The sequence below is a fragment of the Aricia agestis genome, chromosome 11 (assembly GCF_905147365.1).
Source record: "Aricia agestis chromosome 11, ilAriAges1.1, whole genome shotgun sequence".
NCBI classification, from domain to species: domain Eukaryota; kingdom Metazoa; phylum Arthropoda; class Insecta; order Lepidoptera; family Lycaenidae; genus Aricia; species Aricia agestis.
In genome coordinates, this window is record NC_056416.1 from 16,457,238 (window position 1) to 16,579,133 (window position 121,896).

Here is a 121,896-nt window from a genome sequence, read left to right on the forward strand (position 1 = left end):
TATAAGATATTATACAGTCCACGGTGTTTTCTTCACTAAAATTTTAAGTCCAAGCAGGTGACGATATCACACATCGTCACGTAACGTCACGATGTTATCGTGACGTGTCAACGTGTGCGTCATGCTATCTGGAGAGAACAGATCTAGCTAAAAAACTAAGGTGTTCAGACACTCAATACGACATTTTTACTCGGTACTCACGTAGCAAAATCTCACAATCCGAATATGTGACGATTTCACTCGTCGTCACGTAACGCCATCGTGTGACCGTGTCACGTGACGTCACGTCGTCACATCTCGTCACCGTGTCACCGTGACGCCGGGTATGGCATGGTGTCGTGTGTAATCGGATAAGCGAGTAATTGCGGGGGCATTCCGCAGGTAACCCACATTCACGCGTCGCCGCCGCCGCTATTGTGATTGTGTTTGCGTATATTTGGCTAATTTGAGTTCGGTTTCTAACCTTTTGAAGGTTTGCCGTTTGGGTGCGAAGGTTTACCGATAAAGTGGCATTTATTGTTTTTCCGAAGTATTTCTTCAATTTCTTTCAATTACGAATTTGTAAACAAGTTATCAATTTTATAATATAAAATTTTAAGTTGTTTGAGTTCGAATATAAATAGGCTAGGTACCTAGTAGAATAGGCAATAAAAGGTAGTTTTAGACAAATGTTCTATTAGCGCCTTAGTACCTTTTAATAAAAACAACATCGAAATAGTACTCTATGACATGCGTACTATTTTATTTCATGCACCTATTTTACCCTTTCGACTAAAGTCACAAAAGACTATTCGACTGTTAACCAACTGGTGAACTACATAAATTAACTTAATAGCAATTTAACGTAACTCCCGCTAACGTTTAAATCAACGTTAATAATTAACTAGCATCAGATCACATGTCGTTAAATCGGCCTATCAGCGCCTCCCTCTTCATAAATATCACAGTTACACGTAACTACGTGTACAATGTAAATATTAAACAGTAGTTCCTACTTCCTCCTAAGAGGCTAGAGAGTTAAATTATTATAATATGCTATAGATTGTAGTTTGTACAATAGGTCTTAGAGTTCCAGGCGATAATAAGAGCAAATAAGACCATAAAGCTCTTGACCTGCAATAAAATCATGTAAGCCTATCAGCGGAAAAATCAAAAGCTGTTAGAAGTGAGACTCGAGGATGCAAAAGCTGCCATATACGACAATGTCACCTCCACAATAATTGCCGGGGCGATGACAGGGCAGTATATGGCGGCATTAAGTGCCGACTGCGGATTCGTGGTTCTGGACGCGGATGAGACAAAACGCACGGGAACACTCAAATTTATCACAAAATCTGATGATTCAATAGTGGTAATAGCGTGGAATGTACCAGAATAATGCTGGAAGACAGGATACTAGAAATGGCAGAAGTCCTATCTGGGGACCCCGAATCCAGCATGAACTGGGATATATTCGCGAAACCTATCAACTACTCGTGGGTCAATGGGGTTCCTGGATGTGGGAAGACAACTTGGATCATTAATAACTTCAATGAGGTAACAGACGTTATAATAACAATGACAATCGAAGCAGCCGAGGATCTGTAGATCCTCGGCGGCTCGGCCTTTGCTTTAGCAAAGGCTATCGCTACGAACTGGCAACAAAGTTAAAGATAAAGTTCGTACCATGGCCTCTTTGCTGGTAAATGGGACAAAAGAAACCTACAAAAGGTTGATAGTTGACGAGGCCCTCATGAACCATTTCGGCTCAATCGTCATGGCGAATCAGTTAACAGGCGCCAACGATGTCATCCTCATTGGAGATATAAACCAACTCCCGTTTATAGAGCGTGAAAACCTCTTTAAACTTAATTACACTCGTCCAAACTTGGTAACCAGCATAACCCAGGAGTTGTCTTGCACACACAAGAGCTCTATGGATGTGGCATACGCCTTAAGCATGGTCTATAATAACATCTATTCATCGAAGGAAATTGTGCGGTCCCTAAAGCTAATGAAGTATACAGGAGCGAGAATACCTAAAACTGATCTAAATACCCTGTATCTTGTCCACACACAAGAGGAGAAAGCAGCCATCACTAATACAGGCTATGGACCGGGAACGGACTCTAGCGTCCTCACAATCCATGAAGCTCAGGGATTAACGAGTCCCTCGGTGATCATCATACAGACCAAGTCCCAAAAGCTGGCAATCCATGACAGCGTTCCTCATGCAGTTGTAGCCATATCCCGGCACACTAACACCTGTGTCTATTACACTGACACTGATGGAGACGCTGTGGCAAGCTTCATAAAAAGAGCCACGGAGGTGTCAACCGAACACATAAAAGATTATAACATAAAAATGGCTATAAAAGACAGGAACAATAAAGTCCTAAGCCACATGGCGGGTAGATTCGACACAGAAAGATTTCTCTTTAACACCCTAGAAACTCCACCCAGCTTGAGTGACCCCTCTCCACCAAGCCAATGTCACAACATCTAAAGGCAAAGGGTGGAGCAGCATAAAATCTAAAGAAATCGGAAAATGTCGGACCTACTGGCCGCCACACCGACTGGGACCTCACCGTTCAAAACATTAATATTATTATTATGCAATTTATAAAACAATAAATGTATATATTTATTTATTATATGTATAACATATTATACTCTATTCTATTAAATACTTATATATATACACATAAAAAAAATAAAAAAAAAAAGTGTCCATGGCGTGATGGACCACAATTAATTAAAATTCATAATATTATTTAAATTATCCTTGGTGCGAAAAATCTAAATAATAAAAAAAACAAAAAAAGGATATGGACGAACAGTCCATAGACGGCCACAATTTTATAATAAAAAAAAAATAGGTCTTAGTCGACGTTTATGTTGCTTTGCACTATTTTCTCTTTGTTTTTAATGGTAATTGTATTTATGAATGCAGAAATAAAAGTGCAACACAATTATTGTTTTTCTATTTCTGTTAAATTCACATAGTAGTTCACATACATAAGAGTGATTTCAGATATCTTTCGGGAGCAGAACATAGCAGCACAAAGGCAACAAAAACTTGTCAATGAGCTAAGAGAATTTGATTTGAAGGACATAGCTAAGTTGCTCTACTGTGTTTTACTGTGACATTAAATTTTGTTTCACGTCTCACGGCAGCCACTATACGTAGGTACAAGAATTACGCGTTACTCGCGAACGATTAGCGAATGTGGAATAATGATTATCCTGAGGTGTGTTAGTTTGTATGTTTGTAATTGAAAACGTTTAGTTAAGTCACGGATTAATAGTATTAAAATTAAAGTAAGTAGGTAAGTAGCGTCTTTACACTGGAGCAGTGAGATAATAGCTATTATAAAAAGATATCGGAATAGAGTTCTATTTTAGGTAGATAGTCAGAAATGTTAGTCAAATATTAAGAAGTCATGAAAAACGAAGAATATATAACTTATTGTAATTAATTCATTATGTAGACTTCAAAGACTTAAGCTTCACACAGAGTAGTATGCAATAAATATATTTGTATTTGTTGTATTGTTATCTTCTCATATCTGCAAATAAATGCAACCATCTTTCAAGCATACATTATGTAGACAATTTTATTAAATAAACATGGAATACCGCCGAGTTTATTTAAATAGTAGAACGTTTTATGATTTTGGGGTAGTTTATGGCGACAGGGGACTGATAGTCGGAGTCGTGAGTCGGGGCAGGAGACAAGTCGGAATAAAAATCCCGGTTATGTTTTATAGACGACGTGCTTTGAATGACGGTGCATTCACAGTTCACATGCTGCTTTGTTACACCGAATTTGAGGAATTCTCAAACTGTTTTTATGGTTTCGAACATATTTTAGTGTTAAGCTTTTAGGTATTTCGTAGCATAATATAAAGAGTGTAGTCATATCTTGTTTTATAGTTTCTTTAGTACTCATAGATTTTTTTGTGTAAAATTTTATATTTCGTGACACATAAACCGTGTAGTCTATTCTTATGGGTGAGTTCATTTTCACTGCGACAGAAAATGTCCTTCTCTTATAGTTACCACAGGTGACAGAATATGTAGTTTTTAGTTACCTACATTAGTTATTCTTAAATAAAAATAAAATCACATAATCATTTGTAAATTACCAGGATTGTTCTGATATATTTCTGCTTTTGGTACGATTAAACAAGAACTACGTAACTTTCATTTGTAATTATTTATTCATTCATTCATATCCATTCGTTTATTCTAGCAAACAAAATCCCCGCCCACAAATATTCTGAGGAAAATTCGGCGTAAAAAAGAAGTACTTAAGAATACGTTCGGCGTTGAGCGATTCTTTATTATTCATGGGAGGCGGCCGGCCGAGTGTTTTATATGAGCGTCGATCGGGTATCAATTTGTGCCCCCCGTATTAGCATGCGACAACATTGTCTTACAGACGTTTAGCAGTTTCATGTGAATTTTTAACTTCGGTGCAAATTTTTAGCGCTTTGGGGGGTTGACAGTTATTACATTTTGTACCTTAAAGCATCAGTAGAACGTAAAAAATATTATTTCAATTTAAATTTTTCAATATATATTGTGTGTTTAATTATTAAATCGTTTGTATTGAAAAGATGTAAGAGTTAATTCTAGCCCACATACACACAGTGGATAAATTGCGCACGGGAAAAACCAACAGTTTTTAGCACAATAACGACATAAGTGCAAGCATTAGATTCAGAATAAACTAGTCTTTCACCAGCATGGAAACTTGTAGCTAACAAACACGTACCTTAGGTAAAAATAGCCTTTAACCAGACCGGTACGTACCAAAGTCCAAAAAAACTAAATATTTTCCACTTTTGGTGTTTTCATCATATAAAACGCTAATCTCCCAAAGCTCTCAGCTCGTAGTGTTGTTGTAGTGTTCAGTAAAGATACGCCAAGATGACAACGCTACATTACCGAATACATACAGTATACACTATACGGTATAGTATACAGTATACACCAGATACTACACAGTTTATCTGGGTGTTGTATGTGTGGTAATAAGCCAAATGTCTGTTGAATTTTATTGAATACGGATACTTCAGTAGCAAGAGATAAACAATTGAAAAATAAAAAACATGATGATGCGAGATTAATGTTTAAATTAGTCAAAGACAGGATCTTAAACAACTAAGGTTTGCTTTATGTTAAAACATAATATTATAGCGAATCAATAGAAGTATAATTTAATACGATATTCATACAGTTAATCTCTAAAGAACATGTTTTGTATAGATATCTGAAGAGGACAATTCGGGAACGACGCATTATTTCTAGTATCTATTGTATATTTATTAAACAAATATATAATTACTACGTTTATTTCTATTGCTAAAATCTTATATCCAGAGGCAACATAAATATGTATAAATTATTGCTTACTTGTAAACCCGGCATTTATTTTAACCCTTGAATCACTATCAATCGCACGCATCAAAATCCGCTACGCAGATTTAAAGATCTAAGCATAACATATAGGGAAAGACAGAAGGACATCATTTTGTTTTATGTAGTGATCCCTCAAAATCTTATATCAAGTGGCAAAACTAAATCGTTTCCTCAGCAGCCATATGACAGTGAGGTAATAAACGCGAGAGAGAACATTTCGTCGCGATGTTAGTCGAACTAACGAGGGATTGTTAATTTGAATTTACTATCGCGCGCTAATGAACGGGAAGATGATTGTTATAATGAGATTGTGTCGCGAGTCAACGGGGGTGTTCGCGCCTTGGTACAGATTCGCAAATAAACTGCTACATTTGAATTTCCTATGATTGTATGTATAGTCTAAGCCCTAAGGAAATAGCTATAACAAATCATTCTTTTAGTTAATCTTGTGGTTGAAAAGTTGTAGGTACTTGCTCAGGAGTGGAGTGCTTACGTTATCTACGGTACGGTACGGTAGCTCCCGAACCGGTGGTAGGCAACGTAATTTCTTCGTTCGACTTTTAAAAAGTGTATCATGATACCCATTTTGAATAAAAAGATATTTTATTTTATTTATTTTATCTAATTTAGAAAATTTACCCAACATCATTTTATACGTGGGAGAGCCATGCTTCGGCACGAATGGGCCGGCTCGACCGGAGAAATACCACGTTCTCACAGAAAACCGGCGTGAAACAGCGCTTGCACTGTGTTTCGCCGAGTGAGTGAGTTTACCGGAGGCCCAATCCCCTACCCCCCTAGAAATGCCGCAGTTGAAAAACAATTTGTTACCCCAGGAGGGTACCAACTGCGTTGGAGAATCCCTCTCTGGACGTCCATGCTCAGTAACCCCTGGAACTGAACGTGGACGTCCAGGCTGCCCCTCGTATTCTGGAGAGGGCAAAACTGCGCTCCAATCTGCTCGGGGCAAGAGCAAACACACAAAGGCACTCCCCTCGATATTAAACATGGACTTTTGTAATATCAGGGGATTACACTCCAAGTTTAATGCCGTCCATTACCACCTTGAGACGGCAAAGCTGGCTTTGCTCTTTTTAACCGAGACGCAGATATCATCTCCGAGTGACACATCATACCTTTCCCACCCAGGGTATTACCTCGAGCACTCCTTTCTACCCAAAGCTGGAGTGTGTGTGTATATCAGAGATGATATCAGCTCTCGCCGCCTCAGCAATCTTGATGGACCTATCAAACTTATGGCTCCGTATAGATTGCGACGAACACCCTCGCGTCTATGCGTGCCTATATAGGTCCCATAGTGGTGACCCTGAGACGGACTCTTGGAGCACCTGCAAGTTGCTTTGGATTTTGTGCAGCAGCAGATCCCATCCGCAGAGATCATAATACTTGGCGACTTTAATGCCCACCACGCGGACTGGCTCAATTCCAGTAAAATTGATCATGCGGGGAGATCTGTCTGCAACTTTGCCCTTGCGAACGACTTGACACAACTGGTTACTACGCCTACGCGAATCCCAGATGTGGATGGTCAGAATCCTTCCTTGTTGGACCTCCTACTGACTTCAAATCCTGACGGCTACCAAATATCCGTAACCGCACCACTTGGTTCATCGGATCATTGCCTTGTTAGGAGTTTTGTGCCACTTACGACGGTGTTAAGACAGCGCGCTGTTAAATACCGTCGTGTGTGGCACTACAAGTCAGCAGACTGGGATGGGATGCGGTCGTTTTTTTGCATCCTATCCTTGGGGGCACGTTTGCTTCTCGCCGGATGATCCCGACAACACTGCCAACTCTGTTGCCGATGTGGTGATGCAGGGGATGGAACTTTTCATTCCGACCTCTGTAGTGCCAACTGGTGGCAGATTTCGTCCCTGGTTTGGTTCATCCCCCAAAAAAGCTTCTCGCCGGAAGCAGGAGGCTTACCAATCCTGGGCCAACGCAGTGTCTGCTCGGGATTTAAATACCAGCACATATAAAAAGGAGTACAACCTTGCCTCTAAGTCCCTCAAGAAAGAGATTACTCAGGCAAAGCAACAGCACGTCAATAGAATTGGCAAGAGACTTGAGCGCCTCCCCTCGGGAACCCGTGCATTCTGGTCTCTGGCCAAAGCTATTGAAGGAAATTTCTGCAAGCCAACCCTACCATCCCTACACGTAGGAAATGGATCGTTGGCCCAGGACGCAAAAGACAAAGCCAATCTTCTGGGCAAGCTCTTTGCGTCAAACTCGACCCTGGATGACGGGGGGCAGAAATCGCCGACCGTACCGCGATGCACGAGCATCATGTCGGATATTCGGTTTCATCAGCGCTCAGTGCGAAAAGCCCTCTGTTCCCTTGATATCCAAAAGTCGAGTGGGCCTGACAGAGTCCCGCCTATTGTGTTGAAAAAGTGTACTCCAGAGTTGGCTCCGGTCTTGACGCGTCTTTTTCGGCTCTCCTATTCCACTGGCATTGTCCCGGCTTCCTGGAAGACAGCCTTGGTGCACCCGATCCCCAAAAAAGGTAATCGCTCAAATCCTTCCAACTACAGACCAATCGCTATAACCTCTCTCTTCTCGAAGATAATGGAATGCATTATCAATAGCCAGCTTCTTCTATACTTGGACGGCCAGGGATTGCTAAGCGACAAACAATACGGGTTCCGTAAGGGTCGCTCGGCTGGTGATCTCTTGGCATACTTGACTCATCGTTGGGCTCAGGCAATTGAGTCGAAGGGAGAGGCATTGGCTGTTAGTTTGGACATTGCGAAGGCCTTTGATCGGGTTTGGCATAAAGCGCTGCTATCAAAGCTTCCATCATACGGGCTGCCCGAGAAATTATGTAAGTGGGTCACTAGTTTCTTAGCAGACAGAAGCATAAAGGTCGTAGTTGACGGCGAATGCTCGGAAACTCAGTCTGTTAATGCTGCTGTCCCTCAGGGCTATGTGCTATCGCCTACTCTATTCATACTGCATATCAATGACATGTTACAAACCAACGGCATTCATTGCTATGCGGATGATAGTACAGGTGATGCTGTATATACTGGCTCCCCTAATATTTCTCGGCAAAATGTCACTGAGAGTCGAAACGAACTTGTGTCTAAGGTGGATAATTCATTGGAGAAGGTCTCTGAATGGGGTAGACGTAACTTAGTCTAATTCAACCCCGCCAAGACACAAGTCTGCGCGTTCACCACTAAAAAGTCACCAATGGTCGTTTATCCTCGTTTCGAGGGCACATCTTTAACCATCTCCCCTAGCATTGAGATACTTGGCGTCAACATATCGAGCGAAGTCCAGTTCCGATATCATCTTGAGGGTAAGGCCAAATTAGCCTCGAAGAAGCTTGGTGTTCTTAACAGAGCGAGACAGTACTTCAGTCCAGACCAACGCCTACAACTTTACAAGGCGCAGGTTCGGCCTCATATGGAATATTGTTCTCATCTCTGGGCAGGGCCAAGCGCCAAACTACCAGCTGCTCCCTCTGGATCGTATCCAACGAAGGGCCGCTCGAATTGTTGACTGCCGTAGTGTTTCAAACAGCTTGGACCCCCTGGAATTACGCCGAGATGTAGCTTCACTCTGCATCCTCTATCGGTTGTATGACGGGGAGTGATCTGAGGAATTGTTCGGAATCATACCACTTGCAACTTTTCGCTATCGTCCCACGCGAAAAACATACCATCCTCATCACCTTGATGAGTGGCAGTCTTTCACAGTGCGTTTTTCGCGTAACTTTCTGCCGCGCACTGTAAAACTCTGGAATAAACTGTCACCAGCAGTATTTCCGGACCGATACGACCTGCAAACCTTCAAGAAACGAGCGTATTCCCTCTTAAAAGGCCGGCAATGCACCTGCAGCTCTTCTGATGTTGCGAGTGTCCATGGGCGACGGTAGTTGCTTACCATCAGGTGACCCGTTTGCTCGTTTGCCCCCTTATTTAATAAAAAAAAAAACAAACAAGTTAAAGACATTCAATAAGCTCATTATAGTACCAGAAATTAAAACATTTCTGGTCTTCTAATAATCTTGATTATTTGTATTGTGTAGTGTTTTTCATTTTAAATTTACTTTGTGTAATGTCCAAATTACTGAACAAACGTTTATAATTTTTTTATTTTAAATTAAACTTCATTCAATACTTTATTGACTCTCACAAATGAAAATATACAAGGTTAACAAAAACACCAACTGCTTTAACAACTAAGCAAAAGCCACGATCCCACCGCAAAAACCGCTCAACTCACAGTCACAAAAACAATTCATGAAGCGGGGGCAAGACGCCCGCAGATTATGGCTCGCATCAAATATGCATAACGCCGGCAAATGCCGCGTCTCACCGCGCGCCGTCACCTGTCTGTCTCCAGGCGGATGCTCAGACGACATAATTAAAAATTGCCGGGATACATGATAAAGGGTACTGTTGAGTGTATGGGTATCGAAAATTCTGTTTAATTTAGAATTGAAGTATGTTTCATTTCCAAATTTGTAAGAAACTTACACTTAGGAATCCTATATATTTTCGGAACCTAACCAACTGTTAGAAAACTAGCCCGTGAGGAGAACCGGCAAAAAAACATAGAACGGGCCTTATTAATTAATCGATTAACTATCTATTAATATTAAGATGTACAGTAAAACTTTTCATCGAAACCGATGAAATAACGATGTACAAAAAACGAAACGAAAGATATCATGAACTTTTAGCAAAACGGTCTTTAAATTCACGTTGGTTACCTAAATGTAATATAAAAACTGGTTCATATGTCTTTGATTAATTTTTTCAGCGCATTAGTCATCAATAACATCTATAAGAGCTTTTCGTGAGTCAAGAAAATAAGATGTTCATCTTACGTGTTACATCAAAAAGCTACTATTTGAATGAGCAATTCTTATATGAAAACCGATTTCCCCATTTCACAATTACGATTAATTTAAGTTAGTTGAGCGCACAAACGAGGTTTTAATATAAGGACATAATTCTAACATTGATACAGCTCTTACGGCGCTAATGTCTGCAATTATTTTCGAATTCGTCGCCCGGCCGGAATGGCCGGATTACAAGTTTCCGTTATAGAATTAATTTGCCGTTACCTTCACACTATTTGAATATATGATTTTGTGTGGCTTTACCCGTAATTAGGGACCAGCACGTACATTGTTGGGCGTTGCCATAGTTTCCAGGGAGCAATGAGAGAGATATTTCAAAGGAAGTGTAATATACATTATACAGTAACCAAAAAGGATACTTTAGATGAAATTGCACCAATTATTTTACTGTAGGTAATAGTACATAGAGACGCCTTAAAACCATGACATTTACAAAAAGCTGGTCCATTTTAAGTAGACTTGTATTTTTTTTAGATGATGGATCGTTTAATAAAAAATCAAGGGTGTTTGAAAATCTATTCATATTGTAACTTTATTACATAATATTATATTTTCTTTAACTGGTTTGTAACAGAATCAAACACCCCTTAAGATACGACATAACCACCAATCAAGGGGGTGTACCAAATGACAAAACACAGAGCTAATCTAAAATACATTAATTTGGTTTGTTTTGTCAATAAGTTAGTTAATTGTCGGTGACGATGTAAAATGCTTGGAAATCGCCTTTTAATCGGAGTTATTACGTATTACGTAACTATTGTCCAAACATTGATTTACATGATATTAGAGTAAACGGTGTAATAATAAATGGCTTCACGCAAGAGTTGAACCAGATTTATTCTGGTAGTTCTGGGACTGAAATTGTATTTATGATACGACTAATTGATACATATTATAATCCATACTGCCATACTAATATTATAAATGCGAAAGTGTGTCTGTCTGTCTGTCTGTCCGTTACCTATTCACGCTCAAACCGCTGCACCGATGTTGCTGAAATTTGGCACGCGGATACTTTGAGTCCTGGGAAAGGACATAGGATTCTTATTATCCCGGAAAATGTACGGTTCCCGCGCGATAAACAAATTTTGGCGCAACGGAGTTGCAGGCGTCATCTAGTTTCTTATAACGCGTATAGAGGACCTATTGTTGTATCTCGAATCTAGTATGGGAATCGAACCGAGGTTGGAAATAAGAAAATTAAATTTTTCTTATCTTATCCCCCGATTTTGGAAGAAGAGTCGATAGATCCTCTTTAGATCTCGTTAAAAGTTTCTGTATATCTAAGTGACATTTTAATTATTGTTTTCCCGAAGTAAAATGATTTTATCTTAGCAGTACAATAGATTTGTGAAGTTTTTTTTATTCAAATCATAAATAAAATTCAGCCGGGTCATTGCCGCTCGCGCCTATCGGCATAAAGCTGCCACGTAGGTACGTCATACAAAATATGTTTTATTTTCAAAAAAGAACTTGCATAATTCCATAGTACCTACTATAAACCTATAGGTAAATCATCTTAAATGTCACGTTGTATTTTTTTTTTGTTTCAGGAGCCGGAAGAAGAAATACAGATAACACACAAGCTGTTCCGCCCGTCCACCTCAAAGCTGTAAGTCATATAATATTTTGTATTTATAAAATTGATTAGCAATAATTGTTCATTATTAGCAAGTAGTTATTCGCTATACCAATAAGCTGACAAAGATACGACATTGAAAATAATAAAAGGGAATCTCAATTGAAAACTGAATAAATCTTACATGTAGAAGAATTGGAAACCATAAAACGTTTTTAATGTATACATTTCTGATCATTAAACAAGAATCACAGTCCAAAATTCCATCTGCCTCCCTACCCGCTCGGAGCAACAAATCTAGCGTGATACATCGCCAGTAGTAATTAACGAGATCAACGTTTTCGGTGTAAAATCGCAATTGTCGCGCGCCATATTTTATTATTAATGTATGTTTATAACGTGGCGGGGCGCGTGAGCGACTCGCGGCAATTATTGTGTGACTTATTGGCGGGAGAAGATAACGTGAGCGTCGCGACTAGACTCCGAGAGGCCGTGACTCCTCCGGCCTCTTCCGCGCGAGGGGCCAACTTACGCCGGCCGCGTTTACCCCAAGGCTGGGCTTTATCTCCACTCTTACTGTTTGCTCGTGACTCTGGAAAGAGATTTGGGTAATTACACTGATTATGAGATCCTCGACGTTTGCCCCGAGGCGCGAGATATGAACAATAAAAATAAACTCGTACAAGAATATGGTTTTGTCTTGTGTGGGTTACAATTTTCATTTTGCTGCTAGGTTTTCCCGCAATAGATCGCTTTGTGTTTTATATTTAGGTGTTGTGCTACGATATGGATACTCTGAAATGCTAAGATCTCAATTATTCTACTTTCATTCATAATTTAGAATCAAATAAGGACGACACAAGTCATAAATAATAATTATAACCTAGCCAATTATTCAAATAGGCATACAAAAATTAATACATATCCAATTCCGTGGGAGAGCCATGCTTCGGCACAAATGGGCCGGCTCGCCCGAAGAAATACCACGGGCTCACAGAAAACCGGCGTGAAACAGCGCTAGCGCTAGCGCCGAGTGAGTGAGTTTACCGGAGGCCCAATCCCCTACCCTTTTCCCTTTCCTACCCTCTCCTATTCCTTCCCTACCCTCCCCTATTCCCTTCGCTTCCCATCCATACCCTATTCCCTCTTAAAAGGTCGTCAACGCACCTGCAGCTCTTCTGATGCTGCGAGTGTCCCTGGGCGACGGAAGTTGCTTTCCATCAGGTGACCCGTTTGCTCGTTTGCCCCCTTATTTCATAAAAAAAAAATATTAGCAGTTGCTTTTATACAGCAATAAACTAAAAACATAATAATAATACAGTCGTTATTTTATATATCTATTTCTGAATCACAATATCGCCACCAACAAAGCCTATTCTAGATTCTGTCGGCGACAGTGAGGACTGTGGAAGCAGACAGAAGTTTTCACCACAATGTAGCCCGCGGGGCTGCTGCAGTCTGCACTGACTATTAAACTCTAATGCCTTGAGGGATGCTAATTCTTAAAGTTTAATTACTTCGTGTGAAGAATCGTAGCGGTTTTACATTGCAATTACATTCTATTCATCTTGATAGAATCGTCTGTTACTTTTACAAAGAATGAATAAATTACAAAATAAAATGATTTCATTGAGTAAGTAATTGTTGAAATTTTTCATTATTGTTATAATTGGCAACTGTAGCAAATAAGATATAGACATATACTACTAGTACTTAATTATTGTCAATGACAATTGTCAATCATCACCATCCATCCATACTAATATTATAAATGCGAAAGTGTATCTGTCTGTTACCTCTTCACGCCCAAACCGCTGAACCGATTTTGCTGAAATTTGGTATCGAGATACTTTGAGTCCCGGAAAAGCATTTAGGATATTTTTCGTCGCCGAAAAAGGTACGGTTCCTATGCGATAAACGAATTTTGGCGCAACATAGTTGCGGGCGTCACCTAGTGGATAATAGCACGAACAGGCGATAATAATCTATAGTCTATACATATTATAAAACAAAGTCGCTTTTTTTCCTTCATGTCCCTTTGTTCCCTTTCATCTTTAAAACTACGCAACGGATTTTGATGATTCTTTCAGTGTTAGATAGCCCATTTATCGAGGAAGGCTATAGGCTATATTTTATCACGCTAAGACTAACAGGAGCGAAGAAATAGAGGAAAATGTGGAAAAAACTGGGAAAATTATTTGAAAGGGCTAACTTGAACGCGCTAATCTCAGGAACTACTGGTCCGATTCGAAAAAATCTTTCAGTGTTAGATAGCCCATTTATTAAGGAAGGCTATAGGCTATATTTTATCACGCTAAGACTAATAGGAGAATGTGGAAAAAACGGGGACAATTATTTGAAATTATCTCGCGAACTGCTGGAGCAATTTTTATGTTATTTGTCACAGATAAGAAGTAGACCACGTGAAGGATCATAGGCTATCGATTTTAATCATTTTTTTCAGTGGCTATATATTTTATGCCCGTGCGACGCCAGGGCGGTTCGCTAGTTTAAATATTAAATAAAATTCATTATTCAGCTATGCGATTTTGCCGTTATTATTAACACTTACTAAGCTAGGTAACTTAAAGCATAAACTGAACAGGCCGCCTTTTGCATCAAACTCTAAACAAAAAGTTGCTTGAAACTTCCTACTCCAATAATAACGGCAAACAATCCGGTCCTGCTAACCGACTCACGATACAACCGAAACGCCGAAGTCGGTTGTAACACTGTAACAAAGTAAATGAAGATACTTAACCTCGTTCCCAAGTTCGATCCAATAAAACAAAGTTCCGAACAAACGAATGCATTAAAGTCACCCGAACTGATCCAATCCCACACCACTCCCAGACATCGAAAGTTACTATGCATTGACTTTGAAAAGTCGTCCGAAACTAAGTTCGGTTATGTTTATGAAACTATTCGGATGCGGGCGCGGCGCGGGGCGCGGGGGACGCGGGCGGCGGTACACATGCAACGACCCCCGCCGAGGCATAGTTCGCAAGTGGAACGGCCGTTAACTCGCGAAGGGCCTCCGAGTTGGGCCCTCGCGGCCGCCCGAGCCCTGCGAACTCTAATTAGGGCGAAGCGCGAACTACGAAGTATCGCAGATGATATCGAACGGCCTACGCGCCACCCCTCGCCGTACAGATAAACTTTTAAAATGACTTTGGAAGCTTTTGAGCTTTTAATCGGTAAAGTTGTACAGACAGACAGTTCGGGCACAATCCTTGAACTGCGCCGGCGACGGCCGCAAAACTTTGTTTTACAGGACTACTTTTCTTCTTGTTTCAAGGTTGGACTCTTAAAACAAACTCCGGTTCGACGGAGTTCGTGAACTCGGGCGCCAACAATTTACAAATTTCTCTCTTTCATAACAACTAACTGCGACTCAGCGAAAGTTGTCCTGCGTAGATCGTAATCGCGCCGCGACAGCTGATCGCGCTTGTTTACTTGCCGGTGCCGATTACTTTTTTAAATCGGCGTTTGTTATATCTGTCGTCGAAGTGGCGAGTCATTTCGTAAATTATGTGCGGCCGAAACGAATTCGGTAAATTTTATCGAATTTCCACTTCGGGCTGACCACGTTCAATTTGTTTAAGTGACACCGATCGCCGCCGACAAAAAATCGCCGAAATTGACGGTCCCCCGGCCGGCGCCGACTTTTTTCACTTCACGCTTCACCTGTCCGGGCCCGTCGAAGTGGTCTTGCGTGAAAACACTGATTGGCTTTTAATAAAACGTGCACCCCTTCTCGACCGTCGAACCTCAAAATTGTTACGAGCGCGTCAATATTTGCAAACGTCAATTAATTGGGTATCGTTTCTTTTTCTACACGGGAGGACCGAAAAGTTTTAAATAAAAGTTAAATTTAGCTTCTCGATTCAACGATTCAGCTAGGATTTAGCGAGACGCGGCACACGAGAAAAATATTAATAAAATTAAAGCACCAAAAATGGTCGTACTAATACTGGAACGGTGCCTCAGTTCCAGTATATAGCGCTATGTATCGGTTAAAATGCAAGTACATATAGGATTTTGCGCGTAAAATTTACGTAACTAGAAATAAATAGGTTGCGGGTGTGGGGCGGGGCGGGGCGGGCGGGCAGGGGCGGGGGCGGGGTGGGCGCGGCGTGCGCGCGCAGGCCCGCCCGCCGGCACTCAGCGCGCCGCGCCGCAGGACTCCCGCGCCCGCCGCTCCGCACGCCCGTTGCGCTCGCACCGCGCTCACAAACTTTCCGGACCCGCGCTCCGACGAGCCGTTCGCCGAAGAATTCTGTGCTGTGCTAAAAATTCTGTGCGACCGTGTGCTGTGCGTTATGAGGGCTCGCCCCTCGGCCTAGCCATGTCGGCCCTCGTCCGACCCGTTTGGTAAGTTTTAGCGAGTTCGAACGCGTAAATTTGTCCGCCGAAAAATTGCGCTTTATTTCAGCAGTGCACAGCGGTGAAAGTGTTTTCGCAGGAAGTGTCAAGATAAAATAAAATCGTTTGCGCACAAATCCCACTCGTAAAACCATTTCACGAAATGCTTTCAAACCGTTTACTGTAGGATGTGATGTGATAAACATCGTCAGGACCGTATTAGCATATCTGCGGTAATCGAGTTAAGTTCGGCACGGGAATCGTCGAATAAGCGCGAATCGTCAAATCGCGCGACTGCAAATACCTTAATTAACCGTCGCTTAACAAATATTATGATATTCGTGTGTGGCTCGTGAGCCGTCGCCTCATTGAATATATTGTAAGTCAACTAGTTAACTCATTGGAAAATCAAGATAATTCAATAGAACTAACTTGAATTTCTACTGTTTGTTAAATTTCCAAATCCCGAAAGTACCGAGTGTATTTTCAAAAGTTTTTATTTATTAGGTAAAGTAAAAACTTTTAAAAATAATTAACTACGGTTTTTTAGTGTTTAAAATCGTAAAAAATATTAACAATTAAATTAAGAATGATTTTTTGTGAATATTAGACGTACATTTTTCCACTGACGACGGTCAAAACTGGGAGACGTCAGATTAACCACAAAACACGCAAAAAATTATTGAGACATAGCCACGGTACGTCTCACGGTTTTGACTAGATAGAGTAAATAATATTACCAAAATTTTAATAAAGAATACATTTTTTTTGGATCATGAGAAGATTAATTACATTTTAGATGATAATATTTATCAAAAAATACTACTTTATTTCAATTTTTGTCACAATATATCCTCATGGGTCGCAGTGTCGTCAGGGCAGCGCTCTACCTTCCTCAAAAAAAAAACTTTATTTCAAACAATTGAAACCTACGACAAATACATTTCTTACTAAGATTGTTTGTGTGTTCATGTGTGTTGTGGTTGTGTGCGTGTGTGTTTGAATGTGTGCTTGTATAAACTTTTACAAAACTCTTATAAAACTTTTATAAAAATCGAAATTTTCTTATTCACAATGGCTAAAATTTTATAGGATAAACAAGAATGATAATAAAACAGCACTCTCAAGATGTTGTTTCTTGATCACGTACATATTCGCTAAGTACAAATTGTGTCAATACTGTAAAATCATATTAATATTAATTAATAATAATTATATTAAGAATATTAAGACCTTTTTAACAAAAAAAATATTAAGTCAAATATTAATGCTAACGTAGTGCTACAAAATTTTACGATAACCGAAGAACATGTTTTTCCTTTATTAAATTACTAGTTGTCCCGCGCGGCTTCGCCCGCGTAAATTAGGAATATTACAGAAACCGTACATTTTTCCGCAAAATAATGGCTTATATCCCTTCACTGGTCTACTCTATATCTGTTCCAAATAACTGAAAAATTGCTCCAGTAATTCGTGAGATAAACTCTTTCAAATAATTTTCTCCGTTTTTTTCCACATTTTCCTCTATTTTTTCGCTCATATTAGTCTTGCGTGATAAAATATAGCCTTCCTCAACAAATGGGCTATCTAGCACTGAGAGAATTTTTCAAATCGGACCAGTAGTTCCTGAGATTAGCGCGTTCAAACAAACAAACTCTACCGCTTTATAATGTTAGTATAGATTTTTCGCATAGCGAAAATGACATAAATAAATAGTATTACATCTGCGTGCATATCTATACAAAGTCAACAACATAACAGAAATTAAAGAAACAAAGATAAAAAACCCTTTTTCGCTCACAATCATCAATTAGTGATACGAAAATTTACGTCAACAAAAAAACAAAGATTTTTCTTTATTAAAGTGTTTTCTAGCTGAGCAATTACGACACCTGCGTTCATACAAAACAACACAACAGAAAGTAAAGAACAAAGATTAAAAACCGTTCACTTCTCACAAAAAAATCATCAAAACACTCGCCATGAATAAAGTAAATATCCCGGTTCGGGACGCATTCATGAATTACAGTCGCGTAAACGCTCAGGTAGGGCTGGCACACGTGTTGTTCCGGATACGGGGAAATCCCGGAATATGCCGGGACATAGGATTTCCCGGGTTACGGAATTTCGCGGTATACGTGACTATTTCGACATACTTATTTTATTTGACACAGTGACTTTTTGACTTTGAATTGTCATTTTAATGTTATATATGAACTCTATACGTGAATAGCTATTGTAGGATACTGATATCTTTTGAAATAATGTAGAAATAATGAATATGAAAAAAAAAGATTTTACACAACATACGAAATCTGATGATTTTACCTTCTGCGTGTGTACTGAAATATTGCTTTCTGTGAATAAAGACTTTCTATATTTTGTGTCCCGGGACATTGGATATCCCGGTATACGTATTACGGGTTACGGGACATTGTGTGTATTGCAATGCTACGCCATCCGGAATCTAGATAAGCGTCAAATTGTTTCGGAATCTGATGGACCGGTGTCCAGTTATTGCGATTTGTCAACAAGTATCAATTATAGCCGGGTAATAAAGTACACGGTATAAAAATTATGTTTTTAATTTTCATACCGTGTACTTTATTAATGTTTAATTAGTCTCTTTTACTCCAACGTTTTTAATAATAATCGTTTGTTAGTATATTAAATTGTATCTAAGTGTACATTTAATTTTATTGATGGTTTTCGCAACTGACCCAACTGATACGAAAATATTAAGCTTGAAAAGTTCAAATAAAATGTTACTTAAAGTTTAGCATACTTTATAAAAACTACACAAAAAAATTAATAAAATTAGGACAATATTTTATGCATTCACAAATCCAAAATATCATTAATTAATCCTTTTTTAATTATAAAATTTTGTGCAACACTACGAATACTGTACGTTCGTGATCATTTTTTGTGTTTTTAAGCTGACTCGCACTTTTTGATAGTTAAGTTAGAGTATTGAGAAACTTATAATTATAACATATTGTAGTGCTCACCATTTTCATTACACAATTTTATAGGGTAAAATCTAAAACCCTATATTTAATACTGTTGACTTCATGCATTGCTTCTGCTGTGGCCAGCGAAAAATATATTTTAATTACCATAAAACATAATATTACTTATAAAACTTTATAGTAAAGTACTACTCATTTTTATAAACATTTACAAGATTTTTAAAAGTTTTTAATAAGTAACAATAGGCAGTAGCTACATATTGTTTATAATCCTCATACAGTCTATATCTACTTAATCATATTACGAAAGTATTATTGTTACAACAGCATCGATTAGGCAGTCCCTTACGGCCATTCCCAATATTTGATCTATCTCTGGTTTTGCCCTACTAGAGATAGGAATTGCTCACAATTGACATAAAATATATGTCTCTAATGTCAAATTTGAGCTATTCCTATCTCTAGTAGGGCAAAACCAGAGATAGATCAAATATTGGGAACGACCGTAAGACTTCCCCCAATCTTATAAGATTCGTAACAGTTTATATAAAACCAGAGAATTAAAAAAAACAATCTTGTAATCTGCTATCGACGTCGTCATAATCAGATGTTTTCGCTGTTTTTTTGGCTGCTCATTGTAACCTAATATTATAATAACCTAAATAAATATGGATAAATTCTAAATATCTTATGTGAATACGCTTTAGCACAGGTTCAAATAGAATTTCAAATTTATCGATAAATTCGCATGCGCTTAATTAAAATATAAGGGAATAACAGAAATATGTGGGAAAATATCTTGCGTGAATAATACGCGTTGTTAGCACAATATTTGAAAGTAAAGCGAAAGAGAATCGGCCGGAGGTTAAACACGAGAGGGTCCGCGGTAACCCTACCCCTCGCTGCACGCGCGATAGGGCTGAACACAGTGTGTTGAATTAATGTTATTTTTATTATATTTTCTTAATATGGTACAAAAAGTGCGCTTTTGTGTGAAGAAGACAAAATCTTTCTCCGCTTGTACCCGCTGGTGTAGAAATATTTTCACGTAATTCGATAATTAATTGGTAACACACATAAGGTGAATTTTAAATCGATTTAAGAACGATTAATAAAGCCGACATTTTGTTTCGGTGCAAGAAATATACCACGTTATATTAAATTATTTTGAGAAAATATAATTAAATAATGCGAGATGACCCGGTGAATTCATATCAGTTCCCTCCTAATCGTATAAACCTTCCCTGGTTTAAAATTCATTGTTATATACGTACATATATAGAAGATGGAAGATGGATTGGAGAAGTATCATAAGAAATACCTCGAAAATTATAACGTATGTCGTTTATTTTTTGCAAAGAAAACCCCAGTGGTCTTTTGATAAATCAAAAACCCTTAAATATAAAAAATGATAAACCAAATGTAAATTTTAAGCATTATATTCTGATTAAAACTGAAATAACTACATTTTAAAACAAAGTTACTTTTTACTGATCACTATATTCTGGAAATAAAACAAATATCTCATCAGTGACAGCCCTACGCGAATATCGGAGGGTCTCGCGCGGAGGGCACCATCTACATGCAGTACCATTACCCCACTTACTCAACTATCGCGATATTGATTTTTGCACCGCGCTCCTTAATTACAATCAAGTACGCAATGTCATGGTGCAGATCTGAAAATAATCAATTTTGGAATTGGTTAAAATTGTATACGTTACGCTCAAAGATCGAAAACGCTCAGTGAGCGGAAAAATAGCTCACAACGCGTTGTGTTCACAGTAAAATGTCCACATGGCGTAAATCGTGTTATAAAATCATAGGAAGACCAAATAGCGAAATTCGTATCGTGGCTTTTCTTCATTGCCACGTTTTGAGATCAAATACCATGTGCGCATTTTTTATCTTTGAGCGTAAAATTTTAGTAAAATTGCTTTAGAAAAATTGTATCAACATTGAACACGGTGTATCTGCATAAGTTATTTCTCTAGAACTATTTTCTGCAAAATTGTAGAACATCTTTAAAATTTTATGCGACAACTATAAAAACAATACTCTTTGCATATGATAGAAATAACAGAAAGCCGTCATCGAAACACATTTAGCGGCAAAATAAATTTATCCCGGTAGATATATTTTGTATTTTGTACTAATTCAAACACCTACATTAATTACTATTTATATAGCTAAAGTCCTATTTTATTATTTACTTTTACTTACCTAACCACAATCTCTACGGCGCGCACGTAGACAGTTACTGTCACCACGGGTTGTGCTGCTCGCGAAGCGCTGGACGCTTTACGCGGCATCACAGCCTGAATGACCTTATTTGTCAGGCTCTTGTCACTGGCCACTGCCGGTATGCCAGCTATACTGGAGCCCTCCGGTTACCCGGTTGTCCGGCGTGCGACGATGGGAAGAGACCCGACAGAATGACCCTGGTCCCCTGGAATGTGGGACAGGCCCTTGTGTGGGACGCTACTTGTGTCGACACACTTGCCCCGTCCCATGTCCAGGGAACCTCGAGCTGTGCGGGCTCAGGCAGAAAACCTGAAGCGGCACAAATATGAGAACCTCAGCGGAGATCTCATATTTGAACCGTTTGGGGTGGAAACCCTAGGCGCATGGGGTCCGGGGGCACATAACCTTTTTAAACAGATATCTAAGAAGCTTATTGAAGCCACCCGAGACCCCAGAGCCGGGAGCTACCTGGCACAGCGGATAGCAATTGCCATCCAACGTGGCAATGCTCTCAGCTTGCTAGGCACTCTTGCTTGCTTGCCAGATAGGGACGACCTGGGTAGTTTTTCTTTTTATAGCTTTATACTTTAAGTTTGTATATATTTGTATATTTTAGATTATATTTTCAGTGTTTAGATTGTTATCTGTATGTTTGTTACTCTAATAAACTTATTCAACATTGGAAAATCTCTACTTCTTGAACTGAAAGATTTGCCAAATAGTAATGTTTTATAAACTCTAGATATTGTTATTACATAGTATGTGTGCATTTATTATTTTAGTATACTTAAAAGAATTTAGTTACCATACTGTATATTAAATTCTATAGCTGCAATGTAGTTGAAAATTTAAATTGACACTAGAATTGGTTAAAAGTAGCGCAAGCTATACTAGATTTACCTAGATTCCAATAACTATAAGTTAAAACTATCTTATTAATATAATTGCAGAAAATATACTTTACTTTTAATTTACTACAATTAATATTATCTTTTTGTCGAAATGAATACTTATTTTATCGCTAAATTACTTTAAAGGTTATATATAATACTAGCTATTGCCCAACACAACTTCTTTCACGTCCACGTCAATATTTTTGTTTTCATAAGAAATATTTTTTTAAATAAAAAGTATCCTTTGTTACTTCCGATATCCAAGAGTATGTGTACAAAGTTTCATGATGATTCGTCAAGTAGTTTTTGTGTGAAAACGTAACAAATATCCACGCTTTCACATTTATAATATTAATTAAAAGGAAAATAAGGATAACGTTAGATCGTCACGTCACCGTCTAACATTTTTTTACAAATTATAACAACACGTTTATTTCTTGACATGTTGTAGCGTATGTTATACCCTGTTAAAAATGATATCGTTTTACACAATATTTTATAACGTTATATAACTGCTGTGTGGGAGCACCTTAATTACGCGAAAAGAAAACTGACAGAAAAAATTAAATATAGGTTAATGTTTTATATTATTTCAATTATAAGAAAATTAATGTTGGTGTGGTGCGTGGGTGGATTAGCTTTTCTTTCACTAAACTTCGTAAAGGTTAGCAGTTTTCAGTTCGTGCAGTAATTTTAAGTGAAAAGCTACTTTTATACTCAACTCTGCTGTTAATACTAAGGCTAAGTTTTCTTGGGGCTATAGACTAAAAGTAAAGAATAGAGAAAAAGTAAAGAATAGTGAAAGAAAAGACACTTAATCCGTATGGGGAAAAGGTTTTGTCGGTAAACCCATGTAGAACTCTAAAATGGGAGCATGTAGATTTGTCAACAGACGTTTGAATAAAGTATTATTTCCAATCAACTCTTTCTATACAAAGTTTATAAGATAAATACATTTAAAACATAAATTAATGTGTGTTATGAAAATCAATATTTCTTGTGTTTTTTTTTATTAAATTTTAATTTTAATAAACTTTTATGAGTAATCTTTTATAGCATAAACATAAAATAACTTCGATATATTATAAACGTGATACACTTGTTTTGGTGGGATTTGACCCCATGTAAATTGGTAGTAAACGGGGTGACTCAGAAAATAAGCTCCCGTTTTGAAGAATGTACCAAAATTTCTCTCCTACTTCAAATAACCATGCAGACGTTATAGTTACAAATAAGAGTGTTTTATCTGTTTATGATATAGACGCATAACAGACGAGGACAAGATGTATACGACATAGATATTTTTAAAAATAAAGAGATAAAATGGGAAACCTTAGTTTTTTTTTTTAAATAAATAACAATATTAAAATATGTTTCGATAGCTCACTTTATTGAAGACTAGCTAAAATTATTTCTTTGCAATTTTTTGTTTATATTAAATTATTTTTGTATTTTGTCTGTTTTGGGATTATTAAGTTATTATCTTAATAGGATGATTATTTTAATATATTTCAAGGATTAAAATTTTCATATAAATAAGGATTTTTACAACTTACCGGTGATAGGTGTCATTGTAGACTCTAAAAGAATTGAATAATAATATAGAATTTTGAATAATATTGAAATTTGAAATGTACATTTACTTAAATTCTCTACATAATTAAAATCGTCTTTGGTCGTATTAATGCCTTAGTAAAGACCTTAAGCTTAATATTGTTAGCTATTCATTATTCAATAGAGTTACATATATAAAAAGGTTTTAGAACAACCATTAAAATATATGAATTAAGCTTCTGGTTACTAAGAGAAGAGAGATTTATTAAGATACTAGCGACCTGCCCCGGCGTAGCACGGGTATAAATTATAATATAGCCACTGAAAAAATGATTAAAATCGATAGCCTATGATCTTTCACCACGTGATTCTACTTCTTATTTGTGCCAAATAACATAAAAATTGCTCCAGTAGTTCGCGAGATAAGCCCTTTCAAATAATTTCCCCCGTTTTTTCCACATTCTCCTATTAGTCTTAGCGTGATAAAATATAGCCTATAGCCTTCCTCAACAAATGGGACATCTTATTAGATTAAGATTCAGAACACTGAAACATTTTTTCAGTGTTCGAAAAGAATTTTTCTAATCGGACCAGTAGTTTCTGAGATTAGTGCGTTCAAGTTAGCCCTTTAAAATAATTTTCCCCATTTTTTCCACATTTTCCTCTATTTCTTCGCTCTTATTAGTCTTAGCATGATAAAATATAGCCTATAGCCTTCCTCGATAAAAGGGATATCTAAAAATGAAAGAATCATCAAAATCCGTTGCGTAGTTTTAAAGATTAAAGGGAACAAAGAGACATGAGGGAAAAAAAGCGACTTTGTATGTATAGAGTTCTTATAAAAACAAAGCATCTGGAAAGTATTCGGTATAAAAGTTAGTTAAGTTAGTTAATAAAAGTTAAGATATAAGTTACCTTACACAGTCCTTCCTTATACCTTCGAATTATCGACTTAAAAATTGACAGGCAGCTTAACTCGGCCGAATCTTGTTAGGTTATCTACTGGCGCCAGTAATTCGCTATTAACTTAAAGTTTCCTTAAGCTATTAACTCGAGGGTCCAATCCGGAGTCGGGGGAGTCGATTTTAAAGGAGCAGCTATCTCGATCCACACCACTCTATGAATCTAATCCAGAGGATTTCGCCTCTGATTTACAGTCGAGGCCAGGGGGCCGGGGGGGCTCCAAGAAAAGTGATAATGTCTTAATCCCACCACATTCTCCCCCCAATTTTATGGTCGCAGACGGCACGTTTTGATTTACGATTTCAATAATTAAGAATTGTAAGATGCAATTTGAATACGGCTTACGGAAGGGGAACTGTGACGAAAATGGAAATATGTCGGAACTTCTGAACTTGTGGGAAATGTAAGGAAAATTTAGAAGCTTTTCACTTATTATACAGGTACTTAACTTACGATTCATATACAAAATTAACTAAAATGAAATATCGTTATTTGTTTATGTACAGTGTTAATTAATATGCCTTATTAATAAATGAAAATTAAGATTGTTTAGAATCCGCTTGATTAATTGCGTCTTACTCATTTTGGTAGACCTAAAACTTAACAAAATTGTTTAAAAAATAGCCTACCTAAATACAAACAAACGGTTTCTTAATTATTTTAAACTTACAAATTAATAAGTAATAATCTTCGGTGGACTGAGGAAAATACGCTGACGAAGTTGAGGCTTCTCAATATGCTGCTGGCAAGACCTCCAGCTTCCTCGCGCTGATGATGAGATATACGCCTTATCAAATAATGTGCTGACGAAGAACGATACTCTTACTAATCCAGGGCTGATGAAGGACAATCTCGGCAACTTTTAAGTGGAATACGACGCTAAAACTATCTTCTTGCGTTTTCCAAAACTAGCGCTGAGGAGGAGTCAGGCGCGCGTGATCCACTTCGTAGACTATTGTTACAGGACCATGAATCTTATAGGTCGCTGGCTCGTAGAAAGACCATGTTGCTAGGTCGCTGGCTCGTTCTCTTTATCGAAGGACAGTTGAAGTTATTATGGTCTAGTTATTTGGCCACAATACAACAAGCGGATTCTAAACATTTAGAATCCGCTTGTTGTATTGTGGCCAAATAACTAGACCATAATAACTTCAAGTGGATAATAATATTTAAATATATATTATTATCTAATTGAAGTTATTATGGTATAGTTATTTGGCCCCAATACAACAAGCGGATTCTAAACAAAGATAATACTATCTAAAACATTTTGCTGTTTCCGTCTTATATGTTGGTAAAGCCATTTTAGTTTTTAAATACAATTTTCGTTATCAGACCTAATGATGGAAGAAAAGATGATGGGGGATATTTTAATAAACTTATTAATACGGTAGAATATGCGTAAAATGCGTAAAACATACAATATGCCTAAAATGTATTATCAGCTTTAAGCATCAAGATCAAGATCTTTATAAATCAATTCAAAATCACTTCAACAACCTAAAATAAATATCAAGTAAATTATTTAACACAGACTGTTTAATTATAACTTCTTCTTAAGTTAACAGTCAACAATAGTTACATAAGAAAAATGATTAAAAATTACATTTACAACTTTTCACATTTTCGTACATCACCTTATGCTTACAAAGAAAAATTAAAAACTACCACGTCTCTCTGATTATATACATCATCATCATTCGAAATAACGAAGGCTATATTATATTAAGAAATTTTAAATACGCAATGCCTTGCGATTCTGTAAACCATTATTATCATCCGTAATAACCAAGTCTCAACTACATACACAACCGTATACCCTTAATGTGTACGTATACACACGTTTACGTGGGATAATCCCGCGGTGAGTGTCTTATATCGCGCCCTAATCCCGGGGCATTACAATTAACGCCGCCCGCCGCCGCGCCGCCCGCCGCTCGCTCGCCGCTCGACCTACAGACCCTACAGTTTAAACCGCGCATCCCGGGACTTAATTACGGGTACATCCCTATGTGTGTTACGTTACACAGGGCTGTTAAAAATACTTTTTAGGGCAGATTTTTCAATTTTCTGATATTTTTTTACTGAAGAATAAATGACGCTTTGACAGCTCTAAGTGGAAATAAGTGTATTATTTCTGGGCGCCCTTAGTCAAATGGTTTAATTTGAATTGCTAGACTGTAAATAAAGCTTTGACTATTGGTAAAGTGATTGGTGATGATCTAGCACATGCCTATATTATATTGTTATGGTATTCCGCGGATTCTAATGCGGTTACATTTTGATAAAAGTATGTGACAATTTTCGTTTTTCTTTCAAAAATTACAGGCGATGCACAAAAACCATAATTACAAAAACAATTTAAAGTGACTTGGCTCTGAATTAGTCTTAAGAATATTTACTAGATAAATACAATCCATGATTACTACAATGAACGGTATATTCGGACTCCGTAGTAAGGCTCTTGAATAGCTTTTAAAGAAGCTATGGCTTAAAAACAAACTTTTACACACTCGTACATATAAATATTTACGAGTGTGTAAAAGAAAATTTTAAAAAATTAGACCTTTATAGAGTATTTTTAGGGTTCCGTAGCTAAATGGAAAAAACGGAACCCTTATAGATTCGTCATGTCTGTGTGTCCGTCCGTATGTCGGACACACAGACATGACGTATAGTCGGTCTTGGTCTTGGTCTTGCTAGTCTTAGGGTCTTGGTCTTGGTCCAAGACCGAGACTGCAAGACCAAGACCAGTTTTGCTCATCACTAGCATTCTACAAGAAACATCATAATATTAAGTTCCCTCAACACGCCTGTAGATGAAAAATTTTATACGTTTTAGGACAAAAAGCAGTAAGACCATATGAAAGTAATTTATGAGAGGGTAGATTATTCTCACATTTTAGCAGTATGGACTATGTAGTTCTATGACAATAGTCAATATGTCTATTTGTTATCCAGCTTGCCAGACACAGTAGACTTTATCATCAAGATATAATCGAGACTGTTGAAAATTAATATACGCTACGTTTTCATCTCCACATTTCAATATTACAAATCATTAATATTTTACGATGATTCCATTAAACAGATTATTCAAATGTAATTAACTTTTAATCTAACAGTGGACTAGACACCGTTTTTTCCAAAACGATAATAGCTCATAAGTCATAATACTCATGCAGTCTCAAATGTACTAATACAAAATATGTGACGGATATTTAAAAATAATTAATATTAAGGGCCTGTTTCACCACTTCCTGGTACAGTGCCGGATAGGCTATTTACAACTTTTTGACAGATTCTCCATACTCTGTCTGTCAAGTTAAGTGGTGGATAGCCTATCCGGTGACCGGCACTTATCAGGAAGTAGTGAACTAGGCCCTAACTATTTTACTATATTAATGCAACGTAAAATCTACGTAATATACAAACTGTGACAGCCCTAGCTGTCGTCTCATCTCGCAATCTCGGCCATCGCAGCCGCGGTATCGGTGTTCGGTATCCGGCGCGGGACACCTCGCCACGATCCTATCTTAACTGGCTCTTATAGGTTACATAGAAGTAGAAGTGGCCCTTATGTAGTCGGCATAAAGGTTTTGGGGAGGTAATATAACGTTGAACACGATACAAGAATCGATATTCTAACGTCTAAGAAGTTTTAATAGGGACGGGCTACACACTACTACACAACTACTACACAGTTATAACACAGATATCATTAATACTGAAAATTCCACCATAAGGCCGTTTGTGCACTACACAGAATTTTACCATCCGGCACGGCGCGGCATCTCGATTTCCTACCTTATTTATATGGCAAACGTGAAAGTTATGAACGCCGGACGGTAAAATTCCGTGTAGTGCACAAACGCCCTAAGGCCGTTTGTGCACTACACGGAATTTTACCATCCGGCGCGGCGTCCCAATTTCTTACGTTTTGATATGGCAAACGAAGTTATAAACGCCGGACGGTAAAATTCCGTGTAGTGCACAAACGCCCTAAGGCCGTTTGTGCACTACACGGAATTTTACCATTCGGCGCGGCGTCCCAATTTCTTACGTTTTGATATGGCAAACGAAGTTATAAACGCCGGACGGTAAAATTCCGTGTAGTGCACAAACGCCCTAAGGCCGTTTGTGCACTACACGGAATTTTACCATCCGGCGCGGCGTCCCAATTTCTTACGTTTTGATATGGCAAACGAAGTTATAAACGCCGGACGGTAAAATTCCGTGTAGTGCACAAACGCCCTAAGGCCGTTTGTGCACTACACGGAATTTTACCATCCGGCGCGGCGTCCCAATTTCTTACGTTTTGATATGGCAAACGAAGTTATAAACGCCGGACGGTAAAATTCCGTGTAGTGCACAAACACCCTAACTCTACATTAGTGTCTCAACTCTATGGCGAAATTACACGATGGCAATTATTTATGATAGGCGGCCATACCGAGATAACGCGACGTAATTTCGGCCTAATACTTATGTAAACATCAGTCCAAATAGCACTACGGGCATACTCATGCCGAACTTTAGTCGCGTAGCTTTGGCATGCTATCTATAGACCTTTTCCTTGGCATACTCTATAAACGTCTTCATTTTCTAAGCCTAAACATGCTTTATTTTATTCTTCTTAAGTATATATAAAACTCTCGTGTCACAATGTTAGGCCGCGTACTCCTCCGAAACGGCTTTAATAATAATAATAATCATTTATTTGCCAGAGTGAAATGTACAGTTAGATGGTCTTCATAATAAAATACATAATCATAACACTCAACTGAACTAATAGTATGCAAATGTCATATTTTATAAAGTTTAGTCTAAAAGGTGAAGGAAAGAAGTAGAAGTACTTAATACTAAATGTCACATGTCATTAATGGAGAACTGTCAGAAATAAGTACCAACGAAAAAATCTTTTACTTAATAAAAACAATTATTTAAAAGCCATTCATTTACTGATTTTAACCAAATTTTATATGCATATTCAGTGGGTCTGAGAATCGGCTACTGGGTACTTTTTATATTGATAAGTGCATTTGTTGAATAAATAATAGTAAATTATTGCAACCCGAGACTGACGGCGACCATTGTTTGTACGACGGGATAGCGATGGACGTTGCCATGGTGACATATTTATTTAGTCACTTCAATAACATAATACGGCAGAAATACTTTATTTGGCAAAGAAACGTTTGTCGGAACAGCTAGTCTTATATATAAAATTCTCGTGATACAATGTTATTTATTGTACTCCTCAGAAACAGCTTTACTGATTTTTTCCAAATTTTATATGCATATTCAGTAGGTCTGAGAATCGGCTACTGGCTACTTTTTATATTGATAAGTGCATTAGTTAAATAAATAATAGTTAATTATAACAACTCGAGACTGACGGCGACCATTATTGGTGCGACGGGATAGCGATGGACGGTGCATGGCAACTTAATATTAATGCCATACTTATTTAGTCGCTTCAATAAAATAATATGGGCTAAATACTTTATATGGCAAAACAACGTTTGCTGGGGCCTGGGACAGCTAGTTTTCTTCTAAAATCCTTGTTAGTACATATTTCAAACCCTGGACTGTGTCTAATATAAAACTTTAATGATTAGCCCTTAATTATTTATTAATTTTATAAGTGCAACAGAGCATACACTTACATAATTTTTGTAAGATTCTCATAAAAAACTTAAGCTTTAGATCTTCTTGTTAACCTCAAAACAAAATATTTCTACAGTATTTTTGTCAACTTATTGCTACTCGATAGTAGTAATAAATATTCGTTATTATCATACTATTAGCACGCCAATGTTGTATTGCATAAAACATTTGATGAAATTCAACTTGAAATAGCCGTTATCAGCAAAAATGATTATTACATTTAAGGCTTAAGTAAATAAATCAGAATACCGACTATTAATTTGTCGCTGCTAAGCATTTGTGTATTAGCCCACATTTTTTTTGTTGAATTATGAAGACGGCCTTGTTCTAAAATCTAATGATCTAAAGAGCATGACTGCATTCATAACTCAATACGTATTTTTTCGTGGGATGATACACAAATACTTAATAGCGCCCAATTGTATTTATTATAAATAACGTTATTAGTTCTGAATAGTTCAGAATAATCAGAGTTTAAATATGAACGTTCTCCTAAACTTAACAGCTTGTAGCTTATATTTTATGTATTATACTGAAGCTATATAAGCTAGTATGTACTACCAAAGAATTCGAATCATAGGCAGCCGTCAAATCGCGACTAACATTTACACCATAGTAAAAGGAGGGGAAGTAAGTTATCTTCATACAAAGGCACCGCGCGCGGCTTGTGTGTGTGCGCCTAGTATCAATGCGTCGCCACGTACGGCATACATCAAAATCTCGGCCAGTTTTATAAGGCTGGTACCGCCGAGATTTTGTTGTGTGCCGTACGTGGCGACGCATTGAGCCGCGCGCGGTGCCTTTATATGAAGATAACTTACTTCCCCTCCTTTTACTATGTTTACACTGTCAAATAAAGTGGACCTGCGCCAGGTGTACTTTATTTGATGACGGCAGGTCAGCTGCCATCTGCCTGTGAATTATTTTCCTCGATAGCACTCTGGTACATACTAGTTACACAAAGATAAATATTTAACTGAAACTCTAGATTGGACTTCTTTAAAAAAATATCGGTATTCATATACAATAGCTCTATGCTGATAAATGTAGCTACTGACAATATAAATACGTACATTTTAATATAATCGGGATATACCTGACAAAATAACGGTTCTTTTATGTTTTTGTGGTCGAAAAATATTAATTCATAGTTTCAAATAATAATAAAAATTAGCTTAGGTAGTAAAAAGTACAGAAAAAGTTTCTTGACCTCTAAATAAAACCTCTTTACGGAAAGTGGGTTTGAGCGTTTCGTTAAAAAACTTTTAAAATTACGTCAAAAAGTTTACAAGTTTCAAATGTCAAAAACTTTTGCCAACTTTTATGAAATGGTGACATACTTTAAAAACAAAATATAATTAATGCGTGCATTTAATAATCAAATATTTAGCTGCTTTATTGACTCGACACTGCACTTGAAAGTGTAATAAAATTGTCGTAATCTGCGTCTATACTACAAACTGCTATGCTAACTATATTTATGTCTGAAAGCCCTAGAGTGAAATGGTTTTTACGTGGGAACGATTTTTGTGCATTTCAATAAAATTCCAAGTGCAAATGTTTCGACTCCGTCGTCAGGACACGCCGAGAATCATTTCCGCGTAAAAATTTTGTGATTGTGGATGGAAAATCGATACGCAAGTACTTGAATTTATATTACTTAATAATATACTACGTTTACGTCGATGATTTCGCAGAGCTCCGCCCTGACACGCACGTTTGGTTGCAGGAGCGCGCCGCACTCGTCGCTGGCGCAGATCAACAAGAGGAGGCTCGAGTTCGAGGTCGATGTGGAGGCGTACCGCGTGACCGACGCGCCGGCCTCCCGGCCCGACGACATGGACGACGACGCCGGGAAGAGGAGACGACGCCTGCTCGACGACGACCGGCGGGACGAGCCCGACGCGCGGTACCGGGGCTACACGCCGCACCGCCCGCAGACCGCCGAGACCGACCAAATCATTATTTATAAGAAGGACAGCATGCACAACACGGGCGATAGCTGGTCGCGGGACTACGGCGGCCAGAGCGGCCCCGAGGACGGCGACGACTTCGACCCGTTCTTCGAGGACAAGCGCTCCGACAAGATGCTGCCCTCCTCCCCCTCCCGCTCTTCCGACAGCCCCGACGACTCACAGAACTTCTCCATCTACGAGCAGACCGAGGGCGACCCCGCCACCAACAGCGCCAACGAGAGCAAGGACAGCCCCACCCATAACCTGAAGTACGAGAAGGAGAGCGTCGACCGGTACGGCCGGCCCGACCGCAGCCCCGGCCACTACGAGACGCCCAACTTCGACGAGCTCGGCGACTCGTCGTCCAACGAGCTGGAGATCGACATATCCGACCCCCCCGACAAGTACGATGACGAGGCGGAAGACCGACGGCGGCGCGGCGACGTCGTCACCGTCAACAAGCAGTCGCTGTACAACGCGTACAAGGCGGCGACGGCGGCGCTGCCGTACTCGACGCAGTCGGCGTTCAAGCCGCCCGCGGAGGTGAAGCACAAGATCCCCGGGCCGACGTTCCCCATCGAGCCGTTCGGCGGGTACTCCACGGACCACGAGCGGGGCGCGGCGAAGGCGTCGAAGCAGTACACGGTGCTGCAGCCGGCGCCGGTGGGGTCGCGGGCGGCCACGGCCCTGCAGGAGGCGCGCGCGGTGCCGTCCGTGCCGCCCGCGCGCGACCACCGCCCGCTCACGGCGCTCTCGCCGACCGTCGCCCGAGGTACTCCGCCGCCGGTGCCCGAACTTTGTTAATGACCTCGAAACTTTGCGCTCCGACTCCGAGTTTGTTTTCAAGGTTTCGGAGCAGCTGATAATAATGTTATAGACGGCGATGTTTACCAACCGTTTGTATTTCGCAGTATCAATGATACTACTTGGTTTATTTGCCTCTATAAATTTTAATAACTCGATTCGTTATTGTTTCCCCGTAATGCTCCTCGACCTGAATTAATATAAGCTCGTTCGCCGGTAATTCTCTTCTCCCCGTACCTAATGGCGTATTACATAATGTACTGGGAGTTTCCACGTATTTTTGGCTCGCATCGGGCGATAAAAACGGGTCACGGGGGGCGGGGCGGCCCGCCCCGTGCTCCGAAAGAAAAATCGCGTCGGGTCGCGCAGCCGCCTGGCGTTCTTTATTTTTTCTTCGGAGTTGCAAGGGTAGGGGCGGGGCGAAGCGGGAGGGGGCGGCGCCGCGCAGGTACGCCCCGCGGCACGCCCGCTATCGATCGCGCCCGCCCCGCGTCATCATTGCCGACCACTGATTTACCGTCGATTGTCCGCAGAAGGCAACAAGTGTCCCACTCCCGGCTGCAATGGGCAGGGCCACGTCACCGGACTCTATACGCACCACCGAAGGTGAGATGATTTTCATGATTTTCAGCGTAATATACCTAACCGCAGTTGCGTGTCGATGGCGTGGGTGTTTTTCTTAAAAAATAATCTGTAACGAGTAGAAAAATGATGAGTTCGTGTTGATTACATGTTTGTCTTACATATTTTGTACAAGGATATCATTGAACGACAAAGAGCTACTTGGGTAAAAGTTAAATTAACAGTTTGTCGTACAAAATAATTCCTTCAATTCGATCATAAAAGTACCTTTATCGTCATTTTTACTGACCGTTAACGTCCTAGTAATATCTTGAATTTCTCTATTAGAGAGTTAGGGATGATGCTCTTTGGCCTACTGAACTACAAACTACCCACAACTATGTTAAACTAACTTGACGTTTACTTTCTGTCCGTCAGTCTGTCAGGATGCCCAAGAAAGGATAAAGTCACACCTGAGAGTAAGTTTCTGACGATTGTGTTTCATAGTCTGTTGCTAAATTTTGGTTCCTTTTTATTTTAGCTATATTCATTAGGTTTGTCTAGATCTTTCAGTTCTATTATGTTACTAAAATAAATTATTGTTAGTTTTTGCTCCGATTATTATTGTTATTACTAGTGATTATTATATAGATCAGGGGTCACCAAATGGAAATGGGGTTTTAAAAATGAACTTTGTTAAAAATAAATTTCGGTCGCGACTTACTTACTGATGAACATCTAGGATATAATTATATCAGAAGCTTGCACCAATTTCTCTACAAACAACAGATTTTTTTCTAATTGATATTTAAATAAATACCTTTGTAAATTCCGTAAATTCCTTTGTTTATTTTTTTTTTAATGTGTGGACCGCGAAAGTAATTATTTCGTTTCTTAATATGGACCCGAGGTAAACTAATTTGTGACCCCTGTTATAGATCATTTTACGCATTTATATACGTTTAATGTAAAATTTTTAATGCGAATCCGTCTTAGTTACATCTATGCTATGTTTTTTATCAATACAGAGTAACCATTTTTGGTGTCCATAATTGGTCCCGTTTTATATCCCGACTACCTATTGGAAAGAAACAAAATTATTTTATTTGCATAAACTTTGCCGCCGCACTTTTTAGAGGAATAAATATATTTTTAGAATCATGTACAAGTAGAAAGATAAGAATATTACAGAAACAGTTTTTTGGAAAACAAACAGACATAGGTACTTGTTGGAACATCAAAATAGTAGTTTCATAGTTTAGTACATGAAACGATACATTCAGTTTTAACCTTAAATAAAATTTATAATATTCTTGTCCTCATAAACTTACGTAGTCCCATACCACTTTAGAATTTATTTGCTAAACTGAAAGACGCTTTTATAAATTGTGTCTTAAGTGAAAAACGTGAGACATTGTAAACCCTAACCCACACGCCGGTTCTTCTCGCCAGGGTAGTTCCCGAACCGGTGGCAGGCAACACGTAGGAAGTTCTTAAAATATTTGTTTCAAATTTATTAAGAAATAAAACAATTTTTATTTACACCCACTACACTACAAAGTACAAACTACGAAGTTTCCGTATCACGTCTTCCACTATATCAAGCACGTATCCCCACCAGTATTGGCGCTCCACGAGACGATACTGAAGTGTCCGACGCCGGGCTGCAACGGTCGAGGCCACGTCAGCTCCAACCGCAGCACGCACCGCTCGCTGTCCGGCTGCCCCACCGCCGCCGCCAGGAAAGCGGCTGCGCGCTCCCGGCCACGAGCCACAGGTACTAATAGGCCGTTTGTATTCAGCCAGAACTAGGAAAGTGTGCAGGGAAGTGGGCAGCAGGAGATTGTAAATAGGCAATCGCGCTGCCACTCGTCATGCCGCTGCCGCTGTCGGAAGCGGCAAGTATGTAGAGGGCTGAGTGTAAACGCTGACTCGCGTCATTACTGCCACAGAAGTATTCAGAGCAATATTGCCGGCAGCGCGACGAGCAGCGGCAGAGGTTGAATATAAACGTCCAATAATGATGATTGAGAATATTAGGTGTAGGTACTATACGAGAATATTAGCTAAAATTGTTTAAAAGTAAGCAATATTGCTGACAATGAGCATTCGCGATCAAGTGGAAAACCGTGTTGTTTATGCGCCAAATATAGTGTTATTTTGAATTTCATTTTTATTTTGGTCTTAATTACTAACATTTTATTCCATTCAGTTCCCCTCCACCCGCCTGTAAGCGTAAGCGTGAGCGTCAGCGTGTCGAGCGACGCGCCCGCTCGTGAGCGAGTGCCGGCCCCCCCTGCGGCGTCGCCGCGCAGTCCCCCCGTGAAGCGCGAAGCCCCCGAGCTGCTGGTGCCAAAGCGAGAGGCCGCCGAGCCAGAGCGCGACTCTCCCAACATGGAGACGCGCCACGCCGGCTACGGCGCGCCGCCCGACCAACGATCGCCGTACGAGCGACCTCCCGACGACCACGTCCGGTCTTACAGGTGGGATATATATATTCTACAGGTGTGATCGATTAAAAGTTTCCGACTGCAGACATTACAGACCAAATATATTACCTATACCGAGCATATTGCGCTGCTAAGAAAATCCTACATGTTTTAACTTACCCGTCAATAAAACCTGGAATACTTTAGCCAACCAATGTTTGCGTACAGTCAAATGAACGAGGCGCGGTACGGGTACGAGTCGCGGTGCTACGAGGGTGCACCGGCGTTCGAGCGGTACGACCCCACGCAGTGCACGCAGCGGCCGTACGGCTGGGAGGAAGAGCGCTACCACGACCCCCACCTCCCCACGCCCATGAAGACCGACCAGTCCGAGCAAGAGACCAGCTCCGGGCCCATCTACCCTAGGTACGTCCTTTCGCCATCTCCTCCACTGTGGTAAACGGGACCGTTGACATATCTCTTGACGATGGCCTATCCGTCCAGGCCGATGTACCATTACGAAACCGGCGGCGGAGTAGGCGGCGTGGCGGGCGTCGCGATGGGCCCCGGCGTGCCCCCCGGCTTCTCGGCTATCAACCTGTCGGTGAAGATAGCCGCGGCGCAGGCGCAGCGGCCGCGCAGTCCGGGCCGCGACCCCCGCGACCCGCGCCCCGCGGATCTCTCCACGTCCAGTGGTAGTCCCCAGGTGAGGATCGCAACTGTTCGCTTAACCCTAAACGTTTTGCCGATGCTTTGATTGCGATTCGCTATTGGCTCCTGATGCCCTCGGGCTTGTTGATTCTAGACAGACCGGGACAATAAAAACCTCGCATGCAGAAATTCGCGAACTAAATTAGAATGTCTTAAAACTTTGCCAGAAATATCTCAGCTTTCTGTAGTGTCGCGGTAACGTTGCTTTAATAGCGCCCTCAGCGCTTTATTTTCCAGCCCGGCTGTGGCGCGGCAACCGGCAACCGCTTGCTCCTAAGCGCTTGCTGTCCAACAGCCGGTGGGTTCTCGGTCAGGCTACAACATGGTTTGTGTGCAGGGTCCGTACGCGTCCCCGGTGTACACGAGCGCGGGCGCGGCGCGGGGCAGCCCGCAGCCGGGGGCCTCGCCGCAGCTCACCGCGAGCCCCCAGGTGCCCAGTCCACAGGGTCAGACCCTGGACCTTAGTGTGTCCCGTTTACCACATAGGTGAGGCATCTTGTATGTCTATTTTTTTATTTATACTAGCGTGTTCTTTTAGCGTACAGTACAACTGTTTAATGGACGTCGGTAGTCATCAGGCGTGTCCACACTAACCGAGCTGCTTCGCGCGACGAATGCTTCGCGAGGCTGCTCGCTTTGTGTGGACACGCCTATCGTGTTTTAAATTATAATATGATGTTATAAAATGACGACTCCCGAAGGACATTGAGAAAGTAGTGCTATTTTGTTTCAAACAGTATAAAGTTACCATGCTTATATTTTGTAGTCGCTGTCAGTAAAAACACAGTTTAGTCGCTTTCTTTAGTTGATGACTTTAGAGAGGCACATGGAATAGCTGTGATTTTACTAACAAAGAAATAACTACCATAAAAGAGTAACCGTTTCGTTAAGAATTAAAGGGTATTTACTGTTACAGTCGTAGTTTTCCCGGCGGAGTGTCGTACAGTCGAGAGTCGACGCCCGACAGCGGCGGCAGCCATCCCTACCTCGAGGCGTACCATCGAGATCCTGCGGGTAAGGACCTCCTCCTTTTTTTAAATTCGGTAAAAATAGTTGGAAGAATAAAAAGATAGATAACATGTAGAAGTTAAGTTGGCACCTCGTTCTATCGAGGAACAAGGTAATTTCTGCGTGTTGCTGTATATTTTTAATGATTTTTCGAAAAGCATTTACATAGCTGATATTGGCTTTCGATATGATCAATCGTTGACGAAATAGAGTCATCACAAAAGGAAAATCGTTCGAGATTAGTAGCAGTATTTTTTGTCTTTATCACGAAATTTGCTTATCCGACACAGAAATGCATATTTCTTCTATTATTATATGAAAAACTCTCGCATCTAAAAAGTTAATTACACAAAATTTAATTAACACGCCATATTTAACTGGAATTTCGCAAGTGTACTCTGCGGTGCCGTAAACATGCGAGCAAATTAGCGTCGACCGCGATAACGCCGCGGCGTACATTGCTAATCCCGGCGTACAGGCGTCTTGCACCGCAACGCTGTGTGCCAAGACCCTAGGGACACATTTATGTGTATATTTGCTTTATTGTCATTATTTTTACTTATGCTTGCATAAAATATTTTGTTAAATTGTTGCTGGTGTAATAGGTTTTTTACTTGAAGTTAAGTCACAGCTGCGTAAGGTCATTGACCTCAGCAGCTCCTTAAACTTTCATTCAACAACTATAATACCCTTTTAAACTTTTAAGGTTCTCAATTATTTTCTGGCTTAAACTTTTTACTTTTTTTTTTTTATGAAATAAGGGGGCAAACGAGCAAACGGGTCACCTGATGGAAAGCAACTTCCGTCGCCCATGGACACTCGCAGCATCAGAAGAGCTGCAAGTGCGTTGCCGGCCTTTAAAGAGGGAATAGGGTAATAGGGGAGGGTAGGGAAGGGAATAGGGTAGGGGATTGGGCCTCCGGTAAACTCACTCACTCGGCGAAACACAGCGCAAACGCTGTTTCACGCCGGTTTTCTGTGAGAACGTGGTATTTCTCCGGTCGAGCCGGCCCATTTGTGCCGAAGCATGGCTCTCCCACGTATAAAATTTTGTGGCCAAGGTCTCTATTACAATTTACATCCCAAGCCTAGATCCTCTAAAACTGAAACTTTTTTATTAACTAAATAGCTTCGGCTACCACTTTCACAGTGCAATATAGAAGTGTACTGAGGACTGAGTACTGAAAGTATGGAGATAAAAAGCAATACTTGCATAAGACGACTGATAATAATTACCCCCAAATCTACATAATTATACTAACAACTTACTAACTTGGCTGAACCTATAGTCAGTTAATATTCACTGACACACTTCTTGGTTAACTAACGCATTACCCTAACTCAGGCTACGGCGGTGTCAGCCCACACCCAGTCGCCGGTTACGGCCTGGCCCAGACCGACTACGCGGCAGCGGCAGCGGCAGCGGGCTACCAATACCAGTACCAGTGCGGGGCCTACCCCCCGCCGCCCGCCTACCCCCCGCACGCGCCGCCCTACTCGCCGCCCTGCTATATGCCGCCGCCCCACGCACCACACGACAAACCCAAGGATACCAGGTAAATAGTCTTATGGTGGTCGTTTTTATCCGATTACAGCATAACCGCAATGTATAAAAGTGTGGTGAATTTTTTGAAAAAAAAAAAAGGAGGAGCTCATTGCTCCTCCTTGACAGAGTGTACTATGTATATTGTATGTATGTGAATCGTAGCAAGTTTATCCGACTCTAATGAGGTGTCAATAGATTCGTTATAATTGGCCCGCGTATCGTTACTACTAAGTATAAGTACTACCAGAGATGTGAATTCATAGGCAGATAGCGGACTTTCGTAATTTGGCCGCGTTTTATTTTAAAAAAGAGGCTAAAAAGGAAATAGTAAAGACTAGTCATCAAGAGAGTGGATTATATTTTTATAGACTTTAATGTAACGTTGCAAAAATAATTATTATTAGTAGATTACGTGTTATCTACAATTGAAACGTTTATTTTCTAAAATAACGCTTGTTCTAATTTTCACATTATCTACAGAGTCGTGTTTTCGTGAGTTACATTGTGTTACCATCGTGACTACGTAAAATAATACTTATTTTATTTTCCAATATAACTTACTGTAACAAGATATACAAATACTTGTGTAGATAACTATTAACCATACTTAAAAAAATAACCTACTTAATCTAAAACAGTATAACAAGACTCGTCTTGAATAGAAACCGATAATAAACTAGTTAGTAGAGCTAATTGCAAACGTGTAAAGAGTATACAGTAGGCCATCTTCATACTATCACCCGAATCTAGTACACGCACACATAAGCAAAATTTTACATAACTTTAGAGTGCCGAACTTTACAGTACAACGTATTACGTATCTCTTTGTTGAGATTTGATTTAAAGAACATGGCCAACTACACTACTGTTTATATATTTTGTATTTCATTAAAGAAGTTTTAAAACTGTTTATCGGAAAATATGTTCACACACACACACACACGTTTAGAATGTGCTAGTAAGTCTCACGCGAGCGCCAGTCTAAATATACCGGCGCGCGCGCCGGACGGCGCTCTACATACCGCAATCGGATAGATAAAATACAATCGGCCCTATCAACATGCGCCGAAACAGGTAAATAAGTCATTAAATTATATTATTTAAGATAATTATTGACTTATTAGAAGTTTAGGTTTAAATACCAAATATATTTGGTGAAAATATATAATGTTTTTGTTGTTAAAGTTTGATTAAAATTATATGGAAAATAAGTGTTATAAATTGTGTTATCATTGAACAAACAAAATGCACTCGCATTCTTAATTTGTTGTCGTTTTACAACATTAACATACATTTTATTTTTAAGTTTGATTCAGTTCCAAAAAGTTTTGTGCTGAATCAAATGTTTTTGACTAACGTGTTTTTAGTGACATTTTTCAAATTATCTTACGATTCAAGTGACAATTAAGTCTCACCAGCCAAAAATTGCTATTAGTGATTATTATAATAATAATTTTGATTATTTAAGAGGAGATAACCCAATTATGATTGATGATTAGAAGCAATTGGTGGCTTTGATTGTGTATCTATCATTTACCTACTTTTGGAGGTAGTAAGTGCTGGTTTACATTGATGATATTATATTATATAGTTGCAGGCGGAAGTATCATTGGTACTCGTGGCTAAATTAGCATTCAATGACACTGTCAACCGAACACCGAAGTCCAGTCAGCTGTATCAATGTAAATCAGCACTATCTAAACTTTAGGCAGTTTTAAACGCGCATTCCGAAAGCTGAAGTTTTGAGAGGGGAGTTCGGTACACATACGAAATCGCGCTTTTCCTTTGCGCGTTTCGCCGGGTGCCTGATCTAAAGATCGTTTATGATGTCAGCTACTTCCGAGAGGAGTACCGCGCTCGGGACCTACTGCAGTGTCCGGTGGAGAGCTGCGACGGATCCGGACACGTGTCCGGCAACTACGCCACGCACCGCAGGCAGGATGCATTGGCAGTGTTTCCTGCATGTTACTAAACGGATGCTGACAGACGTGTTACTAAATTGATACTGCCCGGTGTGTTACTAAACGGACGCTGACTGACAAATTACTAGAAAGTGACTGGAATGTTACTAAACCGATGCTCATAGGTGTGTTACTAAACGTACGCTGACTAGCGTGTTACTAAGGTAGGCTGACTGGAGTGTTACTAAATAGACGCTGACTGAAGGTTACTAACCAAAAGCTGACTTAAGTTTAAACGTAGGCTAACTGGAGTTTAAACGTAGGCTCACTGGAGTGTTACCGGACTTATGCCGATGTCTAGCTCATTTATAATTCCTGGCGAAATGAAATTTGGAAGCAATTTCAAAATAAGTAAGACTTGTTGAATGTAGATTGTAGATGTTCGATTTTAAGATGTAGAGTAAAATAATAAAAATTCAAATCTTTATAGACTAGATCGATTCACAAAACACATTTTGAATCAATAGGCGCAGTGTTTTCGAAGAGTCTATCAACAAACAAAGCTGTATAAGTGCGCTACTTCTGTTATAAAAGTACTCTTGGCTGCGCTGAAATAGATACTTTACATTATTTGCCTCGCATTTTAAAATAATAACCTATTTATTTAACCTACTTATTTCAGATTCATTTAATTTGTTTGTCAGATTTAGATTTTTCTATAATTTTTAAGAAAGTACATATTGTTTAATTTGGCTTCTAACATTTAAGATATTATGCTCGTAATTTTGACTTAGGTTTTAGGTTTCCGTATTCTGTGGTTCCGTATCAAGACGTTTATAATATAACACGAGATGGTAATATTACCAGTGCAGTGTTCGTCGGAATGCAATTTGTGTGACAATACACTTCCGTCAATTGCCAGCAATGCTAGCACGACTGTACCCAGTAACACTTTGAACTCTACTGCTGTTGTAATAAGGGCGATGTGTGTGTACTGTCTCAACCCACTTACATATTTAGCGTACAAACGAGCATAATAACGTTAATGTCCAATATTGTGTAACAGTGTTGAATTTAACGTGTGTGTGTTTCTGCATCTTAAAAATAAATACTAATACTAATTATTATTGTACGTGAAAAACTGAATATTCTAGATACTAAATTAATATGCATTACAAAAACTACAGATAGGAGTTTCATAATAATTAATTAATTATGTGCAGAAAAATAAAGATAAAAATGTTATGGTAAACAAAACGTTACGAAAAGTCCTGGATTTGGTTTCGCTATAATGTAGAAAAGTTACAAAACTTTAACTTAGCAACAAAATATCTTTCAAAAGATTTCAAATTCCAAAAACTGATCATAAAACACTCAAGATGTTTCGAATTTGACGTGATTTATCTACGTGGCGTATTCTCTGAACTCTTCTGTCTTTTTATAGAATGCCGTATGCGGGTTGTAAACATTTAGAATTAGATACATAAACATTACGCTATATTTAAAATTCAGATGCATTTTAACTACTTCCTTGTTAGTCGACCGTTTGGAAGAAAATTTTAAACAACTGACGATATAAAAAATCGACGTCTCTACTTTACAAGAGAGGAGTATCGCTGTATTCTCCTTTATGTATTGAAAGGATTAAATTTCAATTTAAAAATTGGAAAAAAAGTGTAGAAATTTCATAGGAAGTCATTTAAATAACTAGTTATTTATTGAGGCACCTCCATCGTGGGTATCGCAGACACAATATATTTTCAATTGTTATGCGGCAGCCGGCTGCCGCTTGGGGAATGGGAATTGATGAGTTAAGAGGTTTTTGTACATAGAGCTTTCGCGGTAATCGATAAATTTCATATTTGATTTCTATTTCCTACTCTACGGTTGCAATGATTGCAAATGAAAATGTCTGTAATTGCCTGCACCAATGCCAACTTTCAGGTATACAGGCATTACGTAAGTGCTTAAATTAGAATACCTAGAAACTTATAGCTAACAGATTTTGAGGAAATACCTTAATGTTGTTAAGAAAATATTTAGGCCTTGTACCCAATACCACTTTCGCGACTAAAACAAATCTAGTGATACCTAAACTTAACATAAACTGTTTAGATTCTGACGGTTGAGTCGAGAATGTACCAAAGAATGAGACATACATACATTGAAAAGTTATCCTCCTTCTCGCCGTGGTCTAGTGGTTAGAGCGTCGCTCTCGACTCCGGAGGTCGTGGGTTCGAATCCCGCGTTGGAAACATGTTATTTCCAAGTTTGGTTAGGACAATGCAGGCTGATCACCTGATTGTCTGACAAGTAAGATGATCCATGCGTCGGATGGGCATGTAAAAAGTCGGTCCTGCGCCTGATCTCTCGCCGGTCGTGTCGGTATTCCGTCCCACTGGGTTATGAAAATAAAGGAATAGAGAGTGCTCTTGTGTACTGCGCACACACTTGGGCACTATAAAATTACTCCTGCGTACCTGGTCTGGTTTCAATGAAACCGGCCACCGTCACCGAAACCGGTGTGGGGAGTATTATTATTATTATTATTATTATCCTCCTTCTAGCGCAGTTGGTTAAAAGTCACCTCATAACGATTATCACGATTGCGTGTTACGATGTGCATGTTTGTTTTACAATAAGTATTAACTAACGTCGTGTTTTGATTTTTGTGTTAAAATGAATACCTAGATAATCTATTGTTGTGTTGTTGTAAAGTGAAATACGTGATATTAACATTACTAGTAAATATAAGCGAGTAACGATTAATCAAATTCTACCATACGGTTCTCGCATCAAATCATTAATGTATTCTGAACATCTTTTCTCTTGGTAGAAAGCTTTAGAGACCTTTTGGGACTTATATCCTTTTGTAGAGTTTTAAATATTCCTTTTCGATGGACCCTTACATTATCCTATCCTCTTCAGAACGAACTTCCATAACTATTTAGATTTCATTCAATCCTCTCTAGCATCCAGTGACCTATAGTGAGCCTTAAGAGATCCTTTAGGATCCCAGCCTATTTTAAGATTATTCGCAGCTCAATGGCCCAGGCAGCGCTGCTCTATGTTCTGGCTACTCCCACTCTAACCCTAGGGATATGTGCAGCTGTATATCCCGTCTTTCCTCCCTAACAGCCCCCCCTCCGTGTGTGGTGGGTCACGGCATTGTAAGCAGTCTGTATATGTGCAGCCTATCGGGGTGCCCGCGTGCGGACCGCTCGCAGCTGCAGCCCCACTCTCAGGAGCTGAAGTGTCCGACACCGGGGTGTGACGGCTCCGGCCACGTCACCGGCAACTACTCGTCGCACCGCTCGCTGTCCGGCTGCCCCCGTGCCAACAAGCCGAAGAGCAAACCCCGCGACGGACAAGACTCGGAGCCACTCAGGTGAGTCTCATGGTCATATTTTACAAGAAATAAATATCTTTAACTTTAAAAAAATACGTGAATGTTTTTCACATAAAAAACAACGTGAAAAATTAACATGTATTTTTATCACGATCGTGTTTTCTATTTATTACCAGTTAGCGTAAGTATGATATAGACGCGCCACGCCGCGAAATAACCATCTTATTGCCACTACCATATTTTTTTAATAAACGAATATTTATTCTTAAAAGCAAGTAATAAAATTAGAAATCACATGAGAAGTTAGCATAAAACATAGTTAGTATTTTAAACACAAAATTTAATTAATAAGTATGGTAATTAATTCCTTAATGGAATAATAAAAACATGAACAAATAGTTAACGGGACATTGGCACATATTATAAAGTTACTAGTTATCGCATGTAATACCAACAATACTCGTATATTATATTAAGCATTTCATCATTTAAATTCATAGCGCACATAGACAAAATATGTCCTCTGCGTTCCTTAAAAAAAGTTACGAAACTGCAGGAACAACACATTTATTACAGTAATTATTGTGTTAGTCAACTAATCTAATTATATACGTCCCAACTAATGCGTAGTTTTTAATAAGTAAACTAAAAATTAGATTAACTTTGCCAAGAAAACAAGCCTCGTCGTTTCTGGTCCCAGGTACCTAAAACACCAATTGATTCTGAGAGTAGAAAACCACAAATCTTTAGAATGTGATGTTTGAACATGAGTAAAAGATGACTTTGTTGATGCACGCTGCTCAGATGCCCTATACCGGGCTGTGACGGATCCGGACATGCCACAGGGAAATTCTTGTCGCACAGAAGGTAAGAACACCAGGAACAGCTGATATGGTCTTAGATATGTGTTGAAATGCATGTTAGTTATGATAATATTATAATACTTTAAGGGTATGAATAATATAATATGTATAAGTTATGTCAATAAATAGAGATTAATGACAAGAATTGCCTGCTTCGGAATACTGCGTTTTAAATATTATACGATACCAGTTCCTGAAATAATTATACCGGTCGTTCAGATTCATTTGACCTAAGAGTTTCCTATGAGAACCATGATTCTTGAAGTGACCAACATTAATTGGAAACCGATCGTTTCGGTCCATCGTAAATGAGTATGTAAACTAGTTTCTTAGAAAACAGATATTAGAAATCCTTGTAGAATTTGCGATGAATTGATACGATGAATCTTAAATTAATGGCCGCCTTAATGGCATAGTCCTGTGAGACGTGAAATATCTTCAAATGAACCGTCCAAATTACAAAACAGATTACCATCTCTGTAATTAACGTCTCCAACACACATACTCATCAACAATTCCGCTTCCAGCGCGTCAGGATGTCCCATCGCGAACCGGAACAAGATGCGAGTGCTCGAGAGCGGCGGTACAGTGGAGCAGCACAAGGCAGCGGTGGCAGCGGCAGCATCCGCCATCAAGTTTGACGGCGTCAACTGTCCCACGCCCGGCTGTGACGGATCCGGCCATATTAATGGGTCCTTCCTGACCCACCGCTCCCTGTCCGGCTGTCCGGTGGCCGGAGCGGGGACGCCGACGCCGCAGCCCAAGAAGCCGAAGTATCCGGATGATATCACGCCGCTGTACCCGAAACCGTATTCAGGTGAGTTATTCGGATGTTGTTTTGGACGAAACCTTGCAGTAGAGATACAGAGCCCGTTAAAAGAGGGAAAAATAGAAGCTATAAGAGATAAAATTAACAATGGGGGATAAAATTAAAGTGATCCAGGGGGGGGCAGCTGCCCCCCCCCCCCCCCCTGGATCATGTTGACGTCCCTACGTAAGTATATTATCTAGTACTTTTATCTCTAAAAATTAAAAATTAAGAAAACGAATTTTTGCCATTTGTTTGCAATACAATATTTTTACAACTAAAAATTATTAATGGCACCAGAACCCAGAACCTGGGTACGCCCATGGCCATATTATAATTATTGTAGATATAACTTGGCCTGCATCCTGCTAAATACTATTTGGCAATCTCTTTCCTTATGGTATTTACCGAAATCTGAATAATTCATAAGGCCGCACTAGGCGTAAGTAAAGTGTACTTACGCCTGGAGCGACTCGATCAAATTAAAAATCTTTTATGCCATATCGGGTTGCTTCGTTGCTTTACCTAGTGCAGTCTCTACTTATAAACGGAAGAAACTAACGTACCTTACGTCACAGGCATGGACATAAATATGCAGACGGGCAACGGCGAGGATCTGATGACGCTGGAGCAGGAGATCACGGAGCTGCAGCGGGAGAACGCCCGCGTGGAGTCGCAGATGATGCGCCTCAAGTCAGACATCAACGCCATGGAGACGCACCTCAGCCATGGAGAGCGGGTGAGTGGACATAACAGGAGAAGGGGTGATGCAACTAGTGCCTTGACGGGGCCGGATTTATAAATATAGGCCACTATACTTATAAAATAATATAAAATATTATACTCTAAGATTATAGATCCAAACCTCTACAGTCTACAAAAGCCGGACTCTCTTTAATTTTGGCCGGACAATAAAAATCCTGACTGTGTCCGATTCAATCCTAGCTACAGCCTTTCAACGTGTCATTTTTACTTGGGCTGGTCTCCCACTGCGGTGTATCTGTGTCATCGCACGATGGAGTATTGGAGGTTAAATTGCAGGGAATAAAGACTTGGTTTTCATCTCCAAACCATCCTATTTGGTTCCAAAAGTTCACTGTATGCGTCCGTTTTATTGCATTTCGTATGGTACTAGTTGCATTTACCCCTCTGATTCATATTCATATTTTTTATCAATTTGTGCATTATTCTATTATTTAACACAACGTTTAGAAAATTGAATAACTAATAAATCCGATCCGAGAAAGTTATAAGAACGAATTTATTTTATTGTCACGATTACTAATTTCTTTGAAATGTTTCTGCATTACGGATGGAATTAATCATTAATAATTATTATTAATATAAACATGAGCTGATTTATTTTATTTTTGTCTGATAACGTAGATGGTACACTCATGGCTCCAAACAACCAACTTTGAGTGCCACTAACAGCTCATACGTGTGTGAGTACACATTCATTACTATAACAACTTCCAAATTACAAAAATACTGGAAAGCGATTATCACTCAGATCCATAAGAACATTAACAAAGTGTAAAGAATAACTTGATTTTAGTTCATTGACGAAGTCTTTTATAGTTTACTCAATTAAAACTGAAATTAAATGTATAAATTTCTTAACGTTACAACTTTCGTTTTTTTTTTCAGGAGAACCAACTGATGTCGCAGCGCAACAACAACCTGAACGAGTACTACGAGAGCCTCCGTAACAACGTCATAACATTGTTGGAGCACGTGAAAATCCCCGGAGGCGGCACCGCGCTCGCCGCCACCGCCCCGGGTACCCCGGGGGCGCCCCCGCCCCCCGGCTCCGGGGAAAAACCCGCCCACGACAACTTCGACTCGTACCTCACCAAGCTCCAAACCCTCTGCTCCCCCGACGGCTACTGCCCCGACGAGAACCGCCCGATCTACGAAACGGTGAAAAACGCTCTCCAGGACTTCACAGTATTACCTACGCCCATTTAAGGCTCACCCAGCGCCGCCGAGACCGAACGCCATTGAGTGTTTGAAAATTTAAAAAAAAAGTGATCGGCGGAGCTTAACAAATTCTAAATTTAAAAATCGACTCGTATGATTGTGAACTACCAAAGATATTAAAGACTGTTGATTATCGTGAATCGAATTATGAGGAGTTAGTGTACAGTGTCGCTCGTAAGTTCTCGGACGTTATGTGTTCTGTAGATGATGTCTATTTTATAAAACGTTGTATACGATGACTTTTAGACATCACGTTTTAAATCGAAGTCGATTACTACTAGGATGGACTTATATTTTAACCGAAATAAATTTTAAATACTGTTATCCTTGTATGCTTCGAGTAAATATAAGATATCTATAGGGAAGATTTATACGATTGTATCTGAGCAATTTTAGCCCCCCGAACGTGCACCGTGCCGGTTCCGATGTAAATATGTATGTAATTTTGAATATGACTAGGTGTTAACGTTCTCGGTACAGTCGCGATGGCTAGTGTTTAGTCAATTGTCATTATTTTAACGAAACCTTTATTTTATTGTATGTGTTATACTTTTGTTTCACGTATGGATATGTGCCAAACGCTCGATCGAACCGGACCGCCGTTGTATTAAAATAAATTATCATTTATCAGTATAGATGTAACAAGACGAATAATAAACTTCTTAGAAGACTAGTCAGTTTGTAAATAAAATTGTGAATATGATAGTTGTCGCGTCGTACGGACGTTTTTATTTAAACTAGTTAATACGCGATCTCATTAGATCAAATAAGTTAACAGTCATTAATTTAATAGTAATACTTTATTTGTTAGCCAATGTTCACTCGCTGTGATTATGTTATTATATGTTATCTGTTGTATGTTACCTTATAATGTGATAGCTCAAGTTGAAGCGAACTGAGTTGTTTTGCAATGTTTTATTTTTATCGCTAAACACATGCAATGTCTCGTTTTGTTTTTAGATAGGCACCGAACGGTTAAATTTTATAAATTTAACAGGAAAACCCAGAATTTTAGAACACTGATTGGTAAATGTATTCGCATTTAAATACTAAACCTATTGCTATGTTACTACTCTGATTGTCATATACGTTTCTGTAAAATATTGAGTATGTGTTGTTAAAAAGAATAAAAGTAATAAATGCCAAGATAATACAATGACGTATTTTATTTATTACACAAAACACTTTTGTGTCTAATAGTACATCCTTAAACGACCTCTGTGGCTCAATGTGTCAGCGCCTTGGTAGCTCAAACCGGGGTCGCGGGTTCTAATCCCGCCGACGGAACAAAAAGTTTTCAAAGTTCCTGGGTCATTGATGTGTATTGATTAATATAATATGTATCATATTATACTAAACATCTTAAATATAGATATGTATCTATAGTATCGAAGTATTAAATATATTTCCGTTATCTGGTACCCGTAACACAAGTCCCTCAGGTACTTAACACGGGGCCAGACCAACGTGGTGTGAAGCGTCTATAGATATTATTATTACCTATTATCGATACAAATTATGTACATTGATACAATAATTACAACTTACTTGATACAAAACATAAAATATTCCTTTTTCTGCGATGTGGTATTTTTTTGCATTTTATACTTTTTATCCTATTTAAAAAATTAACGGTTCCTACATCATAAACGATTTTTGAGGCACCGGAGTTGCGGCACAGAATATATATTAGTAGGTTGCGGGCGTAATCTAGTGAGCTAGTAACTAATAAGTAATAACATTTTATACTACGCATAAAATATTGTAGTTGCCGGCATCAATATTACATTTCTCAAGAATCTAAAATCTAGGTAATAGTAGGTATTAAGCTTAGGACGCCATAGGTACAGTCTGTCAAGAAAGTGAAGAAATTAAAAAGTGGCAACATTGTAGTGTCATCCCTTTCAAATTAAAGTTGTTATTCCATTTGACTAAATTTAGAAATTCTAATTAGAAAATAGAATCCTAAAAAGAAGAGTAATTAGAAGCTTCTTATTCCACTTGTCCTAATTTAGTAACTAAATCAGTTGTGACGACGCGGCGATTTTGGCCAGACGTCTTCTTAATGGGTCCAGTTCTGTCAAAGCAACAAAAATTGTTGGTCTTCTCATAGGCATAGCTGTTGGCTCAATGAAAATGAAAATAAATAAAAGGCAAAAAAGATGGTTGAAAGAATTTTTGCTCCACGAAAAATTATGAATTATGAACTTTCTGAACTACTTGGAACCAGCAGACTTTAGAAATTACCTACGAATGGATTCCAGATCGTATAACATAATTTATATTGACTTTAATACATTAAAAGGTTGAAACCATCTAGCAACACTGATTTAGTCAGTCCGAAGCCTCACTTTTTCCAATTTAGTACACTATATATTAGTGTACTAAATTGGAAAAAGTGAGCTTTCTAAATGTTATTCCACTTGACTAAATTTAGTTACTAAATCATTTAGACGTCTAAATTTAGTCAAATGTAATAACAACTTAATCTAAAGTGTTAAGTGGCCCATTCACTATCCTGCATTGCAGTCCGCCGTGCCGTTCGCCGACTTATATGCAGGATTGTGAATGGTGTCGCAGGCCGGCCGCTATGCAGGCCTGCGACACCATTCATTTACTATTCTACATAAGCCGGGGCGGACGGCAAGGCGGCCTGCCGCCTGCCGTGAATGGGCCCTTTAAAAAAAAAGGGATGACACTACGATGTTGCCACTTTTTAATTTCTTCACTTTTTGACAGATTATAATATATAAGATTATAGATCTTAGTTCGTACTGTATAATAAGATTTGCCACCATACTACATTTTTAATTTATTGATAAGTCCAACCATCATTAAATAAAATAGGTAGTTTATTGTTTACGGTCTTCTTCTTCTCCTTCTTTTGGCGTAAGCTTTATTTATTGTAAGCTTAATTTAGGAGTTGCCAGCGTCAGAGTTGAGGCGAAAGATGTGAACAGTTATTTAAACGTAAACTGATTGTTATGCATTGTTTACGGTCTCTGAAAATTTTACTAAAACACATCCAGAGTAGACAGAATGATAGAGTATACCGACTTAGAACTGATGTTGAAATTTTTAAATTTGACGTATTATGACGAAAATCGTCGCTAGGGTTGTTAACTTGTTATCTACGAATTTAAAACTATGACATATTCGCTGGACGTGTTCCTCTTTGGTCGTATTGTTGTTTGTGTTTTGGCAAAATTGTCAGAATCCAATTTTGAAATCTTTATTTTAAATACACACACTGGCAAAATTAGCGGAACATTGGTAAAAAGGGCCAAAACTTGAACTCAAGTGGGCCGGGCTGTCTGAAAGCCTTTTTTATAGCTTCTAAGCTCATTCAAGAAATAAAATATTGAACAAAACTGGCAAGTTGACAGGTTTTTATAGCAATTATGCCGTAATAAGTGTTTTTCGATTATTGACGTCGTAAGTGTTCCTGATAAGAATGGCATTTTAGCGGGGTGCAAGGTATGCTCAGCTCATTTGATTATTTGGTTTTTGGAAGAACACATTGCTTAGATACAAAATTAGTGATTTCCCAGCATCTGCGACAGCTAGAGCTGTAACCACGATAGAGAAAGGTCACACCTACCGTTCGGTCAGTCAGGCCAGGTGTGTCGGCTTCCGTGGTTCATCGTAACTTTCAACGCTTTAGAGAAACTGGATCTTATGTTCGGAGACGAGAACAAGGCAGATATCGGGTGACAATGGTTAAGGATGACCATTTTGTAAGGAAACAAAACTTAAGAAATCGACCTCAAACTGCTATGCAGACACGAAACCTGTCGGAACAGGTCCAAGATGAACGTGTAAGTGATTGTACAGTAAGAAGAAGACTCAAAGAAGTTAAATTAAACTCAAAAGTGCCAGTAAGGGCACCAAAACTTGAGACAGGACACCGAAGAGCCAGGCTAAGATTTGCGCGTGAACATCAAAATTAGACAAGTGAGTGAAATCTTGTGCTGTACAGTGATACATTGTATTGACAGGCGATAAAGAATGTGGATAAATTATAAGGAAAGCTACAGGCCATCAAACTTACCGGAAACACTGGCCTATGATGCAGGCTTCGTAATGGTTTGGAGTTGCATATGATTTGGAGCCCGCATGGAGCTGATGATTATAGATGATGGTACTTTGACAGTACAGAGCTATAGCACCGACATCCTGGAACTGCATGGTGTGCCTTTTACACAGTTTTAGGTAGTAATTTCAATTTTATGTGCGTCCATAGAGTAATAAAATCGGGCATTATTACCTAAACGATGCTGGCGTAGCCCAGGTGGAGAGGCCAGCGTGGCCTACGGATGTGGATCCGATTGAAGACGTGTGGCACATCAATAGGTGAACGGTACGAGTCAAAACTCCAGCTCCAAAATGTGTCCAGGAGCTCGAGTTGGCGCTACTGGAGGAGTAGGAGAATATCCCACAGGAAATGATTGACAATTAAAATGCAAGCATGGAATGGCGTATCCAGGCCCTCTTGAGATCCATAGAAGGCATTACACCAGCATTACACGCTTTTAACATGGCATTTCTTTAATAAAAATGGAGAATTTATCTTAAAAACTTACTACTGAAATTTCAAAGATTTTCTTAATTTTTTTATTTTTGCTGATTTTTTTCTATTTTTCACGTTTTTATGCCCTAAATTTATATAAAATTTATTTTTTAATAATCAATTAGTAAATGAATAAATAAATAAATATATAAAAATCAGTGAACAATTTAAAAAAAATGAAAATTTTGTTATGTTCCTCTAATTTTGCCGGTGTGTTTATTTAAAAATAAATTATAGCAGCCAGCGTGAGGCACATTCCGTTCATAATCCTAGTGAAACCCGACGAATTTGACACATATTGAAACCTGTCCGTTTCTTTGCAGTCGAACTCATAGACATAATATATACTGTCGTAGTCGAACTACTGGTAGTTATGTCTATTGTGACACATCTAAGGACGCAGGCGCCATGCAGGCGCAACGACATTTTACTTGACATTGCCATTGGCTTATTTAGCTGAAACGCCAGAAGAAGAGACATACACCACCTCAACAAATCCATTATACTTTCGGATTCCAAAAGTGCCTTGGAAGCCATAATCACCAATCAGTTTCGCTCCAGATGCAAATTTCCATTGGTCTTGAAAATAAGACAGCTTCTCTTCAGGTGTCACACACAAGACTTACAAGTAATTCTAGCTTGGATACCGGGGCACAGCGGAATTACTGGTAATGAGGCTGTAGATTCTTATGCTAAAGACGCTATAAGTACAGGAGTGTCAAGTCAATATACAGTCTATTGCCAGGATTTAGTTCCGCTGGCCAAAACCCACATGTACAATAGCTGGCACAATATATGGGTCAGAACTAGTGAAAGTAAAGGAAAACACTATTTTAATATTCAAAATTTTATTCCAGTAAAGCCATGGTTTTTTAAATTCAAAAAAGCAAGCAAAACAGTGTGTTCAACAATTTGTCGCATGAGGCTAGGACACTGCTGCACGCCTGTTTTCTTAGCAAAGATTAGGGTCCGAGATAGCTCCTTATGTGAATGCGGCCTAGACGAGGGCACTCTAGACCATATTTTTTTCTCTTGCCCAAGATACCAACCTTCCTTATACGATTTCCTTCCCCCTACTATTCCTCGCCCTATCAATTTTACTTCAGTTCTGTCCTCTGTAAATACTCCCTTAGTTGAAACTTTATGTTCATACATTTATACTCACAGTATTAAATTGTAAGGTGTATAGGACTAACCCTAGATTTTTCAACAGTCACCGTACGCGTCTCATCATACCGTAACCTTGTTTCTTCATAAAGCCATCTCATAAAGTAAAGTCTTTGCCAAAACACTCTGATACTGGCAACTCACAAAGGAGCCATTAATAAAAAAGAAGAGACATTGACACTTGACAGCTAACTGTCATCTGTCAAAATGAGAGTGCTGTCATTTCATTTTTCATGCCCATGTGTTTTAAATTTTGTAAATACGGTACTGAGTTTCTACAGATTTTCAATGTTTTACTATCGTTAGTATTAAAAAATGAAGAACAAAACGGTAATATTATAAATTAAAATCAGATTCAAATTCCGTGTTGTCAATGATACTAAAAGCGCTAATTTTCATTATTTTAGACACGGTATTTTCAAAATAATGATGATGAAGAGAAACCAAGCCAAGATTCCAGCGAGGTTAAAGTTTATAATGTAAAAGTTACGCCACGTTTATTAAAGTCTCAAAATATAAAGGTATGTTTGCACAAAAATTAAAATATATTGTTGTTTTTATTCCAACATAACCTCTACTATATTTCATATTCCATAGGAAAGTATACGTGAAACAAAAAAGAATGTTATCAAGAAGAAGAAGCAGTTATATCCTGGCAAGGCTCCAATCAGTAAAACGAAGCTGGAGCAACATTCTCGGGGCGAGGGAGTCACTGGAAAAGGTGTAAGACATCCGCTATATGAACTAAAATTGAAAAAGAAAGAAAAGTATCATGCCTTCGCGCAAAAGCAAGCTGCTAGAGCTGACATTCTATATGGAGAGGACCAAGGGTATGTATGATTAATTGATTAATAATAATTATAAGTCTCTTACACACATGACTGGCTAATCACAAAACATAATATGCTTAGGTTTTTAGAGGTTGATGAAGACAACAGAACCACTGCAATAACACAAGATCTAATTAAGGATAACGTGGACATCACTGCAGCCACTAAGGTGTTTGAATTGAATCTAGAATTTGGACCATATAGGGCCAAATACTCCAGGAACGGCAGACATTTACTATTAGGGAGCAAGAAGGGCCATTTAGCAGCATTTGACTGGGTTACAAAGAAACTACATTTTGAAATGAATGTCATGGAATCTATACATGATATTAGGTAAGAACTTGTATGTTTTCTAATTTATATTTTATATTTTTGGGAGCCTTCTCAGCACATTTGCAGAAATTATGTGTGAGAAATTTGAACACTTTAAGGTAAGTTTCCAAAATGTCTACTTTAAAATATAATATATTTTTAAAGAAAGCTATCTTTGTCTAATATTGCCTTATTTATATTTCAGCTGGTTACACATAGAGACAATGGTTGCAGCAGCGCAGAAGGAGTGGTTATATATCTATGACAACACTGGCACAGAACTTCATTGTCTTAAAAGAATGGACAAAATACTGAGGATGGAATTTCTACCTTATCACTTTTTGTTAGCTGCTGTTGTAAGTAGCCTATACTATCAACCCTTAGGCTCATATATAATAATAGTAAGTGTAATGATTAGACATCGGATTATATGCACAATCAAAGTGCCGAAATATGCACGAAAAATGGATAAATGCAGTCAAAAGTCGCTTTATGATTTTTTTTTATTTTTGAAAGAGTTTTACAGTGTTGCCAATAATAAATGCTCCAATTTCCATAATTCCATCAAATCCAGGATGTTATCCTTCTTTCTGATTATAATCTTAGTACCCGTGGAAGTTCATTACCTACTTTATTCATTTTTTTTTTAATTATGCCAATTATAAAGAAATATATTGTTTTTAGAAAGTTTTGTTATATTGTACTGAATGAAGTCTTTAACAGGGGTGGGGCCACTCATATTTGAAGTATTTTGATCTATCGTACCTCTGTTTCATGGCCTCGGTGTGTATTATGGCTGGAATATGCACTATAAACGAAAAATTTACAAAATATGCACTATCGCCTAAAAAGTGCCATAATATGCAAATGCATATAATCTGATGTCCATTAATAATAGACATCTCTGTGCTGTCAATTGTCTTGAGAATACTGGTTGCTCTTAGAACTCCAGCCTAAAGACCAAGACCAGCACCTCCCATTTTGACTAGTTACTCTCTTCCTTATTGCCTTTAACAAGAACCACTATGCTTAACTTTTCATTGTTGCACAAACTACTTTCAGTAGTACAATAATTGCAAGTTTTTTCTTTTTTTTGCTTCCAGAATGAATATGGCTTCATGACTTGGCTGGATATATCAATAGGTGAAATTGTCGGCCACTACAACAATGGGCTAGGACGAACATCAGTGATGGCCCAGAACCCATACAATGCAACTATATGTTTAGGAAATTCAAAGGGAGTTGTATCACTATGGGCTCCAAGTGTGAAAAAACCTCTGGCAAAGATCCTTTGCCACAAAACACCTTTGACTGGATTAGCTGTTGATAGTAAGGGAATGTCAGTATCTTTTATATAGTCTTCTAAAAAAAATATTTATTTATTATTTTCAATAATTTTACCCCCTTACCAATAAAGAAATAATTTTAAATATATTTTTTCTGATACATTAGAAGTCTTACGACAGAAAAGGAAAAAATTATGTACTTAACGAAATTTTCACAGGTATATGGCAACTTCAGGGGTTGACAGGAGTATGAAAATATGGGATATAAGAAATCTTGATGGACCAATACAGCATTACAAGTTACGGAGTGCTCCAAATGTACTTGAGTTCTCCCAAAAAGACATGTTGGCAGTTGGTCTTGATAATACTATAGAGATATATAGGTAAGTAATTAAAAAAATCGAATATTTTGCTGCTATAAACAATAGTTAGTAGAACATATCGCTCAACACTCTAAATGCTAATGCGAAAATTGTTCTCGCAAGGCTTTTTACACGCTCACTATTAGTATTTGGTATTTTTAATTTTATGTAGTTGGCTATAATTTAAAGTTTTTTCAATGTTTCATAGCTTTATTTAAAGTTTGGGTTGTTTTTCAGTAATTGTTGTACACAATCAGCAGACAAATCCTATGTAAGGCATAGAATGTCGAAATCAATAAACAACTTTAAATTCTGTCCGTATGAAGATGTTTTGGGTATTGGAACTTCTAATGGATTTACCAGCATTATAGTTCCAGGTGAGTTTATAATGTTTTATTCTATCATAAGTCATAACCTTTAATAATCTTATTGTTAGATAATGATTTAGACAGGACAAATTTATTCATAATTCATATTACGGTCGATTTGATAATTTGGCGCGCAAAAATTATAAAAGCGACCTATGGATTGCATTGTTTATCAAATGGCTTTTCCAACGTATAAGACAAAGACAGTGTGGCTCAGTGACAAAGTGTCTCACTTTGACTTATTCTTAATAGTGTGTCGCTGCCCACTGATTACTACAATTTATTACATAATACATTTTCCTCTATTTGTTCGCTCCTATTATTCTTAGCGTGATAAAATATAACCTATAGCCTTTCTCGATAAATGGGCTACTAAACACTGAAAGAACTTTTCAAATCAGACCAGTCGACAAACAAACTCTTCCGCTTTATAATATTAGTATAGATTAGTATAGATTTCGATCTTAAAATGTCAAAAAAGCGGTATCTTCAAAATTTACATGACCTATACAATCTTGAGCCTAATTTATTATTTTAGGAAGCGGAGAACCCAACTTTGACGCCCTCGAAAGCAATCCATATCAGACAAAGACACAACGAAAGGAGGCAGAAGTCAAGGCCCTGTTGGACAAAATACCCGCAGAGCTTATTACACTCAATCCATTTGATGTTATGGAAGTTGACGTACCCTCACTACAGGCCAGAGCACAAGCGAAAAAGAAATTACGGGTAATATATTTTGTTTTAGGAAATAATGCCTAGTTTCTTGAGGACTTTATGATATATTTCTATAGAAAGATACTGTGTAATAAAAAAAGATTTTTTTACAAAATGTTTTATGATTTTAGCATGTTAAACCTCAGAAGGTTGATGTTACGCCACGTAAGAAGAAAAAGGGCAAGACAAATATAGCTAGAAAGAAGATTATCAAAGAAGCATCAAGAAAGGTAATTTATTTTTTCGTAGAACCGTATCATAGTAAAAGGAGGAAGTAAGTTATCTTCATACAAAGGCACCGCGCGCGGCTTGTATGTGTGCGCCATAGTATCAATGCGTCGCCACGTACGGCACACAACAAAATCTCGGCGGTACCAGCCTCTAAAACTGGCCGAGATTTTGTTGTGTGCCGTACGTGGCGACGCATTGATACTATGGCGCACACATACAAGCCGCGCGCGGCCTTTGTATGGAGATAACTTACTTCCCCTCCTTTTACTATGACAGTATTGTCCTACTGTCTGTGTTCTTATTTATGCAGATATTCTGCAGATCTGTCATCTGATAGATCTGTTAGCTCTTTTTTATTTTTGCTTGACGTGGGAGAGCCATGCTTTGGCCCGAATGGGCCGACTCGATCGGAGAAATACCACGGGCTCACAGAAAACCGGCGTGAAACAACGCAGCGAGTGAGTGAGTTTACTGGAGGCCCAATCCCCTACCCTTTTCCCTTCTCTACCCTCCCCTATTACCCTGTTCCCTCTTAAAAGGCCGGCAACGCACCTGCAGCTCTTCTGATGCTGCGAGTGTCCATGGGCGACGGAAGTTGCTTTCCATCAGGTGACCCATTTGCTAGTTTGCCCCCTTCTTTCATAAAAAAAAAACTTAATTCTTGTATATTTTTACAGGAAATAATATCAGAAATGATAGAAGCCAAGAAATCAGAAGAAAAAGAGAAGCCAAGTAAACCAAAACAATCGTTTGGAGTACTAGACCGTTTTGTTCCTCAACCAAAAACAAAAAAATAAACAATTAAGAATAATATATTTTTAATGTTCCTCCATATTTCTCTTATGACTTACTGTTGGGTTATTTACATAGTTTACATTCTAAACATGATTTCAAAATTTACAATACAAAATTTTTGCTTCATAAAAATGTCAAATCCAATATTAATATTTACATTCAACATGATATATCAAACAGATCACAAATACCTTCTGAATCATGCAATGAAAAAGAGAAATCTTCCTTCATTAGAGGCGGACTCAGCCGTAGTAGGTAATCTGAAAAAAGTTGAAATACAATTAAAAACAAAAAAAAAACTGCTAAATATATTTTTTATAATACTAGCTGTCCCGGCAAACGTTTCTTTGCCATATAAAGTATTTCGCCCGTATTATTTTATTGAAGTGACTAAATAAGTATGTCACCATGGCAACATCCATCGCTATCCCGTCGCAAAAACAATGGTCGCCGTCAGTCTCGAGTTGTAGTAATTTACTATTATATTTTATTCAATAAATGCACTTATCAATATAAAAAGTACTCAGTAGCCGATTCTCAGACCTACTGAATATGCATATAAAATTTGGTAAAAATTAGTAAAGCCGTTTTGGAGGAGTATGGTGACTAACATTGTGACACGAGAATTTTATATATAAGATTTTGTTTTAACAAGCTAATCTACTGAAGGAGGAAAATAAGATTTATTCTAGAACTAAAAAACAGCTTTAATATTTTGTCAAGTAAAACCTCGTTAACTTTACCTGGATAAGGGTATTGGTCATCTTGTTCTATTGAATTAAGATCCTCCTCTATGCCAGCATCAATAAGCAACTAAAACAGAACAGTACACCACTTTCTTAACTCTGTAAAAATCCTCTGGATCTCAAAACAACAAATTACATGTAAATTGGTATATAGCTATTAACACCTCCATCATGGGTATTGCAGACACAATAGATTTTCAATTGTTATGTGGCAGCCGGCTGCCACTATTGGGGATTGATGGGTTAAACCTTAATAGGTTTTATACAGGTAGACATTATTTTACATTACTATAATAAAAATATAATTACAATTAATATTATAGAGTAAGAATCAATTAATATAAAAATCTAAATAAATTATATAATACTAGGTATTTGACCGAGCTTAGCTCGGTATTCCATAAAAAACAAATAAAATAACATTTTCTAAAAATGATTCCTAGCTAGATCGATTTATCGCCCCCGAAACCCCCTATATACTAAATTTCATGAAAATAGTTGGAGCCGATTCTGAGATTCCAATTATATATATATATATATATATATATATATATATATATATATATATATATATATATATATATATATATATATATATATATATATATATATATATATATATATATATATATATATATATATATATTTCACACCGCCAACAGCATATATATATACTAGCTGTTGCCCGCGACTTCGTCCGCGCGGTGTGAATAAAATGTTTTTTTTTTTTTTTAATTAAACTTTTTTATACCTTAAGCTTATTTAGCATTACACAACTTAGCTGCACAATGTATTACACAACTATTATTGGTAGACTGTTGTTTCTGATATCTATGTTGGTACGTGAGTTATTTCATAACATGTATAACAATCGAAAGAATCGAAACATTAACTCAACATGGTACCACCTCTTATAGAAATACATATGAGCAAGCGATAGCGCGATCTAGGCGACTCTTGGCGCCATCTGTTCCAGTTTTTGGAACTAACTTAATTTGAACAAATTTACGCAAAAACACCCCCTTACAACCCCTTTTTCCAGTAAGAAGTAGCCTATGTCCTTTCTCAGGCTTAAGACTGTCTGTGTACAAAATTTCATTACAATCGGTTCAGTAGTTTTGGCGCTGTTGTTTTTGAATTTGATATCTAAGTTGGTAGGTGAGTTATTAGTTAATAACGTGTATAACAATCGAAACAATCAAAAAACTCAGCTTAACATGGTACCACCTTTTATAGAAATACGCATGAGCAAGCAATAGCGCGATCTAGGGGACTCTTGGCGCCATCTGTTTTGAGTTTTTGGAACTAAGTTAATTAGACCAAATTTACGCATTTTCACCCCCTTACAACCCCTTTTTCCAGTTAAAAAGTAGCCTATGTCCTTTCTCAGGCTTTAGACTATCTGTGTACAAAATTTCATTACAGTCGGTTCAGTAGTTTTGGCGTGAAAGCGAGACAGACAGAGATACTTTCGCATTTATAATATTATATAGTATAGATATATATACAAGAATTGCTCATTTAAAGATATAAAATAAGATATTATAGAAAATGTTATTCTTTATGTATCTGGCATTATTACCTTTTCCTTCTCAGCATCACATAACAATATAACACCAAAAGCCTCTGGTGATTTGATGTGTAAAATAAACTGTGACTTCTCATCCTGAAATATTGAAAAATAAAAATTTGAAATTTTGAGCAGGTGTGAATTAATTTAAATTATTATGAATTCTTTTTTAGGGTTCTGTATCCAAAGGGTAAAAACGGGACCCTATTATTAAGACTTTGTTGTCTGTCCGTCTGTCTGTCTGGTTGTTTCCAGGCTGTATCTCAAGAACCGCTATAGCTAGACTTCTGAAATTTTCACAGATATACACAATAATCAATAATGACAACATCTAGGCACTTAAAACCTTCACAAAATCCTTAATTATATTTGTACTTTTATAATTATTAATAAAATTATAATAAAATGAATACAAAAATACATTTTTCCCTTTTTTTGCTCTATAACGGTACAGAACCCTTTGTGTGCGAGTTTGACTTACACTTGGCCGATTTTTTTTATTATTTATTAACCCCATACGAGCACCGGTGATCGCGACAACAATAGAATACAATGGCATTTCCGAGAATCTCCGATCGACAGATTAATATGTAAAAAATACATAATGTTTGCATAAAATAATAAAAAAAAAACTTACTTTATTTCTGTTACATGCTACTGTGAGAGAAGCGCCAAGTTGTGTTTCTAAAACTAGCGTCTGCTTTACCTCGAAGCATGATTTAATATCCTTCTCAGTTACATATGTAAGTTCCTTATTATCATCGTCGTCTAGTACATTTTTAATACTTTGTTTTATCCAGCGCAGCTGTCTGAAAGAAGTACATAATATGAATTCATATTATACAGGTGTAACAAAAATAAGTGATAATACATTAGGGTGTGTATGTGTTCCTTGTAGAGAGTTCACTGTGAAAGCACCCTGTATACTATGACTACAAATCTAAAGCACTTGTTTGTTATTATTATTAACCATAAGGTAATATACCTACCAGAATAGAGAAACAAAGGCCTGAGCAAGAGAGATGTCACTATCAGTAACACTGCGTGGTAAAAAGAGACATGTGATACATGACAGCAGCACTATTTTTTTGACGTCCAGTCGGCACATGCCACATGTTGACAATCTAGTCTCATAGAAATCATGTTCAATCATGATTGTGTAACGGCCGTTCCCAATATTTGATCTATCTCTGGTTTTGCCCTACTAGAGATAGGAATAGCTCACAATTGACATAAAATATATGTCTCTAATGTCTAATGTGAGTTATTCCTATCTCTAGTAGGGCAAAACCAGAGATAGATCAAATATTGGGAATGGCCGTAAGTGTATACGTACACATATTTTTACACACAGATGAAACCAATTTTGGTTTTGTTTGACAGCTCGAGATTGTTCCTCTATTCCTCTAGGTATATTAACTTTATGATTATTAACACAGTCATACTAGTGAGATAAACAGGATGTATAATATGGTTAGGGATAATACAGGCCAGGATGTAAGAATATTATATTATAGCTGTATGCCATGTAACTTACTTGTCTAGTACCTTGTCACGTTCATCTAAGTGGCGAATTTGCTTTCTTAATTTAACAACTTTCTCTCCAATATCAGACGAGTTACAGTCAGGCCCTGCGCCCCTGAAATAAAATCTGATTAGATTCTCTACTTTACCTTAATACCAGTATGTAAATAAAACTCCATTTCCTTACTTCCACTGAATACTGTTTTTACTGCATTTTTCTATCAAACCAATGCCTTCCAGAACATTGGTTATATCATAAATTCTTCTTTTTTGTCGCACAGCCAAGAGCTCAGTTGCCTGTGAATACAAAAGAAGATTTCCACATTTTCATCACTTCACGCAATTAAATTTCGTACGCAAACTGACAAACAGGCATCCTATAACACCGCACTTACGATTTTCAAGTCTAGAACACCGTCTTTAGCTTTCTGCAATAAAGATACAAATCTTGTTGTAAGCAAGCCCAAGGATTTTTCATATCTTTTGTAACTATATAATTCAGTCATTATTATAATTTATAAGATTTTCCCAAAGTTTCTTTCACAATTTTGCGTTGCGGCGGGATCTTAAGTTGGCACAACTGAATTTATATTCTTTTATTTATGGACCATCCTTTTGCTTATGGTTTTAAATATCAATGCTACCAACTTAAAAATGGTTTAGAAAACGTCTCCGTAAAAAAAACTAAAAATTGAAACATTTTTAGCACAATTTGCGAAACAAATATCTAACTGGTGGTTAATGGTTACTGGTTTCTCGATAAAATCTATCCGCAATCTTTACGAATCTCAAAAAATACTGCTATTTTTCTTAGAGCCTGCTGTATTAAAAACAAAGAAGAAAGAATTTTAATATATGATATTTGACTGGCCAAGAGTTTTGCCGGGAATTACGAAAAAGCGACGTTGTGTTGTGTATTATTTTCCTAATGTACCAATATTTGGTAGAATATTAATCATGTACAAGTATGGGCAAGTGATACAACTTCAAGAAACGTACCATTTTGTGTTCCCTCCAAAACTCCATCAAAAGTTTTAGTAAAGGGTCTATAACACTCGACTACCACTTTACTAAAACAACTGACTGAACTCTTTGACTTTACTGACTACTTTTTTAGACTTTTACCAATGTCTATTGTGCTTTTACTAGACTTTCGAGTTTCGACTTGACGATAATCTGGAAAAACGACTTTAAATTTAAATTTTGTATTACGATGTTTTTACTTTTTTCCCCGCCATATTTTACTTGACACTGGCCATGGTTAAAAAGCCAAGCGCCATAATTAGAAAAAAAAAATTACGGCCAGGTGTGACGTGATTTTTGACGTTTGGGGTTTGTCATTAGTGACAAACGGGATTCGGGACAATATTGAGTTGTAATTTTACGAATCTTATGTTATTAATTATTTAAAATAAATCTTGGTTGAGGCCAAGATAAAGAAAACTCATAATGGCTAAGTGTGGAGAATTTCTCAAAAGTCAATTTCCACTAATAGACGACGACTTAAAAAAATATGTAGAAGGTACGTGTACATTTAAAGGTTATGGCTTCGAGTTTTTAAATTTTTCTATGATTCATCTTAATTAAATAGTCTAAGGATATCTACTGCACAAGTAAATAGAAACAAGTTCGTTATTGTAGAGGTTTTCCTCTTTATATTGCAGATATTTTAAACAATAGCGCGGGGGAGTTTGAAGACACCGAGGAGGTGTACGAAGCAGTTGGTGAGGTTTTACAGGAAATATCTGAAAAGTCTGAAGAAGACATTAGGTAAATATCATTTCAAACCACATATTTTATTAATTATAGCCTCTACTGGTATATTCCTCTCTTCTCATTTTAACCTTCCACAAGTCCCACTCTTTGTGGGTGTATTATGGCCGCTATTTTAGTATGCATTGAATGGTTCGAGTTTTTGAACAAAAAGTTGCAGTGTATAAGTTCCACAGTAAACATAGTAAGTATTTAGTTACTTAGAATTTAAACATGGAACCATTATATTATAACAGTAATAATATACACTTTTCATGCACTTTTTCCATTCTATTATATTCCATTATATTATAATTTCAGATTAATATGTGAGAAGTTATTACACATGCTTCAACCTGATAAGCAAAATGCTTCAAATGGTCCAAGAAAAGTGTTAGATGCCCCCATACACCTGGCCTCTATGACTGGTTCAGTGGTTGAGTCTGAAGATTTGAAGAGCATATGGCTACAGACTAGGGATGACAGTTTGGTAAGTATTTTAAGTAACTCAATAAAAAATTCTTTATTTTTATGAATGCATTCAAATTATGATCACTTCAATATTGTACAGACATAGACCATATTTGAGTGTGTATGTTGTTATTAATTTCAAGTGTATAAAATCCCTTATACCTCATGGTCTTCCACAACTAAATGAAATAATGAAATTACAGAAAGTTGATGCAAAGAAGTTAGAAAAAGCAGAAGCAAAGTTGCAGCAGAAACAGCAAAAACAAAAGGATGTGAAAGTGCCTAATGCAGCTCCTGTATTACAAACTGCCACAGCCTCACAAGTTACATCAAAAAAAGACAATAAGCTTGAAGCGAAAGGCACCAATAGAACTCAGGACATTCGGATAGAAAACTTTGATATTGCTTATGGAGACAGGTAATTTTACCGTGGGAGATGTGGGAGAGCCATGCTTCGGCACAAATGGGCCGGATCGATCAGAGAAATACCACATTCTCGCAGAAAACCGGTGTGAAACAGCACTTGTGCTGTGTTTCGCCGAGTGAGTGAGACCCAATCCCCTCCCCTATTCCCTTCGCTTCCCATCCCTACCCTCCCCTATTACCCTATTCCCTCTTAAAAGGCCGGCAACACACCTGCTGCTCGTTTGCCCCCTTATTTCATAAGAAAAACAATAAAGTTTTTATTAGGAACTAATTAAATATTTTATTTCCATGGGGAAATAATTCTGGAATAAATGGTAATAAATAAAATAAAGTAATGAGTGAATGTTCTTTGAACTATACTTTTTTTTGAGTATATTGTTTTTGTTTACAGGGTGTTACTACAAGGAGCAGATCTTATATTGGCTTTTGGGCGGAGATACGGTTTAGTTGGCAGGAACGGTTTGGGCAAGACAACTTTACTCCGAATGATAATGTGCAAACAGTTAAAGATACCATCACACATATCCATCTTGCATGTGGAACAGGAAGTTGTTGGTGATGATACAGTGGCACTACAGAGTGTTCTAGAATGTGATATGGTCAGAGAAAATTTGCTAAAACGAGAAAAGGAAATCACAGCAGCTATCAATAATGGGTAAAGTGCATTATTTATATGTAAACAGTCTTTTGAACATTAAATTACTATTGGCAGGCCTGTCCCACTCGCGAGTGTAGGCATCGAACTGTAAGTACCACCCGCGGGTGGCAAATCACTAGGGACTCACAACCGAGCTATGACGCACACGCAAGATTTTTCGTCACATATCTACTGTTTACTGATCATAGAGGAATTTAATCTACAAATAATAAAAACTAAGGAAATGAAACTCCCATACTTCAACCGTTTTAAATTTGGCTCCTTTTCGAGCACTAAAATATGACAATTTAGATTTTCGCTAAGGTCGTATCCCAGGTAACGTATCATAATATTGCGCGCCGGACGACAGCCGTTTTGTAACTCGAATAATAATCAATTGATTATTATTCGAGTTATAATCAATTGATTATTATTCGAGTTAACATACAGAGTAATGATAAATCTAAAGATACGTGCTTGCCAGGACAGCTAGTAATATATTATATCATTCTAAACTAAATCACTAAACAGGAACATAAATACATCTATACATCTATTCATATAAATAAAATTGGAGTGTCTGTTTGTAATATATTAAAAAATCGATATACCTATTAAAGTGGCAAAAGAGACGGGGCGCGGCGATGACTTCGAATCGATTCCGCGCGTACGGGTATTCCCATCACTAAAGCGCTCTTGTGACGTCACAGTAGGTATGAAAAAAGTGACACGCTCGTGTTCATACAAATTGGAGCGACATGGCGGTTCTAACTAGATCCATTTTCTGTGCGCCTAGCACTGCGCGGTCGGAATTTAAACTTTATAGTATCGTAGCATGAGTCGTTATTTCTTTAAACGGGTTTCGCAAGTGGGAATTGCATTAAAATTTATTTACTTAGATTTCACAAGTTATTATATCTTTTTCAGATTTGCCATGTTATTTCTATTATTTATCTTCAAATCTGTTTACAAACTATGAGCACTTTGTGCTTACAGACATTAATGTTTCAGATCGGCAGACACAAACTTGTCATCAGAGCTAACGGAGGTATACGCACAGTTGGAGAATATAGAAGCGGACAAGGCACCAGCGCGAGCATCCATAATACTCAGTGGTTTAGGCTTCACGCCCGAAATGCAGGCGCGCGCCACAAAAACATTCTCCGGAGGTTGGAGAATGAGATTAGCCCTTGCAAGAGCACTGTTTTCAAAGTGAGTTATAATCTATTATGATTATGAAGGTTTTTAATATATATTATTTAATATTAATAAAAATTTTAAACATAAAAGTAAACTAAAATATCTAGGGGCACGTCAATTAACCCGTCAAGTCGAGCGGCACGGCCGAATCATTACTTTTCTCAAACATTTTGGGCCCCTTAGGACTTCATCATGGAAAAAATTAATCAATTGTCGATTTTAGACCAGATCTGCTGCTACTCGACGAGCCGACGAACATGTTGGACATAAAAGCAATCATCTGGTTAGAGAATTATCTGCAGAACTGGCCCACCACACTCCTAGTGGTGTCCCACGACAGAAACTTCCTTGACACAGTGCCCACGGATATACTGCATTTACACTCACAGAGGATTGATACGTACAGGTGTGTAATGGTGTTTATTTATCTATTATTATGTATTTTATTTAAAAAACGAGCTTCTGCCCGCGGCTTCGCTCGCGTTAGTAAGTATTATTATATACAAACTTTCATCCCCTATTTTGACCCCTGGGGGTAGAATTGATCAAAATCCTTTCTTAGCGGATGCCTACGTCATAACATCTACCTGCATGCCAAATTTCAGCCCGATCCGTCCAGTGGTTTTGGCTGTGCGTTGATAGATCACCATGTCAGTCAGTCACCTTTGAGTTTTATATATATATAGATATTTAGACAGTTTATGAAGCACTGGAATAAGAAAAGTAGGCCTTGCCGTGTCTTGATTTACGTTAAGTATTAATTTGTTATAAGATTTTAACTAGTATAACCTTTAAACCTCAACAATTATTCTGTCAGCTTTAACAAGAGTATTTTTTGGCGCATATGTACATACCTGACTGCTGCAGAAGGTTTACTTGTGTTTGTTTATTTTATCGGCATGCTGTGGAGCCTTTACTATAACAATGATGCTGTTCAAGCTTAAAGCTAGGTAGTATGTACTATTACATACTATATAAGGCAGTTGAGATTTTTTTATATTTAACGCCAACAATCATGTGTTCTTTCCAGAGGAAACTACGAGCAGTTCCACAAGACGAAGACGGAGAAGCACCGCAACCAGCAGCGGGAGTACGAGGCGCAGCAGCAGCACCGCGCGCACACGCAGGAGTTCATCGACCGCTTCCGGTACAACGCCAACCGCGCCTCCAGCGTGCAGAGCAAGATCAAGATGCTGGATAAGCTGTGAGTATTGCAGCTGCTGGAAAGACTTAAGATGTCTCACACCAAGTCCAAGTACGCATTAAACATTTTACCTGTATCTTTTTACTAGCCTAAAATCTGCCTAGGCCTTGATAAAATTAAAATTTGCTGTTATTTTATACAAACCAAAACAGTTCTGTCAGTTCCCATCGGATATAAAACATAGCCAGACTCCAGACGCTCGGCTAAAGCTGAAAAAGCGCAGATAAAGTGTAGGCAGATAAAAATAAAAAACCATACCTATAATGAAATCGATTTATTTTAATAAAATCGCCCAAGTACGAGTTGGACAATGACGCGACATTGCCACCTATCGAATTACTCTTGGACAAAAGTGAATAAAAATAAAACATCCATTGGTTTTATTTCTAAATGACATCTCGAAGTTTGATGAGATTATTAATTAGCGTTTATGAACTCTTATAACACTTTTTCTCCCATTTTAGGCCTGAATTGAAACCAGTGGAAAAGGAGATTGAAGTGGTGCTCCGGTTTCCAGAGGTGGAGCCTCTCTCGCCGCCTATCCTTCAGATCAATGAAGTGGACTTCCACTACACCAAGGACAGGGTCATCTTCACCAATGTCAACCTTGGTGCCACACTAGAGAGCAGGATATGTATTGTGAGTATTGTGTCATGTATGAAATTGGATATTGATCCATCTCTGCTTGTTGCTTGCTTGTTGTGTGCTATTGAAACTAGCACACGAATGTACTATATCAGTCGCGTTTGGGTGTGTAGAACAAACTTTATCACAATGTCGTAGTTTACGAGTAAATAATATAATGCTATGTGTTAAAAGGTAAAAAATAAAAGCGCGACGGAAATATTTTAGTTTGCAAGGCAAATTGTTATCGCGCCTTTTCCAAACACGATAGAAAAATTATATTGATAACAATGTTCGAACTACGAGCTCTGCGACTCGGGCTTCAATAACAGTTATTAGCTAGCTAAGCTTGATATTTTAACCGATTCAATGCGGCGCACCTTTTTGAAGACTTTCAGTCGTGGCGGCATACAATTTTCTCGTGACACGTGAGCCGTGTCATACGCCATAGAAGTAGATGACACTGCTACCGTGTCACCCGCCACGTTCAAAACGGTTTATTGTTTTTCTTGGTTTTTACGTGTTTATTAACTTGATTTATTTAATTGAACCCAAACCATTGATGTTAACGGAAGGCTACATTGTTTTGAGTTCATTTCAAGTAGTTTTACTAAGTTTTAACCTGAAAATGGCAGGTAAGCGATTTTTTTATTCAGATGTTGCAAACCTTTTGTAGGTTTCAACGTTAGAAAAATGAGTATATTAAATAGATCTGGGTTTTCGATGTAAATTATACGTTCGTAGATAAATTTAAAGAAGTTGTTGTTAAGTTTTTTACCGACTTCCGAAAAGAAGGAGGGTTCCAGTAATAAAGCTTCTAGGTACAAGACCACTTTTAACCGCAGGGAAACGTTTTATTCGGGGAGATACAATCGCTTTCTAAATGACACGGCTCACGTGTCATACGCCACACGTTAAAAACGCATAAGACGCGGCTGCCGTATAATCCGCAATGAATGCACCTTTTAAAAAAAGTTGACGGCCCCTACTTTTTTTCAATTCACAGAATATTCAGAGGTGAAGCCAAACCTATAGACATGTATGACACGGCTCCCGTGTCATCCGCACTGAATCGGTTAATTAAATTACTCGCTGTCTTATAGCATGTGAAATGCACATAATGCGCGTTGCACACGGCCCAGGCTCGTAAGTCGTATGACAAATACATACACGTTGCACACGTCATAAAAGATATTGACTGAAACGTTTTTACTACTACAATAAAAAAAATTGTTAAATTTATAAGCTACACACTCTAGCGTCTAAACATTGAAATAATACGTCCTATATTTTCGAGGTGGGTGACAACGGCGCTGGTAAGACGACGCTACTCAAGATCATCATGGGCATTCTATCCCCCACCGGCGGGATACGCAGCGTGCACCGCGGACTCAAGTTCGGCTACTTCTCCCAGCACCACATTGATCAGCTAGAGATGAATGTTAATTCGGTTGAGCTGCTGCAATCCAGTTATCCAGGTAATGGGAATCGTTAGTCGTTACGCAAAATTGCAACGCTCTTGATCAAAATTATAAAATTTATTTACTGGCCGCGCATAACTTTAGGAGCCTTACGCAAAGCCGTGCGGTCTTGTTACGCAAAATTGACTTTTTAGTAGAGTAATACTTTTCGATTATTATGCCGCACATAACTTAAAGATCGCTGGACAAAAAAGAAAGCGGAAACGGCCGTTAGCGATTTTTAGTACTTTACATTACTAGACTTCGGGTAGATCGCCATTATTGGCAGTTGTTTATAGTACGACAAAATGTAGATATTGTACACATGCGCCTATTGCCCCTCCTGATTTGACGAGCGATCTTGCAGTTGTGTGCGGCGTATACGTTTATAGAATTTTGATAATCTACGGAACGTTTGTTTCATCATTACATAGCTTACTGATTATAGTATTTAATTAATCATGATGATAACATTAGATACGGTATATCATTTCAACCTTTTCCCCTTTGCAGGCAAAACGATAGAAGAATACAGGCGGCAACTCGGCAGCTTCGGAGTCAGCGGGGACCTGGCTCTACAGACCATTGGCAGTCTCTCCGGAGGTCAGAAGTCCAGAGTAGCCTTCGCGCGGATGTGCATGGGCAACCCCAACTTCCTGGTGCTGGATGAACCGACTAACCACCTGGATATTGAGACGATAGAGGCCCTGGGCAAGGCGATTAATAAGTATACGGTTAGTTTATTCAAGTGTTTTTAATGATAGTACAATCCGCCTTACTTTTAAAAATGCAAAACGAAACATTGTTTTGTTTTGTCTGGAAAAGTTGCTAAGGACAAAATATTGTATAGTGCTATAATATGGTTTTCATTGTGTTACTATGCTTATTACTTATAAATAAGAGTGTTTGTTTTAGAGAGGTTTTTTAAATGTGTTTAAATATGTCGCAGTCATCTAATTCAATCTGTTATTTGATTGAATGACAAGCGAATTCATTTAGCTCTCGGACATACTTAATAATATTTGTAATTTATTAACAGGGAGGCGTGATCCTGGTTTCCCACGACGAGAGACTGATCCGGATGGTGTGTAAAGAGCTGTGGGTGTGCGGAAACGGCTCCGTAGTTAGTATAGAGGGCGGTTTCGACGAATACAGGAAAATCGTGGAGAGAGAACTCGAGGCGCAAAACAAATAGTATAAGTGCGGACCTGAAATTAATTGTAAAAAGTATCGTAAATTATACAATGTAATATAATTGTCTTTTGTTTATGCCACAAATATATAGTTAATATGAATTGTGTAATGCAATTATTTTGTACCTTGTTTAGTAGCATTAAAAATGATGCCTTGTGAGTTGTGATGTGTACCCAATTCTCGGCAATCACTTATGAGTTCGAATTCCTAAATGACGCATCTCCAATCTCCATCGATGATAGCTCATATTATTATTATGAAGTCAAAATGTGACTACAGTTTAGATTTTAAACAAGTTAAAAACAGCTCATAATTTTTCAAAACCCGTGCGCATGGCGCACCTAGGAGTTATGAAGTACAGTCTGTCAAAAAGGTGAAAAAATTAAAAAGTGGCAACATCGTAGTGTCATCCCTTTCAAATCAATCTAAGATAAAAGGGATGACACTACGATGTTGCCACTTTTTTGACTGACTTATATATGCTTGATCCCAGGTGCGCACACTAAGTTCATCGCGTGTTGGTAAAATATGGTAACCTAAGCCTAAGAATAAAATAAAAGTACTTAGTTAACAGTTTGTAAAGGGCCCCGAAGATGATCAAACGGTTTGACTCAAACACGTAAAATTTGGTTTAACTCAAACCGATTCACTGACCTCCATTATATAATGGAGATCAGTGAACCGATTTCATCGTTTACAAAGCTAGTTTGAACGGTTTGTCAAACATTTGCGTGTTTGAAGCTTGTTTGATGAAATTTCATATTTTCGATGTGTTTGACCATTGACTTTTATAAGTGGACTCTGCCTAATGGTCTCTACCAAATCAAAATACTGTGGCCGGTCCGCCATTTTATGTTCCGGTTCTCCGAGGTACATAAACTGTCAGTGTCGTATTATAGGGATGTCGAAATTGAAAGAAAATATCGATATATCGATACATCGATATTTGAAAAAATATCAATATCGGTTTCGATATATCGCGAAAAAAATAGGCACTTAAAATGTTCACAAAATACTCAGTTTACTTTTATAAAAATAATAATTGATGGTAAAATTAAAATAAACTGTAAACACTTCGTGCGCGAGTACAACTAGTATTTGTCCGATTTTTTGGTGATTTTTGCCCGATATTAATAATGGCAACTTATATAATAATTAATAAACTTAAAATAATTAAATAGTTTTATTAAAATTAAGGAGGCTCCTATATAAAAAAAAAAACATATTTGCCTATTTTGTCTCTATGTACTATAATACATAGAGACAAAATAGGCAAAAATAATATTTTTTTATATAATATAAAAAAATCATTTTTGATATCAATATAATATACTAGCTGTTGCCCGCGACTTCGTCCGCGAGGACTTCAGTTTATAGCGCGCGATGTCAACAAAATTGGTGTCAAAAGCTTTCATAAAAAAACCCTGGTACCCCTTAAATCAATACAGCTGTGCAGTGTGCACACAATAAGTATTTCATTTTTTTTATATTAAACTTTATATTTTATGCCAAATTTTAAAGCTTATTTAGCCCTCCAATTACACAACTTTACCCATAAACTATTTATCATTGATAGATTTAAGGTTACGTCACTGCACAGATAAAGTACTGAGTTATTTAATACCGTAGAATAGATATAACAATCGAAAAAAATCGAAACTTAAATGTAAGATGATACCACGTCTTATAGAAAGACTTTTGAGCAAGCGTCAGCGCGATGTAGAAGACGCACGGCGCCATCTATTATGAATTGTTGGAACTAACTTAATTTGAACAAATTTACGCATTTTCACCCCCTTACAACCCTTTTTTCCAGTAAAAAAGTAACCTATGTCCTTTCTCAGGCTTTAGACTATCTTTATACAAAATTTCATTACAATCAGTTATTAAATCAGGTAGTTTTGGCGTTTGGCGTGAAAGCGAGACTGACAGACAGACAGACAGACAGAGATACTTTTGGCGTTTGGCGTGAAAGCGAGACTGACATACAGACAGACAGACAGAGATACTTTCGCATTTATAATATTAGTATAGATTATGTGCACACTGCACAGCTGTTTTTGGGTATTTTGATTAATTAAGGGCCGCGCTACACCGGAATGGCAGCGGCGAGGCGAGCACTTTCAGCGCTGCCATTCCGATGTAGCGCGGCCCTAAGAGGGGTACCACTTACCAGGGTTTTAAAAAGTTTTTAAATTTGACACAAATTTTGTTGACACCGCGCGCTATAAACTAAAGTCCACGCGAACGAAGTCGCGGGCAACAGCTAGTTATGAATAAAAACAATATTATATAGTAAAGTAGGTATGATTAGTTCTGTTACAATAATAAAGTAAAAAATAAAACGCCATCTGTTTTCATATATTAGAATTAAAATGTTGATTGCATTGATATAATTTATTTTCTGGATGGAATATAGGCCAACACGGTACACTCGAACTCCTTTATTTTAGAGCGCCTTCTGATGTCAACTTGTCACATATATTAGAAAAAATGCAGTAGGAGTTCTATAAGATAAGATAGATTGATTATTATTATACCAAGTGATTATATTATTAAACATAATATTCTAACGTATTAAAAACTATAAACAAAAACATACTAACTAATAAGTATGATTAGTTCTATGTTACAATAAAGTAAAAAATAAAACGCCATCTGTTGAATCGTATTAGAACTAAAATGTTCATTGCATCGATATATTTCTGAATTTTTTATAATATTATACATAAATTAATACATTTAAGATTTTTGAAATATTATTTTAATACACATCCAAGACCCAGGAACATTGAAAACTTTTTGTTCCGCCTGCGGGACTCGAACCCAGGACCCCCGGGATGAGCGCTGCCCACGCGCAATGCGAATTAATTTTCATCGATATTTTCATGGAAATAAGATATTTTCCCACATCAAAATGTAGCCTATGTCCTTTCTCAGACTCTAGAATAGCTGTGTACAATATTTCATTGCAATCGGTTCAGTAGTTTTGGCGTGAAAGCGAGACAGACAGACAGACAGACAGAGATACTTTCGCATTTATAATATTAGTATGGATAATATAACAGGACGCTCACTTATAACATGTTAGTTTATCGATGTCCTCGACAAATATCAACCGAGTGTCCCATCACTATAGACCGCCATGTTTAGTTCTTGGCAATATGGCGCCGGCCACACTTTTTTGTAGTTATATCGCCTCCATCTGTTTCCTTATTCATTGTGTTTGACGCGCCGTTTGATCGTGTTCCGACCATAAAGCGCGTCGGAAATCGGAACCATAAAGTTAATATACCTAGCGGAATAGAGCAACAATCTCGAGCTGTCAAACGTAACCGAATTTTTTTTCATCTGTGTGTAAAAATATGTGTACGGATACACAAACATGATTGAACATGATTTCTAACTTCTAACCAGAGATAGATTGAATATTGGGAACGGCCGTTAATCGAGAGGCTATATCACAAATCACAATAGACATAACTACCAGTAGTTCGACTGCAAATTGCAGTCAGCAAAGAAACGGACAGGTTTCAATATCTGTCAAATTCGTCGGGTTTCACTAGGATTATGAACGGAATGTGCCTCGCGCTGGCTTATATAATTTATTTTTAAATATTCAAAATAAAGATTTCAAAATTGGATTCAGACAATTTTAATCGCATGTGCCAAAACAAAGAGAATATAATCACTAGGTTTTATGCCAAAACACAAACAACAATACGAATAAAGAGGAACACGTCCAGCGAATATGTCATAGTTTTAAATTCGTAGCCAACAATTTAACAACCCTAGCGACGATTTTCGTCATAATACGTCAAATTTAAAAATTTCAACATCAGTTCTAAGTCGACATACTCTATAATTCTGTCTACTCTGGCTATACCAGTAATTTGGACTTCTGACGCAGTACATTAACTTTGTAAACATAAGATATAAGAAAATCGCGATCCCCGTTCTAGAATCTAGACTCTAGAGTCTAGACTCTAGAGCATCTTCTGCATCACAAGACGTGTACTCGACAGCGCGTATTGAATGAAACTGCGCAGACAAACCATTCAAACCGACATCAAACGGTTGCATCAAACACGTAAGGTTTGAATCTAACCGTTTGATCGTCTCGGGGGCCCTTTACTAAACAATTTTTTTTTTGCCCAAAATTATAGCAGTTCTAGTTGATTAAATTTTTTAAAGGCGTCTGCATACGATTCCATACAATATTTTGCTATGATTTTGCTCAAATTTCAGGCTAAAAAAAATATTCTTCTGCATTAAGGTAAATACACACTCAGCCGAAACGAAAGCAGGCCTTACTGGGGTCCTGTCAGATTCGACCGATTCGACGCGGGTAAATGTGCGAAGTTTCATAGGATTTCATACCTATACAAAAAATTCTAAAATTCTTATCTTTCGGCTCGTTAGTCGTTCCATTCTTTCGGCTCCGATAAGTGTGCTTCACCTTTAATGGCAATATACTTGTATCAAACGTCATACTTTGAAAAAAAAAATACTGTCAAAATACAACCAGAAGAGAACTCGATACTAAAATTATTTATTTTAAAATCGTGAAAATTTTCTTGAATTCTGTTAATGTGTAATGTGAAAAGACTCAAAACAGTATCAAATTAGTGTGGTTTTCATGTATTCTTTCGTTCATAGTCAAAATGTGGGAGTCACCATACATGACTTGTTTTATTCTCTACATATTTTCTTTTCAAATAATTATCACTGATTCTCGTACTTCTAATATTTGGAAATTGGACCCCGAAAAGAGTCAAATAGTCGACGGTAGCACGTTACCGCAGGTTTGTGGTAGATAATAGTATCATTTACATAATCAATTGTATTTGGCATGTGAAAACTGTTTTGGTAATAAATGACCGATTTCGCTTTACGAACTACCTTCTACTAACTCGTTAGCCTTGGTCCGTGAGGTTTTGTTGATTTTAATTCAAAGTTCACCATAGCATTGATTAAGATATTCAATATAGTGATCTTAGTTCCTTCCTTCCATACAACTGAAGCGTGCAAAGGCAATATACAAATTGTACATTTTGTAGGATGAGTCGAATAAGTCTAAACTGAATGAAGCCGATTCGATTTTCAATATCATAACATCAACAGTATACTACGGTAACACATGGACTAAACATGGTTTTGACAACATGTTCTGCACGGATTGTCAGATGTACGAACAGCAGAGGTAATGAAAAATATCATTAATAACATCCACAAGTTGAACTTGAAAGTGTTGTCCTTTAAGTGCACATTTATTAAATTAAAATTATTGAGAGACTTGTAAATCCTTCAACAATATTGCATTATTAAAATATACACTCCATCTTTATAATTGGGCATAGGCACACCTAACTTGTTTCAGATAACTTGAGAACACAGCTATAATATAACTTCTGTAGGTATACTTTAACAAAACACAGTACACATAATATTATAAAAAGTACACATATTTATAATCACTGTGTGATTCTAATTTACTTTCTTTTATACAGGGCTAATGGTGAAAATGGTGACATATCAAATACGGACACAAACAATGACTTAGAGGATGAATACTTGGATTGTGGGAAAGCAGTAAATTTTACATATTACGACAATCTTGTCGGGGTGGCAAGACGACACCGACATCCAAATGTACCTGAGCCACAGGTGATGAAGGATAAAAACTATAACTCCTGACTATGTTAGCTACATAATAATAATCCATTCATACATACATAATAATCCAATCATCAGACAGTAATTTATTAGACTATTAATATTATTACTCTAACCTTTGGTTTTACCCATGAAGCTATTATAGAGAGGAGATGGCCTAAGCAACTGTGCACTGTGATTTTCAACTAGGTCCTGACGTCATCATTGTGGGCGGGGCTTAAGTCAGTACACTTTCAGCGTTTGTCAGGTGCACACGTAACGAGACTCCCAATAAATTGGTGTTTTTTGCGTTTTTAACAAGGAAAGGATGAAGTATTGTGTTTTACAATGTCGAAAACACTCAGACAGACGTTCTGATAATATAAATACCATCACATTTCATTTGTAAATAATTTTAAATGTAATTTAAATATAAAAGTTCTAGAACATTTTAGCTTTCAGCGTTAATTATACTACTTGACACTAGATGGCCAGACCTTTGAAAGATAATACAGACGTAAATGCCTATAATATTGCATAAGTTTATTGCAATAATCATACTTGAATACTTAAAACCGTGATACACTTTGTCTTAAACACTTTTAATAGGTAAAACCGTACTTATATAGCTTTTATTGTCATATTACTTATAAAGCGCCATCTGTCCTCATCTTGGATAACCATTATGAACGTAACAAATATCCAGGGCCGTATTTAGAATTAAATTATCAACCGACTTCCAAAAAACGAGGAGGTTGTATTTTTATTAAGTATCGCAATGACAGTTTGTTTGCTAATGTTGATTGTTGACGCGCGCGTTTTTATTTGCGAACATTTCTTTTAAGTTTTTATTTTAATTTTTTTTTGTGATAATAATAGGTAATAATATGTGATATTGTTATAGTAATTGATTAATAAAATAATAGCTGAATCACATTCATTGATAAAATATTACCACAAATCTTTTTCATGAAAATTTTGGATTCCCTCAAAAATAAAAAAATAAAGTACTTAACTGAAAGAGTTGAAGCTGCCACGGGGTTGACCAAAAACAAGGTAATACCTTAAGGTTGGGTTGCACCAGAGGCGTGGTTAAAGTTTAAGTTATGGTTATAGTTAAGGTAAATTTAACTTTAACCTTAACTTTGACCGGAGAAATTGACAGCTGACAGCTGGTCCAACAAGGATATAAATGAAGGTGGGCGGGGGCGCTGCTGGTAAAAGAGAACTGTCAAAAATGGCGTTTTTTGTATGATGACAGCGTTAGTTCCTTTTTTCGCCACGCGCATTTAAAACCTTGTCGAGCTTGTCGAGTTCTATGGTTATGGTTAAATATGGCGTCTTGATGGCGTCAATTTTTAACTTTAACCAAAGTTTTGACATTTTGAATTAAAGTTACAGTTAAAGTTAGTTGGTGCAACCCAGATGTACAGAATTGGTCGATTACTTACCTATAAATTAATGCTATCAGAAAATTTTGCTAACGCTACTTTTTTAGCAAACAAAACTATCATTGCGATCCCATTCTGATCGCGCGTGGATTATCATCTTTCATGTACTTACCATCGAAGAAATTGATTCATAGCCCATAGGCCGCCCCCCCCCCCCCCCCCCCCCCTATTACCTCCTAAATGGCTGGCAATGCACCTGTAGCTCTGCTGATGTTGCGAGTGTCCATGGGCGACGGAAGTTGCTTTCTATCTCGGTGGTAGGCATCATGTAGACGTTCAGAGAACATTAATTGCAAAATTTTTTTCTGAATAAAAAAGTTTGAGTTTATCAGGTGACTCGTTTGTCCCCTTATTTTACATTAAAAAACCGGTCAAAATACTAACCCTTATTTTATTAATTGAACTTATTATAATTATTAATATACATTTTTTAAAGTTCTGAGTATGTCCCATAATATTCAAGAATATTCAAGAAATTTGACATCTAGTATTAGATAGCTGAACTACGTGGTAACATCAACATCGACCTAAGCTAGTAGTTTTGCTTTTAGCCGATAGATGAAATACTGAAAAGTGGGCGGAGCTTGACACCCCCTCACCCCGCAAATTGTCACGCGTCGTTTCTTAAGGAAATTCGATTACGACACCTCCTCTCTATATTAGCTTCATGGTTTTACCATAGTCTACTTGACTAAAACACATTTATTATTATCTTAGCAAAACAAGTCTGACTACTTTTTGTTTTTAACCAAATTTGCATTTTTGCATATTTTTGTTATATTAACCCAGTTATTAAGTTTTGTGTGACAGCCTGACAGGTGATAATATATGTTTAAAGTTTTATTAGGCTGTTTGCATACTGACACGAAAATTTGCAAGAAAATCAAAACATAAAATATAGTACCACATATTTTGATGTGTGGAACATTACATATTCTGTAATTATAAATTATAAAGATCATTTGTTATAGTTGAGTGTTGGTTTGTAAAAAGCTTTAGTAAATTTAATTATCATTTATATGATCATAATTAGCAATTGATCAAATCTTTGTTTTTTGTAGGTGGCGCTTATATTTACTAAAAAGAAGTCCTTCAAAAATGGAGTAACAGAACTTGATATAAGTGCTTTAGAGAGAAAGCTAAAGAAGGCGAAACGCGAGAAGCCGAAATCGGTGCAGCTTTACAACCAAATAGGCAACTTCTGGAGAATAAAGGGAGACACTAGACAGTCAATTGAGTGTTTCCGCAGAGCTCTAGCTGTCTCACCATACAATGCTGAGGTATGTTATAATTAATTTATAGTACTTACCTATGTAAGGAGAAATCAATGAAAATTGCCTGACAAATTGCAATGGAATTGATAATAATCTAACTTTCAAATTCTTTCTTGTCATTTTGCCATTCTTTTATCTGCTCTGCTTGTATAATATACATTGTAGTGCTTTCTATCTTGCTTATTAGTCATTGTCTACTACATATTTTACTAAACATATTGTGGTCTTGGCAAATGTGACAGTACATGGCAATAAGTATTTAACTTGACCACATTAAATGTTGCACCGCACGGTCGTAACGAAATAACGTAATAAGAGAGACAGCGCAGCTCGTTATTCATCTTCCTCATAAAATATGTATCCATAACGACACAACGCTGTTGCTGCGACAACGCAACGCAGGGGTTGACATTCAAATGCCAACCCCTGCGTTGCGTTGATCGATCGATCGATCACGCATTATAGGGAGAGGGGGGTGGAACAATGGCATTTTATAGGGGTGAGTATCAAATGACACCTGATTTGTGTCTAGGAGATGCATAGTTTTTTTTAAATACGTGTGGCGGACGTCCCCCCCCCCGTCCCCCCTCCTCTCCCGCCTCCTCCCTATAATGCGTAATTCAAATGCAACCCCCAACGCAGCAATGTGGTCACGTTTTAACCTGCATGGTCTCTCAGAGCAACTCACTGAGGCCGCTGAAATAAAAAAGAAGATGAGACTATAGTATGTATCTTGATTCAGGTGCTCCTAAACCTCGGGCGCGTGCTGTTCACGCTGCAGTACCTGGACGACGCGATCTACCTGACGCGGCGCTCGCTGGAGGTGCAGCCGCCGGACCGCAGCGCCTGGCAGCAGTACTTCACGCTGGGGGAGATATTCAAGGCGTACGGCCATTATCAGGTGGGTGGTGTGTTGTCGGGAGGTGTTATAACTTATAAGGATATATGATTACCGCGGGGCTAAAATGGTCACATTTAGCAATTCCTCTCAATCAATTCAGTAAATTAATTGTCAAAACTGTCAAACTGACAAATGTCAAAAGTTTGATCGAAAGCTTAATCAATACGAAGATGTATGAAGATGCGCACAATTTGTATCGGCCGATAATAATGTACCGAAACCCCAATTTGGTCAAACTTTTGGCCGACTAAAAGTCTGTAGTCTGCAGGGGCTCTTAGTCACAACTCACATCAATGTCAGACTGAGCCATAAGTCATAACCATGTCTCACTATAAGAGATAGCGCACATTAGAGACACGACAGGTTTTAGACAATCTTGTTTCACATAGACGTGTCAGACTTTAAGACTAAAGAGAAACAGTTGTGTCTACCACGCGGCGCATACCAAGACGAAACTGTTTTGTCTACGACGACGCAACGCATACAATAATTGTATATTCATCAGTAGAGAACGCTCGGATCAGACTAGGTACACCGCTAGACAGTTTTGTCGTTGATGTGCGCGCTCGCATACACTTCAAAGGGAAGCCGACAGTCGTTAGTCAGACTTGTCGCCGTGTAGTTCTTGTACGCATTAGACAACTTTGTCTATGAGACGTATTGTTTCAAATGTGCGCGTCTAGTACTTTTTATTATGCGATAGTCTATCTAAAAACTGTCGTGTCTCAAATGTGCGGTCACCCTTAGTTGAATAATGCCAAAGTGACTTGTGGTATTGTGAATGAAAAATTTGCGGTAATTGTTGATTTGGGCTTGGTATTGAGTGTCATAGTGCCTAGCTAAGCACCTCGCATCAATCGAGTGTTAATGTTGCTGAAATGATTATACCCAAGTATGGCGACGCCAAAAGGAGTGCGTATGTGAACTCGTAGCGTAGACGGAAAAAATAAGACCTAAAGTTGTAACGACACTTTTTGCTATAGTTGTAAGCCGTGCGGCGTGCGCTTGTTTGTCTGGCTCTCTCTTTTTCTCTCATAGAAAGCGAGCCAGTTATTTTCGTTTCTTATATCTATTTCGCGTTGAACAGGTGTCACGACGATTTTTTGTTGTTGTTGAGTGTATTCAGGTTTTGTATGTACATACATACATTACAAAAAAAATACAATTCCTTCACTAAATTCTCTAAAGGAACTTCGTTCCATCCCACAGTGTACGGAGGAGACGAAAAATCGGAAATTTTCTATTTTCTTCAATTTTGAATAGGCATTAATATTATGAATGCAGGAGTAGAACACCCGCGTGTCGCGTGCCCGGAAGGGAAAAATCCATATTTAAATAAAATTTTGTGTACCACCTGAAAGCCTATTAAATAAGGCATATTTCAAGCTTTTTTTCTAATTCGCCGTATCAATATTTTACATACAATAAAATAATTTTCATTTTTAGCTTTTTATTTTTTTTATCCAAAACTAAACAAAAGATGCAATCGAAAATATCAACAAATTAAAGGTATACAAGCATTCTATACGCACAAAAAAAATCACCCGTGAGATCCGTTTACAACTAGAGATATTTGATCGGTAAATCCTACACTAGGGCTGCCACCATACGTCTTTCAATGGATGGCTGTCAATAATGCAATAGAAATAGTCACTTAGTACATTAACATTTACAGTATAAAAGTTATATAAGTGCATCCGGGTATCCCTTGACACCTGAACACTAATAAAACAATATTTGCTTGCACTTTTTCCACTATATTAAGAAATTATTAACAAATTACACGACCGGTTTCGAAATTAATCATCTTCAGGTGATCAACATGCATTTCCACCAAGAACCAACGGTACAATCAATTACATATACCCTTGACACCTGTCAAAGTTTTTTACGTTGTCGGGTTATAATTAAACTTGTTATTATGATTTTCAGGAGGCTGCGGTGCACCTGCGGCACGCGTTAGACCTGAGGCCGGACTTCGAGCCCGCCGTCGCCGCGCTCAAAGACATAGAGAACATACCGGAGGCCTCGGTCCACGTCTACACACTACTCATCATTGTTTGTTTGGTAATACATATAACTTATATTATAAAACCGGTCAAGTGCGTGTCGGGCCACGCGCAATATAGGTTTCCGTAGTTTACACTACTAACAACATCAACATCGGTTACGTACAAAGGAATTTGATCGAAAAGTTTCTTTATACTTCGCCGAATACATTTTTTTTAGTTGATCGACTATTACTCAATAATTTATTAAGTCTTACTTACTTCCTACTTCTTACTAGCTACTAGCCATGATAATTTTACTTTTAAATTCAGCATATTTCCTACTCCCGTGAATTTTTTCACATTTCCAGAAGCACCCATATAGAAGGGGGGGGACACTGGACTAACGATTTTTCCACTTTAAAACTTAATATTTCACAAATGTATCCCTAAATCGGTGAAAGGATCTATAAATAGGTACTCGAAATATTTTTTAAAAACCTATCCAACGATACCCCACGATGGGGTGGACGCGAAAAAAAACCATCCTCACTTCATGTGTAGGGGAGGTACCATAAAAAATTTTTTTTTAAAGATTTTATGTACCATTTTGTTGGCATTATCAATATGTACATTCATGCCGATTCACAGCTTTGTAGGTCTTACTCTCGGAGCAAAACCGCGGACAGACAGACGCACAGACAGATGGACAGACGGACGGACAGACCGAAACTATAAGGGTTCCTTGTTCACTAAGGAACCCTAATAAACGAGAAAGTGTGCCTGTCTATTACCTCTACATGCTGAATAATTTAGATAGGTACCTATAATATATGTAGATAATATTTTGAGAGATGGGATAAAGGATAGTTAGGATACTTTTTATAATATGTTTTGCATACTCGGTATTTTTTAATTCCTGTTTATACTTAGGGCCTGTTTCACCACTTCCTGATAAGTGCCGAATAGACTATCCACCACTAACTTGACAGATGAAGTATGGAGAATCTGTCAAAAAAGTTGTGAATAGCCTATTCGGCACTTTATCAGAAAGTGGTGAAACAGGGTCCGTACCACGAAACAGTTTTGAGACACAAACAATCGTACGAGAATGTTGCGTCCTACTGTAACAAACGTGAAATGACGTTGTTAGAGCAGGACATGGCATTCTCGTCCGATTGTTAGAATCTCAAAACCGTTTGGTGGTATAGGCCCAGGCCCTTAATGTCACGAGTCACCTCCTGCTGATTACAAACCACAATTCACGATTATATGAATACAAACCATATATTTAATTTCACAATTCTAGTACTCAACTTACAATTTTTGTTTTTAACTCTATGACTCATCAATCATCGCCACTTTTCAGGTGATGGGCGTCCTGCTGGTGATACTGTCCTCGGTGGACAACAGCAATGAAGCAGAGGAACACAAGCATCAGCGCCACTTCAACCGCGCGATGGCAATGCGCTCGCTACGCGGGTACTCCATATCCGGCGCGCGAGGACGCAAGAAGGCCTAAAGCCGTTAATAAACCGCTCTTACAATACTCAAGATCGCTCTTGAGATGCTTAAAGTATGCTAGTGAGACTAACGCCCGTATCATTAGTCGTTTCCTAGAGATAAAACCAGCTCATACCTCAATAATAAGGGCCAACGCTAAAATTGCGCGGGCGCACGCTCGGTGTATAAATGAAAAATAGTATGGGCAGCGCAGTCGCGTGCGACTGCACATAATATTTTTCATTTATACACACGCGAGCGTGCGCCCGCGCGAGTTTTAGCGATGGCCCTAATAGTTTAAAAAAACTTAAATAAACACGCTGAATTTATTTTCATCTTTTATTAGAATTATTCGAATTCATTTATCTTTTTTTCAATTTTTGTATTAATTGGAGTACTGGAGATAGGTAAAAATCGTGCTCAAAGATTCCTTTGCATACTACAGCCCAAGCTTATAAAAGCGTGCAGGATATAAAATAAACTAAAGCGTGTTAAAAATGATGACGTTTTGTTGAACAAATGACATATTTTTGAAGGGTTGAGTCAAGTGCAGGAAATCTCGAAGAAACGACTAAATGTGCGTCCACATTTGTATCATTTGCGCGATCAGATTTCCGTCGCGATCATCGCGCCGTATCAAGTATGCGTATCATAGTGTGGACGCCTATTTGATACGACACGTATCAGATACGCGGTTAATAGCGATCGGGGCTACGCGACGGAGATCTGATCGCGCAAATGATACAAATGTGGATGAGGCCTAAGGTGAAGATATGAGTGACAGTTCTCACACTCCACGCTACGCAAATATCTTACAAGTAAACCACATCGTTATTCAACTGCTAATACGCGAGTGTGGTACCTTGACTTAAGTACTACAATATGCTCTTGACATCGAACTAATAATAATAATGAAAGACCATCTTAAGACGCTAAGAGCGTACCAAGATTGGTATTGAGTACGAGTCTGAGAGCGGTTTATTAATACGGCTAAGCCGAATGCAGATGTACACCTGAGTTTACAACCTCTTGAGTTCCTAGCGTTTACCGACTGTTAAAGGTACTTATGTAATGCTCAAATTATTTATTTTTAAGTTGAACGTCCTTGCATTGTCATTAATATCTTAATTATTGGTCAAATTTTAAAACTACAATGGATTGGGTAATAGTTTATCTGGGGGCACGGGAGTGCCCCAGCCAAGCTTTTTAGCAAAGGCACGGCCGTACCATACTTTTCTCGAAGCGGTTCGCGGCTATTTCACACCCCCTTTATCTTCCATGTTAACAAAGCTAGGGATTGATATTTTTGGTTTTCTTTTTCAATGGTTGTGTAATTCCTATTGGATATTCTTCTTGACGACAGCTGGATTTAACATAATTCGCAAATTTTTAAGCTGCTTTTTTTTCCAAATTATTATTCTAAAGTATTTTTATTAAAAAAAAACTGTCTGGCATTTAACATGAGGTTATAACTCCTATTATATTCATGAAAAATGTACCCGAATGACTAAATTAATGTTATCAATTATCATTCAGTTACGAAAAATAGACATTAAAAAAACTTATTTCGTTTTAGAGAAAACTTCCTTATAAGTAATTCAATACCCTTCTTAAATGTTTAAGGTATTGATGACAATGCTTTCGTAATATTTAACGGACTAAACCCTGTTGTATTTTGTGGTATATCGGTTAGTGATTTAATACATTCAACTAAGTACAAATTACAAAACCATATTTTATCGTTTTAAGTCGAAATTTTTGTACCACTTGTAACGTTTTATTGTCAATGTAATGTTGTAAGAAATGGCGCGCTTTTGGTATTAACCATCATCAATGTTTGTGATGAGGTATGAACCAGTGAGTTGGTGATGGTTGGTGAATGTTTAGAATGTAGTGGTGTGGTCTCGAAGGGGATTGTGGATTCAATCTTAGTGGAGATACTGTAATTTATACCTCAGTGGCATAACTTATCCAATTTGCTGTTATTACAAGAGGTCTTTGTATAATTTCACACCATAAAGCGCCATAAGAAACTTGTGTTTATTGATTCTACACTCATGCCAAAAATACAAACTTTAAATTGTTTTTTTTTTTACCTGTTGTTATTTTTTACGAAACAAGAGGCTGAGCAGTTATGTAAGCAGTATTATTACAAGTTTTTAGAAGATCCAAATAAGCTACGTAACAACTGTACATTTTTTAATCATACAATATTTTGTAAGAGCCATTTTTCAATCAGTTATGTTGAGTTTTATGTGTTATTTTGTTTTAAAATGTACTGAACTAATTATTATCATACAACTAACAATGTTTTTGTTTTACAGTGCTAACTCAAATAACTCTACTAATAAGATTCAAAATGATGTCATAATGTTACCTTAACATTTGTTAAGTATTTTATAAGAGATTTTAAACTCAGGCTAAGGAATGAAACTCTTGCGAAGCTCAAATTAAATGGAAAGATGAACGTTAAAGAAAGGCAACTGTTTCTGTTGGTAAGAACCGAAACTAAAATATACTGGTCCATATGTCCATATTTCGAGCGTGTACAATGTAAAATGCTATTTAAGACAGCTACCCACAATAAAGCTTACCGTATTTAACTTTATTGCGTACAAACCTATTCAGTAATTGTTTTGTTAATATTATTGGAGAAGAATGGGGCTTGTACACCGATAAAAATGCCATGAATGATTTGATCTCGTTTGAACTTTGTTGTTTGCATGTGATTTCCGTTTTAGCAGTTTGACTACTTAATTGTACACAATACCTACGTCATAATAAAAATATTAACAGCAAATAACTATGCAAAGTCTGCTTTCTTTGTCTGGCATATCGGAAAAGTCATTTGATAGACAACGACAGTGGAATTTCAATAGTTGTACGCTGTTAAAAATCTTTATTAAGAAGAAGGTAAAACTTTGACGTACCTATTTTATCAATACACTCAGCAAGTACATTTTCAATTCACGTGACGTATTGTTGTAAAGTTTTGCACGTAATTCTGTAATCAGTAGCTCTACCATGAGTTTAAAGCTATAGTATTTTTCGATACTCGATACCGACTACCGTAAATTTTTTGTATAGCAAATACAGCGCCTCTAGCGGTTATTTGCGGAACTAAAATCGCCATACTAAATATTTACGTAGTCGGTATCGAGTATCGATAAATACTATAGCTTTAAACTCATGGTAGAGCTACTGTACTGCTCAAAATGCGTGCCCACGATTTAAGGTTTTAATTTTAAAAAACAGACTTTGAGATTATTTGGCTTTAAACCTAAACCGTATTCTATGCCGCTGAGTGTATCAAAAATAAAAATAAATAAACAGTAGTAATACTCTGTAGAGATATTAAAGACTCGAATTTTTGTAATTTATAAAACTGCTTTTCTAAAATTATGGATTCACTAGGCAGGCAAGATTAGCTTTGACAATGGCTTGGCCGATGAGTTTGTGCTTTCTGAGAGCTGGTTGGCCTGACTCATGCGAGGCTCCATTTGGTGGCAGAAATGGTGGCAACAACATTGTGTGGATTGGAATTCTTCATTATCTAAAAATATGTGATATCGGTTTCTGTGTTGTTTAACTAATGTTTAAACATTCTCTAGCACTTTAAAATTGACTAACGTCTACACTAAAAATACGCCCATAAAGCCTTAAGAACCGGGAATAAATTATGTTTCACTCGCATTAGAACACGGTAGTCCAAACTGCTGTCAGAAAGCATATTGCATAGCCTAGTGGAAGTGAGCCTAAGAGAATCAACACCGTAGAGACGGCCGCCGAAGGACCTTTGCAACCTAGTCATTCACTTAGCGGTGAACTTAGTGCATGGACTCGTCGAGTGTAGTAGTGTCGTGAGATTTTGTTGGTAAATCTTAAATTGAAAGATTGGATAACGTACCTGTGTCGAATGGTTCTTTTGTTAATTTTTTGACTATTTATTACTTAATACATGATTGTCTTAGCATCTACATCTTGTTTCAATTGTCTACTCCCAAATAAATAGTATAGTCTGTCAAGAAAGTGAAGAAATTAAAAAGTGGCAACATCGTAGTGTCATCCCTTTCAAATCAATCTAAGAAAAAAGGGATGACACTACGATGTTGCCACTTTTTAATTTCTTCACTTTCTTGCCGGACTATATAATATTAGGCTGGTATTATATTGTGCGGCCGCCCGAATGCGCGGTTTGGCGGCTAAACTGCGCAATTACAAGCAAACGTATAACGATTTAAACATCGACGCGGCGCGCTCTTTTACTAGTTATCTCGAGTTGTAGCCGCCAAACCGCGCGTTCGCACCGCATCATAGAAATTCAGCCTTAGCGCCATCTGTTGACAACAAATCAAACGACGCCATAGTAAAAAATTATAATGCATTTATTATAAAATGTATACATAACTGAAGAAGGTTCACTTTCATTACTTAAGCTTTAATTTAGCTGTATGCGCGACGTTTCTCAAGGCATTGTTCGTGAGCTTACACCTAGATAACCAAAACGAATGCGTGGGCAGTCTCTTTACACTGTGTCGTGAATGCCGAGACGGAAGATGTCATGTTGAACGAAAAACGAGTCCCCGAGCGGTTTCAATACGAATGTCTGCATGTACGGGTGTGGAGGATCATCGTCGCACTGGAAATTAAAAAGGGATTAAATAATTGAAATAAAGTTCAAATTAAATTATAAAAAATATAGGACACTGATAAACTCATTTTTAGGGCGCGTTCAGACGTGCGCGTGGACTCAGCTTGCGCGTTCATCCAAACGCGACGCTACAGCAGAAAACGCGCACGCCTGGAACGCGCCGTTAGAGTACGGTTACACGGTCAGTCTGGCATCAGTTCAATCCATCAGTCTGAGACTGACTCCAGAATGATAATCGAAAAGTACCATCGAGGAAGTTGACAGACCAACGTTATTTGGTCAAATATGTCAATTCAATGTTAATTGTGATCTGTCAGCTGGGTTTGACGTAACGCAATCAAACTACTTAGGTCCCCGATTTGCATAGGAATCAACTTCTCTGATAGTACATAATAAAAAAATGATAAGTACATCAATCAAACGGTTACCTGATCATTTTCCCGTCAGTCCTGATCAGACTGATGGACTGAACTGATGCCAAACTGACTGTGTAACCTATGACTGCTATGCTGTAATTTGTAAAGGGCCATAAAGATCTATATTAAATCAAACATATTGTATTTTAAGTATTTAATTGAATAAGGATTAATGCCGTATTGGTTAAAATCGCTTCGAAAATTTGCCATTATTTGTAGTAAAAAGTAAATGATAAAAAATGTTATTGTGGGATATCCCTAAGAGATAGACATCATCGCGAAGTTTTCTGTAGACCTTTTCATTGTGCACAATACTTAGTACATTATTTTGATAAATCTCGTAGAGTTTAGCCTGCGTTTGCAATGTAAGTGACATCAGACTAGACCTCAAAAATAACAGTATTTCTCCACTCTTTAATGACTGTTATTATACCTATAACCTTCCTCTTGAATCACTATCTATCTATAAAAGAAAACCGCATCAAAATCCGTTGCCTAGTTTTAAAGATTAAAGGGACCAAAGGGACATGAGGACAGAAAAAGCGACTGTTTTTTAACTGACTTCCAAAAAACGAGGAGGTTATATTATGTTCGGCTGTGGATATATATTTTTTTATACTATGTAGTGATGATGCTGTGCCATTGGCAACCCAAGAGAGTAGTTAAAAAATAATAATTCGGCACACAAAAATATTATAAAAGGAAATAGGACAATTTAATTATAAAAACATTATATTCATACTACTTTTTCTTGCTTTTAATATTTCAGAATACTTTTATCTACTTGAGGAGTTCAAATTCAGATAATGAGCGTTAAAAATAAACAAGTGATAACATATAGGTGTCGACGACCATTAAAAAGAATACCAGTCATTTGTTTCAGTTGTATCAGATAAACAAAGTACAAACCAATGAGTAAAGACCAAATAATAATAATAATAATCATTTAATTCAGGCAATAGACCTGTAAAATAATATATTAATTCAAAATCGTAACACTCCAATTTATTGTAAAGATCTGATTAGTCCTATGGTTACTATTTTTTAAGATTGTAACAGCTGCTGCTGTAAAACGAGTTGAGGAAAAAATATAAAAAGAAAGGCTATAATATTCTATAGCAGGCTCTGCCATATCTCTAATATTGAATCTAATCTACGATTCGACTGAATAACTAGCGCAGGGGTCACCAATTGGCGGACCGAGGTCCGCATCTGGGCCGCCGTCCCATTGTGTGCGGACCATAAACCTACGACAGTATATATTAAGCCTATGGTGCGGACCAAGCATGTTTGAAGATGAACTTCGTTAAAAATTAATTTAGGTCTCGAGTCCTCGACATACCGATGAACATGACGTAGCAACAAAAGTTACACTTTTCTCATTGATACAAACCAATACCTTTGTAATTTCCGTATTTTTTTTAATGTGCGGACCGCGAAGGTCATTTTATTTCTTAAAACGGACCCCGAGCGAAACTAATTGGTGACCCCTGGACTAGCGTTTTCTTGCGACTTAGCGTTATAGAATGACACCATTCAATTGAATGACTCGGCCGAAGTCGAACGTCGATTGAACGATCTTCACCCAACGTCCAACAGTTAGCGATTTGTAATATATTATATAGCCCTTTAAAGATAGCGGACATGAAATCAGTCAGGTAATTGAACGTATTTCACTTTTTTCCCACTACGGCGCTAATTGTCACTAAAACAAATATGGCGTCAAACAGCTTGCACAGCTGACTGCACTGTGTTGATATTAATTTGTCGATTAAATTTACTTTCAAGTGTTTTATTTGTTATAAAATAATATGACAGCGTGGATTAACCTATTACTACCCCGTCAACGGCTACATAAAAAAATTATAGCATCCCATTTAACAACTTCACTATACATGACTGACTTTTAGTCAAAATGTTAAACGTCACAGCCTAACATCTTAACGAGTTGTCCTTTAGTCATTCAATTGAATGGTGTCATTCTATGAAAACGCTGCGATTCAATCAAATCGCAGATTAAACCAGATGACTGCGACATATACACATTTAACATTACTAAAAAGTAAAAACTAAGAATTGTTCTAGTCTTAGATTTTTTAAAAGTGGAAAAAAAATCCACTGCAAGTCAGAATTAACAAATAACTATATTATTTTAATCTACATCTAATGAAGCCTAGCCTACCCTAGACTAGCTTACAATAACATGCGAACATTATTATATTAAGAATATTATTTATTAGGGGTAGTGCATGTATTAGTTTTTATAGCACACACAAAAATAAAAGGGTGAAATTAAAACTTAATTAAGTATCAATGATAAGAAGAAGCAATGCATTTGTGTTAAAGATTATAAAAATATATTGTCAGTCAAAGATTTGATTATGGTCAGTGTCTTTCAACAAGGTAGGTTTTGAAACTATATATAAGAAAAAGCCACAGGAAAAACATTACATAGTTTTTAGAGATTATTAATGTAAAAATCAAAATTACAGGATTTGTACAGACAAGATTTTTCTTCATACATAGAAAAGTTGAAAAACACTGCATTAAACTATTAAGTATGCGGGGATATTATTTACAGTGCACATATTATATATTGTGCTTACTTCGCCTCCTGTAGATATACTTATATGTCATGTAGGGCAAGTCTGAACATATCGTGTTCGACATAGAAAGAGTTCCCTATTGGCTTCAGGACAAATGTCTGGAAGTACGCATGTGGCTGGTCCTCGTCAGTCTGTTATTTAACAGCTTCAATTTATTATCAGTAAACAAAATTTACAACTAATATGACCATAACAAAAGTTTCCACAAACACAGTCAGTAGAAATATAATATCCACTAGATGGCCCGCGCATTTTCCCATAAAAGATATTTTCCTTGTTTTTCCCACATTTTCCTGATAATAGTCTTACTCGATAAATCTATCTAACACTGAGATAAGTTTTTAAATCGGACCTGTAGTTCCTGAGATTGATGCGTTCAAGCAAACATACTCTTCAGGTTTATAATATTAGGTAGGTATAGATTTTTTTTAATTATCGCTTGACAAACTCGAGTCTCGATCTAAAAGACTATGAAATGGTATAACATGGTAGTGATGATGATGATGATGATGAATGTAATTTGCATAGTAGCATATGCTTTCTGTTCTTAAAACAACGCCGAAACTCCCAAACTTGTATCTATAAAGAATCAGGAGTTCTCTCAGCACCTTCCGAACCACGGTATACCAGGTATATCTCAGTGCAAAATCTTACTTGTTGGTAGCATATGCTTAGAATACTTCTCACGAAACCGAAGTCACCACATATTTCCCTATAAGTTTTGAGGAGTTCCCTCAATTACTTATGGATCCTTCATCAGATCACCACTTTTGTGAATATAATACCAAATTGGGATGATACCCTATATACCACAAGAAAAATTTTGAAAATCGGTTAACAAATGGCGGAGTAATCGTTGAACATAAGAAAACAAACATAACACCTCCCCCATTTTGAAAGTCGGTTAAAATTGTAGCCTATGTGTTATTCTGACGTATAAGCTATATTATTGTAAAGTTTCATTAAAATCCGTTCAGTAGTTTTTGCGTGAAAGAGTATCAAACATCCATACATCCAAACAAACTTTCGCCTTTATAATATTAGTAGGATAGTAGGAAGTAGGATTGCCTAGCTCACGTGCATCTAGACGGCACATGCTAAACTTATACTATTTATTGTAATTATTGTAACTACTTTTACTTCTTTCCACTTTTCCATGACTGATCAGTGAGGCTCTAACATTTTATGATAAAGAAATATGTCTACTGACTGTGGAAGTCTAATATGATTTATAAGTACTTATTGTACTATCAGAGAAGTTGATTTCATAGAAATCGGGGACCTAAGTAGTTTGGTTGTGTTATGTCAAACCCAGCTGACAGATCACAATTAACATTGAATTGACATATTCGACCAAATAGCTTTGGTCTGCAATTGCATAGGAATCAACTTCCTCGATGGTACATCACTTTCATTATAACAATCACTTTTTAAACTGTGACAATGTATGTTATTATAATTACTATAAAGACAAAAATGTAAAAGACAACTAACCTGTAATCTCCCGAGGACATTTATTAAAACTCCACCATCAAACATTGGTTGTGAATCAACTGATGTTATTAGTCTACCAATTTTTTGAAATGTAAGACTCTGGAATTAAGAGAAAGATGATTAAATATTTTGTATTTGCTAAACAGCAACAATTGTTGCCTTTGTATTCTGGGAAACAGGAGCTTAGAGTACATAATTGCAGCATAACTTTGTTTAAGTAGCACATTATCTTAACTTTTACTAAGTTTTTGTATTACACTTCTTGTGCTTTTCAATCAAGAAGGCCATGGTATACTCAGACCATAGAAGATAGAACTTACATTTAATTTTTCCATAATTTTGGGAGCACCTTGAATTTGAACGCCTTCGAATGTCATAAATGACGATTCAACCTGAAAAGACATGTGATTACGACTTTGTACTAGACTATAGGATACGATAAAAGACAAGAAATGCACTGTTAGTCAAGAAAGAGGATACCTATATGATGCCACATAAAAATCTGGTGCAATCATTAACATCCTGATTAATGATTGCACCAGATTTTTATGTTTACATTATGCTTACATCTGGGTGGACGGCAGTGCACCCGCCGAGACGAGTATAGGTGACTCTAACAATGCTCAGGCATAAAGTAACGAATATATTTTAATGTTCTCCTCTCACAATCTTAGCAGAACATTGTTTTGGCCTGACAAGTGACAACTTACCCGCGAACGGCAAAGATAACCTTTAAGCTACTTATTTGTTTTGATTCGCTATTCAGAGTAATTAGAAGGTTCTTTTACTTATCCGAAGTACAGTAAGTAATACTTACATTGTACATATTTGCTAAATTCGCCCTCTGTGCCGGATCATCAAAGAGTGTATAATATTGCTGTACAAAACCTTTGCCGATAGCATCGTACTGCGGGTTTAGCGCCATTTAGGATATAAGTTGCGTCCCGATGCAACTAAAACATAAAATAACAAAAATATGAAAGTAACGAAATCAGTGCAACGAGAGTATATAAAATTTAAATCGTATTTTACTCACTTGTTCAGGATAATTCAGCAAAGATGGCAAAACGACCACCGCCACAGACAAAAATGTCTGAGTGTCAGCTGTCAACTGTCAGACGTCAGTACCACAGACTACTTAGGGATACTACGTATGTCAGTACCCTGTATCACAGATGTAGATGGCTTAGATCCCTAACGGCGGTTCCCAATATTTGATCTATCTCTGGTTTGGCCCTACTAGAGATAGGAATAGCTCACATTAGACATTAGAGACATCTAATTTATGTCAATTATGAGCTATTCCTATCTCTAGAAGGGCAAAACCAGAGATAGATCAAATATTGGGAACGGCCGTAAGCCATCTACATCTGTGATCGAAAATGAAAGAAAATATCGATATATCGATACATCGATATTTAAAAAAATATCAATATCGGTCTCGATATATCGCGAAAAAAATATTGATATATCGATATATCGGTCAAATTTTTCGACCAATTTGCTTTTTTTCAAAATTAATTTATAGTCCGTCTTTTTTAAAGATTTTTTAAAAATCTTTATTTTAATAAGGGCTTTTGCAATACAAGACATGCCAGCATTGTTTAGTGAACAGAATATCACTTTATACTTTATATACTTTATTACTTTTACTTTATAATATGCGTTTCCGACAAGTAACATTCACTACATAAATGAAGCTAATTAAATTGGCAACAATTTAAGCCTAACCGCAGCTCTCTAAACCTTATAACAACTAAGCTGTGGCCATTCAAAAATGGTCCGTTTTTCCCAAAATTTGAAATTTTTAGTTTTTTTTCCCGTTCCCCCCTCCCGTTTGAAGCAAGCAAGCAGTGTTAAAGAGATATCGTTCTGTGTCGAATCTACGCGACAACGCGAACTAGTTCACATGTTCAATGCTGAACATATTATGTCAACCATCTTTTTTGCCTTTTATTTATTTTGATTTTCATTGAGCCAACAGCTAAGCCTATGAGAAGACCAATTTTTTGTTGCTTTGACAGAACTGGACCCATTAAGAAGACGTCTGGCCAAAATCGCAGCAGAAAATATCGTTTTTGATACAATTTCGATATTGGAATTGGATATTTGATATCGATATATCGATATATCGTAACAAAATAAATCGCCCAAAAATATCGATATAGCAAATTGAAAATATCGATATATCGATATTTATTCGACAAGCCTATAAACACCTATAAACAACTAGTGGATTTTATTAGTTAGTACTATTTACTTTTGGTTTTTCAGTGTGTTTAGTGTTATTCTTATTGTGTTATTCCGATCATTGTTACTTTTTTGTTGTTGAAGTTTCTATTTTTAGTTTTGGGTGTGTAAAATTGTGTTTGTCCTAGTGTAAGTACAAATAGTTTTGTAGTTGTTTACGTCCTAGTAGGTATAGCGTCATGGACGCCGACTCGGCGTCGCCGTTGCCGCCCAATCCGGGAGGTGGAACCGTGGAGGTAAAGATACCCAGGCATGTCAACAAGTCAAAGAAATGGACTGTAACAATGTTACATAGACAAGAAAGCGTGCTAATCCTTATAGGAGCAATATAATATGGGCTTATAAACCTAACCCAACTTTTTGGTCGTGACATGGGTTGAGGAGGGAATGGGTTAGATTATGTTAGTCCGAAGCCACTTAGATTATGGTTCATTTCTTCTCGAGCCTTGCAATAAATTACCATTGAAAGTTCTGGACAAAATTCAATCAAAATTATTTTAGAATTCATCTCACCCACTCCTAAAATATAAGCTCCACACCCTTTTACAGCTAGTTAGCTTTTCAAGCTACTGGCACCATAAGGACCCTCCCTGAATTTTGATTAGCTACCATACAATTACCTGTCCTATATTCTAATGTAGACTCAGGAAGACCTAATCCTTTTTTCACTACTGCCTATAATACACTTACCCTCCCTTCAAAAGTGCTTCTAAATTTTTCAATAGACAAGGGCTCAACCATGGCTAACACACAATTCAAGCAAATGTGCGTGAAAATCAGCAGATTATTTTCACGGACGTGTCAAAGCTTTGAAGGGCAGCTGCATTGATGTGGCTGTATGGATTTCGAAAGTTAGAATAAATTTTATGCAGATTCCCTTTAGTCTTGAAAATAAGACAGCTGATCTTTGAGTGTCATACAAAAGATATACAGGTTATCCTAGCTTGGATACCGGGGCATAGTGGAATTACTGGGAATGAGGCGGTAGACACATATTATGGTAAAGACGCAATAATATTTTACTGGTGTGTCAAGTCAATATAATATTATGGTATATTGTCCAGATTTATTTACACTAGCCAAAACCACATGAACAACAGATGGCACCATGATTGGGTCAAAACTAGAGAAATTAAAGGGAAACACTATTTTGGCATACAGAACACTATACCTGTTAAGCTATGTTTTTTTAAATTCAAACAGGCAAGCAAAATGGTGTGTTCAACAATTTTCCGAATGAGACTGGGACACTGTTGCACACCAGTTTTCTTGGCCAAGATTAGGGTGAGAGATCACTCCTTAAGTGAATACGGCCTAGACGAGAGCACTCTACACCACATCTTTCTTTTCATGTCAGGAGCGAACATTCCCTGTATGATATCCTCTTCCCTACAATTCCTCGCCCTATCAATCTAAAATCTGTTTTGTCCTTTGTAAATACTCCATTTGTTGAAATATTATGTACTAGCAACTTATATCATAATAACAAAATAAAACTGAAAGGGTCCATTCAGACCGCAATGTGACGCGAAGATGCATTTCAAAATTTGTACTGTATTGGCAGATTTAAATTTCCTAAAGACGTCTTGCAAATGTCAAATTTACACAGAAATGCATCTACGCATCACGTTGCGGTCTGAATTGACCCTAAGGTGTATAGTACATGATAGTACTAACCCAAAATTTTTGTGCTTGTTTTAGATTTATCAACATACACCGTACACGTCTCAATTCATACCTTGTTTCTTCATAAAGCCAGCCCATCATAAAGAAGAGCCACAGAGTCATATCAACCACTTTGACATTGGCATTTGGCAATTTTGGCGGAATATTTCCAGAGAACTGAAAAAAACGATGGAAACGTAAGTAATGATTTATTATTTAAAAATTTGTGGAATAAATGCGTAGTAGTGGCCACAAAGGAAGATCTTCCGACTGAGCGAGGTGTTATGCCCGGTCAGGCCGAAGCCCACGTGATATATTTCAGCTGTTGATATGTTACGCTCAAAGACCGAAAACGCTCAGTGAGCGAAAAAATGACTCACAACGCGTTGTGGTCATAGTGAAACGGCCACGACGCGATATTCGCATCGTGGCCCTAGTGAAAACGGCCACGACGCGTTCTGGTAATCACAGAAATACCACATAGCGAAATTCGTGTCGTAGCTGACGTGCTATTCGACCACAACGCGTTGTGGTAATCGAGAAAAGCCATGACGCGTTCTGAGCATTTAAAAACAGCCACGACGCGAATCCGTGTTGTGGCCCTAATGAAAACGGCCACGACGCGTTCTGAAACCAGGTTAGTTACTCAGGAGTAATAATTTTATAGCGCCCAAGTGTGTGCGCAATACACAAGAGCACTCTGGTTTCAATGAAACTAGGCCAGTTACGCAGGAGTAATTTTATTGTGCCCCAGTGTGTGCGCAATACACAAGAGCACGTTACGCAGGAGTAATTTTAAAGCGCCCAAGTGTGTGCGCAATACACAAGAGCACTCTGGTTTCAATGAAACCAGGCCAGTTGAGCAAAAGTCATTTCATAATGCCCAAGTGTGTGTGCAATACACAAGAGCACTCTGGTTTCAATGAAACCAGGCCAGGTACGCATGAGTTATTTTATAGTGCCCAAGTGTGTGCGCAATACACAAGAGCACTCTGTTTGTTAAGCAGGAGTTATGTTATAGTGCCCAAGTGTGTGCGCAATATACAAGAGCACTCTGGTTTCAATGAAACCAGGCCAGTTAAGCAGGAGTAATTTTATAGTGCCCAAGTGTGTGCGCAATACACAAGAGCACTCTGGTTTCAACGAAACCAGGCCAGTTACGCAGGAGTAATTTTATAGTGCCCAAGTGTGTGCGCAATACACAAGAGCACTCTGGTTTCAACGAAACCAGGCAAGTTACGCAGGAGTAATTTTATAGTGCCCAAGTGTGTGCGCAATACACAAGAGCACTATTCTTTACTCTCATAACCCAATGGAGCGCTGGCGAGAGATCAGGTGCAGGACCGACTTTTACACGCGCACACACGTGGGCACTATAAAACTACTTCTGCGTAACTGGCCTGGTCTCATTGAAACCAGAGTGCTCTTGTGTATTGCGCACACACTTGGGCACTATAAAATTACTCCTGCGTAACTGGCCTGGTTTCATTGAAACCAGAGTGCTCTTGTGTATTGCGCACACACTTGGGCACTATAAAATTACCCCTGCGTAACTGGCCTAGTTTCATTGAAACCAGAGTGCTCTTGTGTATTGCGCACACACTTGGGCGCTATAAAATTACTCCTGAGTAACTAACCTGGTTTCAGAACGCGTCGTGGCCGTTTTCAATAGGGCCACAACACGGATTCGCGTCGTGGCTGTTTTTAAACGCTCAGAACGCGTCATGGTTTTACTCGTTTACCACAACGCGTTGTGGTCGAATAGCACGTCAGCCACGATACGAATTTCATTTTGTGGTATTTCTGTGATTCACACGTTTTGATCATTTGAGCAAAATGTGGAGTTAGACTACTCAAGCACATAAGTAGGTAGTAAGTATTTTTATTTTTGGTTAATTTTTCACTATAATTATACTACTTGGGTCAAATCTGACCCAAAGCATGGCAACGTTTGTAAAATTAAAGATCGTATGAAGGTTAAAACAGTTTTTAAATGGGAGATTGGATATTTTATTTTTGCTAAAAAAGCAAGTTACATGCAAGCAAAATCTACATCTACAGTAATATTATAAAGAAAGATTAGTTTTTTTGTTTGTTTGTTTGAATTGAATAGGCTCCGAAACTACTGGACCGATTTGAAAAATTCTTTTACCATTGGAATCTTACATTCTTTCTGCTGAACATAGGCTAAATTTTATTATGAAAAACAGGGTTCCGTAAGATATTTGGGTTTGTCGGACGCAAGGTGTAAAAAGTCAACCAGAAAAGTTACTTATTTTGCATACGCTGCCTAAACTTTAAAAGATAGAACCATAAAATGTGCTACGACTTACGAGGGCTGCTATTTATGTATCCGGAACTGGCCACTTACAAGAACAATATTTAAAAAGTAATTACAACATTTGAAAATTTATTTTTCCATTGTGGCGTCATTTTGAAAATTGCGTGTCTTCATTTGCCATGGATTTAACGCGTGAACATTTTCGTGCAATGATTTACTACGATTTTCGGCGTGGGCTAAATCAACAACAGTGCTTTATTCAACTCACCGCAACTTTTGGAGATGAAGCACCATCAAAAACCACTGTTTATCACTGGTACAGTGAGTTTAATCGTGGGCGGTCTATGCTCACGGATGAAAATAAAGAAGGTCGCCCAAAAACAGCTGTTGTCCCACAAAATATAGATGCTGTGCGGGAACTAATAATGCGTGATCGTCATGTTACATATCGCGAGATAGAGGCGTCCTTAGGCATAAGTATGACGAGCATACATAAGATATTACACGAACATTTGGCTGTAAAAAAAATATGTTCGCGTTGGATTCCGCACAACTTGACAATCGATCAAAAACGGGCTCGTGTCGATTGGTGCAAAAAAGTGATAAAAAAATACAACCGTGGTACGTCAAAAGCCGTTTATAATATCTACACAGGTGATGAATCTTGGATCTATGCATATGACCCCGAAACTAAACAACAGTCAACGGTGTGGGTGTTCCAAGATGAGCCGAAACCAAAAAAAGTTACTCGTGCAAAAAGTACTTTGAAGCAAATGGTCGCCTGTTTTTTTGGAATTAATGGACATGTGGCTACAGTGCCATTAGAGAATCGTAAAACGGTTAATTCTGAATGGTATACGACCATTTGTTTACCAGAAGTCTTTGAAGAAATAAGAAAGGACAACCGACAACGCAGAATCATATTACATCACGACAATGCTAGCTGTCACACCTCAGCTGAAACAACTCAGTTTTTGGAGGGTCAAAAGATCGAATTGACTGGTCATCCGCCGTACAGCCCTGATTTGGCACCTAACGATTTCTTTTTATTTCCATACGCGAAGAACAAATTACGTGGTCAACGTTTTTCGAGCCGCGAAGAGGCTGTTGATGCGTTCAAAATGCACGTTTTGGAGATACCTCAATCAGAATGGAAAAAGTGCTATGAAAATTGGTTCCAGCGTATGCAAAAGTGTGTCGATCAACGCGGCGAATATTTTGAAAAGCAATAAAACCATATTAAATGATATATGTTTGTTTCTTTTTTTAATTCCGGATACATAAATAGCAGCCCTCGTAAGTAATTGTAGATCCTATAAATATCTACAAAAAAGTCCACGACACACTATAATTATCTATGTCGAGTGAGGCACAATAACCATTAACCATTTTTTTATTTAAGAGTCCGTATACGAAATTTTGCCGATTTCGCTGTTTTAACAGACGTGATTTAACAGTTAAAATACAGTATTTCTATAAGTTTTAATGCACAACATGTAAGATCATTTCAATTATAATCTAATGTTGGAGCTAGATTTTTGTTTTTTTTTTAAGTATTTTTAAATAATCCAACTCAAACCCGCGACAGTTTTGTGATTTTTGCTGTAAAAGGTTTAGAATATCACCTGTTTATGGATTGTATTGACGTCTTAACGGTATGAAAAAAATACAATGTACTGTTGAGAAAGTTGTCTATACAATGTTAGAATTACTTTTTACCACTTTAATATGAAATAGTTGAGTAAAAAAATATGTAACTGGGCAAAATTTTAGAGAAAATGGGCAAAGAATTTCTGTTAATTTCGGCAACTTGGAGCTGTAATTCATAAAAAGAAAACGACAGAAATAATCTACAGATAAAATTCTATCCAATTCGAGAAAAAAGAAAAAAAAAGAAAAGCAAATTGTGCCAAAAACACGATTCAAAACAACCTAAATCTCAAGGCTGCCTTGCGGCGAGTAATATAATGTGAGATTTAGGTTGTTTTGAATTGTGTTTTTTGGCTTAATTTGTTTTTTTTTCTTTTTTCTCGAATTGGATAGAATTTTATCAATATAGATTATTTCTGTCGTTTTCTTCAAAATTTCGGCAAAATTTCGTATACGGACTCTTAAAGATCTTGATTTTTTTTGGACTACATTTAAATGCGTTTATTTTACTCATGCTATTAATCCTTATCAAAATAAATTATTTCATCATCAAGTACAGTTTATGTAGATAATATTTAGTCTTTGAATGATTAAAATTGAACGTTTGGTTTTGATATTATGGCGAAATTAAAATATTACGATAGTGGGCGTCACCAAGGCGGGGCCGGGGTACGCGTTCGGGAGGAAGACAATCTGTGCAGTATGCAGCCTGCGTATGACTGCGTCATCGTCCGTCGATTGTCGAAGTCTGTGAATTGACCTGGGATTTGGGAATCATTTCGTTGACCGAGTCTTTCCTGGGTAGACTTTTTGTAGCGGTAACCGACATCCACGCGGGCGGAGCAGCAGGCGACTGCTATTCTTTATATGGCAAAACAATGTTTGCCGGGACAGAAAAAATATTTATATTGTAAAGTGCGTTATCAGGGTTACTATTAGTTTGAACTAAAAAGTATTTTGGTAAAATTGTTCGGTTGACGGTTGGCCATTCAAGCACTAGGGCGGCAAGTGGTTTTGGCTACTGCACAGAGGCCTCACTCGAGGGCGTGGGAGTAGGCTGGAGTTAGGCCTTCGGTTTCAGACTCGTAATTGTTTATTTTTAATGCTAACTTTTATTTAGCTCATTATTGATAGTTGATACTAACAAAATACATATAAGAAAAATATTATTAATTTATAAATATCATTCATAAATATAATAATATTATTTTAATGATAAATCTATATATTTCAGTGTAACAATCACAACGTTGGAGAGTCTGGAGCTGGTGGAGCCGATTGAGAAGCCACTCCACAAAAAAACAAGGAGAGACTTCAAGACCTCAACTCCAACACCTGATGGGTAAGTTTTTTTTTATTTCAAGTAAATAATAATGCTGGTATTGTAGTAACAAATTTAAGTCTTCTTTTTGTAGATACCAATCTTTGTGGTCCTCTTTGGATGAAATTATTATAGAGGAGGAGAAGGCACCGGCTGAGGAGGCACCACCTTCTCCAAGTGTGTAAGTATTATACTGCATTATTTTTGAACGTTTAAGCACAATAATTAGTTATCTGCTGTAAAAATTATATAAAATATTATGTGCTCGTATTTGCAGATATGTTGAATGTTCGACGATGGTAGCGGCGGCGAATAAAAGTGGCCATTCTACTACACCCCACAGTAAAGCAGCTAAAAAGCGACCTGCGTGAGTTTTTCTATTATATGTTTCTAAAGTTCTGCTATGGAATGAGAAAAATATAAGCATTATATTATACTGTTTGTTATTACAGGAATACCGTCTCGGCTAAGACAACTAAGCGGCGCTTGTGAGTTTAAAAATGGCTTATAATTAACTGACCACCAGATATAGTAACATTTCACAGACAAAAATAGTAAACGATCACCAAAACACAGACCACCATTTTAATGTAAAATGATAATCAAAGATTAGGCCAGGCGCGTACTAGCGGCCAGGTTGCGGCGGCCATCGAATGTATGGTTTGGCCGCTGGCTGCCGTGCGGCCAGGTGCGCGTGGTCTATGGCGGTTTCATACAGGTGATTATCTCGATGGCCGTCGCGACCTGGCTACTGCGGTTTGGCCGCTGCGGCCATCGAGATATAATATACCTTAGTATGAAACCGCCATAGACAACGCGCACCTGGCCGCAACGCGCCCAGCGGCCACACCATACTTTCGATGGCCGCCGCGGCCTGGCCGCTAGTGCGCGCCCGGGCTTAACATCTTGCTAGATCATAATGATCATCAAAATTAGCAAATGATCACCAAAATTAGCAAATGATCGCCAAAATTAGCAAATGATCGCCAAAATTAGCAAATGATCGCCAAAATTAGCAAATGATCGCCAAAATTAGCAAATGATCGCCAAAATGAGTAAATGATCACCAGCATTATACTAGCATTTTAATGTAAAATTATAACCAAAGTATTTTCATTTTGCTATCATATTAAAGAAAAATGAACCAATAATCATTGCTAGCCGAAAATTAGTAAATATAAAAAAATTAACTACTTACACTATAGGGTTCTGTAATCAACAAAACTTGGTTGACTACTGAACGAAACCCTAACAAGCTGATTTTTTGTATATTGATAGGTTATTAGTTATTTAATTTAAGAGTAATGTTGTCCTACAAATAGAACAATCCATATTTTAGGACCATCAAGTCAAAGTATGAAATCCTTTCTATTTCTGTTAGCTACTACTTTCAAGATTTTTCGCAGATAAAAATGTTGTTTGTCTTATCAAAATGAAGATGCTCACAAAAAACTAGCTTGAAAGTAATAAAAATATATATTCTAGGGCTCCCGTACTACTATATTTCGTTCGGCGTTCGATTACAATAATTTGAGTTGTAGTCGTGATTAAAATAGCTGGTAGTATTGCAATCTTAAGGTGGCTTTCGGATCTTTGCCGCGACCGGTAAAAATTCAAATAAAATGCTACTCTATGACATAGAATATAAGTATAATTTTCTACTGACATTTGCATGGCGACCCACGCTCCCGCCGGCGACGGCTAGTAGGTAGAGTAAAATGAAACCTATCGCCTATGTCATAAAGTGGCATATCGTTTGAATTTTCGTCGGTCGCGGTCGCTCGCGGCAAAGATCCGAAAGCCACCTTAAGATATTATTTTTTTGGTATTAAATATCTTTTTTTGGTAAACACTAAACAAGCTTATGGTATCAGAGCATTTTTTGGTGGTCATTGTATTTATTCCCTTAAAAATAAGCGAAATTCTGTTTATTAGGGTTCCGTACCCAAAGGGTGAAAACGGGACCCTATTCATGAGACTTCGATGTCTGTCTCTATAATAGTACGGAACCCTTCGTGCGCGAGTCCGACTCGCACTTGGCCGATTTTTTTTTAAGTATAGTTTGCATGCAGCCAACACTGGCTCACACCTTGAAAAATTTTTTACACAAGGCCAATATCGAGCCAGCACTGGCCCACCCATCGTATTGGCCGCCAGTATTAGCTTCATGTAAACCATGCATTAGTCATATAATATTACTATTTCACTATTTTTTCTTCTAAGGATTTTATCTGTCGCCGGGCCTTCGTCGTCACATGCCCCTTCAGAAGAAGAAATATCTGTTTTAGTTAATTTTGGTAAGTCATAAACTGTCATAATTTTTCTATTAGGTCTTTAATATCAATATAATTAACTTAAAATCAAAACTTTTATTATATTGCTTTAAAATCATTTGTCTATCAGCTATAGCATTCTTCACTTTCAAAAACCACACAGTTTAACGAAACCGTACAATAAAAACAATTTGGTGTTCCTTTTTCAACGCTTCTAAATTTTGGTCACAATCTCATTTTAAATAATAAATAATAAATAAAAAACTCTTTATTCAAACAAACAAAACAGATCAATTTACACACGTTACAAAAACAGAAATAGTTTGAATTGGCGGCCTTACTGCTGGAAGCAGTCTCTACCAGGCAACCATAAAATTTTACGTATAAAGATGAACTAGCTATTTTACCAAAGCTCGGTATTCGATAAAACACGAATAAAATGACATTTTCTAAAAATGATTTCTAGCTAGATCGATTTATCGCCCCCGAAACCCGAAATATATACTAAATTTCATGAAAATCGTTGGAGCCGATTCCGAGATAGTCCATCGAATAAAGCAATTCTAGAGTGCGTGAGCGGGATCGTAAGATTTTTTTTCGGAAACGTGTACAGAGTAACTAGTTCATAAACATACTAAAAGTCCTGGCCACTAGGGGTACTGGCGGAGTGGGGGGAGGGGGGAAAAGGGCTCATTTTTGTGTTTTTCGCTTATATCTGAAAATTGGTGCGTTCTAGAAAAAAACTTTCAAAGAGTAGATAAAAGACCATAAAATTATCTACAAATAATACCTCGAATGTTTTATAAAATTTCTTACCGTTTTCGAGTTACACCTTTTCGAAAAGTAGGGGTAAAATGTGGAAAATGCCCATTTTTGTGTTTTTCAATCATATCTTAAAATTGGTGCATTCTAGAGAAAAACTTTCAAAGAATAGTTAAAAGACCATTAAATTATCTACAAATTGCGTCTAAAACATTTTAAAAATATCCTACCGTTTTCGAGTTACACCGTTTCGAAAATGAGTTTTTTTTAACTTATTGGCTGCTACTTTATATCTTATTAGCTCACCACGCAGACGTCATCCTGCCGAGTAAATACGCCCTAAACACCCTAACCCTACCATACATACCTCTACCCAACCTACTCACCTACAAAAAAAAACCTATGTTCTTCTTTTTCTAAGCTACCCCCAACAATTTCCAGCCAAATCGGGTCAGCCGTTATTGAGTTATTTTTATAACTAACAATCTACGAATAATATAGTTTTTATTATTCGTAGCTAACAATACTTTCTTTTAAATATAGAAGATAAAACATTTTATCACAAACTAAACAACATTCCCGGCGCACCTACTACCAAGTGCAGCAGTGGCTCGTAAACGAGCTGCCTCCAGAAATGTGGGGATGGAAATCTACACAAAACATACTTGAACCCATAAAAACTACAAAGACACTACTACAAACAATATTTTGCCGCTGCACAAAAGACTGTAGCAGTGGCAAATATGGGTGCAGAAAAGTAATGCTCAATTGTTCAGCGGCATGCCTTCATTGTGAAGGAAAATGCCTCAACGGCGTATCTTTTAATGAAGAAGACGATAATAATGATGAAGAGCTTCAAGAAACGCCCACCAATGAGGATGAACAAATGACAGAGGAAGAACCAGGACCCTCCCAAGCTAAAAGAATGAAAAAATCATGCTAAAAGTATGAGAAAAATCATGTGAGACACCGAATTTATAAAGAACCCGATGATCAGATGTTAAGTCAGATGTGGATTAAAGTGTTAAAGTCCAGGTGTAGGGTAGGGTAGGGATAGGGCAGGAATAGAATAGGGATAGGGTAGGTGTATTTACTGGTCAGGATGACGTATGCCGGGCCAGCTAATAAGTTATAGACCAGTTGCAGCTAATAAGTTAAAAAAAACTCATTTTTGAAAAGGTGTAACTCGAAAACGGTAGGACATTTTAAAAATGTTTTAAGTGCAATTTATAGATAATTAAATGGTCTTTTAACTATTCTTTGAAAGTTTTTCTCTAGAATGCACCAATTTTCAGATATGACTGAAAAACACAAAAATGGGCATTTTACCCCTACTTTTCGAAAATGTGTAACTCGAAAACGGTAAGAAATTTTATAAAACATTCAAGGTATTATTTGTAGATAATTTTATGGTCTTTTATCTACTCTTTGAAAGTTTTTCTCTAGAACGCACCAATTTTGAGATATAAGCGAAAAACACAAAAATGGGCCCTTTCCCCCTCCCCCCACTCCGCCAGTACCCCTAGTGTCCAGGACTTTTAGTATGTTTATGAACTACTTACTCTGTACACGTTTCCGAAAATATACATATATATATACAAGAATTGCTCGTTTAAAGATATAAGATAAGTCTACCTTCTTCCTTCTAGTGAGTTCACTGTGAAAGTAGCAGCGCTGAAAGACCATTTTTTTTAAACACGTACACATCCTAAAGTATTAATATTACTTAGTTTTGTTACACCTTGTATAATATTATGCTAATTCATGACACAGGCAGTGACGATGAAATGTCCGACGATGACGGCGGGGAAGACATGGCTCAGCAGACAGTGTTCGTGCCCCGGGCTACGAGAATTTTTATGCCGGATGAAAATGAGACCCCGGAGGTGTTGCCGTTAGCTGATGTTAACGACAGTGTTGATAGGCCACCCAGCGCCGAAATAGGACCGATTAATAAATTTGATTTTAGGTGGACAGGGTTTTCATCTAGTAACGTTCCTGAAGTAAGGCGAGAACCTTTCTCTGACATTAATTGCGGTCCCACGCTAAAATTAGCAAGCCCATATAAGGCGTTCACTGCCATATGGGATCGCAAAATCATGGAGCACATAGTCGTCGAAACTAACCGGTACGCACAACAGGTAGTGGCGGATATGTTGTACGACGGCTCCCTTGCCCCGAGAAGCCGCATCACTTCTTGGCGAGACACGGACGCTGACGAACTATACGTGTTTTTCGCTATAATCCTGGCGAGCGGGATTATGGTGAAATCACGTATAGAAACCTATTGGAGTGTTGACCAGGGCATCCTTTCCTCGCCAGGTTTTGCTGCAGCGATGAGCTATTCTAGGTTCCAACTTCTCTCGAAATGCCTACATTTCAGCGACAATAATAACTGTAACCCCGACGAAATGACGCGAAACGAAGCAAGACTTTTCAAAATTCAACCTATCATTGCTCATTTAAATAACAAATTTTCCGGGCTATATAAATTATCACAAAATATAGCCCTTGACGAAAGTCTAACTCAATGGAAGGGTTGGTTAGACATAAAACAATACATCCCGAACAAAGCAGCCACAGTGGGTATCAAAACCTACGAAATATGCGAGTCCAAGACTGGCTACTTATGGAGGTTCGAGGTCCACGCGGAGCACGAACTGCCTCCTCATGACTCTCCATTGTCTGGGACAGTGCCGGCCCTGGTCCTCAAACTTCTTAAAGGTCTCGAGCACAAGGGCCACACTGTCTGGATGGACAATTTCTATAACAGCCCTGCGCTTGCGCGGGAACTAAAAGTACGGGGCTTCGACTGCGTCGGAACCCTTCGTTTGAACCGCCAGTTTGTACCAAACGAACTGGCAAATTTAACTAAAAGAGATTTGACAGTCGGTGAGCTGCGAGGCTGCACTTCCGGCGATGTTGATCTCGTGGTATGGCGAGATAAGAACCTAGTCGCCCTTATCTCGACGTACCATGGGATGGCAGCGGTGAAGTGCGGCACGGTAGTAAAGCCGAGTGTTGTTGCCGATTACAATGTGTGCATGGGGGGCGTTGATCGAAAAGATCAAATGCTCGCGATGTACCCTATTGAACGGCAGCGATCTCGCATATGGTACAAAAAGTTTTTCAAACGTCTTCTAAATGCAAGTGTTCTGAACGCGTTCATTCTTCTACGCTCACAGCAGACAGTTACACATCGAAAATTTCGTGACTCTTTAGTTAAAGATTTGATTGCTGCACACAAACCACCTTCACCCTCAGCAGCACCCACGACCGCGTTACATATTCCAGCTCAGTACGGCTTTCTGCCCGGAAGCCAGCACGACCGCACTAGGCGATTGTGTGTTGTTTGCAAAAAGCGTACAAATGCCTATTGCAAAGCGTGTAATGTAGCACTGTGCGTGTTCACCTGCTTTGAGCCACATCACACTCGAAAGTGACACTTGACAATATTACACATTTTACTAAACATACAGTATTGGTATCGAGTTATGAATGCAATCTTGTTCTTTAGATCTTAAGCACAAGACTGCATTTACAACTCAATACCTGATATATTTTTGTAGGTTAACATGCTACTGCTTATCACGGTCCAGTTAAGAATACTTGCACACAGGAGTTTTTATTTTTTTTATTTTAGCCTTTTTTGTGGAAAATTTGTATTGGTGTATGTTTGTTTCGAGAGATGGAAATCAACTACCGTTGCCCATAGACTACTATTGGACAGATGGATGGATTACTATTAGAGGAAAATTTGTATTGATGTACGTTTGTATGTTTGTTTCTGAAATTAAAGGGCAAATGAGCAAATAAGTCTCCTGATGGAAAGCAACTACCGTTGCCCATAGACACTCATAAAGGTATTGCTTCTGATCACGTCATTACTGTTGTCTGTTCTGTTGTTGTTGTCGCTGCAGTGTTGCTTCTCAAATCTCGATACATTTTAGATAATGTATTGTATGATAAAGTGTACATTGGTTTAATGTTAATAACTTACTTTGAATTCGCTGAAAACTAAATGATTCAAATTTACTTTGCCCAACGTTAGGCAAGTTCAAACCAATATACCATTAAATAATGATGAGAAGACGAATTTGGTAGATACCACTGTATTCTTAGGCATTACACTAGATAGTAAATTACAGTGGGTTGGTCCGCATATTGCTAATCTTGCAGATATGCTCAGTTCTGCAACATATGTAGTCAAAAAATTTGGGAAATTTTTGACGATGACATGGTAAGACTAGTTTATTTTAGTTATTTTCACAGTAGAATGTCATATTATGCTGTCCTTTTTTGAGGAAATTCTGCCGACATTAATGCAATTTTTGTGCTGCAGAAGCGAGTCATACGTTCTATTTATGAAATGTCAGCTTTTGAACCTCTGAGAAAAAAGAGGAAAGAGATTGAAAACCCTCTCCACCTAAAGTCAAGATCGCGTCATTACTGTTCTGTTCTGTTGTTGTTGCTGTAGTGTGGCTTCTCAATACATTTTGGATAATGTATTGTATGAATTTGTATGACAATAGTACATTGGTTTAAAGTTAATAACTTACTTTTGAATTCAAAGAAAATTATACGTTTAAAATTTACTTTGCCCAACGTTAGGCAAGTTCAAACCAATATACTATTAAAAACAGACAATAAAGACAAGCTAGAAGTACCGATGATAAGACTTAGTAAAGTACCTAAGTGAATCTTTTAAAAGTCAACGTATACGCTTTAACAATGAAATCCCGGAAAACGTTCAACATCTTTCAATGATTAGAATGACTGCCTGCAAGGCTACATTCTTAAAATAATAATTAATTTGTTATAAACAACTTTTAACATTGTATGGATTATGTTACATGATATTGTATTTTTTTTTAATAATAATTAGTATTCCACTTTTGTAAAAAAGTGGCCAGTTTATAACGCCGGGCTAGTTCTCGAACTAGTGGTAGGCCAGACAAGACAAAATTTGTAAAAAATATTGTTTTGGTGTATGTAGCGTAATATATTATATGTTACCGTTAGAATGCAGAATCCGTTAACCTGCACATTACCACAGAATATATATAAGTAGTACCAACAGAAGTCTCACTTGCGTAACCCGTTTAAAGAAATAACGACTCATGTTACGATACTATTAAGTTCAAATCCCGACCGCGCAGTGCTAGGTGCCTACAATAGGCATGATGACAAATTTTTTTTCTTATTGGTAATTGAAAGACCCTTAAAAATAGAAACATCGCTGAAAGAATGACTATGATAGCTTAAACATTCACCTAGATATGACAATTCAAACATAAAATAGAGCTGCCCGAAACGCTCCATACAAAGTGCTACGAAAGTATGACGTCACTCTTTCGTAGTTTGTACGCATCGGGAGAGAACTTTGTTCGACAGGTATATTAAATATTGCGTTTATGAAAGTGGTTTCATAACAAATGTTGCTTTTAATTGCATAAGTTATCGAATGGTATACAAACATTAGGAAATTTAATTTTAAAAAAATCGACTTGAATATCCAACTTCGAAGGCGCATAACAAAAAAAAATACAAATGCTATCAAGCTGAAATATTGGGAACACTTATTTTTTAACCGTGATTTCTTTATTTTATTAACAAAATTTGCTAATCTTTGACCTTGTCATCATCCCTATTATATTCACCTACATGTCCGCTCTCTGTCTATCGCATAACTCGTACCTTTTCTGACAAAATCAAGGTTTTCGCCTTTTAGAAAATAAAATATTCTTTTTTAATTACTATTGGTGTGAATAGCAAACCTTTTTATAGTGATATAAAATTTTAGTAACCCAACCTATATTTTACAGTAGTTTTATAATATACTTATTCGATTATAGTGCAGGAAACTTTTACAATTTAAACATAGTAACTTGTGTTTAATTCTGTGTAATTTGTGCGTTTTTTTGTATGAAATTAGTTTATTTGCTATGTTTGTATGGTTTTTATCTACTTTTTGTATTTAAATACCTTACTCAAATACATATTTCATTGACCTTTCTTAATTGTTAATTTTTATAAGATTTATTTTTTTTATAAAAATTCGGATTTTTTTGTACCTAGGGTTGTCACTAAAAGTCTGTTGTTTGATTTATCCGGTTAATACGCAAATTCGCAATCGATATCCTATACGAAAATTATCAAGATCACGTTTAGGCAGGTTTAATAAAAAATAATCTAAAAAGTGAAAAAATATAACGTAAATAAATGATTTTATATTATGCTCAAATAGTATCTAATCAGTAATCTGATGTAAACCTTATGTAGTCGGGGAAAATAAAATATCAACTTTAGTGACAACGTAATGGTAAAAGTAATTGGAAATAACTTCTGACACAGATGTCATTAGAGTATAATTTTTAATAACATTGATATAGGACTCACACTATCGTTTCATGCTTAAAACTTTTTCTAATTCGATCTAATCGCGAAATTAAAAATGAAAAACTAAAATTAATAAATAAATTAATATCTCCCTACTTGATCACAGTAGGTTAACCAAATTTGGAGAAAAAGTAAAGTACTTATTAAGTGCATTTCAATTGGTATTAAGTAACAAAATTAATGTTACTTGATTAGATTTTTTTAAAATTAATTTTTTATGCAAATTTATGACCCGGAAAAACGCCAACTTTGACACTCTTTAAAAAAATAACTACAAAGAATATCGATCTCGGAGTTTTACTCTAATGTTTATATAGCTATCAACCATAGCTGGGCACCGTTAATCAAATAGTTAAATTCGTTAATCGTTAATCAGTTAAAAAAATGTTAGCTTCGTTAAACGTTAAAGCGTTACATTTCGGATGAATTAACGCAAGTTAACGTTAATCGTTAATCCGTTAATATGTGTAATATGGCCTTGTTGTAACTTATATCACAGAATAGATAATAGTACAAGTACAGAAGTCTCACTGCTTTGATGTTCACAAATGCCGCCGTTTTATGTGCCTACATAAGTATTATTAACAACGGACCGCACGCGAGCAGCCGACATTGAGCTCTCTGGCGCCGCGTGAAGGTCGACTTTATTCCACACCAATTCCACACCTTGTTAGATATTCCGAAAATAGGGTTGTCAAAGTCAGATAAGTATAAATACCACTCAAAAGGTATATACATACGGAAACTGTTATACCTACATATTAGGTAAATGAATACCGAATATATAAATCAGTTTACACAGACACGACACGTGATTTTCTTTTGATGTAAGTAGGTAATTAGGTATGGATTATATTATTCTGTATAATGTATATGCAGCTACCACCTATGACCTACCACCTATTTTAAATAAGTATATTTATTATTTATTAATTATAATTATAAAACATTAATTGTGTGTATATTTAATAATATTATTATTGTCATAGATTTAGGTACCATGACAGTAGAAAAGTATGTAAATTTGCTATTTTTTTCATTGTCCCAACAATAGGCTGCAATGCAGTATTTTTTTGATAAATTTTGCCAATTAAAATATGACAATGCGTAACAGGCGCGCGCGTGTGCCACGAGTCAGTGCGCGGCAACCATTGAATCGCCCCGACGTCGGGGAGTCTCGTATGTACTTGTAGCTCGGCGGTGGAACGGCGGAGTGACACCCCCCTGCTTATATGTATCATTACGTTAGTGTACATACAAAACCTGTTGGTTTAAGGTTTTGAAAGTTAACATGTTAGGGACAAAACAAAATTCGTACTAATATTATAAATGCGAAAGTGTGTCTGTCTGTCTGTTACCTCTTCACGCTCAAACCGCTGAACCGATTTTGCTGAAATTTGGCATGGAAATACTTTGAGTCCCGGGAAATGTACGGTTCCCACGCGATAAACGAATTTTGGCGCAACAGAGTTGCGGGCATCATCTATTACTTCTATAATTATTGTATTCTACCTAACTAAATTACACTGCACTCTCTCTATAACACCGGCGCTGAGTAATAAAATGATAAAACGAAACAAATCTTTTCTCACTCGCATGCGCCTGAAAACGTATCTAGTATTGTTTTTGTTTCGCTGCTACCGTGCCGCGGCGCCGCGCTGCCCGTCCGCCCGGCACTTGTCGTTTCATACTACATAATTGTCTGAACCTGTATTCGCGCCGCGCCGCGGTGCCGTGCGGTAAATAGTAGGCATTGGATTAACGATTAACGGACTTCTGCATATTAACGGAAGTTAACGAGTCCGTTAATATTTTTAAAAGTTAACTTAAAAGTTAATCCGTTAATCAAAATGTTAACTTCGTTAATTAACGAGTTAATGCCCAGCTATGCTATCAACTACAGTATTTTGAAAGAAAAAGGCGGTGAAACAAAATCGAGGTTTTTATCACACTGTGTGTAGTAAAAACGGTTCTTTCAATATTACAAACAGACACTCCAATTTTATTTACTTATATGTATAGATTTTATGTATTCTGAAAGTGTTTTCAAACTTATTTAGAAAGAAATATATTTTTGATTTTATTTTATTTTAGCATTAAAAATGGATGCGGTTATGCATTATTTTGTATGTTAACCCACAAAAAACAAGGCATCGAGTTATGAACAATGCAATTTTGTTATTTGTGAATTATGATACAAAGAACAAGACCGCATTCATAATTTTGTGTTATCGGCGACCAAAAAAGATTCAATAATTATTATAATTCCTTCTGTTGTGCTAATCCGACGTTAAAGACATAAAAAGATATAATTTTAAAGAAAAAAAAATCATACTACATAAAAATGTCATACGAAAAGGCGAATCCATATTTTCTAAGCGCCCTTGGGACCAAAATGGCCCTGTGTTCACTACTTTGATATACTTACATTTATCTTGAAAATATTTCTTAGAACTATATCGTTTTATTGATTTGTTTGAACGTATGTTCTATCTATATCTTAGAAAATATATAATATTTCTGGTAGTGATGATAGGCACCCTAAAAACAATGTTTTAATAAAGGTCTGATTTTCACACAAGTTTTTATGTTATTTTATTTCTATCCCCTACTCAAGATATATTTATTGTAGCTTTGTGATGCTTTTGTATTATGTAAATAATATACTCAACTTACTATAAACAAAACATCTGTGTCCATAGAAGCATTAGTCATTTAGTTTTTTGTAGAAATGTGACACCCACTTTTGAGGACTCATTTAAGTGGCTGACCTTTGTGATTATTTTAAATTTTAAAACATATTGTGTTGTGTGAATAAAATGTATGGTGGCATGTAAAGTTTTATTTGTATATTAAGTATACCATATCATTATTGATTATACCACGGCGGAGTAATCGTTGAACATACATAAAAATATATCCACAGGCGAACGTCTAGACTCCTCCTGTTTGGAAGTCGGTTCAAAATAATTGTAATAAAATATTATGATATTTTATAATATGTAAGTATTTAATTTAAGAATAAAATATAATATACTATGTGTGTTGTTTACTTTCAACGTTTACTTTCAATGTAAGGACTGATTTACCAGATAGATTTTACCTGAGTAATAAATAAGTAACTTTATAATGTGTTAAGTGTAAATTATTTACCCCTATAAGAACCTCATGTCATAACATATCCGACGATTGAAAAATCATTCCAAAAGAAAATATGTACTTATCTACTTTTCAATCGTCACCTTTTTTTGCCAATTAAAATTTGTGATATCTAATTTAAAATACAAATCTATCAAAGTTGCATATTATTTATTTCTTATAGAAACTCAGGTAAAATAACTCGAACGGACTAAACTATCGATAGCAAAATACTATACTATCGATAGTAAAATATACATCACTAGCACACGCACACATTGACAGATCAAAAATGGTCACGCATTTTCGAGTTGTCAGGTGGTCTTTACGACAGTATATATTATGTCTATGTATTATTATTGTATTTTTTTTGGAGCAAAGGACTCGTTTCCAGCTCCCAATAAATTAAAAAAAAAAAAAAAAAAAACTACATTTTTTTTTATGTCTTTTTGGCGGGAAGAGGAAGGCGCCTTTTTTGAACAAAAATTTGTTAAAATTTTTATTTGCTAGTTTTCTTACATAAAATAAAAGGAAAAACTAACAAAATGCAAGGTGAAAGCGATGGAGATGATGCAAGTAGTTACAAATCGTCTTCATCAAAGAAAAGAAAAATTTTCGACAGCCCAGGCGATAAGTATAAACCATTTCAAAAGCCTTCTTACACAAGAAAATATCCCGATACTACCTCCAATGGAGAATTCATAGTCTTCGTAGAGCATTGCAATAAAGACACCAAAATAGGGAATATGAACCCCCTAAATTTATCAAAAATTTTCAAAAATGCTAAAGGGGTCCATGAAAGATCTAGAATAAGCGCCCGCAAAATAAAAATAATATTCAAACAAGCGGCACTAGCAAATGATTTCCTCAATGCCCAATTTATACAAGAGAATAACTTAAGAGCATATATCCCAGCTGCCTCTGTGGAAAGGGTTGGGGTAGTCAGGTACATTCCTAAAGAAATTAGCAATAGGGAGTTATTTGAAAAAATAAGTAGTGATCTTGATATTATTGGTGTACGTAGGTTTATGAAAAAAGAAAATAATACATTTGTGCCGTTAAATACTATTACTGTTACTTTTTCTGGCACTGTATTACCACAATGCATTTTCTTAGATGGATGGAGATATAAGGTTCATAATTATATACCTCCAGTTTTACAATGTTTTAAATGCTTACTTTTCAATCACTCTGCAAAATATTGTTTTAATGAACAAGCATGTTCTAAATGTGCAGAGAATCATTCTTATAAAGAATGCACATCAGAAGTTTTAAAATGTAAAAACTGTGGAGGTAATCACCTAGCTATTTCTAAGGAGTGCCCAATTAAGGCTTCTAAAATTAAGAAAAACATATCTTTGAGAGTTAATAATTCTACTTATGCAGACATAACAAATAATTTAACATCTTTCCCACCTCTTACAAAAGCTAATCCTCAAAATGTTAAAATTGTTCCAGAAAAGATATCAGCCCAGGACATTATTAATAATCAAAAAATTTTAGAAGCCATAATAAGCACTATTGTAAGTATAGGAAATTCTAATGAGATTAAGACTACAACACATATTAAAGAAACATTCATTAAAAACTTTAATAAGTAATGGATAGTATTAATATTGTACAGCATAACATCCAGAGTTTAAATAATAAAAAACCTTTACTTCAATCACTCTTAATAGATAAAGAAATAGATATAGCTTTATTAAATGAAACATGGCTTAAAACTTCAAGTCCTCGGGTTCATTTCCCTGGGTATAATTTCATTTATAAAAATGCTACAAATGAACACGGAGGAGTGGCAATAATTATTAGGAATTCTATAAAGTATGTGCAGCATCCGACTCCAAATTATCAAGATATACAGACTATTGCCATAACCATAGAAACAGGTATAGGTTCCATTACAATCCTTTGCATTTACAGTCCACCTAGAAACAAAATTAATAAAACTAAATTAAAAAGAATAATTAATAATCTTCCTAAACCTATTATCATATCGGGTGATTGTAACGCCCATCACATAGCTTTTGGTTGTACAATAAATAATACAAGAGGACGAGACTTGTATGAAGTTATAGATGAATATAATTTATGTATTTTAAATACAGGTTGTGCTACTACAGTAGGCAGACCAAACAATAACACTTCTGCAATTGATGTTACACTAGTGAGTCCAGAGTTGGCTCCCTATTGTGAATGGCATGTCGGTGACGATCCGTTGGGAAGTTATCACTTTCCAACTTTTACAAAACTTAATACTTCTCCTATGCAATATGACATAAATAAAAATGTAAATAAGTATTTATTCAAAAAAGCTAACTGGGATAAGTTCTTTAATATGTCAAAAGATCTATTTCAAGATTTTGAATATAATTTACAAAATCCTTTAGAAAGTTATAATCATTTCTGTGATCTACTAAACACTTTAAGAGATGAATGTGTTCCAAAAATTATAATAACTAATTCATCTAAAAAATTTAAAAAGAAGGTACCTGCTCCGTGGTGGAATGATATTTGTGATAGGGCTGTAAAGGATTGTAGAAAAGCTTTGGAAAAATATAGAAGTAATTTAAGTATGGAAAATTATATAAATTATAAGAGATTAGATGCACTCAAAAAAAAACCGGCCAAGTGCGAGTCGGACTCGCGCACCGAGGGTTCCGACAGCTTAAAGGTATTATAGACCTGAGTATTTGGTATGAATTTCAATTTAATACCTCTACGCGTTTATGAGGAAATGGGTAGTAAGTTTAAAATTATTAAAAAAATATATATTATGTGATGTAACTAAAAATTTATGGTTTTCGTAATTTTTCCTTTATCTATGCTATAAGACGTTGCTTCGTACCAAATTTCAAGATTCTGAGTTCACGGGAAGCACCCTGTAGGTTTTGATTCCCTTGCAAGTGTCGAAAATTTGCGGCATAAACGGCTGTATCTTTTGATTGCGTTGGCTTAGAAGTTTGATTTTTTCACAGCTTCAAGGGACAGTAGACCTGAGTAATTGATATAAATTTCAGCTTCATACCTCCACGCGTTCCTGAGAAAAAGGGTCTTGACAGACGGACGGACGGACAGACGGACAACAAAGTGATCCTATAAGGGTTCCGTTTTTTCCTTTTGAGGTACGGAACCCTAAAAAGGATTATAAAAGAGGAAAAGAGAAAAAGTTGGCAAAATTTATGCTCTACATTTAATAGATACACCCCAGTCACGAATATTTGGAATTTTATCAAAAAATATAAGCGTGTAGATTCTAGCATACATAGTAAATGTGATAGTTTTGTACCAGAATTTTTAGACAAATTTACAAATGATGAAGAATGTGAAAGTTCATTAGAAGATATATTTAAAAGTAATAATGATAGTGAATATTTCAACTTCTTTATGAAAGATTTTAGCTGGGATGAATTTTATAGTTCTTTAATGTCAAGAAGAGATTCTACTCCTGGACTGGATAATTTTCCATATTTAATGATTAAAAACTTACACAAAAATGCACAAGCAGTTCTTCTTAATATCTACAATCACCTATGGTCCAAACAAGTTATTCCCGACGAGTGGAAAACTCAGTGTGTTTTGCCCATTCTGAAAAAAGATAAGCCAATCCATGATCATAATTCTTACCGTCCAATATCACTCACTTCATGCATTGGAAAAGTTTTTGAAAATATGATAAAAGTTAGGTTAGACTATTTTACAGAAACTAATTCAATATTACCAGATTTTCAGTTAGGTTTCCGTAAAGGAAAAAGTACAGTTGATGGCTTTGTTTCATTTATAAATGATATTAAGAATTCTATAATGGCTCATTCAAATGCAATTTGTGTATTTTTAGATGTGCAAGGTGCATATGATAATGTTAATTTGTCTGTACTTATTAAGGTTTTAAGTGAATTGGGGATTCCTGGTAGGTTTTTAAATTGGATATATAGATTCTTAAATCACCGTCTTGTCTATGTGAAATTTAATGATATACTACATGGTCCAAAATTTGCACATAAAGGCTTAATGCAAGGAGCGATATTGTCTCCAATCCTGTATAATTTATATACTTACATCACAAATTTGTAAATATGTAAAAGTATTAGGTGTTAATGTTCTACAATATGCTGATGATATAGTTATCTATTGTATTAATCGTCTACTACGCTCGGCCAATTGTAATATTAATTTAGCTCTTAAGCAACTGTTAAATTATTATAATAACAAACTAAAACTAAATATTAATTCTTCAAAAAGCTCAGTTATGACTTTTGGTAAAAGTCAATGTAATGTTCAAGTTAAATGTAATAATGAAATCATCTCGCTAGTAAATGAACATAAATTTCTAGGTATAGTTTTAGTTATCAAACTTAAATTTAATGTACATATAGATTATATATTATGTAATAAAGCTTACAAGCGACTCAATATATTGAGATGTTTAGCAGGAGTTTTTTGGGGTGCTGATCCAAAAATTCTCTCAATGTTGTATAAAAGTTTAGTTAGGAGCCACTTTGACTATAGTTGCTTAGCATATATTAATGCTAGCGCTAGTCTTCTAAAAAAGTTAGATATCATTCAAAATCAAGCACTGCGCATTATAATTGGTGCGATGAAATCCACCCCTATAAACTCAATGGAAGTTGAAACTTATATTCCTCCTTTATTCTTGAGACGACTCATGTTAGCTAAGAAATACTTTGTTAAGATGATTGCAATTAAGTCCTCACTTCCTGTAAGAAAACTTAAAGTATCTGAGGAAATAACTAGTTTATAATGTCAGCTGTACACTCTCGCCGAGACACAGCGAGACGGCCCGAGTGCGAGAGTGTAAATGGGTGCGCTCGCCTCGTCTCGCCTGTCTCGGACCCTCTCGGTCCGGTGTCGGTATTTGCGCCCGAGACAAAGGGTCTCGCGAGGAAAGCGAGCGCATTACTGTACACTCTCGCGTTTTTCACTACTAGTCGCGCCGCTAGACAGTGCAGAACAGAAAAATAACAATAATAAACGTCATTATCAGTCATTATCTGTGAGAAATAAAATTAAATATGATTATAGATCTTTGGATTACAATGATATCTTTCGATGAATGGTGAATGGTGATCAATGATCATTGATCGTAGAATTCGTAGATACGTTTTTGCCATTTTTTTTATTTTTATTGTGCAAATATTTAGTAATTTATTATAGCTCATAGCACAGAGAGCTACGGCAGCTACTAGAGAAGTGTTTTCGTCCCTCTCATAGAGAAAAATAATGGTCCATCTTCTCTGAGTTCATAACTGCAATTGAACTAAGCGAGAATGTACATGATCGCACTCGGGCAAGGGGCTCCCGCACGAGACTCTCGCCCGAGAGCTCTCGGCGAGAGTGTACAGCCGACATTAGATTCTTCTGTAATAAGTAATAACATCACAAATTATTTCTACAAGGATTTTGCCACAGATGCCGACTTTGTTACAGTTGGTTTTAAATATGACAAATGACATTTATTCTAGTGATCTATGGCCAATTTATGACAACTTTGAAGGTTCTCTATAGAAAAAATATTTGGTAACAACTGGAGACATCTATGGTAAGACCGACTTTCTCAGTTTTATAGAAAAGAAAACAGACTTTTACAAAATCTATACAGATGGGTCGAAAACTATAGATGAGGTTAAATCGGCTTATTATGATGAATTTCTGGATGTTACCAAATGTTTTATAATCAGTAATATGTGTTCTATCTACACAGCCGAATGTTATGCTGTTTATATGGCATTACAATATATAAAAACTTTGTCATATGTAAATAATTTTCTTGTAATATCAGATAGTAAAAGTGTGTTAGTAGCTCTAGATAATAGTAATTTAAGTTTCAAAAGTAATTATTTAATTTTTAAGATCAAAAACATTCTACATGAATTAGTCAGTAATAACATTAATATTGAATTTCTATGGGTTCCCTCCCACAGAGGAATTGCTGGAAATGAGAGGGCGGATACAGCCTCTAGAGGACCACCAGATGAGGATCATAAGGACATCATAAAAGTGCCATTTACAGACCTCTTTTTGACTGTCAAAGATGAAATGTTTGAGCTATGGAAAAGAATCTGGAATATAGTAAAGGTTAATAAGGGTAAATGGTACAGTGACATAAAGAAAGATTTTTCAATCCCATGGTATTACACTGTACAGTTTGAATCAAGAAAATTCACATCAGTAATAACAAGGATGAGATTTGGACATTGCTTGGTCCCCTCCCACCTCCATAAATTAAGAATTTTAGATGACGCAAAATGCCCCAAATGCTTAGAAAATGATGCTGACCTCAAACATAT

The 121,896-nt window shown here is 37.3% G+C and overlaps 8 protein-coding genes across 11 annotated transcripts; 6 read left to right on the forward strand and 2 right to left on the reverse strand.

The window, feature by feature from the left end:
• The first annotated feature begins 16,096 nt into the window (after positions 1-16,096).
• Positions 16,097-49,620, forward strand: LOC121731651 (myelin transcription factor 1). The gene is made up of 16 exons (XM_042121202.1): positions 16,097-16,259; positions 32,276-33,273; positions 33,839-33,911; positions 34,305-34,345; positions 35,488-35,643; positions 36,079-36,349; positions 36,524-36,721; positions 36,800-37,001; positions 37,344-37,492; positions 37,923-38,020; positions 39,360-39,570; positions 44,655-44,849; positions 45,615-45,677; positions 46,201-46,490; positions 47,060-47,220; positions 48,132-49,620. The coding sequence occupies exons 1-16, from the start codon at positions 16,234-16,236 to the stop codon at positions 48,450-48,452; spliced, it is 3,453 nt and encodes a 1,150-aa protein (XP_041977136.1). The 5' UTR covers positions 16,097-16,233; the 3' UTR covers positions 48,453-49,620.
• A 4,815-nt stretch (positions 49,621-54,435) lies between these two features.
• On the forward strand, positions 54,436-59,118 carry LOC121731592 (WD repeat-containing protein 46). Its single transcript, XM_042121088.1, has 11 exons — positions 54,436-54,531; positions 54,609-54,722; positions 54,799-55,031; positions 55,113-55,364; positions 55,549-55,699; positions 56,447-56,682; positions 56,848-57,012; positions 57,229-57,368; positions 57,898-58,088; positions 58,208-58,306; positions 58,985-59,118. Exons 1-11 carry the CDS (start codon positions 54,517-54,519, stop codon positions 59,102-59,104), a joined length of 1,716 nt encoding a protein of 571 aa, XP_041977022.1. The 5' UTR covers positions 54,436-54,516; the 3' UTR covers positions 59,105-59,118.
• On the reverse strand, positions 59,109-63,524 carry LOC121731595 (transcription factor E2F4). Its single transcript, XM_042121090.1, has 7 exons — positions 63,338-63,524; positions 63,130-63,239; positions 62,956-63,057; positions 62,056-62,227; positions 61,431-61,514; positions 59,846-59,915; positions 59,109-59,362 (listed from the first exon to the last, which is right to left on the reverse strand). Exons 1-7 carry the CDS (start codon positions 63,446-63,448, stop codon positions 59,262-59,264), a joined length of 750 nt encoding a protein of 249 aa, XP_041977024.1. The 5' UTR covers positions 63,449-63,524; the 3' UTR covers positions 59,109-59,261.
• A 767-nt stretch (positions 63,525-64,291) lies between these two features.
• Positions 64,292-72,011, forward strand: LOC121731591 (ATP-binding cassette sub-family F member 3). The gene is made up of 12 exons (XM_042121087.1): positions 64,292-64,464; positions 64,607-64,712; positions 65,016-65,184; positions 65,369-65,583; positions 65,983-66,246; positions 67,240-67,440; positions 67,652-67,834; positions 68,459-68,632; positions 69,097-69,271; positions 70,554-70,734; positions 71,230-71,450; positions 71,756-72,011. The coding sequence occupies exons 1-12, from the start codon at positions 64,392-64,394 to the stop codon at positions 71,909-71,911; spliced, it is 2,118 nt and encodes a 705-aa protein (XP_041977021.1). The 5' UTR covers positions 64,292-64,391; the 3' UTR covers positions 71,912-72,011.
• A 4,440-nt stretch (positions 72,012-76,451) lies between these two features.
• On the forward strand, positions 76,452-84,867 carry LOC121731593. Its single transcript, XM_042121089.1, has 7 exons — positions 76,452-76,715; positions 76,971-77,113; positions 77,421-77,577; positions 80,078-80,296; positions 81,033-81,191; positions 83,124-83,258; positions 84,549-84,867. Exons 1-7 carry the CDS (start codon positions 76,575-76,577, stop codon positions 84,699-84,701), a joined length of 1,107 nt encoding a protein of 368 aa, XP_041977023.1. The 5' UTR covers positions 76,452-76,574; the 3' UTR covers positions 84,702-84,867.
• Positions 84,868-89,046: 4,179 nt separating this feature from the next.
• LOC121731705 (probable nuclear transport factor 2) lies at positions 89,047-94,960 on the reverse strand. Of its 3 annotated transcripts, XM_042121282.1 has the most exons (6): positions 94,886-94,960; positions 94,667-94,802; positions 94,170-94,241; positions 93,850-93,948; positions 92,356-92,486; positions 89,047-89,321 (listed from the first exon to the last, which is right to left on the reverse strand). In XM_042121282.1, exons 2-5 carry the CDS (start codon positions 94,772-94,774, stop codon positions 92,376-92,378), a joined length of 390 nt encoding a protein of 129 aa, XP_041977216.1. In that variant the 5' UTR covers positions 94,775-94,802; positions 94,886-94,960; the 3' UTR covers positions 89,047-89,321; positions 92,356-92,375. The 3 variants fall into 3 exon arrangements, with proteins under 3 accessions (XP_041977216.1, XP_041977213.1, XP_041977215.1); XM_042121279.1 differs by lacking the exon at positions 92,356-92,486; XM_042121281.1 differs by lacking the exon at positions 92,356-92,486 and having other exon boundaries at positions 94,882-94,917.
• Positions 94,961-96,143: 1,183 nt separating this feature from the next.
• Positions 96,144-109,590, forward strand: LOC121731704 (piggyBac transposable element-derived protein 4-like). Of its 2 annotated transcripts, XM_042121277.1 has the most exons (8): positions 96,144-96,228; positions 97,801-97,961; positions 102,930-103,037; positions 103,111-103,197; positions 103,294-103,383; positions 103,469-103,504; positions 105,240-105,313; positions 107,825-109,590. In XM_042121277.1, exons 2-8 carry the CDS (start codon positions 97,954-97,956, stop codon positions 109,492-109,494), a joined length of 2,073 nt encoding a protein of 690 aa, XP_041977211.1. In that variant the 5' UTR covers positions 96,144-96,228; positions 97,801-97,953; the 3' UTR covers positions 109,495-109,590. The 2 variants fall into 2 exon arrangements, with proteins under 2 accessions (XP_041977211.1, XP_041977212.1); XM_042121278.1 differs by lacking the exon at positions 96,144-96,228 and having other exon boundaries at positions 97,792-97,961.
• Positions 109,591-116,047: 6,457 nt separating this feature from the next.
• Positions 116,048-117,364, forward strand: LOC121731903. The gene has a single exon (XM_042121588.1). It carries the CDS (start codon positions 116,134-116,136, stop codon positions 117,187-117,189), a length of 1,056 nt encoding a protein of 351 aa, XP_041977522.1. The 5' UTR covers positions 116,048-116,133; the 3' UTR covers positions 117,190-117,364.
• Positions 117,365-121,896: the final 4,532 nt, after the last annotated feature.

Excerpts from the sequence above, each read along its gene's own strand:
- LOC121731651 (XM_042121202.1), top strand. The coding sequence starts at position 16,234 with ATGTCGGCCCTCGTCCGACCCGTTTG. Across the intron at positions 38,021-39,359 it reads GTACCATCGAGATCCTGCGG|GCTACGGCGGTGTCAGCCCA; the intron begins GTAAGGACCTCC and ends ACCCTAACTCAG. Across the intron at positions 47,221-48,131 it reads ACCTCAGCCATGGAGAGCGG|GAGAACCAACTGATGTCGCA; the intron begins GTGAGTGGACAT and ends TTTTTTTTTCAG.
- LOC121731592 (XM_042121088.1), top strand. Across the intron at positions 55,032-55,112 it reads CTATATGGAGAGGACCAAGG|GTTTTTAGAGGTTGATGAAG; the intron begins GTATGTATGATT and ends TAATATGCTTAG. Across the intron at positions 58,307-58,984 it reads TCAAAGAAGCATCAAGAAAG|GAAATAATATCAGAAATGAT; the intron begins GTAATTTATTTT and ends ATATTTTTACAG.
- LOC121731595 (XM_042121090.1), bottom strand. The coding sequence starts at position 63,448 with ATGACTGAATTATATAGTTACAAAAGATATGAAAAATCCTTGGGCTTG. Across the intron at positions 63,240-63,337 it reads GTGTTCTAGACTTGAAAATC|GCAACTGAGCTCTTGGCTGT; the intron begins GTAAGTGCGGTG and ends TTGTATTCACAG. Across the intron at positions 59,363-59,845 it reads TGACCAATACCCTTATCCAG|ATTACCTACTACGGCTGAGT; the intron begins GTAAAGTTAACG and ends AACTTTTTTCAG.
- LOC121731591 (XM_042121087.1), top strand. The coding sequence starts at position 64,392 with ATGGCTAAGTGTGGAGAATTTCTCAAAAGTCAATTTCCACTAATAGAC. Across the intron at positions 65,584-65,982 it reads GATATTGCTTATGGAGACAG|GGTGTTACTACAAGGAGCAG; the intron begins GTAATTTTACCG and ends TTTTGTTTACAG. Across the intron at positions 68,633-69,096 it reads ATCAAGATGCTGGATAAGCT|GCCTGAATTGAAACCAGTGG; the intron begins GTGAGTATTGCA and ends CTCCCATTTTAG.
- LOC121731593 (XM_042121089.1), top strand. The coding sequence starts at position 76,575 with ATGTGGGAGTCACCATACATGACTTGTTTTATTCTCTACATATTTTCT. Across the intron at positions 76,716-76,970 it reads ACGGTAGCACGTTACCGCAG|GATGAGTCGAATAAGTCTAA; the intron begins GTTTGTGGTAGA and ends TACATTTTGTAG. Across the intron at positions 77,578-80,077 it reads CAAATGTACCTGAGCCACAG|GTGGCGCTTATATTTACTAA; the intron begins GTGATGAAGGAT and ends TGTTTTTTGTAG.
- LOC121731705 (XM_042121279.1), bottom strand. The coding sequence starts at position 94,774 with ATGGCGCTAAACCCGCAGTACGATGCTATCGGCAAAGGTTTTGTACAG. Across the intron at positions 93,949-94,169 it reads AAATTATGGAAAAATTAAAT|AGTCTTACATTTCAAAAAAT; the intron begins GTAAGTTCTATC and ends TCTTAATTCCAG. Across the intron at positions 89,322-93,849 it reads ATGTCCTCGGGAGATTACAG|TGCGACGATGATCCTCCACA; the intron begins GTTAGTTGTCTT and ends TTTAATTTCCAG.
- LOC121731704 (XM_042121277.1), top strand. Across the intron at positions 103,384-103,468 it reads GCAGCTAAAAAGCGACCTGC|GAATACCGTCTCGGCTAAGA; the intron begins GTGAGTTTTTCT and ends TTGTTATTACAG. Across the intron at positions 105,314-107,824 it reads ATCTGTTTTAGTTAATTTTG|GCAGTGACGATGAAATGTCC; the intron begins GTAAGTCATAAA and ends TTCATGACACAG.
- LOC121731903 (XM_042121588.1), top strand. The coding sequence starts at position 116,134 with ATGCAAGGTGAAAGCGATGGAGATGATGCAAGTAGTTACAAATCGTCT.